This window comes from Cibotium barometz, chromosome 23 (genome assembly GCF_041138505.1).
Source record: "Cibotium barometz isolate CiBa-2024 chromosome 23, ASM4113850v1, whole genome shotgun sequence".
NCBI classification, from domain to species: Eukaryota; Viridiplantae; Streptophyta; class Polypodiopsida; order Cyatheales; family Cibotiaceae; genus Cibotium; species Cibotium barometz.
In genome coordinates this window covers 52,092,856-52,237,034 of record NC_141068.1, presented here as the reverse complement: position 1 = coordinate 52,237,034, position 144,179 = coordinate 52,092,856, and the positions used below count along the sequence as shown (strand labels likewise).

At 44.7% G+C, this 144,179-nt stretch overlaps 1 protein-coding gene across 3 annotated transcripts; it reads right to left on the bottom strand.

Annotated features, from left to right (window-relative positions):
* Positions 1 to 62,095: 62,095 nt before the first annotated feature.
* Positions 62,096 to 141,348, bottom strand: LOC147626078 (uncharacterized). Of its 3 annotated transcripts, XR_015268771.1 has the most exons (20): positions 140,095 to 141,347; positions 139,765 to 139,924; positions 105,018 to 105,110; positions 104,713 to 104,910; positions 75,953 to 76,101; positions 75,639 to 75,821; positions 75,149 to 75,318; positions 74,984 to 75,050; positions 74,773 to 74,852; positions 73,854 to 73,992; positions 73,513 to 73,746; positions 70,892 to 70,951; positions 65,963 to 66,045; positions 65,397 to 65,785; positions 65,212 to 65,303; positions 63,877 to 65,106; positions 63,445 to 63,740; positions 63,154 to 63,315; positions 62,790 to 63,026; positions 62,096 to 62,691 (listed from the first exon to the last, which is right to left on the bottom strand). XR_015268771.1 is itself a non-coding variant. In XM_086817644.1 (19 exons), the coding sequence occupies exons 1-19, from the start codon at positions 141,238 to 141,240 to the stop codon at positions 62,927 to 62,929; spliced, it is 4,845 nt and encodes a 1,614-aa protein (XP_086673770.1). In that variant the 5' UTR covers positions 141,241 to 141,348; the 3' UTR covers positions 62,096 to 62,926. The 3 variants fall into 3 exon arrangements, 2 of the variants coding, with proteins under 2 accessions (XP_086673770.1, XP_086673768.1); XM_086817644.1 differs by having other exon boundaries at positions 62,096 to 63,026; positions 140,281 to 141,348; XM_086817642.1 differs by having other exon boundaries at positions 62,096 to 63,026.
* Between the last annotated feature and the right edge of the window lie 2,831 nt (positions 141,349 to 144,179).

Sequence of the window (144,179 nt, the reverse complement as noted above, 5' to 3'; positions counted from 1 at the left end):
TTAACTCACTATTAGTGTTTAATAACACTATTAGTGTTTAAGAACACTTTCCCTTTACTGGATTAACAGAGTAATTAGTGTTAAACAATACAATTAGTGCTTAGAAGCACACTTAATCACTTTGAAAGCTTAAAAATTGAAGTTGATGTTGAAGCTTGATGGGCATGAGGCTTATGGCTACCTCATGTGGATGAGAGACACTTCAAAATCAAGATACATATCAGCAATACTCATTCACACTCACACTTGAGTGATTAGAGGAAGGGAGTAGTTGATTAGAGCAAGAAAACCCAAAAAACAAGCTTTAATGGAGAGCTTGAGGGAAAGGAAGAACCACCGCCTGGTCTTTTGCTGATTGCCGACGCGTTCGTGGTCGTTTTGAGCTCAGATTGCAGCTATGGAGTGCTCATACATTGGGCTACCAAAGCCCTAAGACTACTTGCCTTATTGTGGTCTACAGCCAAGCAATGGCTGTACGACCAGTACAGCAGCAGGATGCGGGTTCAGATAGCAATGCCGCGTCGAATGCAGGACTAATCACCCAATTGGCAGTACGATTAGATGCGCCGACAGCTCCTCTACAACTTTCATGAGGAATTCGTGGAGAGATATGCCCTCTACAAGCTTGTGGAAGGCCTCCAATGGCTGGGGGTTGAGCACCACACAAGAAAGATAAGCTAAAAGTGGATATTTTTGACCTATTCTACACCACAAGTGGTTCAAATCACCTAAGCTTTGATACCATGTTGAGAAAACGTAGTGCTCATGCTAGATCAAGTGTGTGGAGAGGAGAGACTCACAAAATACAAGAATAATATCTTGCTTATTAAGTTGCTTATACATACAACTAGGCCTTGCTCTCATACAAAATGCCTCATGGCCTCACCTTTAAATAGGTGAACAAGTGGACCTCAAGTCCATTCACACTCACACCCTTCTCTCACCCTTCTATATAACCTTAGTCCCTTAATAATTACCACCATCATCAACATTATCATCATCTCATCATAATGATGAGATGATGATAATAGTGCAATAATATCATTTTTAAACAAAAAAAAAGGCCATGGCGATGCGCCGATGTGGCCTCCCCACAACCTTTTTTTTTGGCAAAAAAAATCTTCTCTCTGCCCCTCCATGGTGTTGACCATGGCCAATCATCATCATTATTTCATCATTACCATCATCACCATTTCAGCAGCATCATTATTTCATCATTATCATTACCATCATCACCATTATCATCATCCCATCATTATCTCATCCTCATTACCACCATTTCAGCAAGGTAGGACCATCCACTAGTGAATCATCACAAGGAGTTCAACCTTATAATCACAAAGCATTGCCATGTTTAAGAAAATTTACCTCAAAGGAGGTCGCATCAACGTGGCTTCGTTTGAGGCAATTTTTCTTTTTAACATGGCAATGCTTTGTGATCATAAGGCCGAACAGGCTTGCACTGATTCATTGGTTACCTTGATTATCTAGTGTATACACTACCAAAGAAAGATGCTGAAGATCTCTTTCTTTTGAAGGTGTCCAAGGAAGGGGAGGAGGAGCCGCTGCACATGGATGATCCACTGGTGCAGGCCATCATTCCTTTGGTGCAGGGGCCTTCCTTTGGCCTTGTCTATGTATGGCTCCTACTTTCGGGGTGGGAAGTAGGAGCAATACATAGATAGGACTTTCCTTTGGCCCTATCTATGTATGGCTCCTACTTTCGGGATGGGAAGAGACAAAAATTGGGTACTTGGAGAAGGGTGCTCAACCGGTTGGAACGAGTAGAAGACCTATCCTTTGGAGTTGATTTAGTGTTCCAAAAACCCAAGGAAAGTGTCTCCTTCCAATCGCAGAGGCTTCAAGATGCATTCGTTGATGTCGCCATGTTCTGTTGTGTGAGTTCTTCAGTTACCTCACTCACCGTCTCAAGTTCTTGATGGAGGAGTAGGATGACTTTGATGAGCTGGTGAACCTATTGCTTATCACCAGAAGGGAGTATTGGTGACTAGATATTCATGATCTGCTATTTGTTGTGGCCAAACAAATGATGGTGAAGGAGAAAAAAATTTGTTCGTGGTGACAGAGCAGACAAGCAAGGATGAAATAGTCAAGTTGTACATGTAGGTCTCTATTTCTCTTGTCTAGCTTTCAGAAAGCTAAACTGTGTTAATAATAATATCAACATGGATATCTATCTAATTGCTATTGCTAAATCTAGCTGTGAATTAGCAATAACAGATTACTTTTTAGGTTTGTAGATGCTCTCTATAAGAGCTTTCGATGAGACAGCAAGTCTTGAAGCACATGCCAGCCATCTCCACCACCACATCTATTGGAGAAAGAAGAAATGAGTAGGTAGCTCCCATGCGGAAGCACATCTAGAAGAACCTCATGTTTAACGTCTTCTCTTGGTCTATGGAATCATCATCATACTGTGATTGCTCATGGTAATCTTCCTCGAGGGTGTCGATGACATCTTACATCCTCAAAATGCCTTGCCCTACAACAAGGATATCATACTCCCAGGTGTTTAATCGCTTTGTGATGCCACACAACTCTATCCTTGTGATGTCTCTCCCCCCTTGTGATGTCTCTCCTTTAGAGGTGTTCTTTTTTGCCCTTTCCCATGTGATTGCTTAAATAAATCTACCACCAAAAGGAAGGGGGATGTGAAGTTGTGGAAGAAAGAGTCCTATTATATAGAGAGAGACTATAAAATTTACAATCGGGCACATCCTTGATAAAGAAAGAGGCCAATTATATAGGCACATATAAGTGGAAGAGAGTGTTTTTGTTGTGAGTGACCTCATGCATGAAGGAAGGCCACTTGACCTTGAATTATTCACATGACTAGGCTTAAGGATAAGAACTAGTACCAGGAGATTATTCACATGCTCAAACCTGAGAGGACTAAGATCTCCTTCCATCAAGCTTCTGTTGTTAACTTTTTGCTTCTCTTCCTTCGTGTTGTGGGCCCATAACCATTGTGGGTGTGTGTGGAAGAGAGAGAGACTACAAATTGTTGTGGGCCCATAACCATTGTGTGTGTGTGTGTGGAAGAGAGAGAGACTACAAATTGTATAATCGGGCACATCCTACATAAAGAAAGAGGCCAATTATATAGGCACATACAAGTGGAAGATAGAGTTGTTGTGAGTGACCTCATGCATGAAGTAAGGCCACTTCACCTTTGAATTATACATGACTAGGCAAAAGGATAAGAACTAGTACTAGGAGCTTATTCACATGCTCAAACTCGAGGACTAAGATCTCCTTCCATCAAGCTTCTAATTTTAAATTTTTTGGTTCTTTTCCTTCATGTTGTGGGCCCATAACCATTGTGGGTGTGTGTGTGTGTGGAAGAGAGAAAGAGAGAGAGACTACAAATTTTACTAGTGGGCACATCCTTGATAAAGAAAGAGACCAATTATGTAGGCACATACAAGTGACAGTGAGAGTCTTTGTGATTTACAGTGACAGTGAGAGTCTTTATGAGTGACAGCATGCATGAAGTAAGGCCACTTGACTTTTGAATTATTCACTTGACCAAGCTCAAGGATAAGAACTAGTACTAGGAGTTTATTCACATGCTCAAACACAAGAAGACTAAGATCTCCTTCCATCAAGCTTCTATTTTAACTTTTCTACTTCTTTTCCATTGTGTTGTGGGCCCATAAGCATTGTGTGTGTGTGTGTGTGTGTGTGGAAGAGAGAGAGACTACAAACTATACAATCAGGTACATCCTTGATAAAGAAAGAGGCCAATTATGCAGGCACATACAAGTGGAAGTGAGAGTATTTGTGAGTGACCTCATGCATGAAGAAGTAAGGCCACTTGACCTTTGAATTATTCACATGACTAGGCTTAAGGATAAGAACTAGTATTAAGAGCTTATTCACATGCTCAAACCCAAGAGGACTAAAATCTCCTTCCATCAAGCTTCTGTTTTCAATTTTTTGCTTCTTTTTCTTCGTGTTGGAAGACTTAACCATTGTGGGTGTGTGTGTGTGTGTGAAATAGAGAGAGACTACAAACTGTACAATCGAGCACATCCTTGATAAAGAAAGAAGCCAATTATGTAGGCACATACAAGTGGAAGTGAAAGTCTTTGTGAGTGACCTCATGCATGAAGTAAGGCCACTTGACCTTTGAATTATTCACATGACCAGGCTTAAGAATAAGAACTAGTACTAGGAGCTTATTCACATGCTCAAACCCAAGAGGACTAAGATCTCCTTCCATCAATCTTCTGTTGTTAACTTTTTCACTTTTGTTCCTATGTGTGTGGGACCTAACCATTGTGGGTGTGTGTGTGGAAGAGAGAGACTAAAAATTGTATAATCGAGCACATCCTTAATAAAGAAAGAGGCTAATTATTTAGGCACATATAAGTGGAAGTGAGAGTCTTTGTGAGTGACCTCATGCATGATGGGTGTTGTCATTTGTTGGGTTTAATGTAGGGAAAAACATGTTTACTAGTTTTGTAAAATGTTTCATTGCTTTCCCTTAGTGATGGGTGGTGTCATTTGTTGGGTTGAATGTTGTAAGTTTAAAATTGAGTGTAATATTGTAATGGTGTCTGCATGTTTTCAAATTGTGTCTATTGCATTCCTTTTAGGGCTATTGATGGGCTTCGCTCAACTTTTCCCTTGCTCAAAAAACCTCAAAGATAGCATTATAACCTTTTCAATACTCTACCATTCCCTCTCTAGATGTAATAATGCAAGCGACTTCAAACACTCAGTTTTAGTAACCTGACACTGTAAACAATATATCACATAATGATTAACATGTTTCTTTAACTGTGGCCACCAGTATAAATGTTTAATCAGCTCATTTTTTTTCTTAATTCTCATGTGTCTAGCACGTGGACTATCATGACATTATCGTGTCACTAATACCCTCAAATTATCTGAGTCCAAAATGCATATCTTACCGTTTCTCTTATTAATGGTAAAGCTACATTTACTAAACAATAAGTCAGATGGGATTGATTCCTCATCTACCTAGCTAGCCTTATTCCATAACAATTGAACATACGGATCCATCTTTTGAGCTTCACGTATTCTATGAATGATCTCATTCTCGACTATACTAAAACTCATCTGATACATTATGCAAGACAATGCATCAAAAAACATTCTCTTTTCCTTGTTAATACAAGATTTTCATGTGAAACTCTTGCAGCATCAATTTGGCTCATCTTGCACAGCCTCTTAAATTTGGCTAGTTACAAAAATACTTTAGTGTGTTATGGTCTGTGTATACCTTAAACTCAGCGCCATCATACAAGTAATATCTCCACACCTTGAGTGCATGTATAACTGCATACAATTCAAGCTCAAGTGTGGGCCACTTGTGTTGCAAACTACTCAGTTTCTTACTCTTAAGAGCCACTGGTTGGCCTTCTTGGCTCAACACAGCTCTTATGGAAATGCTACTGGCATCTATCTCAACAACAAAACGTAATGAGGGATCCACGATCTTCAACATAGGTGCAATTGCAGCTGCCTAATTTAATTTGTTAAAACTTTGTTGTTGAATGCTGGTCGAGACATAAACATCAGTAACAACAAGTCAATCAATGGCATTGCTATTTTTGAATATAAATTATTAAACTTTTTATAAAAACCAAATAGTCCTAAGAAATATCTGAGTGTAGTAATTTCCTATAGAAGGTTACTGCTACTTTCTTTGGATCCATCTTTACACCGACATAGTTGATATAATGTGTCCAAAATATTCAACTTCCTCTTGAAATATTTACTATAAACCAAAATATCATCACTAAAATCTACCACAAACTTACCCATGAATGGCCTAAAGACATAATTCATTAACATCATAAATGTGGCTGGTACATTAGTAGGCCCAAATGGCATTACAAGGTACTCATAAATGAACAAAATGAGTACGAAAAGACATCATTCATTAACATCATAAATGTGGTTGGTACATTAGTAGGCCCAAATGGCATTACAAGGTAATGAACAAAACAAGTAAGAAAAGTAGTCTTAGATACATCTTCCTCTTTCATACAAATCTAATGATATCCACTTTTTAAATCTATCTTACTAAAGACCTTAGCTCCACCTAGAACATAGATCAAATCATTGATTGGATATCGATGTTTTATAGTAGATACATCTTCCTCTTTCATATGAATCTAATGATATCCACTTTTTAAAACTATCTTACTAAAGACCTTAGCTCCACCTAGAGCATCTATCAAATCATTGATCCTTGGCATTACCCCATGAATGGCTTAAAGACATCATTCCATTAACATCATGAATGTGGCTGGTACATTAGTAGGCCCAAATGGCATTACAAGGTACTTATAATGAACAAAATGAGTATAAAAAGTAGTCTTAAATACATCTTCCTCTTTCATATGAATCTAATGATATCCACTTTTTAAATCTATCTTCATAAAGACCTTAGCTCCACCTAGAGCATCTATCAAATCATTGATCCTTGGCATTGGATATTGATGTTTTATAGTAAGTTTATTTAAGGATCTGTAATTGATACACCTTTGATAAGAATCATCTTTCTTCTTAACTAGCAAAACTGGAGAAGCAAATGGGGCGAATGAGTCCTTTCACTTGGTACTCCTTAATCACCTTCAACATCTCGTTCTCCTTAACCAAACTTATGAAATACGGAGGTTTATTGATCACAATTGCACCAGGCACAAACTTTATTTGATGCTCCCTATTTTTTGCATGGAGGCAAAGAAGAGAGCAGGTTAAATTTAAAAACATCAAAAACTTTCTTCAAAATTTTCTCTTGCAAAGATCATGTGGCATTACAAGTTGGAGTTCCACTTTCATGCATGTCTTTAACACTTCAAACTTTTTGAACCTAACCTAAAATGTGTAGCAGTAATTAATGCATTCTTGGGTAGATTTGGCTCACCTTTTATGCGATGCATCCTCCCCTCATACATAAATTGATAGACATGTGTTGCAAAGTCGATAAGAGGCTTCTTACGTGCATGCCATTCTTTCCCTTAGCACAATATCAAAACGTACTAGGTGAGTATTATCAAAGTTGAGCTCCTCAAAGTAGGATTGAAGGTGAGACCAAGGCCTACAACTTGTTGGTCCCAAACCTCTGTTCCTTTGCCATATCTGCTAGCTCAACTATGTATTGATATGGTGATGGTTGAGTTTTTAACTTTAACATCTTGACAAGTTAAGAACTAACTACATTATGGCTAGAGCCCGTATCTAAGAGTACCTTCACTAGTTTCCCTTCAATCAAACCCTTCTTCATGACAATAAGTTCTATAATTGGAAACTAGTAACCATGAGTAGCCTCAAAAGATAAGACTGTATCTATGGTCGTGGGTACCCATTTCTCAATTGGCACTGAGAGTATCCTAGTAAAATGTTGGGGTGTTTTCTCTGGAGTATCATCTAATAAATCTTCCTCTAAATCATCCTCGTGATCTAGATCTATAGGTTCAGTGGTCATATTTATAGCTATGTGTTGCTTCTTCAATGGACAATCACGCCTTTGATGCTTGCCTTCATTCTTTGCTTTCTCAAATTGTTCTAGGGTGAGATAAGATCTATAGTCATTCTTCATTGACGCCTTTCTCTTAACTTCTACAAGAGTCTTTGTAAAGGAATGTACACTAGACATAGATGCCTTTACTTACATGTGCACATAGTATCAACATAGACATGCATATGTATGCACATAAACCCACACACATGCATTTATGTGTACACACATATACACACACGCTGGCATGCTTGTACACACACACACACACACACACACACACACACACAAACAAACAAACTTGCATGCATACGCATAACAAACATAGATATACATATGCACATGCACACACGCAAGTGTACAAACACACACAACATGCATTTATGCACGCACATACATGCACACACAAATGTGCGTGCATGCGTACACATGTACACATGTATATACACACATGCATCCACACACATAAGCACATAGATGCACATCTACACTCTCTTGCACACATGCACCTAGAGATATACATGTTCACACACACACACACACACACACACACACACACACACACACACAAAATTATGCATGCGTACATAGAGTTGACACACACATAGTCTGAGCATGAAGGTAGCATGAACATCCTTCATTAAGGGTTTACTACTTGATGGTGCAATCACATAGACATGAGCACACACACTATTGACACATAAAGGCACACACACTCACACACACGTGCATACTCACAAAGTTGGCATGCACATAGCTGACACACACATGCACACGTATACACATACATGTCCATGTGTGTGTACACACATAAGAAAGAACACACACACACACACACACACACACACACACACAGAGAGTATCTGAGTGCAAGGGTCTATACTTGCAGTAGCGCAAGAGTGTGTGTGTGTGTGTGTGAGAGAGAGAGGGTGCACATGTAGGCGGATACATGTGTGTTGCATTGTGTTGTGTGTGTGTGTGTGTGAGAGAGAGAGAGAGAGAGAGAGAGAGAGAGAGAGAGTTGTATTAACATCTATAAAAGGCCAAAATTTACCTATGAGACCAAAAGGTTACATCATGTCCATGAAATACATCATCATGGTGGGTACTAAACATAAAAATCAAAGAAAGTAATAAGAGCTGAAATGTCAGATTTGATCCCAAAACAAAAAGCATCCAACTCTCATATAACCCTAAAAAATCCCGTATATGATGCTGCAATATGGCACCCAATGTAGTGAAGTTAGGCCGACGGGAGAAAGTCTTGTGTGGTAGTGGGAGATGATGGCTATGATCCTCCTACAGTGACACGGGCATGGACGGGGACCACACGATCAAGGGCACCAGGCTCTGCATAGGTCAAAGGCTTTGTCTAGTGTCACTCCTCTTGGTCAAGCTCTTGCAGCTTGAAGGTCGGGTGTAGTGGGTGAATCTGCTCTTGTCACTCTGGTCTAGAAGAAATCGGTGAGAGATCTCTGTATTGGTCCTCTGATGGGTACCGCTGGTCTAGGCCGCAAAAGGAAATCCTTGTGTCTATGAAGCTCTAGGAGGAAAAGTCCCAAGTATCTTTGGTATGGGAAATCCATGATCTTGGAAAGTGGTCCAAATCCATCTCGAAAAGAGATAGTGGAACCTCCCCCCTAATCCATAGTATAATGGGCATATGCATATCCAAATCCATCTTGAAAGAGGTAGTGGAACCTCCCCCTAATCTCATAGTATATTGGGCAGCCTCCATCTGTATGCCATCACTAGGGTATACAAACACTGCATGTCTCCGTCTAGTGCCAACTTTCTCGAGAGGACGGGTGGCTACAAGCTGTATGGTAAGCTCATCAAGTGGGATGTGTGGGTTGAGGTGACAAAGAGTGTGCAAAATATGGTTAGAGTAGACAGGAGAGGTATCCCTGGTGAAGTGGTATCTTGGGTGGTAGTGGTGTGGTAAGGTTAGTTCGCTGGATGGTGTATTGGCATGTGAGGGAGAAAGATAAGTATGCATGATTAGCTACAACATCAATGGGGTGGGGCAAAATGGTAAAATACAAGATGAGGGGTATCAAGGAGAGAAAGCCCACCAAGTAGTCTACTGTACTAGATCTATGTCCGAAGGGGTAGTAAGGGAAGGCACTGGAGCCAGGCCACCGGGAAAGGCCATTATAAATGGATAATCCATGAGCTTCTCCAAGGGCTAGGAGGTACTCCCCCATAGTTTGTAAACGGGCTTTCATGTCCTGTGATGTCCGCTCAAGATCTGTGCCCATAGTGTCGATCTCCTAGTACATGGGATCCTTTGTCTCAAAGAAAGGTACCTGCGCATTGGCGGTGCGGGTGGTGAAGTCTCTAGGAAGGAGGATATTCCCTAGATTGGAGAACTTCAGAATGTCCTCATAGAGTGGTAGGTATGGAGACTCTCCCACTGGTGGCATATTTGGATGTGGATGGTGTGCAAAGAGGCACACTACAAGGTAGATATCTCTAGCCCTCTCCATCTTGATTCTCACCCATATGAACTATGTGCATCATCATCCCATCTGACCACCTATATCATATGATACGTTCCCTCTTTGTATAATATGGCCACTTCTCCTGAACCTCTAGTGCCACCTACTATATGTGGCTTTAGATGGTGGATGGACTCCCATCTATATCCTCACACCTCAAGTAAACGACTCCTTGGCACTGGTGTGTCTCTGTATAAAGGACCATGTCACACCCTCTAAACGTTGCTTCGAACAAATCTACATCTATTCGTAGAGCGCCATTACAATTATAGATCACAATCTCTAGTGTGATCTCATAGGTCGAGCATTGTCATGGAGAGCACCGCTTGGTGATAACCACCCTCCCTTCTTTGTACACTACCCACTTTCTTGCCCTACGCGCTTCCAGTATGTGAGGCATGCATTCCCTCCTGCGTGCCACCTGGGCTGGTCTGTAAGATCATCTTCAAGGTAAGTCTTTTCCCCTTTTAATGTCCGTTTTTTGGCCAAGGAATGCATGCCTTGCCTCTACCGCCTCAAACTTGAGGATGTGTGCATGCTTCTTTGTGGTGTCTTTCCCCACCCTCCATGCCTCAACAAAGGGAGTGTTAGGTTTGTGCATAGAGCTATGGCATCTTCCTTTGGTGAGAACCCTTCCTTTGGTGAGAACCCTTCCTTCCACCACCACTCTCACATTTCGTGTTGGGAGATTCCTTCTCTTCTCTTCTTCAAGCATGTCATTGATGATATTCAGGATTGATGGTGGGTTTCGTTGCCTCTTGGAAACCTCAATCTAATTGCCCGCTTCTTTGAATGTCTTCTTGATCATTTCAGGCCATGTATTTGCTTCATTGGCCTTCTTCTCCTCTTGGGCTTGGAGGGTCTGCACTTGCTCCCTACGTGTATTCAGCTCCTCATTGAGGGATGGCTGAATTTCTCCTTCTTCATATTGGGTGCGTGTCCTCAAGTGGTTGTTTTCCTCTTTAAGTATGACTACTTGAGCCTCTAAATTTGAGATTAGGGAGACTTGATGGCTGGTTTTACCTTCTAGCATATGAACCATTTCCTCTTGCATCTTATTGAGCTGGCTCACCATGTGGGCTTGCATCTCTTCCTTCCACCTATCCATCTCCTCTTGCTGCATAAAGGTGTGTAGCCCCTATAAGAGTTCATACTGACCTTCTCCAAGCTTCTTTTGCAGGCTTTCTATATCTGTATCTTATAGTTTTCATATCTCTTTCATGGTTGTCATGCATGTTTAAGCATGGGGGTTGCTGATTTTCTATGTATTCACCCAGATAGTGTTGTATTTCCTCTCCTCACCCCTATTTCTTATACTCAGAGAGCACTCCATGTTGGAGAAGGGAGTGGAAATGTAGTATGCAAGTAAGAGAAAAATACTCACATTGTTAAGAGAGAGAGAGAGAGAGAGAGAGAGAGAGAGAGAGAGAGAGAGAGAGAGGAAAGAGAGAGATGAGGCCCAAATGGGCTGCCTTGCTACCTTGGGGTTTGATCAAAGGGTGTGCGAGTACAGGGGAGCTAGAATACAAAAAAAGGTGGGCACACAGGTGCTGGGTGGAGGCACAAGAAAGATAGAAAAAAATGGCACGGCAGGGGTGCGCAAGGCAGGCAGAAAAAGGAGACGGTGGGATAGGGTTGCACAATAAAGAGAGAGAGAAATGGCAGGGCAGGCTCGACACAAGCGGGGCAGGGTGTGTGTGTGTGTGTGTGTGTGAGAGAGAGAGAGAGAGAGAGAGAGAGAGAGAGAGAGAGAGAGAGAGAGAGATGTGTGAACCCATACACATGTACAAATACATATTTATAGTAGTGTTCATCCCAACAAAACATATTGTGTTAGGACCTTAAGACACTTGGAAAAGGAAACTCTAATTTCTCAACACAAAAGTTAGAGCATAACATATACTTACACAAATTGAAAGCATAAACCTTAAATAAACCAAATTAAATAAACAAGAGAGAGAGATTGAGTAGAAGTCATCATCAACACAAGAGTGGGTTGAATCTCTCCTGGTGGGTAGCGTATGGCCCTTGTACCACTCTCCCATATTTATATGTATTAGAAAAAGTGCTTGCTTTTCAAAAAGATATTTCCAAAAACAAAACACAAGCAAGTGATTTTGAGTTTATGATGAGTGTGCAAGTTCTACAAAAACATAGCAAGCATTAATATAAAGCCTTGGGCCTACCAAAAGTATAAAACACTATTTGGTATGTATAAAAGGTATGAGGCCTTAGCCTTACAAAAATATAGATGCCTAAATATGAAACCATAAAAGATGTTCACTTCTTCCAAAATATTTCATAGTGGGGTCCAACACATCCACTTGTGATTAACACATAATCTGCCACTCATTCCTTGTGTACATCTAAAATAATAATAGTTAATGCATACAACTGATCAAACACATTAATCCTGACCATATCATACCATCATACATAGCTTGATTAAACACATGAATCCTGCTAGACATCATACCAGCGCACATAGCTTGATTAAACACATAAACCCTGGTAGACATCATACCAGCGCACATAGATGAATCCTGGTAGACATCATACCAGCGCACATAGCTTGATTAAACCCATTAATCCTATTAGATGATATAAAAAAGTGCATCCAAAAATAAAATATCTTGAAATAAAATAATGGGCATCCCCAAAGAGGTTACGATTAACATTCCCTCTTGCTTGGGTTGCAATTGACCTCAATTGCATGGATGAGATTTTGTTAAGTATGGAAAAACTTTTTTGGATCTATTTGGCATCTTCAAGAGGATATTTGACATAAGTGTTGTGCGTGTGTGTAGTGATGGTCTCATGGTCAATGATGATAGAGTTAGGTATAATATACTCTTGTAATTTTCTTGTGCTTTTATTTTTATTACCATTTAATAATAATAATTATTATGCATTGGTGGACTATTGTGTTTTGTAGGGGCAATCCTTGAGTAGGTGATCTACTCCACACCCTAGACAACACCGCCTCTTTAGAGGAGTAGGAGTAACAACTGTAGGAGCATCCTTGCATGCTCTATTAGGGCATTCGGCTTTTACAAGAGAACCTCCACAAGTATAGCAAGGGAGTGTAGCTCTCCTAGTTAAGGAGTTGATGTCCTTGCCTTTGTTGGCCGCAATCATATTTAATAAGATGGTATACTCCTCGGAGTTAACCATGGTGTATCTAGGAGGTGTGACCAAATATTCATTGTTTTCAAAAATCTCAACAAGAGAATCATATCTTGGTTCCATGGTAACGTTTTCCATGTAACTTTTGGGTTTTGCCACAATTTGATGAATTGGAGTCACCCTTGGAGAGGGACTGGTTGTGGTGGCAAGATTGGGGGTGGTAAAGGGTTTGTACCTCCCCATGCTTGCACTTGACTCTGGGATAGCACTTGTTGTGGTGGAGGTAACACCAATGGTCTTTGTGGATCTGGTAAAGCCGAAGCTCCAGTTGCTTGATTCATCCTTAAATTGGGATTGAGCTAGTAACATCTGTTGGTGTCATGGTTACCCATGTGAGCACAATATGCACACCATAAGTTAGGTCTCGGTTTGAGATGTGGGCATTTTGTAGTTGTATGATTTGCTTTACAGTATGCACACCAAACCATTTCCCTACGCGGATAGAGATGGGGATTGCCTATCTCTTTTGAAACTAATTTAAATTCATCCTTGAGTTGCTTCATTAGTTGTCTAACCAAATCTGTGTCCTCCTTCTTTTCTTCAGTTTTATGACTTTGTGATCCACTTCTAGAAGGAGTCTTGAATGATAATTTAGAACCATTAATATCCTTTGGTGGTCCCATCAGATTATCATCATAATCAATGGCATCTAAAGTACACTCATTGAAGGTCATGTGTCTTTGAGCGTAGAGAGCGTCATCATGAAGTTTTTTGCTCTATAAACCTTTTGCAAATAAAGAAATCAATTAGGTCTGACTGGGCCTTTCCTTAGGCTCACAACAATTATACAAGTACTTTTCTCATTTAATGTATTGCCTCACCGATTCACCATCCTTTTTCTTAAGAATGTTCCATTGATTAACGAAACTTCATTTGGCTCTAGTTTTCTCATAAGCAATAAGGAAGGATTTTTTTTCATATCTTCATAGGTGGCCTTGCTTTCTAGTTCTAGAGTCTAAAACCATTTAGTTGCACCTTGCTCAAGTGTGAAGCCAAAAGCTCGATCTTGGTAGGATTGTCATTTACTCCCAGTGCTTCACTCACTTGCTCGAAAGTTTCAATATGACCATGGGCATCACCAATGCCACTAAACTTGGTGATTGCTTTTGACACACCACACCTTGGAGGTTGTCCTATCTTGCTCACATTCTTGAGGTATAGGAACATACATGTGAGGATTGGCGCAACAAGTTCTCTACTTCGTTTTTCGCTCTAGCAATGGCTTTGGCTATCCTTATGGCATCATGAGTTTTGATGGAGGAGTTGTATGGCCACTAGAAATTGGTGTATCCAGCCCCTCTCGTGCATGTATATCCATAGTTGGAAAACCACTCATTCAAGTAATGTGGACTCTTGGGGTAGCGTATAATGGGCCTACATTCCCACCCCTAATAGGTTGAGCCATATGGATGGGTCCTGTTGTGATAGGTAGTCCCATGCTAGCCGAAAAGGTAGGGGAAAATGTAAACTCCCTAGAAGAGAAAGGAGGTACCGTTGTGTGAAAGACTAAGGAACTGGTCCCTTATCTCCCTCGATGTGAATTCCTTCTTCTCTTACCAGTTTGCTAATTGGTGGTGCAGAGGCATATTCAAGGTTGATGCATCCCAGGAGTGTATATAAATTCCAAAAATACACTAGTAGAACTTATACCCCATGTGTCTTTGGATTGTGCCTCTTGCATGACTTCTTTACCTTTACTTATTCTTGGTATTGACTCATTTTGTTAGAGTGAGTCAGGAACAACCAAGAATTTGTGAGCATTGGCTATAAGTGTTGGAATTAGGGTTGCAGGAAAGCACACAAAGTTTGGAGAAGAAGAAGCAAGAATGCACACAACACAAAATGTATTAGATTGTGTCAATGTACAAAGATAAGTTAGCCCTAGAATGATGAGCGTATATACAAGCCGAGGGAAAAAACTCCTAAAGAGGGAAAAAGTGCCTCGGCGGTCCTAAGTGTGTTCACACACATCACTGCCTATATATATGTGCACTTTTGCCGCACAGGTCGTAGCTGGGGACTTGCCGGACACCGTATGCGAGCCACGAATGGCTGCAAGCATACAACCAGGAAGGCAAGCTCAAAACAGAATGCAAAAGGTGTGTCACTCACCGCTTAACTGCCGCCTTGAAGGATTCCCGCGTCGCAGCCGTGAAGGAGGAGCCGCCGTCGCCGCTCTACCGCCTCTCCGCCGCCGCCGTGCCGCTACACAGTGCTCGATCGCTCTCTCACTCACTCTCTCTCTCTCTCTCACAAACGCAGGAGAAGGAAACCAAAGAGATAAGGCAAGAGCACTCTTGTATTCACAACACATGAGAATGAGGATTTTAGGGTTACATTTGACTCATATAGGTGACTTGGCCGTTCACACTTGGGCGCCCATACATGGCCGGCCGACCCTAACCCTTATCCTACTGATATCCAAGGTGCGCCTCTCATCGGCGATCACCCAATCCCCTCATCCTTAACATATGGTGCCGACAAGCCCGGCCCATGACTCAGAATATTTAAATTAATGACGTAAAATATAGTATGTCGCAATGTCCGCCATGGGTTAACATGCCCCCCTTCCTGATGTAGATTCCGTCCTCGGAAGCTATGGTATGGTAAGCTCGAGAGGGTTGTTGTGGTAGACCGTCTGCAAAACAGGGAAGTAGAGTGAAGGTATGCTGGAATTCAAAAGATATAAAGTGTATAAATTCAAGCGTGTGAGACCACAATGGATGATGCTATTAGAACTTAGTTTAAGGGTACATGAGTGAGCTAGTGTAGCAAATTAATAGGAGTTTAAAATTATTGAAAGAAATTCAAGAGTTAGCAAGGTGTCAAAGGTTAATCAAGGTTTATAACTGGCCTAAGTCAAGGAAAATAACCAAGCTTAATAAATAAACAGATGACCATACTATGTCTACTCTAAGAACAAGTAGTTACCACGAGCCTAGGGACACAAGAAACATCAGAGTTACAGGAGCCTTTTGCCTTTTTTTTTTTTTTTGCACATGACAATTTTTATACACAATGGCGACCTTCCTAAGGCAAAACTAACATCGATCCTGGTACCATGTTTAACACAAGGCATTATCCAGGAATCTATTAGCTCACTTTAGGCAAGGCTACCCCCTACCAACCAAGGCATCGGTCTGGAGTAGAATACTCCTCGCCTACCAAGTATCAATAAGGCGATAGGCCAACATTAAAGCACATCATAGACTTGTATTGCCATTTATTGTAGGCTTTTTTTTTTCTTCGCTCCTGAACTAAAATGTGTTCTTACATCTTTTCGACAAGGGGTAAAATCTATGTCCTAGAGGTCAACACACACACAGCCAGGTGTTCAAACATTAAGATGGTTTGACCCTAGACCTAAGACAATCGTATTCCAAGGTTAACTAAAGACGTCATGCTGCCTAGGAATATTTCCAATAAAGTTAAGCTCATTAATGATTTACACTAGCATGCAAGCAACTTCAAAAACTAAGTAGTACATTGATAATTTCCATGTGGTCATGCATTATAGTTTATGCAATTGATTGAACAGTAAAAACGAAAGAGAGTGGGTATGGAAGAATTACACCTGTAATTGGAGATCTCCTTGATGTGACGAGACAGCTTGCAATTTGATGTAGATATATTTTGATGAACGTTGCGGCAGTCTCTGGACTTGGAAGCGAACCCACCTCAAACTTTTTAACCTGTACAATCAACTCACAAGCACTATACCTCGAGAGGCACATCAGTGTGAAAATTTCAAGACTTGTTTAAGGAATCTAAACTAGAAAAAACTTGGAAACGCTAACCTACCTACCAGTCACCACACTACTACTGAGGATACGGTAAGAGGATGTTGTAGAGTCCTGGCTCTAGCCCTAAGGCTAAGCCTCTATCCGCATCATCCAAATAAATAAAATCAACCTCAGTAGTGCCATGAGTTTCATCCGTCCATTCATCATTGTCAGATATTTCCTTTTCATTTTCCCATCCACATAAACTCATCAAAAATGTAACCATGCGAGGATAGTCATCTTGTGGAAAAGGAAAGCATTGGGCTATCGGGGATATGTCCTCTACGGAGTAGGGGTCGGTCATGGTCAATAGGCGAATTAGCCATTCTAATTCCTCAATATTTTCCTCTCTGGCTAGTACATCTATATGATCCCATTCAGTTTCAATTACAGGATAGCACATGTGGAATATTTGAGAAAGGTACAGATGATACCTCTCACCAAAGGTAGGAGTGGATGAAGTGTATGATGATCGGGCATCTGCCATATCTGCAAACACAGATATAGCATCAGTAGGTTTATGACAGGACAATCTAGTTCTTGATTGTATACGGATATCTCTGCTCTTAACGTGCTCTTGCTCTTTTTACTATTTTTTTATTTTGTTTTCTTTGTTTTGTTTATGTATGAAGCTATATATATACATCCCCTTGAATTTGGCAATTACATGGTCAGGGGAGAAGGTTAAGGAGGAAGCATTAGAATGTCGAGCGTGAGTACATGCTCCCCCTTTCCTTGGGTAGATCATATTATTTGCAATGATGTTGCAGCCTCTTGGAACCAATTTGTCCAGCGGGTCATAGGTTGTGATGTGGGCAAATAGCTTTTTATGACCCTTGTGGCCACATCCAATTGTAGAGATGGTAGTGTACGCTCCCATTAACGAATGGAGGAAATGGTTTCCGACGATACTATTACAAGGGGAGACGTAGACTCATCGGTTTTTTGTTGGGTGTTGACAAGAGTAGGTGTAGAGCATGTAGAAACTTCTATATCAGCGTGTGCCTGGCATGAGGAGCTAGAAGCTTCATGTGGCTCCCCCCTTCCTGAGCTAGGTGGTAATGATCGATATCGTTTGGGAATCCAAACTAACTCTGGAAGAAGTGGTGTGGAGCACTCTGTTACCTTTCCCTTACCACGATCTTGAATTATCGTTGGGGTGGCAACAATTGGTTTGCAAGGTTTTATAGGTGATGTAGAGGGATTCAGCTTATGTTTAGGGACCCAAATCTGGTCATTTCCCTCATAGTACCCTTGGGCTACTAATAATTTTTTAGGGATCCATCGCGATGTTACATTGCCCTTTCTCGGGTGGGTAGCTGCTTTCCTTTTACGAGGCTTCTTGGTAGCTGAACGAGATTGAGCAGGGGAAGTAGCTGTTAACGAAGCTTTGGGGACCCATTTGTATGTACTCTTTGGCATAGTAAGCGAAGCTTTATGGACCGCCTTGCCTGTTTCCACTCTTGGCGTTGAAGCGTTAGAGGGGTGGCCTACAATCGAAGATGGTTTTGCCACTGGACTTTGTGATTTTTCATTATCTAATATTTGAGTGGATGACTTAGGTGCGGGATTTTGAGCGGTCAGACCTAGTGTTGGTTCTTGCGTTGTGACTTGTCTGGTTGCCCAATCGATATTGCACTTGGTGACCATCATCCATTTGCGCCCTAAGATTACAGTCCCTTCCATGGTGCCAGCAGGCATAACCAAAAAGCTTTGAATTATGGTTCCCTTGTCATAAGCAACCGGAGTGTGCAGAATTCTTGAGACAGGGGTTTTCTTCTTGTTGATTCCTTGGACTTGGATAGAACTCTTGGTTAAAGGTGGTTTTCCCAGTTGACACCACACGCCATATGATAGCAAATTGTGTTGAGCTCCTGTATCCAATAATGCATTATACAGCACCTCCCCGTAAGGACTCTGTAACTCAATTGGGTATCTTAGAGGTGGGTCAGATTCCAGTGCATCCTCCTCTGCTTCCTCGAAAAATACTTGCGTAATTCCCAAGTTGGCTTCTCGTTGTCTCCTAGCACGCTGTTGACGTTCTTTGGCTTCGACTCTTGCTTGTATCTTTTTAAGCTCAGCATGTTCTTTAGCTGCCTTCTTTTGATGGATTGCGTGTAACTCCTCCTGGCTCAGGGGGTCATAGTATCTTTTGAATTTACTCCCATTAAGGAATCCAATGGTTTCAACTCCGTCGAGAGTCTCCACTCTGATGGTACCTTGCGGTGTAATTTCACATACTCTATACGGTCCCTTACCAGCATATTTGAGCTTCTTCTTTTCGTTTCGCACTCCATACATCAGGACTTTATCCCCAACCTTGATGTCCTTGTCCTTTAAATGGCGATCAAACCATTTTTTCCTTCTATCCTTCTCCACAAGGGCATTGTATACAGCCAATTGTCTTTCTTCGTTTAGCCGCTCAAGGATATACAGACGCTCTGCTAAGGGATTACCATCCCAACCCTCTTGAGTAGCAACACGAAGACTAGGAATGACAAATTCCCACGGCATGACTGCTTCTTGGCCATATACCATTTTGAATGGTGTGCAATTAATAGCCACTTTGTACGCAGTACGATAGGCCCATAAAGCTGTCGTGAGCTTTAGATCCCAATCCGTGCGATGAGCTTCAACTGTCTTTGTCAAAACAGAGATTAATGTCTTGTTTGTACTCTCGGCTTGGCCATTCGCTTGCGGATAATAAGGAGTAGATTTGTGATGGGATATCATGAAATTTGTTGTGAGCTCCTTAATCACGTCATTTATAAAATGCGTTCCATTGTCGCTCACAAGTTCAAAAGGACAACCGAAGCGTGTGATTATATTTTCAAAGAGGAACTTGGCTGTTGTCCTCGCATCTGCCTTACGTGTCGCTTTCGCTTCAGCCCATTTGGTCATATAGTCAGTGGCCACAATAATATAGCGAGATTGTGTGTTTCGGGCCGCTGGGCTAATTGGACCTACAAAGTCTAAACCCCACTTTTCAAATGGTTGGTTTACTTTGATTGGATGTAGGGGCATCTGATCTTTCCTTTGGGGTTTCTTATATCGTTGGCATTCATCGCAACCCTTCACAAAGAGTGATGCATCTTGGAACATAGTGGGCCACCAATACCCTGATTGTAAGATCTTTCGCGCAGTTAAGTCTCCTGAGAAGTGACCACCGGCTACACCCATATGTGCCTCTTGCAAAATGTATAGATACTCATCTTCTCGGGCACAACGCCTAAGAACGTCATCCTTTCCTCTTTTATAAAGAGTCCCGGCTATCAGGCAATAGGGTTCGCATTCTTTGATCAGCTTTCGAGCTAGATCTTTATGAAGCTCCTTGGGTGGAAAGCCATTAACCAAAAAGTTAACAATCTTCTCACTCCATTCAGGCATTGTCTCCACCATGAACAGGGAAGTGTCAGGTAAGTCATCATCAACCCCTGTAGGAGCCTCACCATTGGGTATGCGAGACAAATGATCAGCCATAACATGTTTCTTGCCAGGTCTCACAACAACCGTGAAATCAAACTCAAGAAGAATCAATAGCCATCGTGTGATTCTTCCTGTGGAGCATGGTTTGTTTACCAGATACAACAATGCTTGATGATCCACATAGAAAACAAACTTGGTGGCAAGGAGGTAATAACGAAATTTCCTTACTGCATATATCATTGCCAACCCTTCTCGCTCCGTAGTGGTGTAGTTCATCTCAGCATCATTCAACTGGCGACTGGAAAAGCTAATGGGGTAGTCTAGCTTGTGTTCTCCAGGTTGAGTTAACACACACCCAATAGCAAAGTTTGATGCATCAATATGCACATGGAAGAGTAAATCCCAGTTAGGCATTCTCAAGATTGGAGCACTCGCCAAGGCCTTCTTTAATAGCTCATAGGCACGGTCACATTCTTCGGTCCAAATAAACTCGATGAGAAGCTTATACAATGGTCGAGCTATCTCGACGAAGAAGAGAATAAACCTTCGATAATAACCAACGTGGCCCATAAAGCGTTGGACTCCCTTGTAGTTGGTGGGTGGGGGTAATTCCAGAATGACCTTGATTTTACTCTCGTCAGTGGAAATCCCATTTTTGGACACTATATGCCCTAAGATAACTCCGTGTTTAACCCAGAATTGGCATTTGAAAGGATTCAAGGAGATGCGATATAATCTACACCTTTCAAATATTTTTCGTAAACACATCAAGTGCTCGTCCCAAGAGGAATGAACACAAAGATCATCTAAGAAAGCTTCACAGAAGTCCCTTAGATATTCCTTAAAGGCCGTGTTTATCAATCGTTGGAATGTTGCAGGTGCATTGGTCAAGCCAAAAGCCATGACGCGAAAGGCAAACACTCCAAACTCCGTGATAAATGCTGTTTTAGCTTGGTCCTCGACTGCAATTGTGATCTGATTGTAACCCGAGTACCCATCTAAAAAGCTATATGCCTCCTTGCCTGCCACTCTTTCAAGAACATGTTCAGAATATGGCAAGGGGTAATGATCCCTTCTGGTGGCTGCATTAACCTTTTTGAGATCAACGCACACTCTGAGTTTCCCATTCTTCTTTGGCACGATGACTATCGGAGAAACCCATTCTGAGTGCTCAATTGGGTATATGAATCCACATTTTACCAGCTTTTCAATTTCCTCTTGTACAATCTTTGTGTACTTAGGATTCATTGGGTAGGGACGTTGCTGGACTGGTTTAGCAGTGCTAATCATTGGAATCGTGTGTTGCACCACCGAGGGTGGAACACCCTTCATATCATGATATGTCCAAGCAAATATGTCCTTGAATTCTTTAAGAAGCTTCGTAAGTGCAGCTTCTTCCGCCTTGGTGAGGTCTTGAGCAATATAAACTGGTTTAGACTCCTCACCCGGATCTGCTAAGTCTATCTCCTTAACTACCGCAGGGCCATCGTAGACACCGCTACTCCCATTGGTAGGCGTTCGTTGGGCTTTTGTGTAGACCACTTTACGTTCCCCTGTGGTGAATGATTTGAAATGCTCGGGTGCGGGGTGTAAGTCTACTGGTTCTTGTTGTGCCAGACTTTTTTCTTTCAATTCCGCTTCCTTTTGTTGTTGAGCCAACTCTTGGTTTTGCCGCCTTCTTGCAGTACGACTTAGTTTCGGCTTCTCTTCGATTTCTAATTGGGCGACGTCATGAGGTTGCGGAATACACCACATGACGCTTTGGAGGTATTGTCCCCAATTATCCGCTATCTTCCGATGAGCATCAATGGCTCCTACATAACTAAGCCATTCTGCAGTGGATCTTTCCTTGTTTATTGCAGTTCGTACATTAGCTCGATAGCGTTGGCGCTTATGTCTCGTTTTCTTCTTACCAAGTTTTTGATTTTTGTTTCTATCCGATTCGGACTCACTTGGTCGATCTTCACTTTCGGATGAACTGCAGGAGGCCACTGTCCTAGGCCTTGAGCACCTTGCTTCCACATTTGGGTGAATATTTGATTCATTTTCCCCATCAGGCTCAGGGTCAGTTTCTTCTTGAGATTCATACTCAGAGTTGCATTGGTCAGAGTCTTCGCTACTTTCAGTGTCGGTGGAGTTTGCCACGTTCTCGCCATCAGGAGTCATGTGCATAACACCTATCATGTTTATTGGCACTAACGGTGGCATATCTTGCCCTTCAGGTGTTACCCAACTTGTGCCTCTATTTCCCCATGTGTCTATGGTTGCCGCTAGGTGTACCCAATCCACGTTATCCGACTCAGTCATACCCGGTAGGACATCCATATAAGGAGAATCTTTCCCATCATCAGTCTCTTTTTTGCATGTATAGCAATACCTTAATGGGGCAGAGTGAACAGTGGTCTCCGATCGATTATCGATGATAACCTTGCTTCCTAAAGGATGTGCACGACCATTCTCAAGATCAACTCGAATGACAGAGTCCTGGAATTGTAGGTAGACATGGTTTTTCGACCAGTCATGTACCATTTGTGCTTCCCTCATGAAAGGACGTCCTAAGATCATTTGATATGACATAGGATGCTTGGAGAAATCCATTACAATGAAGGTATGTTTTACCTTGTATCCCAGGACCTTGATCTTAAGGTCCCTTAACATTCCAATAGGTTTAGCTATGGTTCCGTTTGCCATCTTAACCACTATGTTTGTGACTTCGAGGTGAGGCCTTCCCATAGATTCCCAACAGTTTTTAGTCACAATGCTCACTCCAGCACCACCATCAAGGATTCCCTTTAGAGTTAATCCCTTGGTAGTAATGGGGAGGGTGGCATTAGATTCGTCACCTTCAAAGTACTGTCCCAACTTGTTCACAGGTATTTCCACGACCGAATCTTCATCAAAGTTGGGTTGTAGATCCCAATGCTCCCCTTCATCTTGAAGCGTGTCGGGTCTATCCATATTTGCAAATTGTGGTAGCCCCGCCTTTAGTTCTCCATTGAGAAATGCCCGAAGAGCTAAGAATAGCTCAGGATCTCCGTATAATTTGGATATGATCGTGGTTCTGATCTCAGAGGACATGAAATCCATTAGCTTAGACACATTCAACGGTACTTTTCGAGACATCGCCCCTTGACTAGGGACTGGTGAAGATGGAATCACTTCCTCTTCGATGGGGTCAGGCATTCCCTCACTAAACATTCTTTCCAGCAAGAAGGGTGTTTGCCCACTTCCAGATGTCCTATCCTCACTTTCTTCCCGAATGATACTAGGTATAGCTAACGGTTTATGGTTCCGGTGAGGCTGAACTTGCGTAGGAAACACTGTGTCTGGAATTTTGATTTTTCTCGGGTTTGGCTCCAGTTCTCTTTGTGTTTCTTCCACCAAACCCCTTAAGTGTTGTACTTGTTCAATCTCCTCAACTGGGTTTGGGTAAGTTCCAATCTTTTTCTTGAGGGTTTTTGGCCCACGTGGCTTGTCTTGGGGAGTCTCAGTCAGTTTGGGTGGTCGAGAGGGCATTAACTGACTTGGTTGTGGGGCCGAGGAAGTTTCCTTCTGTTTTCCCTTATTTATGTACTCGCTTGATTCCCCTTCATTGAGCTCCCGTGTGGGTTCCTCCCTTAAGGTAGTGGCTTTGGTCCCCATGGTTTCTATTGAATCGGAATCATCTTCAGGATCATTCATATACACGGGGTCGTCTCCTGTCCCTATGTTAGTCTTTGAACTAGGCTTGGAGCTCGTGGCATTAAGCGATCTCTTCCGCCGTGTTTTCTTTTTCTTTGCCTGAGCGATTGATGCAGTATCCCTTTCTTCAAGAATGTAGTTTTGATTTTGAAGCATTGACCGTGTAACTACATTCGCGGGTACAACGGGTGTGGTTCTTCGTGCTTGGTTGGTGACCTCAACCAAATTCAATGGCGTAATCTTGGGTGCATTAGGATTATGTGGACATTGAGCGATCAAATGATCTATGCCACAACGATTACATGTAAGTACCGGCATTCCCGATGTGCTCCCTTGATTTGGTTGCATCTGAGTAGCGATCTTTTGTAACCTATTAGGGCACTCCGCTACACGATGCGGTCCACCACACTCGTAACATTGAAGAGGTGGTCTCCTCGCCATGGTATTAAGGTTTTGCCCTCTTGTGGCAAGAGCAGCCGCTTGATATACAGGCTTGACTTGCCCGAAATGATCCTCCATGTAGTACTGGGGAATCATTTCAAACGTATCAATCCCGTATGGAGCAGTGGGGTCTATCTCCTCTTCATAATCCCCACATGCACTATGTGACTCACAACCCATCTGGTTTACAGGGGTAATCCTTGGATGTGGAGGTTGTGGTCCTAGCACTGGCGGTGGTAACGGCACAGACTGGACTACATTCGGATTCCTTGGAACTATGTGCTGTGACGGTTGCTCGATAGGTTGTGCAGGCATTAGCGCGGGTACTTGAGGTGTGTTTGACCAAGCTAGTGGTGCCTGGTTTGCCAACATTCGCTTAAGTGTTAGGCAATCTTTAGATTGATGGCCATACTTACCACATGCATTGCAATTTCCATTGAATTTGACTCTAAATGTGGGACATTCACTCGTGCTATGTGGTCCTAAGCACACCGAACACCATTGTTGCTCTCTCCTTGGGTACATATGGCTATTCTGAGGAGCTCGATTACCCCTAAAGTATTCTTGGAGAGCCTTAGTAAGGTCGGTCACAGACATTTCAGATATCTTGGGCTCCTTGGCAATAGGTTTTACCGTCATTGGCTCGTGCCCAGATACTTGCGAACTAACGGATTTTGTTTCTGAAGACACCTTTTTACCTGCAATCATCAAGTTGTCTTCTAACTGGATTGCATTGGCAGTGACTGCTTCCCACGTTGTAAGACCTCTAATGACTAGGCCATTGTAAATGTCCTCGTGGCGCAATCCTCGGATGAATCTATCGAGGAGTTGGTTGTTATTGAAGCGTTCATCGGGAGTGCAGCGAGAATTTAGATGCTTCAATCGACTTATAAAGTCTCTCACTGACTCCCCTTCCTCGCGTTCAGCTTTTTGGAGTTGAGATGCTACCCCCCAAAGCACACCCTCGCGTATGTATTCTTTCAAGAACAATCTCTTGAGAGTGGGGTAGTGAGTGCGCTCTTCAACCCTTAAGGTTCGATACCAATCTCCGGCCTTCCCACTCAAGGTTAAGCCTAAGGCTTTACACTTATGCAGCTCATTGTGTTCTTCCAAGGAATCACACACGTGCTCAAAGACTTCAATGTGCTTCCTAACATCCTCGTTACCACTGAAGTTTTGAGTGAGCTTAGCCACTTGTACTGCCTTGCTTCTAGGTTCTCTCTCAGGCATACCCCGCATGTTTTCCGCAATAGATCGTCCGATCGTCTGAGCAAACGCTGCGAGATCACCTAGGTGAGCAGGCATAGTTGGTGGAGGCACTTCTGGGATAGCCTGGCTGATAGGAGTTGGCGTTGGTCTGAGTAGGTTGGCAAATGACGTAGGATATGATATGTGGCTAGGCCTAGCTCCTCTTGGATAAGGGTGGTGATAAGGCGGTCGTGGAGCATACGCCATTGGCATACTAGGAGGCGTAGGAGCTACATGGGCATGAGTAGCAATAGGTACATAAGGCCGATAGGCACTACCATGCACTGTTGTAGGTACTGTTCCACTAGGTAGTGGTGTCGTACTAACTACAGTGGTAACAGGTGCACTTTCTATCATGCTCATCATTGGGGTAGGCATTGCGGATTCCCTAATGGAAAGTTGAGCCAAGGTTGGAAAGCTAAAGTTACTGCTCGTGGGCTCAACCTGCATTGAGACTCCAGGCAAAACAACATATGAAGGGTCTATGGGACTCACAGAGGGAGTCTCCAATTGTGAGAGGGTTGGTTGTTTGGCCTTGCCCGTATCCAAAAATCTCATAGGGCCAGTGGAAACTAAGTTCACTCCCCTATTTTGCCTCTCAATTTGGATAATTCTATGAATCACCTCACATATCATGTGTTGTTGCTCCTCTAGATTAGTGGCGCTAGATGTAGATCGTAGGACTTCTAACCAACCTACATGATATGTGTAACCCGTGTATAGGTCCGTTAGAGTCTCTGTGTGTAGATCATATTCCCAATTTTCATTGAGAAATATCCCATCCAGACTTGGTGTGCCAAACGGTTCTCTTGAAGTGGACGCAATGTCACTTCTTATGGATTGGCTCCTAGGGACCTCTACTTTAGGAGGAGCATCGGAATGTGGTAGCTCAGTAGGGCCCTCATTAAACAAAGTGGGTAGAATATCCACATGGACACTCTTTGGGAGGGTAGGGTCTACATAAGATGTGAATGGCGAATCTACTACCCCTCCTTCCTCATTTACTTCGCTTGTCGCATGTTCAGAGCGTGTAGCTCTACTAAAGGTCTCTATTAGACGACTAAACATGCTAGATCCGGGTTGTGGGGCCCACACTGGCATGTTTTGGCTTGTCTCCTCAGGGTTCTTGGTAGGGTGTCCTTCCATGGCTTCTGAGTCAGAGGACGAGTCACTATCCACTATTCGTGGATCTTGGGTTGCACTCCCTTGGGTTCCAGCCGAAGGCCAAGATGCCAACGTGGAGGGATGGTGTGAGCCTGCGTAGACTGAAACGCTTTCTAGTGGTTCAGGCTCTAGCACCCGACCAGAGCGTAGATGCATGTGACGTGGGTACCCAACGTGCGTTGGTAACTACCCTTGAAACTCACACAAGTGGTTTCTTAGGTGTTTCGCACCCCATTTTTACTTGTTTTTGTGTTGTTTTTAACCCGTTTTTGACCCCCTTACTTACGGTCGAGCTTGGACTAGGGCGTGTGATAGCTCGAAACGAGCGTATCGTTTAAAGGGTCCTAGTGTGCTTTACAGCACCGTGTTTGCCTATCCAGAGCTCTTGTAGTCCTCAAAACAGTCCGTTTCCTTTGGGGGAAAGGGGCAAAAGCCTATTTGCTTGTGGAGGAAAGGGTGAGGGCTTTATCCCACATGCTCACTTTACTCCTTGGGGAGTGGGCTACATATAGGGCACGACTTCCCATAAGCTCTCACTTGAGAGAAAGCTATGGAGGCTCACTCTCCTATATATATATATCAAAAGACCGAGACCGAGACCGAGGCCGGGGCGTGGGTCGTGGGTCGTGGGTTGTTGGTCAATTGGGGTTCTTTCTTTTCAAAAATTTTTTCTCCAATTAGAAAAGCTTTCATCTCCACACGTTTGGTTCTTTCTTTGAAAATAAAATTTAATTTTTTCTTTTTTCTTTTTTATAATTTTCTTATTTTTTATTTTCTGTTTTTTTTGTGGGATAAGTTTTCTAGGGTTTCCTTACGGTTCAACCTTGGCCGCGGCGCAGTTCGCACACACAGCACAGATCTGGGGATTCAGAAATCCCTCTCACACGCAGAAACCAGATAACAGAACGTACGCCCACACACGGAGCGAAAATATAACAAAAGAAACAGGAATACAGAAGACAAATTGCAGAAACAGAGATTGAAAACCACAGAAACACCTCAACAGCAACACAGACGCCTTTCCTACAGTGTAGATTAAACTTCACGCAGTAGCCGAGCTGCAAACTGGAGCTTGGTGCAGGGCAACTCCCCGGCAGCGGCGCCAAAAATGTGCGCTTTTGCCGCACAGGTCGTAGCTGGGGACTTGCCGGACACCGTATGCGAGCCACGAATGGCTGCAAGCATACAACCAGGAAGGCAAGCTCAAAACAGAATGCAAAAGGTGTGTCACTCACCGCTTAACTGCCGCCTTGAAGGATTCCCACGTCGCAGCCGTGAAGGAGGAGCCGCCGTCGCCGCTCTACCGCCTCTCCGCCGCCGCCGTGCCGCTACACAGTGCTCGATCGCTCTCTCACTCACTCTCTCTCTCTCTCTCACAAACGCAGGAGAAGGAAACCAAAGAGATAAGGCAAGAGCACTCTTGTATTCACAACACATGAGAATGAGGATTTTAGGGTTACATTTGACTCATATAGGTGACTTGGCCGTTCACACTTGGGCGCCCATACATGGCCGGCCGACCCTAACCCTTATCCTACTGATATCCAAGGTGCGCCTCTCATCGGCGATCACCCAATCCCCTCATCCTTAACATATGGTGCCGACAAGCCCGGCCCATGACTCAGAATATTTAAATTAATGACGTAAAATATAGTATGTCGCAATGTCCGCCATGGGTTAACAATATATGGCAACAAATCCCCCCTGGGAGTGATGGTGTGAACGAGAGCTGGCACTCATGTATAGGGAAGTGCCATGCCCAAAGTAGATCAGTCCACAAAGGGGAGCAAGCCCAAAGCTTTGCAGAAAGCTTCAAACTTCTCACGAGGAAACGCCTTTGTGAAAAGATCGGCGAGGTTGTCCTGTGTTGGCACATAGACCAAGCTAATCTCTCCTACTGAGAGTCTCTCCCTGACATAGTGATAATGCACCTCAATGTGCTTTGTGTGAGCATAAAAAATTGGGTTTCTCACAACTGCCAATGTGCTCTAACTGTCAGTGTAGATAGAGGTGGTAGACTCCTATCCAACACCCAAGTCAGCCATAAGCCGTCTGAGCCACGCACACTCAACCGTAGCTGTGAAAGCTGCCCTGTACTCATCTTCACAACTAGAAGTGGCCATAGTAGGTTGCTTCTTGCTCAACCAAGATATGCATGAGCTACCGAGCATGAAACAAAAACCACTTGTGGACACTCTTGTGTCATAGCAACCGGCCCAATCTGATTCCGAAAAAGCATGTAAATCTGGCAGCAACGATTCCCCCTTGGGATAAAACAACCCAAGATGTATGGTGCCACTCAAGTAGCGAAAGATGCGTTTAACTGCCTTCCAATGCTGAGACCCTGGGCTATGCATAAACCTGCTCACTTGTGAGACTGCAAACTAAATGCTGCAAACTGAATGTCCGGCCTCATAATGCATACATAAATGAGGCAACCAACAGCTGTCTGATAGATTCTGACATCAAAGTGATCTCCAGCATCATAAAGACTCAACTTCAAACCTGTCTCCATTGGAGTAGCAATAGGCTTGCAGTCTTCAAGGCCAAATCTTCGCAACAATGTCTCAATATACTTTGTTTGACACAAAGCAATACCTCCATCACACTGCTTAAATTGTATCCCCAAATAATGATGCAAATGCCCCAAATCTGACATCTCAAAAGAGGCATTAAAATCAGCATTAAATCAGCAATATGACTCTCATTTGGTCCTTTGAGCAGCATGTCATCGACATAGAGAGCAATGATTAGATGTACATCATCCACACATTTAACATACAAAGTGCTTTCTGTTGGACTATTCTGAAAACCATGTGCAGTCAAATATGCATGTATCTTTTCATACCAAGCTTTTGGAGCTTGCTTTAAATCATACAAAGCCTTTTTCAACCTACACACTTTGTTTTCCTGCCCTCTTTGAACAAAACCACGAGGCTGCGATACATACACCTCCTCATGCAAATCTCCATTCAAGAACGCAGTCTTTATGTCCAACTAATACACATTCCAACCATTATGGGCTGCCAATGCACAAATACTACGAATGGTAGTCATACGACAAGTGGGAGTAAAGGTCTCATCAAAATCAATACCCTTTTCTTGAGCATAACCCTTTGCAACAAGTCTAGCCTTATAGCGATCAACACTACTCTGACTGTCAGTGTAGATAGAGGTGGTAGACTCCTATCCAACACCCAAGTCAGCCATAAGCCGTCTGAGCCACACACACTCAATCGTAGCTGTGAAAGCTGCCCTGTACTCAGCTTCACAACTAGAAGTGGCCACAGTAGGTTGCTTCTTGCTCAACCAAGATATGCATGAGCTACCGAGCATGAAACAAAAACCACTTGTAGACACTCTTGTGTCATAGCAACCAGCCCAATCTGATTCCGCAAAAGCATGTAAATCTGGCGACAACGATCCCCCCTTGGGATAAAACAACCCAAGATGTATGGCGCCACTCAAGTAGTGAAACATGCATTTAACTGCCTTCCAATGCTGAGACCCTGGGCTATGCATAAACCTGCTCACCTATGAGACTGCAAACTGAATGTCCGGCCTCGTAATGCATACATAAATGAGGCAACCAACAGCTATCTGATAGATTGTGACATCAAAGTGATCTCCAGCATCATGAAGACTCAACTTCAAACCTGTCTCCATTGGTGGAGTAGCAATAGGCTTGCAGTCTTCAAGGCCAAATCTTCGCAACAATGTCTCAATATACTTTGTTTGACACAAAGCAATACTTCCATCACACTGCTTAAATTGTATCCCCAAATAATGATGCAAATGCCCCAAATTTGACATCTCAAAAAGTGGCATTCAAATCAGCCTTAAAATCAGCAATATGACTCTCATTTGGTCCTATGAGCAGCATGTCATCGACATAGAGAGCAATGATTAGATGTACATCATCCACACATTTGACATACAAAGTGCTTTCTATTGGACTATTCTGAAAACCATGTGCAGTCAAATATGCATGTATCTTTTCATACCAAGCTCGTGGAGCTTGCTTTAAACCATACAAAGCCTTTTTCAACCTACACACTTTGTTTTCCTGCCCTCTTTGAACAAAACCACGAGGCTACGATACATACACCTCCTCATGCAAATCTCCATTCAAGAACGCAGTCTTTATGTCCAACTGATGCACATTCCAACCATTATGAGCTGCCAATGCACAAATACTACGAATGGTAGTCATACGACAAGTGGGAGCAAAGGTCTCATCAAAATCAATACCCTTTTCTTGAGCATAACCCTTTGCAACAAGTCTAGCCTTATAGCGATCAACACTGCTCTGACTGTCAGTGTAGATAGAGGTGGTAGACTCCTATCCAACACCCAAGTCAGCCATAAGCCATCTGAGCCACACACACTCAACCGTAGTTGTGAAAGCTGCCCTGTACTCAGCTTCACAACTAGAAGTGGCCACAGTAGGTTGCTTCTTGCTCAACCAAGATATGCATGAGCTACCGAGCATGAAACAAAAACCACTTGTGGACACTCTTGTGTCATAGCAACCAGCCCAATCTGATTCCGCAAAAGCATGTAAATCTGGCGGCAATGATCCCCCCTTGGGATAAAACAACCCAAGATGTATGGCGCCACTCAAGTAGCGAAACATGCGTTCAACTACCTTCCAATGCTGAGACCTTGGGCTATGCATAAAACTGCTCACCTATGAGACTGCAAACTGAATGTCCGGCCTCGTAATGCATACATAAATGAGGCAACCAACAGCTATCTGATAGATTGTGACATCAAAGTGATCTCCAGTATCATGAAGACTCAACTTCAAACCTGTCTCCATTGGAGTAGCAATAGGCTTGCAGTCTTCAAGGCCAAATCTTCGCAACAATGTCTCAAAGTATACTTTGTTTGACACAAAGCAATACCTCCATCACACTGCTTAAATTGTATCCCCAAATAATGATGCAAATGCCCCAAATCTGACATCTCAAAAAGAGGCATTCAAATCAGCCTTAAAATCAGCAATATGACTCTCATTTGGTCCTGTGAGCAGCATGTCATCGACATAGAGAGCAATGATTAGATGTACATCATCCACACATTTAACATACAAAGTGCTTTCTGTTGGACTATTCTGAAAACCATGTGCAATCAAATATGCATGTATCTTTTCATACCAAGCTCGTGGAGCTTGCTTTAAACCATACAAAGCCTTTTTCAACCTGCACACTTTGTTTTCTTGCCCTCTTTGAACAAATTCATGAGGCTGCGATACATACACCTCCTCATGCAAATCTCCATTCAAGAACGCAGTCTTTATGTCCAACTGATATGAGTACCTTTCCATACTCATGCACTGGAAGACATTTGCACGAAGGTCTTATCATCGACAACTTTCTAGGTACATCTCTATAGATGGGGGAGCCATGGTGGGCGAAAGCCTAGTCAATGGTATAACCCATCGCATATGCAATTTTCAATCATCATCTATAATTTCATTGGCCACACATGTGAAATCAAATCATTACTTATGGTCATCTAGGAATTCATCCTGAAGTTCACCAAATTGTGTAAACTCTCCACTACTGTAAGATTCCTCCTCAGCCTGAATAATGAATAAGCCTTTACTTCAATCCTCTGTAATCATTCCATGTTTCTAAATACAAGAAAATATTATTTTTTCTTGTTTTGCCTAGTGAGATAAAAATTTCTAGAGAGCGGTAAATCAATATTAAGATATTTTTGGATATATAAATTGTACAAATATCAAAAATATGTTTCCGTGAAACAAAAAATCAAAATAAATTTTCCAAGGTGCAATTGGAATTAATTAAAAATGATTTAAAAGACCTTAGCCTAGGGATCAAGATTTTCTACTAAAAATTTTGGATTATAGTCGAATTAAGGTTCCTATGGACCAATAAGATTAATCCAAGTGTTGGGATGAGATAAATCCAATGAATAAAAGAAAATACCCAAAAATGAGTAAATGCCCACATAAGATGAAGAGTTGACTGAGTACAAGATTTATTAGTTAAAAATTAGGAAATATTACTAAAAAAATGAGATATTTTGGAGTAATCATTCATTTTTGACACCTTGGTAAGGAAAGGGGAAGCCTTCAAGGAGGCACCTATTTCACATGTGCGGAGGAGTTTTAAACTCAAAAATAATAAGATATTTTTCTCTCTCCTCTCTTGTGGATCAAACCAAATAAAAAAGGGAGCTAAACTGGTCCAAATCTTGTCCAAATTCAGCCAAACTGAAGCTGGAAAATTTTAGAACTTAGTTGGACTTAGTTAGTGGCCTCCCTCACCCATAAATAGACCCTCATTCTTTTGTATTCTCATCTGTGAGCTAGACCATGCTAGTATTACTCTAAAATAAGCATATTTTCTATTATCCTCTCCTCTACAAATTGGAGAAATACTCTTCCATTGCCTCGATCCATTTTTCCACTACTTCTCCTAACTATTCCCCTTTACCCTTGAAGGGACCAGGTTGGGATCGATGCAGGGCTTTACGAATATCCGGATCTAACTCTTCATCACCACGGTAAGAGGATCCGGTTGCCTACCATGGGTCGCGTGTCTCATGATTTCACAAAATGATATTTTTGTCAACTTAACTTTGTCATCAGATTTATGACTATTTAATTCTTGAGATTTATTTCTTAAACAAATAAATATTCCATCATAATTCTTGAAAACAAGATTCACTCTTATAATTTTATTAACCAATATTCACAACCACAAAAACAATTTGGAATCTTTTGCAAAACATCATTTATTATCAAAAGTTTTTGATATATACATAGGGCATTTCAGCTCTAAAAGTCACCGCCCTCAATCGCGTACACATAAAAGGCGATACTGCAATGGAGACATGCTATGATATACACGATTCATCACTGATAATGGTGCTGTAATTCTTCTCCTAGGAATAAAGCGGCTAAGAAGTCAAAAAATACGGCAAGAAATTCTAAAATTTCGGGGTGAGAGATTATAGAGTTGTACATAATGAACAACTCCTAGCCTTATAAAGATCATGGCTAGCGAGATATTCTATCTGAGTCTCTGTCGTTGATTGGTATTGATACGAATACTTCGCCCTCCAGAGAACCACATAAGCTGACATCGCTCTACTAGATCAGGAAAGTATAGATCCTCAAAGTGACGAGCGAGTCTCACTCTATTTTCTCAGGTTGTAGCGGAGTTGATAAGATTTTCGAAGGCAAAGGCGATCATATCCTAACTCTAGGAGAGTCAAGGAATGCTAGACTGATTTGGGGTATCCATCTAAAAATTCAGTTTAACTTATGAGTTTTCAATTTCATTTCAAACATAATCTTAACAAGTGAAAACATTATTTCCCAGATTTACTTTAAAATTTTAGGCAATTTTTGCTGCAGTTATGTAAATTTACAACAGCACTTTGATATCAACTGTGAGACTCCTCTGCCCCCTCCACGCACCGGCGGATTCTCGGTTGCTAGCAGCGAAAGTAGCTTCCTCTTGCGCGGGGCAAGGTTTCCCACTCGGGGCCTTGCCCTCGACACGAGACTAATCTGGTGGTCATTTCGAAACCGACACCGGGAAAATTTCCCTTGCCCGAAAAACGGTGACGATTCCACCTTTTTTATTTTCTTAACGAATTTTCTAACGTGGTCAAGAGACTAAACTATTCTTCACCTGATTAAACCAGATAGAAGGAAAACTATCACTGACTTAGATTGAAGAAATCAACACTTTTTTCTAACCGAAATCAAGCACATCCGTTGATCTAATCATTTGAGAAATTCATCAGGTTTTTATTTAACTACTCGAATTCTAAGCGTATTCCTATTATTTCAATTTAATTATTAAAACTCCATTGATTCCAGCCTAACCCCAGCTGGCCTATGGGTTAACCACCACCCAACCACTGGAATCGGTAGAACCAAACAATTACTCACCCACCCATAATTGAATGCCTTTCTTAACTTTTGCTTTCGAATACAGATACGCACACACTCCTCTTTAAAACTTTAACTTATAAAATAATCCATTGACAAATAGTTATTGGGGGTTACAGATTTCATAACTCAAAAATTCCATCCAGTCCCTTGTTTCTCAAAAAATAGTATCACTCTGGACTCTCCGTGAGACCAACTGGCCAGCCAACGAGATCTAGTAACAGATTATAATAATCATTTCATCCATCACACATATCTTCCACGACATACACATGGGTGTCCTAGGCACCGCGAGCCCGTGCATCGCTTGGTCAGAACCCTCCAAGATCCTCCTTAGGTATCCTGGCACTTCACTCAGGGACCGCTTTGTCGGCCCTCACCCATTGTACCGGAAGCGCACCATTTTTCAACCATACCAAGGCTGGTCAAGACTTGGGCAGGCTTTGTCCGCGTGAGCTGTCCTTTGAATACTCCTCGCCAGCTGTTGCAACCGAACTTCCCTTAGAAAAACATATACCAAATGCTCCCTCCAGCATTCTGGCGTAAGATAGTCCTTTAAGAAAACAAGGTTTCTATGCAAGTTTTTAGTTTGATTTTCTTTTGAATATAGGGAGTATTTCTTGAATCAGTATCCCCAAAACCTCTTGATCGGAATTTTGAATTTTATACCAGAATTCCTCGAATTCTATAACCTTGATCCACAGATCAATTTAAAGGATCTCAAACTTAGTTTCAGATTTGGCGGGAGTTTTGAGTGTATTTTTCTAAACTGGTCACACCTTCTTTTCTTGAAACTGACGAAAGAGTTTGGTCTTGGTCATAGTCTGATTCAAGGTTCGAGGTCGGATAAGATTTTTCCTGAACTATCTTTCTCGAAAAGGTTTGATAATTCAGTTACTATTTTACTGAATTTCTTTCTTTGAATATTCACATAACTAATTTCTAAAGTAGTTATGAATTTCAATGAGGAAAATATTAATCATTTATCTATATATTTTGATCTCGATAGATTTCTTGAATTTTTTTTTTACAATCCGTGTGAATATAAAACGATAGAAATTTCTCTCTTAGAGTATTTATTTATTCATTTATTAAATACTCATAGAATTTAAACATAAAATTTAAGAGAATTCTAATTTTGATATAAAAATTCTTTATGCATCTATTTATGCATAAAAATCAACTTCAATGGGAATAACACTTTTATAAAAAAAATCCTTTTATGCATAAAATCAAATTTAATAGGAATAACACTTTTAAAATAAAAAGAATTTCTTTATGCATCTATTTATGCACAAATCAATTTTTATAAGAATACCGCTTTTATAATAAAAAAATTCCTTTATGCATCTTTCTATGTATAAAAATCAAATTTAATAAGAATAACGTTTTTGTAATTAAAAAAATCTCTTTATGCATCTTTCTTTACATAGAAATCAAGTTTAATAAGAATAACACTTTTGTAATAAAAAAATTTCCTTTATGCATCTTTCTATGCATAGAAATCAAATTTAATTAAGAATAACACTTTTGTAATAAAGAAAATTCCTTTATGCATCTTTCTATGCATAGAAATCAAATTTAATAAGAATAACACTTTTGTAATAAAAAAAGTTTCCTTTATGCATCTTTTTATGCATAGAAATCAAATTTAATAAGAATAACACTTTTGTAATAAAAACAATATTCCTTTATGCATCTTTCTATGCATAGAAATCAAATTTAATAAGAATAACACTTTTATAATAAAAAAATTTCCTTTATGCATCTTTCTATGCATAGAAATCAAATTTAATAATTAATATCAGTGATATCCATGCATATTCATAGGTGAATATGTACATGGAGTAATTAGAATATTTCTTTTAGATGCAAAAATGGTGGGAATTACTCTTTTTTGGAATAACATAAAAATAAACTTTCTTTTTCACAAAATAACATAAAAATAAACTTTCTTTTTCACAAAATTCTGGAAAATTTTACCATAACCTCCTTTGTATGGCTGACCATTTCTCATTTTTATCTTTCTTTATTTAACTTAATTAACCCAATTTAGAATTATAGAACTCTAATTTACATATTTTTCTAAATTCAAGAGAGTAAACAATAAGAAGAGTTTAATTAATCCCTTAGTTAATCTTTCGAGGATAGAGAAAGGTTGGAATGTAAAGAAGAGAAGGGGGTGGCCTTTTCATCTCAAAGGCATAGCATTTGAATTTAAATCAATCATTTACAAAACATAAAAATCAAGAAAACCATAGATTTTTCATTAAAATTCGTAAAACAACTAAGAAAATTAGCTTACATGGAGCTTGTAAGCTCTCCTTTGGCTTGAGGGATTGAGGGTTCTACTATTGTTTGAAGCAATAGTGGCCACCAATTCACTTTGGAGAGGATTAGACATCATACTCACCATCGTCAAGATTGAAGTGAAGATTTGCATCATGGTGGGGGATGCAAAATCGAGTTGTTAGAAGTCGCATTGCATCTTTATCTGAGCTACCCAAGAAGCTTCAAGAATACCCAAACCCTTGTGGACCTCTATGTGTTTGGTCCGCACATGAAAAATTGGATTCTTGGCCAACTGTATGCTACTCATGTTGTCACAATGAATGACAACCTTGCCATCAATAGGCTCACCCAAATCAACCAAGAGACTCTTTAACCATACTCCTTCACATGTAGCAATGGCTGCACCCCTGTATTCAGCCTTTGTACAAGATAAAGCAATAGTAGGTTGCTTCTTGCTGCTCCAACTCACCACTGCACTTCCAAATGTAAAGGCATAACCACTAGTAGACATCCTGTCACATACAAGCCACCTGCCCAATCTGCGTCTGTGTAGCGGTGTACATGTAGCAATGGCTGCACCCCTGTATTCAGCCTTTGTACAAGATAAAGCAATAGTAGGTTGCTTCTTGCTACTCCAACTCACCACTGCACTTCCAAATGTAAAGGCATAACCACTAGTAGACATCCTGTCATACGAGCCACCTGCCCAATCTACGTCTGTGTAGCGGTGTACATCCAAGCCTTTACCTTGCTCATAAAGAAGACCATAATGTGCAGTGGTCTTTACATAGCGCATAATGCGTCTCACTATATCCAAATGAGGTTTTCTGGGGCTCTGCATAAATTGGCTTACTAGTCCCACAGCATAACTAAAATCTGGGCGTGTGATAGTCATGTAAAATAAGACTGCCAACCATCTTTCTATACATAGATGGATCATCCAACTCTTCACCATAATCAGCCACTGGCAGCTTCACATTCTGCTCCAAAGGTGTACTCACTGGCTTACACCCTGTCATCCCATATTTTGCCAACATACCCAATGCATATTGGCGTTGCACTAACCATTTCCCTGCATGGTCTTTGATCATTTCAATCCCAAGAAAATATCTCAGCTCACCCAAGACTTTCATATCAAACTACCCACTCAATGACATACATAACATCTGTAGCATGATCTCCTGTGACAATCAAGTCATCCACATAGATGACAAGTAAGACAATCCCATGATCTGTTTTCTTCACATAGAAAGAAGAATCTGCTGAAGAAACCTGAAATCCAAGGGAGATAAGATATCGGCTTATCTTATCACTCCAAGCACGAGGTGCTTGCTTCAAACCATATAATGCTTTCTTTAATCTGCATACATGAGTGGGGTACCTTGGGTGTACATATCCTTCTGGCTGTGCCATATAAACTTCCTCTTGTAAATCACCATTTAGAAATGCATTTTTCACATCCATTTGATGCATTTCCCAGCCATTTGCTACACCCATAGCAATGATTGCTCTCACTGTTCCCATCTTTGCAACTGGACTAAATGTTTCATCATAGTCCAAGCCTTGGGTTTGTGCATAACCCTTAGCTACCAACCGCACTTTATGGTGCTCAATGGAACCATCTGATTTGCATTTCACCTTATAAACCCATTTGCAACCAATGACATTTTTGCCTTGTGGTAAGGCAACCAAATCCCAAGTGTCGTTTTAAACCAATGCATCCATCTCAACATCCATTGCCTTCTCCCATACATGCTTCCCAATAGCTTCCATATAGCATGTAGGTTCCACATACTTCACCAAAGAGGTCATATATGCCTAATGCATAGCAAAGTCACGATATGTCAACCTATCAACTGGATACTTGACCCTTTGGGACCTCCGCAATGCATGAGGATCACTCTGAACACCTGTCACTCTAGCATGTGGAGGCACATATCTTTCCTGTCTGCCTTGCACCTGGTGTGCGTAAAACTTGTATGCCAAGCTCCTCATCCAAACTTTCTAAATTTGACGACTCATAACCTGTAATGCCAATTCCTTTAACCTTCTTTTTCCCTTTATCCACAGCACTAACCCTCATGTCTCAAGCGTCCTAAACCATGGACATATAGTGCTACCTCAGACTCTGCTGGCCCAGACATAGAAATAGAACTTGCTTGTGGCAAGTTCACATGCACATCAGCATCAATGGAATCAATGACACCCTCATCCTTTGCCTTGTACCAACTAGCAAGTTCATCAAACACCACATCTCGTGAGATAACCACTTGCCTAGTTTGTGGATTATAACATTTATATACCTTGCGATCTTGTGCATACCCAACAAAAATGCACTTTTCTGCCTTAGGATCCAACTTCTTCCTTCTCTCGTCTGGCACATGCACATAAGCTATGCAACCAAACACTTTGAGGTGTCCAATGTCTGGCCTAAAACCTGTAAGATGCATCTTTGGCGTACTTCCATGTATGGCTATTGTGGGTGTATTATTAAGTACATACACCGCTATGGCACACGCTTCTGCCCAATAATAATCTGGCATGTTGTTTTCATTGAGCATTGCCCTGGCCACATTACAAATGACTCTATTTTTCCTCTCAACAACACCATTTTGCTGAGGTGTTTCCCTGCAAGTTAACTGCCTTTCTATGCCATGCTTTCTCAAGAAATTCTCAAAAGCAGGTGAGGTGTATTCACCTCCTCCATTTGTCCTCAAACATTTTATCCAAGAGCCATATTGCTTCTCCAAAAGCTTTGAAGTCCATAAACTTTCCCAACACTTTACTTTTCTCTTTGAGAAAGTAAATCCAAGTCATTTTGCCGAAATCATCAACAACAAATGTCACATAATACAAGCTGCCTTTAATGGATGGGTTTTGTACAGGACCCCATACATCACTATGAACTATCTCAAGTGGCCTGCTACTCATGTTGCCTTCTTTAGGAAATGGCAACCTTGCTTGCTTTCCAAACTGGCAAGCATCACAGACATGCATATTCCCATCATACTTGAATCTAGGTAGCCCACTAACAATGCCTCTTGCCTGCATGTTCTTTAACCTTTGTATGTTCACATGTCCAATCCTTTTATGCCACATGTCAATGTCCTGTACCACATTTTGGCTTTTAGAGAACATGGCTGATTTCAACTCAGGAATCCAAGCATCCAACTTAAATAACCTACCTTATTTCTTGCCTTTGGCAAAAATGACTCTATATCCATTTTTGAAATCCTCAATGAAGCAACCATGCTCGTTGAAACAAACCTGTAAACCCTGTTCCACCATTTGACCAACTGAGGCCAAACTTTTTGTAATAGAAGGCACATACAAGACATCTACCATAGAAGGCACATACAAGACATCTACCATAGACTTTGTTTCACCATTGTGCATAACCAATGGTACACTTCCAACATGTGTGATAGCATGTTGGGAATCATCTCTTCCACATAGCCTTTCACATCCATTGGCTTCATATGCTCAAACCATCCACCTGATAAGTCATATGGTTTGATGCTCTAGAGTCCATATACCAAGTGTCATCACTGTCACCATTTGTCATCATAGATCCCACGATATGTTTCATGGTGGTGGCAAACAAGTGATTTGCGCTGCCATCATTGATGCAAAATTTCCACCATTTGCATAATTTCCACCATGTTGTGCATAATGTCCACCATGTTGTGCTCTACCCCCTCTCAAATCATTTTATTTTCGGAAACAATCACATGCCATATGACCAAATTTCCCACAATAATGGCATTCCACATTTTGCATAGATGTTTGTTGGCCTTGCCAACGTTTTCTTCCACAAGGATTACCTCTGCCTCTCTAAGGTGTATATCCACGACCACCTCTAGCACCATATGTAGGTTGAAAATTCTGTTGTGGTGACCTATCCTGCCATCCACGACCATTACCACGACCTCATGATGCAAATCTCCCCTGCCTCTAAATCCCCTTTGTGAATAGAAAGCCTGATTTCTGCCTTTATCATCATGGCTAGTAGATGCATCATGAAAAGAATCACTGAGTTTGATTTCCTCAATAAGCAAGAGTGAAACCAACTCATCAAAATCTGGTAAACCTGTACTCCGAAAAGAAATAGATGTATCAAAAGACTTGTACTCCTTGCCAAGGCCACGTAAGGTAATGTCTACCAAAATCTGGTAAACCTATACTCCAAACAGAAATAGATGTATCAAAAGACTTGTACTCCTTACCAAGGCCAAGCAAGGTAATGTCTACCAAATCATCATCAAGCATGGGGGCATTGATAGTTGCTAATGCATCTGCATACTTCTTTATCTCTTGTACATAATCATGGATGCTCCTTCCTTTCCGCTTCACATTATGAATCTGTTGTCTCAATTGAGGCTTACAAGCACTAGTATCTGTATCAAACAGCTTTACCAACGTATCCCATGCATCCTTGGGATTCTCAACATCATGTATATGTATAAGTATAGCATCTGAGATACATATAGACAAGTAATGCAAAACTTTGTATGCTCTCTCTGACCATTGCTTATGAGCTACAACCTGTTGTTGTGTAGGTTGTCGGGGTAGTTTCGGGTCTGGCTCTGCACCTTTAACAAGGTTCCAAAAACCTTTTCCCTTCAAAAAGCTTTTAATCCTGTACTTCCATGCCTAGAAGTTATTTCTATCCAACTTCTCACCCACAATCTGTACTGGGTTGTCTGACATATTTGCTCAATGCAAATGCACCTTCTACACGTCCAATTCTGTAAACAAGCCTTCCTTAGCTCCACCACACTCTAATAAGTGTTCCAGATACTCCAAAGTACTCAACGAACTTCACTGTTGATGTAGAAAATCAAACTGATTGCATTCAAATTGAACTGGCATACGCATTCCAAAGTACCCTGTTCTGGCGCACTTTCCAAGGCTTCAAATTGTAATGTAGTGGTTCAATCAAGTGTGGATAACTTGCATTGACACCTAAACAAGCTCAATGTTGCATATTAACACCAACCAAGGTGCATACATACCAAAAATATCAAATCCCCTTCTCTATTTTGATAAAAACCAGTAAAACCAGTAGTAAAAATACTCTAATTCCTTTGATTCTAGTCCAAATTGAGAGACCAGGCATTCATTAGCTTAGCAATGATGTCTACTAACTCCATGTAAAGGGAATTAGACCAATTGTAAAATTCGAGAGAGTAATTAGTCGATTAATGATCCTCTATTTCACTAATCACTATAGGCAGCCTGTTTAATCACCTAATAATCAGCTCCATAATGCATAATTGTTCCAACCAATCACATAGCAACCTTCTCAAGTGTGTGTACCATAAAATTTCTAAGCAAATTCTGAATTTAATCAATCACCAAAGTAGAATTTGGCCTCCACTTTGCAAAGTATTGAGATTTCTGCTCTACTTTTGCCCTACAGGCTACGCCACCTACTCCTGAGGAGATTTGAGAGGTTTGTAGTGGCTATTGAAGGTATGGGTGAGTTCCCAACACTGTTAGGCATGTGCACAATCCATCAATGAGGTGCTTTTTGCAAAAAACCAGCTTTAAGTTCATCCACAATGGACATCTCTTCTCTGTTTTTGTGAGGACTTCAAACCAGTGAATTTCCACTCACTAATATGCATCAACTTTGTTCCAAATTCAATGTAGGGCTTGCACATGAGTTGCTAATACATTCCCATTTTCCAGATACATGATTCTTTGTCAGATTTGCAACCATTTGCCTCATACATTCACCACACTCAAGCTTCAATGGAGAGCTTGCAAAACAATTTTTTTTTTACTTTGGGCAACTCAAATCTGGTGTTATTTGTGTTTTTGCACCTGCAATCCGCTCAAGGATGTTTAGTAGTCCTTACCCGATAGGCCAAGCTCTCACATTTGATGAAAATCGGTGTGCTCCAAGCTTCACAGCTTCTTCTCCCTCTTCTCTCACTCACTCATAAACCCTAATAGAGAGCACCAGGCTCTGATACCATGATGAAAAACAGGTAGAGGGAGAGGAGACACACACACAGGAGCAAACCCTAACGTATTATGCAAACCCTAACCATAGAGGGAATCCATCTACCTTCTCACACAATGCATAAATCCATAATCCATAATCTACAACACACTACATGTGTTGTGTCCACACACTGCTAACCCTAGCTAATGTCCACACACTATGACCAACTGGACGCGGTCATTTATGTCTCACACATGTCACTATACCTAACATGCCAGCACATAGTGCATACAAGCTGACATCGAACTTGAATCTCAACACAACGTTTGCGGGAGGCACGGTGGAATTTCTTCTCAAGGAATTGTAGAGCTCAGAGACCTCAAGGGTTATGAGCTCGGCCATTGGAAAGATTCTCAAGATAGGTGCGGTTCACTAGGTAATCTCTTATTGGATGTGTTTCAAAGGGGGTTTAGGGTGAGCCATAACAATGGAGTAGATCCTAGAGTAGAGTTTTGTCTCTGATCTTGGCACCTGGATGTAGGGATTCCCTTCATAGAATCCTTGTGCTTCTAGAAATTTTGTCAGGATCCAATGAAGTGTCACCCAACCCTTGGGGTGGTGTTAGGTACCAAGGCCATCGCTCTTGGATCTTTTTGGCTTCATGGGTTGTGGGGATAATGTTCTTGGGACTGAAACATACGGGTTCCATTCATAGAAGCCTTCTGTTTCTAGCACCTTGATGGGGATCCAACGGGTTTCGGGGTTTGGGTAGAAGTTTGTTATATGGGACTCCCGCTTATAGCAAATCTCCAATCATGGTTGGGATTTGGGCCAAATGGTAGTTGCCATGTCTTTTCTTGGGCATCATGTTTTACCCTAGCTAGCCAGGAGGTCACTACTAAGAAGGAACAGGTACTCTTGGGTACCCATTCCTTCTTAGTAAATTCCATGAAGGCCTGAAGGGTTCTCGAGGTTAAGGTTTGGGGGAGTGGCCTTCATCTTCACCGATGAGTGGTCTTCATCTCGAGGTTAAGGTTTGGGGGAGTGGTCTTCATCTTCACCGATAAGGTTTTGGATCTCCATAATGGTTCAAGGGGGTGATCAATGCAGCGAGGGGCGAGAGAATTGTATAGTGTTAAAAGTTACCTGAGTGAAAGGCTTCGGATGTTGATAGGTTCTCGTTAGAAGAACATGGTAGTAGCTCTTGCACGCTAGCTAAGTCTAAGCCCCATTTTTTAAATGGTTGTTCCAAATTTACAAGGTTTAAGAGAACTCTTGGTCCTTCTCATGGACTTTGGCAAACCTTTGGCATTCATTGCAGTGCACAAACTTAGCTACATCTCCAAAGAGTGTAGGCCACAAAAGTCTAGCCTAGAGAACCTTGTGGGTAGTCGTGTCCCTAGTAAAGTGTCATCCACCTATACCACTATGGGCTGTCAAAATTATGGAAAGTATGCACAATAGAAGAAACAGTTGATGGTAAGATAGACCAACATATATGAGAGAGAGCAAGAACACAAGATGTATGGAAAGCTTTTATATTATGGAAAGTATGCACAATAGAAGAAACAGTTGATGGTAAGATAGAGCAACATATATGAGAGAGAGCAAGAACACGAGATGTATGGAAAGCTTTTATATTACCTTCTATTTCATCCACTCCAAAGTTGGCTTGGCCTTCACCTTCAAGTGTTATGTTACTTTTGTTATAAAAAAGTGAAGCCTCCTACCCTTTATATAGGGTCCACCAAGGGCTAGGGTAGGGCCAATGCTAGATCCCTTTTCCACCCATATGCCCACTTTATTTGGGGTGTGTTTACACCTACATGACCTCTTTCTCTCACCCTTTACCACTTGTACATCATATATTTAAACATGGTCTTGCTCAAGAATGGTGATAAAGTCATCTTCGTGAATGCACTTCCTCATGGGATGATTTCATCTCAACCCTTCTTATAAAGCATTTCCACTATCGATTGATAGGGGACCACCTTCCTAATGAGGTGTCTAGCTCTATCCTTTTTTATGGGATAGTCAATGGGAATTTAATTGGCCAAAAAAATGGGCGATGTCTTTGCTCCATTCTAGTACGTATTCTAGCACATGGTTAATGTGGAATAGTAAAGCACCAGGAAGCTCATCTTCCACTCCTAGAGGGGGTTCTCTGTTTAGAAATTTTTTGGAAAGACGGTCTCAGCATATAAACCCCAAAGGTCACAAGGAAGCCCATGTTGTGATCCCCCGCTATGCTAACATGCACCTAATAGAAATGTTATGTCAATATTGAAAAGATTTAGGGGAGAAGGGAGCTTAAGCGCTTACAAGCACACACACACTCTCACAAACCCTAGAAGAGAACACACAAGATGAGAGGCTGAAAATTGTTGTTCTTCTTCTTCTTCAACAGAAGAGGTCTACAAAGGAGATAAAGTGACTAACACACATAATTGAGTATATACAAGTGGTCCATAATGTGAACACTCTAAAGTGGAGTGGATAGGTGTGGACTAGTCACTGTAGTCTAGCTATAGTATCTCTGGCAAAGATATGTTCGGTGCCAGCCACCAAACTCCTCAGTGATGAAATGCCAAACGGAGTCACGCAGGCACCTCGTGAGTGTCAGCTCATGTTAAGCTTGACATCTCAACACTACCCTCAAGCTCAACTCCAGATCATGAACTCCAAGCATATCTCAAAATTTGTGAAGCTTCTCAGCTCCCAAGGCCTTGTGAAGATGTCAACAACCTGATCCTGTGTGGTGCTGATATAGGCCAGGTCGATGTCGCCTGCCAATACTCTCTCCCTGATGAAGTGGTACTGTACCTCAATGTGTTTCATCGGTGCATGGAAAACTGGATTCCTATAGCTAATTGTATACTGCTAAGATTGTTAGAATATATGATAACCTTTCTCTCCACATGCAATCCCAAATCAAAAAAAGTAGCTTGCATAACCAAGCTACCTTACACACTGCCACCGTAGCTCCTCTATACTCGACAAGGCAACTGTGGGCTACTTCTTGCTACTCCATGTCACAACAGCACTCCCCAGTGAAAACATAAATCTACTGGTAGATATCATGTCTGAGATGCTACCAACCCAATCTGTATATGTGTACCCATATATAGCTCCAATGGTACACCTACTGCATAAAACAATGCATAATCAATAGTGTCCCTCAAATACCGAAGTGTGCATCGTACACTGGCAAGATGTGGTTTACGTGGTACCTGCATAAACTGGCTCTCTAAGCCAATAGTGTAACTTAAATTTGGCTTGTTGATCGTGACATAAATCAAACTCCCCACAATCTTCATGTACATAGTGGGGTCCCCCAACACATAACCTGCATCCGCACACTGAGCTTACCATTTTGATCTAATCGCACCAAGGTTGGCTTACAACCAGCCATCCCATCCTTGGACAAAATGTCCAATACATATTGTCTCTATGATAGCCAAATACCATCAGGTGTGCAAATGACCTCAATGCCCCAAAAAGTAGCGCAGATCTCCCAAATCCTTTATTATGTCAAACTTCCTTTTGAGAAGACTTTTCACATGCTCAATCTCTTCCAAGTTGTCACCCCCAACAATAAGATCATCTACATAGATGGTGATAATCACAATACCCTTATCACTCTTGCGCACATACAAAGAGTAAGCTGCATCTGCTATATGAAAACCAATAGTGACAAGATGCTTAGCAATCTTGTCAGGCCATGCTTGTAGAGCTTGCTTCAGCCCATTACAAGGCCTTACGAAGCTTATATACATACTCTGGGTGACCTGTATCCTCAAAACTAGGTAGCTGATCCATTTACACGTCTTGTAAGTCACCATGCAAGAACATATTTTTTACATCCATCTAATGTAAAAACCAGCCTGTACTGCAGCCATCGCAATCATAGCTCTCACAATCTAGTTTTGTATCCTTTACCACCATCACTATTATGTTTCACCTTATACACTCACTTACATCCAATAGCTTTCTTGCCTTTAGGCAATGGCACCAAATCCCAAGTCTCATTTCCATACAATGCATCCATCTCCTCATCCATAGCTTTCTCCCAATACACATTTCCAATAGCCTCATCAAAACATGTGGGCTCTATAACCTGCACAACTTTTTCCATGTAAGCATAGTGATGTGCCACATAACCATTGTAAGTCAACCTCTGCACAGGGTTTTTGACTCTTCCAGATCTTCATAACTTTGCATTCATGGCTCCAAAGCCTTCTTTACACACCAAGTGTCCTCATTGCTGGAATCCCAAGCTCCTCATCAAGGCTCATCTTCGAGCCACTAGATTCTCCATCAACAAGAGAATGCCTTGCATAAATATCAGGCATACCAAGGGACTCAACCACTTTCTCTTTGCCTTTATGTGATGTACCAACTACATTTCCAGGACTGGTATTATGACATAGCATATGCCACTCCATGGTCTATCAATAGAATAGCTACATGAGGACTCTCTTGGTCCACTCAATGACTGTGATTGCTGACTTGCATTCTGTGCAACCAAATTTCCACTTACATTATCCCCAACGATATATTTTTCATACCAGCTACTCATCTCATCAAATACAACATCCCTGCTTACCCTCAATTCACATGTAGCAGGATTATAACATCTATATCCCTTTTGATCAAGGGAATACCCAACAAACACACATTTTTTTGCCTTTGGATCCAACTTAGCACGCAACTCATTTGGCACATGCATATATGCAATACATCCAAAAACTTTCAAGTGAGACAAACTAGGTTTCTGGCAACAAGTAAAATTATCCTTTGGTGTTACATCATGCATGGTTGCAGTAGGAGTCTTGTTCATGATATAAACTGTTCTAGACACAACATCGGCCTAATAGCTATGCAACATATTTCTATGTGCCATCAATGCTTGTGTTATCTCTACAATGTGCCTGTTTTTCCGTTCAGCAAATCCATTTTACTACGGAGTGTATCTACATGTAAACTATCTCTGAATACCATTCTTCTGCAAGAAATTAGAGAACTCATCGAAGAAGTATTCTCCCCCTCCATTTGACCTTAGGCACTTCACATGCTTTCTTGTCTGCTTTTTAGCCATCACTCTAAAATTATGAAAATGAGTGAAAACTTCACTCTTTTCCTTCATGAAATACACCCACACTTTCCTTGTGTGGTCATTGAATGTTACATAGTACTTGCAGCCACCCATAGACATAATCTTTCGCACGTAGGACCCCATACATCTGAATGTACAACATCTAATACATTCATGCTCACATTTCTGTCATGTGAAAATACATGCTTTTTTTTGCTTTCCAAATTGACACGCTTCAGCCCTATCAAAATTTCTTTATTCTACATAGACTTCATTTTTTGCACATTTACGCCCAATTCTCTTATGCCAAATGTTTGTATCTACAACAACTTCTGACAAAAACATTACAGCACTCACTTCAGGCTTATTTACATTCAGTGTGAACATTTTGCCCACTCTATTCCCTTTTACAACCAACTTGCACTTATCTTTAAAGTCTTCTACATAACAAACATCAAGATCAAACCACACCTACAAACCCTACTCAATCATGTGGCCAATAGAAACCATATTCTTTGTAATTTTTGTGAACATGAAGTCTTATTTTATTATCTCTTTCTCCAACACTAGGTTGAGGAAGTCCTTGAGATTCCTCAAAAGGTTTTTGTAATCTATGAGTTTCTTTTCCTTATGTAGAGTGGGTTTAAGTGGTGACGTGAAAGATCGATGGCTATCTCCATAAGGGAGGTGACTTCAAAGCCCTTGTCAAAGCCAATTTCAATGCTTACAATGTCATTATGCTTGACAACAGATAGTATGTTGTATTTATGCATGCTCTTTGAGGTTTTCTTCTTTTAAACCTCTGGTTCTAGTTTATTGGCCCTTTTAGGGACCATTGTACCCTTTGGGACTTGCGCCTATGGATTCTTGCTTTCTTGCTTTGAAATTGAAGCCTGGGCTTTTTGCTTACTAGCAGCCATGGATGTTCCTTTGGCTGGCACCCTCGTCTTGGCTTGGAGCCTTGTGATGGCATTATATGATTTCAACAAGTTAAGGATCATCAAAGTGGAAGCATATGCTTCTTCCCTTAGGGGCAAGTCTCACGTTGTTTTGGGACAATCCTTGTAAGAATGGTTAAATTTGCATTTATAGTATGTGCCTCCATATTCCATTGGTATTAGGAATGGGATTTGGGGTGCTTGGAGCACTTGGGGGATTTGGTGCAAGTTCTTTCTGAGGACACTTGACAATACAATGTGGGCCTTTGCATTGCAAGCATTAGATTAGTGATAACCAATGAATATACATTTTTCTAGCTTGGGATCAAACTTACTTCTCACCTCATCTAGTTTATATATATGAGCAATGCACCTAAACACTTTCAAGTTGCCAAATCTGGTTTTCTGTTAGTAAAATTTTGTTCAGGCTTCATGCGACGAATTGTTGTAGTGCGCTTCATGCTTATGGCACAAACTCTAGTTTCTACTACTTATTCAGCCCAAAAATAATGAGACATCCCTTTCTCATTTATCAATGTATGGACAACTTCTGCAATATGCATGTTTTTCCTTTCTCAACCCCATTTTGTTGTTACGGGGTGTGTCTGCATGTAAACGGCCCCTTTATCCTAAGCTCTCTCAAATAGTCACTGAATTCATTAAAGAAATTTTCTCCCCCACCATTTGACCTTAGGCATTTTTTGTGCATGCCTTTTATCTTTCTCTACCATAGCTTTAAAGCTCTAAAAGTGAGTAAACACTTCGCTTTTCTCTTTCATGAATACATCTACACTTTCCTAGTGTGGTCATCAATGAAAAACACATATTAATGGTTTTAAGGATAACATGCTACCTTGCACACAAGAGAGAGAAAAGAAAAGAAAGATGCATGCAAGAGTCGAGTCCAGAGAATTGCACTTGGTCAACAACCCTATGAGGGTTAACTCCTCGATGCGAAGCTACTAGGAGCTCAATCCACCTCGTCCTGTGTCACCCAAGAAGAGATCCAAATGCTAGGTAGAGAGCAAGAAGGAGAGAGCTATGGAGAGATCAACCTCTACTTCATGTAACTAGCATACAAAAGGGACATGGTAGATAGCAAAGAGAAGGTAGAGAAGAGGAGAAAGGAGAGCATTACTATCCCTACTTACATACACCAACAATCTAACATGCAAGGAAGAAAGAACTCAAGCTAACATGCAACCACAAGCTCAAATGAGAAAGATAGAGAGAAGGCAAACTCAAGTGAGACAAATGGGATTGTCCCTTCATAAAATGGCTTATATACATGAGCTAATAATTACAATGTCTGGCTGCCCATTTACAATTGGGGGACCAAACAACTACAATTTGAACGTTCTGTATGTGAGGTGCTCGAAGAACAACTACGATTCAAACGTTCTGCACATGAGAGGCTCGAAGAACAGTTTCAAGATTAAGAGCAAAGGATACAAAACCTTTTTCAACGAGTGCCTTCGGCCTTGAAAGAGGAACGAGGGAACTCGACTTTGGAGGGCACTAGCTTCTCTGACAAGAGCGGAACCAAAATTAGTCTTCCTAGTTTCTCTAGTTCTATTCTCCAGTTCTATGTACATTTCTACATGCTCTACACCTACTCTTGTCAACACCCAACAAAAAACCGATGAGTCTACGTCTCCCCTTGTAATAGTATCATCGGAAACCATTTCCTCCATTCGTCAATGGGAGCGTACACTACCATCTCTGCAATTGGATGTGGCCACAAGGGTCATAAAAAGCTATCTGCCCACATCACAACCTATGACCCGCTGGACAAATTGGTTCCAAGAGGCTGCAACATCATTGCAAATAATATGATCTACCCAAGGAAAGGGGGAGCATGTACTCACGCTCGACATTCTAATGCTTCCTCCTTAACCTTCTCCCCTGACCATGTAATTGCCAAATTCAAGGGGATGTATATATATAGCTTCATACATTTTTTTTTTTTAACAAAGAAAAGAAAAACAAAAAATATTAAAAAGAGCAAGAGCACAAAAACAAGAGAAATATCCGTATACAATCAAGAACTAGATTGACCTGTCACATAAACCTACTGATGCTATATCTGTGTTTGCAGATATGGCAGATGCCCGATCATCATACACTTCATCCACTCCTACCTTTGGTGAGAGGTATCATCTGTACCTTTCTCAGATATTCCACATGTGCTATCCTGTAATTGAAACTGAATGGGATCATATAGATGTACTAGCCAGAGAGGAAAATGTTGAGGAATTAGAATGGCTAATTCGCCTATTGACCATGACTGACCCCTACTCTGTAGAGGACATATCCCCGATAGCCCAATGCTTTCCTTTTCCACAAGATGACTATCCTCGCATGGTTACATTTTTGATGAGTTTATGTGGATGGGAAAATGAAAAGGAAATATCTGACAATGATGAATGGACGGATGAAACTCAAGGCACTACTGAGGTTGACTTTATTTATTTGGATGATGCGGATAGAGGCTTAGCCTTAGGGATAGAGCCAGGACTCTACAACATCCTCTTACCGTATCCTCAGTAGTAGTGTGGTGACTGGTAGGTAGGTTAGTGTTTTCAAGTTTTTTCTAGTTTAGATTCCTTAAACAAGTCTTGAAATTTTCACACTGATGTGCCTCTCGAGGTATAGTGCTTGTTAGTTGATTGTACAGGTTGAAAAGTTTGAGGTGGGTTCGCTTTCAAGTCCTGAGACTGCCACAACGTTCATCAAAATATATCTACATCAAATTGCAAGCTGTCTCGTCAAATCAAGGAGATCTCCAATTACAGGTGTAATTCTTCCATACTCACTCTCTTTTGTTTTTACTGTTCAATTAATTGCATAAACTATAATGCATGACCACATGGAAATTGTCAATGTACTACTTAGTTTTTGAAGTTGCTTGCATGCTAGTGTAAATCATTAATGAGCTTAACTTTATTGGAAATATTCCTAGGCAGCATGACGTCTTTAGTTAACCTTGGAATACGATTGTCTTAGGTCTAGGGTCAAACCATCTTAATGTTTGACACCTGGCCATGTGTGTGTTGACCTCTAGGACATAGCTATTACCCCTTTGTCGAAAGGATGCAAGACAAATTATAGTTCAGGAGCGAAGATCAAAAGAAATAGATTTTTTTTTTTTAAAGCCTACAATAAATGGCAATACAAGTCTATGATGTGCTTTAATGTTGGCCTATCGCCTTATTGATACTTGGTAGGCGAGGAGTATTCTACTCCAGACCGATGCCTTGGTTGGTAGGGGATAGCCTTTCCTAAAGTGAGCTAATAGATTCCTGGATAATGGCTTGTGTTAAACATGGTACCAGGATCGATGTTAGTTTTGCCTTAGGAAGGTAGCCATTGTGTGTAAAAATTGTCATGTGCATTTTAAAAAAATAATAATAAAGGCAAAAAGCTCCTGTAACTCTGATGTTTCTTGTGTCCCTAGGCTCGTGGTATTAACTTGTTCTTAGAGTAGACACAGTGTGGTCATCTGTTTATTTATTAAGCTTGGTTATTTTCCTTAACTTAGGCCAGTTATAAACCTTGATTAACCTTTATTTATTAAGCTTGGTTATTTTCCTTAACTTAGGCCAGTTATAAACCTTGATTAACCTTTGACACCTTGCTAACTCTTGATTTACTTTCAATAATTTTAAACTCCTGTTAATTTGCTACACTAGCTCATTCATGTGACCCTTAAACTAAGTTTTCATAGCAACATCCATTGTGGTCTAACATGCTTGAATTTATACACTTTATATCTTTTGAATTTCAGCATACTTTCACTCTACTTCCCTGTTTTGCAGACGGTCTACCACAACAACCCTCTCGAGCTTACCATACCATAGCTTCTGAGGACGGAATCTACATCAGGAAGGGGAGCATGTTAACCTATGAACGGACATTGAGACGTACTATGTTTTACGTCATTAATTTAAATATTCTGAGTCATGGGCCGGGCTTGTCGGCACCATATGTTAAGGATGAAGGGATTGGGTGATCGCTGATGAGAGGCGCACCTTGAATATCAGTAGGATAAGGGTTAGGATCGGCCGGCCATGTATGGGTGCCCAAGTGTGAACGACCAAGTCACCTATAAGAGCCAAATGTAACCCTAAAATCCTCATTCTCATGTGTTGTGAATACAAGAGTGCTCTTGCCTTATCTCCTTGGTTTCCTTCTCCTGCGTGTGAGAGAGAGAGAGAGAGAGTGAGTGAGAGAGCGGTCGAGCACTGTGTAGCGGCACGGCGACAGAGAGGCGGTAGAGCGGCGACGGCGGCTCCTTCTTCACTGCTGCGACGCGGGAATCCTTTAAGGCGGCAGTTGAGCGGTGAGTGACACACCCTTTGCATTCTGTTTGAGCTTCCTTCCCTGGTTGTATGCTTGCAGCCATTCGTGGCTCGCATACGGTGTCCCGGCAAGTCCCCAGCTACGACCTGTGCGACAAAAGCACACACATATGCAATACATCCAAAAACTTTCAAGTGAGACAAATCAAGTTTCCTGCCAATAAACCTCTCCTCTGGCGTTACATCATATATGGTTGTAGTAGGAGTCTTCATGATATAAAGTGCTGTAGACACAGCCTTAGCCCAATAGCTATGCGGCATATTCTTCTCTACCACCATCAATGCTCATGCTACCTCTGCAATGTGCCTGTTTTTTTGCTCGGGAGTGTATCTACATGTAAATTGTCTCTAAATGCCATTCTTTCACAAGAATTCAAAGAACTCATTGGAGAAGTATTCTCCCCCTCCATCTGACCTTAGGTACTTCACATGCTTTCCTGTCTGTTTTTCAGCCCTCCCATAACTCTGAAATTTTGAAAATGAGTGAACACTTCACTCTTTTCCTTCATGAAATACACCCCCACTTTCCTTGTGTGGTCATCAATGAATGTTACGTGTACCTGCATCCACCCATAGACATAGTCTTCGCAGGACCCCAAACATCTGAATGCATAACATCTAGCACATTCTTGCTCACATTTCTGTCATGTGAAAATACATGTTTTGTTTGCTTTCCAAATTGACACGCTTCACAAACTTTATGCATACCTTTAACTTTAAAGTTAGGCAGCCCTGTCACAATTTCTTTAGTCTGCATAGACTTTATTCTTTGCACATTTACATGCCCAATTCTCTTATGCCAAATGTTTGTATCTATAACAACTCCTGAACCATTCACAAACATTGCAGCACTCACTTCAGGCATATTTACATTCATTGTAAACATTCTGCCCACTCTATTTCCTTTTGCAACCAACCTGCACTTATCTTTAAACTCTTCTACACATAACAGCCATCAGGGTTAAACTGGACTTGCAATCATCTGGCCAACAGAAACCAGATTCTTTGTAATGTTTGGAACATGAAGTACATCTCCAAGGTACTTCACTTTACCATCCTGCATAGGCAATGGCACATCTCCAACATGGGCAATCGGATGAGTAGTGTCATCCCATGTTTCAACAAAACCTGGTCTTTCAAGACTCTTCATTTCCTTGAACCACTCACCATGACTTGTCATGTGGTTCGAAGCACCTGAAGAATCAACATACCATACATCATCCTTACATGCTGTTACATCATTTCTAGACATAGCATTAACCACATGTTGCATAACAAACAACCTCTCATTATCCTCATTATTTCTGCTAGAGGATGCATAGTTTTGTTGCACTTTTCCATTTCACATATCACTCTGCTTCTTATAGCAATCTGCCTTGCACATGCCCAGGCTTACCATAGGAAAAACAGCCTCGTGTATCATTATGTTGCCTTTGCCAATTACCACGACCTCTTTGGCTCCCCTGCCTCTAAACTGGCCTCTTCCACTTGTATGTTGTTGTGAATCTTGGGACTGTTGCTGCTCTGCTGACCATAATTCTGATTACCTGTTCAGCCACCACCTTGGCCGCCACATCCACGACCTCTACCTCTTCCTCTACCTGAACTTGTGTAGAAGGCCTGCTGCTGCTGCTCTGAACTATTTTTGTTTTGTGAAGACTGTTGATCTTCACCCAAGTTATTCTCTTCATCAATGATCAACATTGACACCAAATCTGTGAAGTTGGGAATGTTCTCCTTAGTCTGAATATACGTCTTGAATGCCTTGTATCGTGGCCCAAGATCACGTAGACACACTTCTACCTTATCATCATCATCCACAGAAACACCAATTGATGCAAGGGATTCCACAATGCTCTTGATCTTCAAAGCATAATCATTCACAGACATATTCTTCTACCCCATAGTATGGAACTCATTCTTTAATTGAATCTTTTGTGCCTTGGTGTTGGTTTCATACAACTTCACCATTGGTTTCATACAACTTCACCAAGGTGTCCCAAGCCTCCTTAGGTGATCTCGCATCCTGTATATGCCCAATCATAGTGTCTTGTATGCTGATAGAAAGCTAATACATGACTTTCCTTGCTCCTTGATTCCAATCCTTGAACTCTTTTATATCTGGCAGTTGATTAATCTCTCGTATCTTTGGTGCCTCCTCAGGTTCACCTTCAATGTAGTCCTAGTAACCTTTTCCCATCAGAAAATTTGTCAATCTAGACCTCCGAGCATGGAAGTCATTCTTGTCAAGCTTCTCTCCAACCATCTAGTTTATTCCATCATTCGACATCTTTTCTGCAACACAAATTTACCAACAATAGCACTCTTGCTTGACTTGTACAAGCTGTTGTATTCTCTACAGCAATACTATACTGCACCCAAACTGTCACAACCAGTAACCTTACTTTGCATACATACACCCAATGGCAACTTTGGGATGTCTTTGCAGAACACACAGTGTCTACACAACCAATCGCCCTTTCTGTGGTTCCAAAAATAAAGTTTTGCAGAGAATCGAAACTTACCTGTAGTGCTTGTGAACGCCTGCGAACTGAAAAATGGAGATCCAGACGCACCCGAAAACACATTTTTGACCTGAAAAATTTAGTCCAACGGACATTATAGTTGCCATGTAGCTTTTCTTCCGCAAAGAAAGCTCCTCAATCAGAGTTTGTTTGCCGGTGCCTCTTGAAGAGCTCCCAACAAGGGTGTAATAGCCAACACAAAGGGGGAAGCGTAGATGAAGCTCTTACTCTTGTACCGCTTCATGTGCTTCTCTTGCTTGATGCTTAACCCTTAGCATGAACCAAGCTCTGATACCATGAAACGATGCAGGGGAGAAGAGAGCTTGAGCTCTTGCAAGCACACACACACACACACACACACACACACACACACACACAAACCCTAGAAGAGAACACACAAGGGGAGAGGCTAAAAATTCTTCTTCTTCTTCACCCAACAAAAGTGGTCTATGAAGAAGATAAAGTGACTAACACACATAATAGAGCATATACAAGCGGTCCATAATGTGAACACGCTAAGAGGAGTGGGTAGATATGGACTAGTCAGTTTAGTCCAGCTGTCGAATCTCTGGCGAAGATTTGCGGGCTTATTCCGCTCTAATCTTGGTGCAGGTGCAGGTTGCACTAGTCTAGGTTTGTTGGCTTCCACTTTGCCCTACTTCCACTCTAGGATCTAGAGATGGAGTGGGCTCACTTGCTCGCGGTTGGTCCATGCCTCTCACCTTGGGTTGTGGTTCTTCTGACTGTGTATTTCCTAGGATAAAATCACGGAGCCTCAAAGAAAGGCTTTCTGTGAATGTGTGGGAGAGGTAGGAGCTTGCTCTTGGACAAATGATCTGTCCATGCACTAAAGTTTTGGCTCTCCTGTTTCGAGGTCTGGAGTCCCTCGTCGTCCTATGCTTGGGTGTTCTTCGCTTTCACTGGTACTGTCAAAGACACGTAACGTTTGACTCCACTTCGGTATTGACCGATGGGTCCGATCTTATAAGTGAAGGAGCATCCTGAGAGTTTGCCTCGTTGAAAAGAGGGTTATTTCACACCAATCTACCGGATCATAGGTGCATGGAAATATGGAACTACTAAGCAGAACCCCTCTATGGAAATTTTGTTTGTTTGTTTGTTTGTGTTTTTTTTAAGAAATGGAACAGCCGTACGCTTTGGAAGGAATAGACGTACCCTTTCAAAATGTGAAACGAACGGGCATACGCTTCTCATGGGGAAGAGGAATGAACTTTCGCTCTTGCGAATTGAAAAGGGAACAGACGTACTCTTCTCAGGGAGAGAAGGAACTAACATTCGCTTGCGAAATGGCACAGCGTGCGCTTTGAAGATGAAAGAAGGAATGGTCGTTCGCTCAGGAGACGAAGGGAACAGGCGCTCCAATTGGGTCTAGAGTGAAACGGGTGTGGCGTAGATGCCACAAACATTTGCTTCCAAAAAGAAAAACGGAACAGGTGTTCCAAGTTAAGTCCAGAGTGGAATGGGCATTCGCGTGAAGGTGATGAGGGAATGGGCATTCGCTTTCAGAGGAAGAGAGGAATGGGCGTTTGCTTTCGGAATCAAGGGACAGAAATAAAGGAACAGACATGCACACGGTTGAGCTCTGGAATGGATGTTTGCTTCGAGATGAGAAGCGAACAGGCATGGTACGTTCGGAACGGCTGCGGAACTTCAGGGACGGACGTGGCACTATCAGCTCTGGGAATTTCCCAAGATTTCTTTGGGGATTTATGGGTGCAGGTCTAACAGCCCCCCTGAATATTTTTTGACAATACACTCACACCCCCTAGATTGAATGCAATTTATGCTCAATTTAATACAATTAATCCTATTTTAATGCATCTTCCACGTTTAGGTAAGGAATCTTGCTAGATTTGGTCAACTATAGAAGGGAATAGGCGTGCCACGTGTGCCACGGCCATGGCATGATAAGCGAACGGGTGTTCGCTTCTCAAATCAACCAAGCAGAATGTAGTTTCGCCTGGGTTTTTTCTAAATCACCTACTAATTCAGGTGTTTTCCTAGTGTTCTTTTGTGTTTTTGTTTCAATAGGAAGCTAGAGCTAATCTCTAACTATCTATTGGTGCCTATAATGCATGATTAAAACTAACAAATTGAGATTAATTAGTTTATTACGCTAGAATGAAAACTTAAAGAAAAAAATATATAAAATTAAGGTTTTGCATGGATGTTAAGGGCAATGTGAGAGCACTCACCTGCTTCTCCCACTCTTGGTGAAGACTTGAATAATCCAATGCTCTAAGTAATCACCATCAAAAAACAAAACAAAACAAGATTAAACAACCAAGCGGTGGATTTGCACTCCAACCGGGCTAATCAAAGGCACTAGCAAATGAATTGTGTGGAGGACCCTAAGTTAAATGCATTCCCAACAGCGCCATCAAAGATGTTAAGGATAACATGCTACCTTGAATACAAGAGAGAAAGAAGAGAAGAAAGATGCATGCAAGAGTCGAGTCCGGAGAGTTGCACTTGGCCAACCCTATGAGGGTTAACTCCTCGATGTGAAGCCGATAGGGGCTCACTCCACCTCTTCCTGTGTCACCCAAGAAGAGATCCAAATTCTAGGTAGAGAGCAAGAAGGAGAGAGCTATGGAGAGCTCAACCTCTACTTTATGCAACTAGCATGCAAAAGGGACATGGTAGAAAGCAAAGAGAAGGTAGAGAAGCAGAGAAAGGAGAGCATTACCATCCCTACTTACATACACCAACAATCTAACATGCAACCACAAGCTCAAATGAGAGTGAAGGCAAACTCAAGTCAGACAAATGGGATTGTCCCTTTTCATATGCCATAAAATGGTTTATATACATGAGCTCGTAATTACAATGTCCGGCGGCACAAAACTATTGGGGACCCAAAAGTTCTCTAGCTCTATATACATCTATTCCTCATGATTGGCATTACACAAGCCATAAGCTTGGTCATCCCATGTCTCTTTTACAATCAACGTGTTGCGCAGTTACAAAAAGATAAATTACAAAGGTGTAACCACACACAAGGTAATGTTAACCGGAGTGGTTAACAATGGCATCCTTTCATTGATGTCATCTTTGTTGGTTCCCAACATCAGAATCCACCACATTTAAAGGCCTTTAAATTACATGCTCATCATGTGAAAATGCATGCTTCGCTTGCATGCCTGATTGGCATGCTTCACATAGTCTGTGCATTCCATCCACTTTGAACTTTGGCAAACCCTATAATAATACTTTGGGCTTACATATTCTTCAACTGTGCTAAATATTGACCAATGTGCTTATGCCAAATATCAATGTACACAATCACACATGTATCCTCTGCAAACATTGCATCCTTGACTTCATGCATGCTTACATCAAATATAAACATTCTAATAACTATGTTTTCCTTTGCAAGCAAGCGGCACTAGGTATTGAAATCTTCCATTTAACATCCATCAAGGTTAAACCTCACTTCTACACCTTGGTTAATCATTTGCTCAAAATAAACTAGGTTCTTTGTTATATTCGACACATGAAGCACATCAGTAAGATACTCCATTTTCCCATCCTGCACAGACAAAGAGACTTCCTAACATGCGTAATAAGATGCAATGTACCATCAAATGTTTCTACATAACCTCATTTTTCCAAATTCCTTATTTCTTTGAACCAGTCACCATGGCTAGTCATGTGGTTAAAGGCACCTAAACCAACATAGCATACATGTCTTAAATTCGATGTATCTACAGTCGTGGAACTAAGTATACATCACAAAAAGTTTGACTTTTATTTTTAGCCTACTTTTAACAATGCTTAGTTTCCTTGTAACTTTCCACTTTTTATGTCATTCTGCTTCATAGAGCAGTCCTTTGCTATATACCCTAGGTTGCCAACAGTAATATCACTCTATTCTCTTTTCACTCTAATTTCTTTGCCACAACCACCTCGGCCTCTTTGGCTGCCTCTACCGCTAGAATGGCCCCTTCCACCTCTTTGCGAATTGGAATCCTGTTATTGTTGTCCATGGTTCCTGTTTCATACCGGCCTATATCTTGGCCTCTAGATGAAGATAAGACTCTACCTCTACATGTGTCTGTGTAAAAGGCAAGCTCATGCATATTACTGGAGGATTATTTATTCCCAATATTCATCTCTTCACAATGATCATAAGGGCTATAAGGTCTTAAAAGTTTGGAAAAAAAATTTACTTTTGGAAGATGTCCAAAACTGATCATAGTCTTTTTCAAGCCCATTCAAAGTGGCCAACACGAAGTCATCATCATCTCCATCTTGCTTGATTTTTTTTTTCGCCCCTCTTTCTTTGCTCTTCTTCTCGCTTTACCTCTACTTCAACGTCCTACTTTTCTTTTTCCTTTGCTCTTCTTCTACTCTACTTCTTCTCCCTTGAAGTAATCCTTTATAATTATTATAATTTTATGATCTATCAACATGGAAGTATTTGCATGTTGCGCTTGTGTTACCATTAGTACACTTTGTAAAGGATTCACCCTAGCTTCATACATCCCTTCTTCACATGTCGGCCTTGATTGCTCCCTTGACCCATGTGATGGGATGTTTCAATAAGCTTTTGAACCTATGGAGCGTACTGAGGTTTTTATTTATGGTTGATGGTGGGATGATCAATCTTCAAATAGACAGCTTGCTAGGTGCTTTCTTTTGTCCTACTTTTGCCTTTTCCACAATTCTACTAGCTTCTTCCTCACATAGCGGCATTGTTGGCTTTGGCATTTGCTAGCCGAGAGCACGGTTGAGAATCTAAGTACGCACAGTTGAGAATCTAAGTAAGTATTTGTGGATTTCATATGTTGGCTTGATGTGTGACCAGCATCATTAGCTTTGATATTGTACATTGTACCTTTGATATTGTGTACACATACATTTTGTCATAAGAGTTTTGATCCTAACCCTAATTTTTGAGATTCTTGGTGCTTGACCTCCTTCAAATCACTTAAACCAACTTTTTTACACCCACCCATTCCGATTTCACTTTAGATGGCTCCACTACTCAAACTCCATTGAAATGGAAATTTGTTATAACCAAGTCCACAAACATCTTGGCAAGGCTGATAGTGATTGTGGGAGGTACTTGTGTATTATGGCTTTTTTTGCCATGGTCCTTGTGATTCTCCCAAATAGTTTTGTGTGCATCCCCCTTGAACAAAGTGTAGAATTTCAGATTTTGCCTTGCTAGCTACTTAGCCCATACAAGTTCTTGTGGCATTGTGCCTTTTTGGGTCACAAGTTCTTATGTTTTTGTAATGGACTCTTAACCCTTCTTGGAGCATGCATTTTTACCTAATTTACCCCAAAGTTGAGAGGTTCTTATACTGTTACTTATACCTTTTTTGGAAAAGTGTTCTTGTGGATCTCTCAATAAGGCTTACATTTAGAAGTTAATCTCTTCGTTTAGCAATTCATGTCCTTTGGGAAACCAGGTTGGTAACTTATTGAGATACTTCCTTTTGCTAAGGTGGCCAAATGTTATGGTTCTCTTGATTAAGCCCTTGAGCTTTAAGTACATAATTCGGTATCCAGCTTTGTTGGTTGCTATCACAAAATCCAACTCTTGAATCCAATGGCTTTTCAGTGTGGAGATTTTTACCCAACCATGGAGTACACCTTTGAGTAGATTGTACCCAACCATGGAGTACACCTTTGGGTATTGATCTAGCAAAAGGGATCTTGATGTCAGAAGATTTGATATTGTTTAGTTTCCTGATGATGAGGATTCCACCTCGTTCAGAGAAGAACCGTTTTTAATGTGAGGATTCTGTACAGTTGGGGGTTGATATGGTAAAAGCCAAGACTTCAGTTTGAATGGATGTCTTTGATGAGGTTAAAGGAATCTCGTCTTTCGTGACACTAACTCGTTTTCATTCATTCCTTCCCAGTTGGTGAGTCACCTCCTCCAACATAAATTGGAGGACAATTGTACTGAAAATGAAAATGAAAATGAAATGGAGAGAGAGAGAGAGAGAGAGAGAGAGAGAGAGAGAGAGCTTTTAAGAGATTTAGTGGTGAGAAAACAGTACTTGCACTCCTAAAAATATCTTAACAAAAATAGTGCACTTAAGATTCTGGGTGTCTATTAACATGATTGGCAAATCATTAGGGGAACCATAAAATAGATGGGCTTCTCAAGCACGTTCCGTGATGTGCTCAGAATCAAATTGCTGAATTGAGCTCCCTCCTCAAAAATTAATCTACATTATCTGGGAGAAGCAGAGCACTTTAATGCTCATCCGAGCAGCCTAGAATTTTGAGCTGTGAGATACTATGGAGCATTTTCCATCCAGCAATTTAATAAACAAGAAATCTGGATAAGAATGTAACGTGCGTTCGCTGAGGCAAACAAAATGTTGATGCATGTGCTAGCTTTTCAGGCATGATTTGAGATACGCATCTTCACCTTTTTATTTGAACCCAGTATCTCCCGTTCGGTGGCAGGCATGGACGCTATACCATTGAGCTACAGCCCACGAGGCATGCCCCTTCACCTTTGCCCTTGCGGACTAAAAGAATGGCTTTTGCATTGTGGAGTTTTTCTTCCCCGTCTCTTCATGCTGAGAAAATACCACTGATTTACCAGCTGCCTCATAGGGACTCTGCAGCCATTGCTTGAGTTGGCCAATTCAACCTTCAAAAACACATTATCTGGTTCACAATCACCAAAAGAGTGGTCTTGAAGACCAATGCCCATGCAGCAATGCTTTTGTTTGTAATGGCCCAAATCACCTGGCTAGCATCTCCATCACAGCCGATTACTTGGCATAGTTAACATGACAAGCCATGTCACCGGCTGCTTGGTATTTCAAGGCATAACCACAGCGAAATCTCCTCAATATCCTCTCTGAATTTACAGTGCCTTTTACTCATGGCCTACTAAAGCTGCCGAATTGCTGTAAAATAGTGATACACTCATCCGAAAGATTCCAAGGATGGCTGTTGAAGTAGTTTTGACAGCCTCTACCCCTAAATAAAATATAAGTCCAAATATTTAGCAACCTCTTGCAAAACCTACTGTAAGTGAGACTCAAGCCCTCCCAGGCATGCATACACAGCTTGAGTTCAAACTTCAAATGGGCTAAGATAATGTTACCTTCGCCGAGTGGAGCCTGAAGCAAGCCGATCCTGCTCCAGATGCCCCATCCGTGCAAGAAAGCTAGCACATTCGTAAAAAGCAGTTCCCTGCAAGGACCTTAGTGCCCTTGGTGGAAGTTCACTAGACAAGCTATGCTGTACAGCAGACTTCCTTTCCAACCTGAAACCATACATATAGGACTTAAAATGAAGGCAATAAATAGATGCTCCAAAGCACCTAGAGTGCGTAGAAACTAGATACGTGCTAACAGGTATATGCATGTAGACATAAAACGAAGGCAATCAATACCTTTTCAAATCTTGTTCCCAACAAGAAGGGCCGACGTCTTCAAATAGAACTTCTGCTGAATAAATTGATCCTTCATCTGTGGCCAGCTTGCCTAATGTACATGGATCATTCATTGCCAGCATCATATCTTTGGGTGAAACTGCATCTCTAAGCTCCGCAATGGAACTCGGGATTGCACAACAGTTTCGAATGGACAACTGGAGAGATTTATGTGCAAACTGTGCACAAGCCTGTAACCAGCTGCCGCATTCAGGATTCTCCCAACAAGAAGACATGAAAGTATCCTCCTCTAAAACCTGAATAGGAGTATCAATACATACCAATAGAAATTTTAGACACTCAAATACCTGGAGAAGTAAAAGAAAATAAGATTAAAAAGACCAGCATCAAGAGATACAATCAGAGTGAGCCATGACCAAAAACAAGACGCACCGTATGTTTAGGGCCGTGCACACACGACATGATGTCGCAGGCCGAAAGATTGTCTGTCAAATTAGATAAGGACATGACGGTTGAGAATGACTCTTTGGACGCTGAGCTTAACAGGAAACCACGTTCTTCCTTAGAATCTCGGAGTTGAGACCATAAGTTATAGATAGGTTCAGAGATACTATGGAAACTTGGAGGTGCAGCTTGGCCACGATCACTTCCAAGCTCCCCAAATGGATGCTCTGAAGTGAGTGATTGGCTTTCTTCAAGTCGGGATGCTTCTGAAGTCAGGGAAGTGTGTGGTAGTGTATCGGTTTCAACATCTGTAGCATTTGTAGAAGCTTCTTCAAGCACCCCAAGCCTTTGAAACTGGTTCTGCATGCCACCTAAATAAGTTGCCATTTTCTCAACCTCAACTGAAGATGATGCAATAACAGAATCTGTATCAATGGAAGCTCTTATTGATGAATTAGAATTCACGGGTTCAATGGAGCTATCATTTTTTGTGTTATCATGTTTGCTAGGTGTTTGAAGCACATCTTGATGGTGTTGTTCCTTACGAGTTGCACTCGACGTATCATCATCTGAATCAGACATTACGATTGAAAGCTGCCTTCTTATTTTCCTTCTCAAGATCGGCGATCGAGCCACCGTTTTGGCCTCTTTGAGATTCTTAACTGGAGTCTCCAGAAACTCAGATGCCTCAGCTGTCATAGTTTCACCTGCATTGTTCACCCCTTCCCACTCGTATGTGACAGCATCACCTGCTTTGTGAGGAGAGTCGAGCTTACAATGCCTCTTCATTTTTTTCTGCAATACCCTCCTCTTTACAACTTCCTGCTCAAATTTATTTTCTTTATCGCCGCTTAATTTTGTGTGTGTCTTCAAAACTGTTTCACTCAACTTACAAGCAACTGACTTAGTAACCTCACAAGGAAACTTCAGAGGAATATATGCAGGCCACAATCTGTGTTGAGCCTCCAGATTGAAAAGGTTTGCGGCTGTTGTAGAGTCAATTTTTTGAAACCTGCTGTTAGACTGCCTTCCAGCTTCCTTCTCATCCACCACGCTAGCATTTTCTTTCTGATTTCCTGTCTCTGAAGACCTTGCAAAACGTTGTCCCTGACACCAGAACTGAAGATAATTCAGCAATTTCCTTATATCATGATGGCACACCTTGACCATCTGCAATAAGAACTCTGGCCTGCACGTTATACCCTCTACAATGCAAACCTGAATCAAAACAAGCACAAAGTAAGCTAAGTTAACCAAGCCAACCTTCCTAGGACAATATCATAACTGTACTGAATGGCAGCTCTGAGCACAAAGCAAGGATACCAAGTATGCCAGAGCCACAAGCTCCTTAGTAGATGGTCTTTTGAATTTTAGCAGGTGTGCACCCAGGCTATGAGGAAGGCAAAGCTCCTTATCTGAAAACCAAAAGAAAAATGAAACATGCTCCACTTTAGTCAATCAGGTGATAAGCGTATGCTGATGCACAAGAACAAGCATATCCAACCCACCATTGCTTGTCAAAATTATAGGTCTTTTTGCAGTTGCAGCTACTTGAGCGACGGCTGCCATGAACCCACGGTCATCTTCAAAAACCATATCGACATCTTCAAACAGCAGGATGGTCATAGCCTTCTCGTCACATCCTGTAGACTCGTCATTTTCCCCCAGCTGTTCAGCTTCAGAAGCCAACCCTGCATTTGTGGATGGTACCACTCTCTTATTTGAATTTTTTGCATCGCTTTTTGCTGCAACATTACTACGCCTTTGCTTTTTATCTACTCGCTGTGATTTCTTTGCCTCCGTTGCATGTGAATTATCTGCATAAACATCTGTTTCAGCAGAAATGCTTCTCTTTATGGAGTAGGGAACAGTATCTGGCCCTGTGGTATCAGCTGACCTGTAAACACTCCAAATGTGTTAATACAGCTCATAAAAAAGGAAGCAGCACACTGCACTGCTGCTTTTTTGATATCATATAGGAGGTTCACTTTCACTTAATCCAAAAAAGAGAACAAGCCCAGCAGGTTTGAAAAAGAGAAATAGACCCAACATGTGCCTACGAAAAAGAACCTACCATGTACCTAAACGGTGAGACTCCATGGCCTCACTAAACTTTTGTTTTATGAGCGGTCCACTGCGATTATCAGAGCAATTAACCTGTCCAATAAATCCACGAGGATGAGCTCCAGCCTCCTCAGGGAAGCACTAACATGTCGTGCAAAACTAGCAAAAAACATTCAACATTGCCGATACCAAATGCTGTAACCACCACACAAAACATCAACGATCACAAAAAAGGCAACCTCAGGAAGCTTGCAAGAATCATAGAAAAAGCAGAGACTGTGTGCATGATCTCAAAAACAAGCATAGGCCAAAGTTATTATGTGTCTGAAACTCATGACCCTTGAAGTTTTGTTTCTTTAAAACATTATGGATATCGAAACTACGACCTCCAACTGAATCCACCATGTGCAATTGTTGTCTAGATTTACAGGCAAGTAGCATGATCTGGATGCAGCATAAGCCTTTGGACACGATACAACGCAGTGGAGCAACAAAAAATCACATTGAGATGATAGCTTGACATTGGTTTCCTTTGCTTTACTGCTCTCCAGTCCCCTCGTCCAAATTATAATAACCAAAAACTTGTTTTAAGCGAAAAAACCATTGAAATGAATCAAAACTTGAGCACCAGTTCACGCTCACGCGTTCTTACTCTGTAATGAGGCTAATCCCTCAGCTTTCACTTATCAATGCTGCAAAAAAAAAAAAAAAAAGGTGCCTGGGATAACGACCTTACAAGGATGCAGATAGAACACAAGAAAACATGCATGCCGAGAGTCCTACCGCCTCGATGGTAGAGAGAGCTATCCGCCGGTTACAGCATGGGAGATCGGCTGACCACACAGGTATACAAAGTGAGCATCTTATTTATGCAGCTGACACACTGGGACCCTTTGTTGCTCACCTCTTTAATAGGGCACTAGTGGAGGGCCTACCAGCTGAGTGGACTATGCACACCATCGTGCCTCTCCACAAAGCGGGAGACATGCTAGACCCCAGCAACTACAGGACTATCATGATTGGTCATACATTGGCCAAACTTTATGGCGCAGTGCTCAAGGCAGAGTTGAGCTCATATGCAGAGGAGGAGGGACATTCCGACGAGCTTTCTCCACTATTAGCAATATATTCACTCTGAGATGTCTAATTGACCAGGTTAGGGCGCGGGAGAAGAGATCATACTGCTGCTTTGTGGATTTCCGCAAAGCATTTGACACGATGCCACGAGAGAGACTCTTCCAGCGCCTATAGTCATTGGGGATCCCATCAGAGATGACTTGGGGCATCTATGCTTTATATGAGCAGGTCCTCGGGCGCATATACGATGCCCCCGGGCGATGTCTGATGTTATTGCTAGCACCATAGGTGTGAAGCAAGGATGCCCACTCTCTCCTAAACCGTTTGGGCTATACATCGATGAGGTGGCTGACTTCATTGGTCACGGTGATGGAGACGGGGTAGACATCTCAGGTACCACAGTCCACATTATGCTATATGCAGATGATATTATTCTGGTCTCTGAGTCGCGGATGGAACTACATCACCATCTCCATGCACTCGATGACTTCTGCACACAGAGGGGGCTTACAGTGAACCTTGGGAAAACCAAGGCCATGATTTTCCACACCTCAAAGCCAGTTCGACGACAAGCCAACTTCACACTAGCAGGAGGACAGGTAGAGGTGGTAGACTCGTATGTGTACCTGGGGATTACATTTACGACTCTGCCAGGAAGATTTATTATGGCACAGGCAGCCAAGGATAGACTCACACACACGAGGGTATGCAGCTCTGGCCATGATAGAGAGACAGTGTCACCAAGCACACTTCCAAGAGCCCCGCACGAAGGGGTGGTTGTTTGACACACTAGTCACCTGGGCTCGCCACCTCCACATGGTCTCAGATAGAGAGGCCTCAGATTCTCATGCTCTCACGGATGATCCGCAACAAACCCTCCATCCCACATGACATTGTCCGGACGGAGTTTGCTGCACCTCCTATGCTAGTAGAGGCCCTCTTCCAGACGATCTGCTTCATACAGAGGATCAGAGATATGCCATCACATCGACTCTCACACAGAGCTTTTGAGGCGTCCACGCAGCTCGCAAAGAGTGGAGATAGGAGATCATGGTATTCACAGATGATACACTGGCTCACTCAGCATGGTCTTGACATAGATCACCGGCCACCTTTCCAGTATGATATACATGCACCACACATCCAGCTCTCTCACAATGAGAGGAACAGAGTCCTTCAGCAGGATTTATGGCAGCGATACACTCAAGAGACTTGGATTACACCCAGTCAGCCTCTACCGCCGAAGATGCTATACTTCAAGGATCAGTTTATGCGTATCTCAGCGGATGGATTCATACAAAGACCTGGATACATGGATGTGTACATGCCTCACATTGCCCGAGTGGTGATTGGCCAGCTCAGAGTGTCATCACACCAGCTTGAGATTGAGGCAGGTAGGGCAGCACGGATCCCCATAGCAGAGAGGATATGAAGACTATGCCAGGAGGAGGTTGAGAGCGAGGAACATTATGTATGCAGATGCAGAGCATATAGTGCCATTAAAGAGAGATACACCACCATCTTCAGTGGACATCCCTCACTCCGCCAGATCATGGAGTCCGCAGACCAGCGCAGATTTGGCCAGTTCTTGCTAGAGAGAGCGCCAGAGAGACACAGCTACGGACTCATACCACAGGGAGAGGTGGGCGATAGCTCCAGCTCATTGTGCCTACCTTGACACAGGAGGGGGTTACACTTCGGCGCGCTGCGGACCTCCGAGCCAGACAGAGACCGAGAGCAGCAGGCTACCCAACTCCCAGACTACATCAGAGGGAGATCACAGAGATACGGGCTTGACATCAACACCATATCCAGGAGCGGCTAGCTCACTTACACTCACACCCGAAGATCATGCTCCGAGGTATTTTTGTCTCGCCATCGCCTATGTATCACATATTACACCCCCATTATGGTACTGGTTGGAGCTAGACAGATCTGCATTGCATTGTTGTATACCCTGCGCATATAGGTTGCATACTGAGCCTCTAGCAGTAGTGCTCCATCCATCACACCCCCCCCCCACTAGCTCAGTACTTTCATAGTTAATTTCATGTTCATTTTGTCCTTTTTTTTTCTGGACATCCAGAAGACATTGACAGTTGTACATTGATTTGTCTCATAGGTCGAGTTCGGCCTCTAGTAGACGTTAATACAGCTTTCTTTCTTTCTCTCTCTCTCTCTCTCTCCCTCAAACCATCGTCAAATCTTATATTTGAGAACACTCAAAGTGAGAGGCTCTCATTAGTGGAAAAGCACTTCATAGTCCTGCTGATCATTCTGTCGCAGAGCTTGAAACTGTTATGTAATGACTGACGTAATGATCAAAGGAAGTATACATACTCGTTGATCCGAGGTTGTGCAAACGCCTTAGAATTACAATCCAGCCATATTGTCCATATTGCCAAATTCTCTCCTACCAAGAGTATTCCGTGAGGCATCTCGTTTTAAGGCAATTTGCTTTGCCATATCTTTCCCAAATTACCTTTCCACCAGCCTAAAGACGTGTTCATATGCCACACCTGATCCGCATGTCCCTTTATCCATGGCTATGAAAGCAGTAACCTATATGCCCTTGCCGTTGTCAGTCCACAAAGAGAAAACTCTGTAATATAACCTGATCAGTTGTTCTTTAGCAGCAGCGAATCATCTTGTCGTTGCCCAACCGATATATACAACAAACCCCCATGTCCTGCTAGCTAAGCATCAGGTGCTCTTAGCTTTCAGGCATTTTTCTCTATGGAAAGGTTCGGCAACTTCTGGTCTTGAACCCCCAGGAGGACTCCATGGTAGACGCTCCATCATCCTTGACTGAGGCCGCCGTCCTTGCCTCTCTTTTTCACAAGCGGACCTCCAACTCCTCGCTTCTTTGGAGGCCTCCACCTTGGTATACAAGATTGCGGGTAGCCGCCCAATGCGCTGATATTTCAATGATCTGCTACATGCAAGCCTTCTTGGAGCACCTGGAAAGATCACTGATATTCATCCCTTGGGGCATGGCTACTATTACGTTGAGTTCGATTCGCCTGCAGCTCGAACAGAGTCATGCAACTGAGCCCCATCGCACTGCGCATGGCCCAGGCCTTCTTTGCGAGGTGGCAACATGGCTTCCACCCAGCGTCCAACCCTTTGGCTGGCATCCCATGCTTTCCCTTGACAATCTGCTTTCCAGGTCTCAGGAAGGAATACCTTCCTCTCCTCCCAGTGATAGGTGGTGTTATCGGAAGAGTGATGGAATCCCCCCCCCAACCACTGCTTTGGTTCTTGCCCATACGGCTGGGATTCCATCCCTTCATATCTGCATAGCCCCTCTGGAGGCGCCGCATGCCATATCGCTTCCTTGCCTTTGGGGGAACCCTATTTTGCAGAGACTTGAGTACTCTGGCCTCCCAGGCCAATGTTTTTCATCTACCGACAGATGGGACACCTTGCTAGAGCTTTCCTCATCGGCAGTTGGTCACAATCCTCTAGACAGCTGTGACATGCAGAAGGACATTAGGCAGCAAGGATGGCTATCCATCCTAGGAATAAATACGCCCCTTTTTAACGGTTCCATGTGAGAAACCATCACCATCCCTCACTCATGAAGGTGGATCCTGGCTGGTGGGAGAGGTTATCATCTCCAACCTAGCTTATGTGTAAGAAAGCAGCTTACTAATAGAACAAAATTAGATTAATAATAAAAGTGTGACACTATTCCAAGCTTGGCAGAGAAATTCCTTCCACTCCTACGTGCAGTTCTTATCATCACACAATTTTCTGGTAAACATCATCAATTTTGTTGTATTTCAGCAAAAAGACTAGCATTACTAATCCATATGTCAATCAAAAAGTCAAGAAATTATGGCAAGAAAGGAGAGCAAACCTCAATAACTGTGTAACCATGTGCCCTTGCACAAGCGTAGATGGTGGTTGTCTTTCCACACTACAAAATTTTTCACCACCAAGATGTCAATTAAATTTTATGCGAAGGTAACAACACAACTGTAATGAAAATCATTGAAAGGCATACAGTGCCATACAATACCTTTGAAATCTAGCTACAACTTAAACCGCCAAACCACATGCAAATTTCCATTAAAGAAACACAGACGCTTGAGAGCTATCAAATCTCTTGCAATCATAGGTATTGTCTATCAATCAAACTTGTACCTGTAAAGTATTTGACATGATCCCAAACAGCAACAAGAGCATCACTTTGATAAATGAATGCTAACAAGATAAAAGATATGAGTGACTTCATTTGACACCTGGCCCAATGTCATGATCAGGTCACATGGCTCCCCACACTTATTCGGGCTTGTGCTCTGAGAAAGGCTTGTTCTCAAGCTAAGAATAAGATACATGCTAGCATCTCTTTTCGGGTGCAAGATACAGGCTTGCATCTTTGTTGAATGCAAGAGAGGCATACATCACTGTTAAGTCAGGATAGGTCCACACCTGTGATGAGAGGAAGAGAACATTGCTTTGTAAAGATGGGAGATCTGTGTTAATCTACAATTCATAGCAAGGATATTACTGGAATTTTAAGTTTTGCAATAGACCCCCTAACACATAAAATCTGTAGGTAAGAGCATGGCTAGCCTGTGCTGGAAAATGTGAGCTAGAATTTGCAATTTTATGGGTTTTGCAGGCCACCATAAAGTTTTATATTTAAAACTGGAGAGATGCCAACATTTTATTCTCTCCCAGACTATCAAACACATGCTTGAGAAGGGGTAGAAGAAGTCTGTATAGATGGGCCTGCAACTTCAGCTATAGGCTGCAAAAGCTGTATGGCAAGTTGGAAAGAGCTGTGCGGCTGACTGCACAGGCTGTACCACAGCTCTGGGACTATACCACCAGTGCATGCATGGATTGTTCAGGTCATCATTGTACATTCTGTGCATGTGTGGGCTGGCAGCATCAGCAGCTGTACGACTGCAAGTGCATGTCTGAAGTCAGCTGCACGGCCTGTGTGACGTACATGAGCTGTGCACGCATGGGCAGTAGCTGTATGAGTTACAACGCATGCTGGCTGCCCCTTCCCTCTAAATAGAGGCTGGTGTTCCCCACTGAAGAAGGCTCCTGTTCCTTGGCATCGTAAATGATATGTTTGGTTTGCTGCTCCAACAGTCGGCAGATATTCAATTATATTTGCTAATTTAATCCATCACCTTCAGTCCTCCTTCCTAGCTTCAGTGACCAAAGTGCCCCCCAGGTACAGTTTACAAATTGTAGAGAGAAAAAAAGATTGCATTAGCATCTAAGAACGACCCAAAGGGTCAATGAGACAAAGAATACATGTAATCCATGAGTAAACTGTCTGTCAATAAAACATGAAAATGAAAAAAAAATCTGCCAAAGGAAACCGGACCCACATACTACACGGGCCCTGTATATACGATGATGCGGGCAGAACTCATCTTCTGCCACCCTCCTCATGAATGGAGTACAAGGCATCAATGCCCACCTCCCAAGGCCATGCCTCTCTATAGCACCAAAGAGACCAGGGATTTATTCATGTCTTCCGGGTGCTGAAACGGCCCAGAGACCCATGATGATACAATATGTGTGAGTACTGTGGTGGAAGACGCATACCACATCCACTATAACCTCCACAAAGCATATGGTAAACAAAAATAACACAATCGTCCAAGAATGCATTTGAGGAGTTATAGAGGCCCAAAGAGAATGCAGAGGGTGGTATATCAGTAAAGGGCCTTATTCTACCACATAGGATTAGTCACATGGCTCATTGATTCAAGACCCCACATGTAGGACATCCCAGAAAATGCTGCTCTATATGCTACCCATAGGATAGCATAGAGAGGAATTATAGAGGCCCAAGAGAATGCAGAGGGTGGTTGAGGAGTTATAGAGGCCCAAAGAGAATGCAGAGGGTGGTATATCAGTAAAGGCCCTTATTCTACAACATAAGGATTAGTCACATGGCTCGTCGATTCAAGACCCCGTATGTTCAATGAGGACATCCCAGAAAATGCTGCTCTCCATGCTACCCATAGGATAGTACACAACATGACTCTAGCACAAGTCCCCACTCTCCATTCAATCCAAATCACTCAGCAATGGACTCAGCATGAGAAGTAAACTTTTGAGCCAGATTTGGAGGGCAAGATGCATAGAGATCATTACCAGCACTCAAGCAGTCAATATGCAGTCACAGTTTATCATCGCGTCTGATACTGCTCACTATTTCTGCTATCTTCAGCAAGATTGAAATCTTTATAAGTTGGCAAAGTCCAGACAGACTGCTTTTATGAGCAATTAGGGTAACTGCTATTGGGATTATATTGCATTATAATCTTCCTGATAAATCGACTTTGGCAAAGTGCTTGTGTTTTAAGGTGCCAGTTTGAATGACTTGCACATTCCGTTTTACTTGATAAAAGTCTCCACTTTAAGGAAAAACTCATTGCAGCAAACCTTCCTTTGATAAAGCCTTTGTAGACGATCAAAAAAAAGAGAGAGAAAGAAGCCACACACCCCAACAGGCCCAGCCAAAAACAGAACATTTTGTAGCACATTATCTTCTATTGGATTGCCATCAGAATCCGAATCCTCCTCAAACCATCCTCCATCCTCATCACAATCATCACCGTTAGCAATACTTTTATGGGTCATGTTTCCCTCTAATGATCCCATCGCTGAAGCACTTCTAGTTTTCCAGCTTTGGAGCCAAGCATTCAAATATCTGACCGTTTCCCTATTCCCGCAAACCTGCATCCAACTAAACATGTTGGAGATTTCAAAGGCAATACTGAACACTTCAGATCTTAGAATAAAAGGCTACTTCTATGAGAAACTTTCCATGCAGGAAGTTGGACCTGTTCAGGTGATTGTGGTTGGTATACATCTGTCCATAACAAATTTTTTGTAGAGCTTCCTGCTTCTGTGTAGCTAGATGTCATGTCTGAGGATCCACCCGAGCATCCTCTAATACGATCAGAATAACAAAATTTCAACCTGTTAACAAACAGAAAAGAATTGATGTCAGATGAATATCTGACACCTCTGAACTCAATAATTTTGATCAGTTAAGATCCCACTCAAGATCATTCACACAGCTATGAAGAAAGACAATGAAAAGCTGCCTCACAGGACAAGCTCTGAAAAGGTGCACGAAAATGAGGTGCTTTTGTTTTCCTTTTTTTACAAGCCAACCAGGCATCGGCACTGCCTAGCTGGCATGTCATTGAAGATCACTGTACAGGCATGTTTGCATCACATCCCAAAGGGCTGTGCCATTGTACCATATGTGCAAGCTGTTCGATATGGCAGGTCAGCATATTTGCATCCAAAGCTTTATAGGATCACAGAAACAAAGTTTGAAATCTTTATGATACCAAGCAGAGGCTGATTGGCCATCGTTAAGAAAAGCTTTTGGATTCACTATTTTGTTTAAAGTACATACTTGATTTGGATTCACTATTTTGTTTAAAGTACATACTTGATTTGGATGAACAGATGACCACGACTACAGTAACTTGGGCAGCGGAAACCCTTGTTTATATATGCTTGTATGGATAAACTAGCATACACCTTGTACTCTACAGAGATGCCTAAGCATTATAACTATTTTTTTACTGTGTTGTCTTCTATCTTTTGTGACTTGGTGCCAAAGCACAGTCCTGCCTGGGAAAAAATAGCTTATGTTTTTACTGTATAGGGTGAGAGAAAACAAGAGTCCTGGGGAAGAAGAAGAAGAAGAAGGGTGGACACTGGAAAGAGGCCAAACTACATCACCTGTCCTCCAAGTAAGCCAGGGAGAACACAAAATCATCTTTATCTGCTGTTCCCTCATCCATACTTTCATTGTCATGATCCTGGTTACAGATAGGAAAATGTAAGCAGTAAGTTGTCCATCCTTTAGCTGATGCAGACAGTACCATCTTTCTTAGGATACCAAAAAACTCTGGAATGTTGCATGAAGAGGATCAGAAGCAGGTTTACTTACCTTCAAGAAAGTTACTAGTGGCTCAAGGACATTGTCAACCGATGGCCCTCGTGGTCTCTGTTCCCTCCTGCACAGATTGAGACATTGACCTTAAAAATGAAAGTTAAATTTTTCTTGCTAAAAAAGTATTTAAGAAATTGATCTCTGAAGCATTGCTGAAATTACCCCCTTAATGTCCCAAACCGCTCGCCCAAGAGGGGTATTCTCAAAAGACTACCAAGTTCTTTGGTAGAGAATCCAAAACATCCTGCTTTGGGGAGAGATTCATCCACCTTCCACTGCTGCAGGATCCCTGTAAAATTCCAGCTTTGCCTACCTGGTTCGCACACCTCCACCTACACATTAGGCATAAATAAAAAGTTCTTTAACCATTGCAAAAGACCAGAATTTCAGATACAAAAAGTAATGCCTTTGCAAGACATAACCCAAGAGACCATGGTAAAGCTTAGTTTCAAGGTAGCTTAGTTTCAAGGTAAGCATTGAAAAAGACCAGAATTTCAGATACAAAAAGGAATGCCTTTGCAAGACATAACCCAAGAGACCATGCTAAAGCTTAGTTTCATGGTAAGCGAGTGAATTGCCATATAGGACTTCAGCAAATTTAATGATGAACGTCAACCTCTAGAAAAAGAAACAATTACAGTTACAACATTACCTCTGGTAACTGAGTGATATGGAAAGGTGGGGCTGGAGCCAATTCTTCACCTTCTAAGAATGATGCTTGGTGTGAAGTAGGAACATCCCCAGTAATACCAAGATGTATCAATACCCGCTGTCCAACTTTGTGCTGGGAGAAAAAAGGATGAGCTGGTTTCCCAGCACAAAGCTGTGCATTTTCCTGAAAGAAAGTAATCATAGGCACAAGCTTTTTGTTCAAAATAAATGGCAGCTGGCTAGCTACATGTATTGGTACCAGATGATAAATGGCAGCTGGCTAACTACATACATTGGTGCCAGATTGTGTCATACCTCTGCTGCAAGCTTTGCCTCCATCCAAAGATCAAACTCGAAAAGAGAGCTTCCATCACTTTTTTCTGCCTTAGTTGGACTCTCAAATTTCACCATGGCCTCTCTATTCAGCATTTGTTTCTGCTTCTTCGAAGCTGGTTTGAAAAAATCTAAACCCACAATGGCAAAGTCAACCAAGAGGGCTTTGTCACTTCAAACATAAAAGCCCAAGATAGCATCTCTCACCTTCACAAAACAAAACAAATCTGCCTTTGTTTTTATTGGATGGATAAGCTGTAAGCAAACGCTGTAGGTATTTAGCTCACTAGGTTGGATGTTACATGAACAACAGACATAACTGAGCTGGCATTAGGTTTACACTTAAAAGGCAGGAACAAGTTTAGGGGCTCCTGAGGTTATAACTGACTCTTCAGTTACTTACAGCATGTGACAGTGTGAAAGTGTGACGCACCTTGGTCCCTTGGTGGTCGGACTGGTGGCTGGGCTGAACAGTGGGCAGGTGCCCAAATATAAACATGGTGGCCATTTTTTGGGGGTTTTTCAGGCTGACCAGTTCACAGTGAGCCCACGACCACCTTGAACCAGGCCGACCAGCATTTGGCAGCATTGATGGCCCTATATCCACCCCCCTGAGGTAATAACTGCTCTTTGGTTAGTTATGGCATGGGACTGTGAAACTGTGACGCGTCACACACCCCCGTCCCATAGTGGTGGCTGGGTGGCCGACCACTATGGGATGGGCTGGGTGGCCGGGCTGCACAAGGACGGGCAGCCCACGACAAACAGCAGCAAACGGGTGGACTATGGTGTCAGGCAAAATTTTGTAAGGTGTTTTGGGCTCGTGTACATATGGGATGTATAGCATGTAAAAAAAGCTTTGCCCTGAATGCCCTGGCAGGTGTACAGAGTGGATGGTTTTGTAGTAGGCTAGTACATGCATGTTTTTTTTTGGGAGCAGGTGCTCGAGGTTTGAAGCTTTTTTTCATTGCAGCAGTGTATGGCTACCAGTGGGAAACGACCTTATGATAGGCGGTGCTCTATGGTGGGGATGAAAGGCATAAATGGCATTAGTGGGGATGTGGTTTAAGGCAGTGTGAACAGCCTTAAACAATATAAAATTTAACATGTGAAGGAGAGGCTTTAAGATTCTAGAAAGGAGCGAAGGTGGCGGCCATCAACAACATATGAAAAATTGCCCTCACCACGTGAGAAGAAGATGGAAAGGGACTACGTGGCTTCAAAAGGATGAGCCTGCTGTATGGAGGAGGAGGGAATCCAGGAGAAGAGCGGAAGGAGAGTCGCCAGGTCGAGGGCATCAACAGAAAACAGGCGGGGGACTGCAGAGTGCAGCGAAGGAGAGAAAAAGGCCGATTGTGGGCAAAAAGGAGAGTTGAGTTTTCCTTGGGGAGCCGACTCTAGTAGCAGAGAGTCTTGGAGGTATTGCTAGTTGGCGCGACGGCTACAGCGAAGTAGAGTGAAGAAGATGACGCCAACTGCAGTGAAGCAGTGAAGGAGGGGGAGGCACGTCGACAGCAGAGAGGAAGCAAGAGGTGGTGTCGACTGCAATGAAAGGGAAAAGAAGAGCACGTCAGCAGCGAAAGCACCAGAGGAGAAAAACGCTGACGGCAGTAAGCAGAAACAGTGAGGGAGAACGTAGACAGAGTGAAACTAAGAAAAGGTGGTGGCGTCCACCGCAACAAAAGCGCAGTAGAGGAGGGGAGGAAGGCGTCCACTGCAACAAAAAAAGCGAAGCTGAAGAAGTTGGCGTCCACTGCAGAGAAGAAGGGAGCACGTGGACTGCAGGCAAAAGCAGAGGAGAAGTGGTGGCGGCAATTGCAGGCCAGGAGCGAGGACGAGTAGTGGAAGTAGGTCGTTGTGGGCTTCCCCTCGTTTCTCTCTCTCTCTCTCTCTTCGCAAGAGAGAAGCGATCATCATGGTGTGAAGCTGAAGGTGGTTTGTTGAGGTAGTGATAGTGATTGTGTATGTGAGGTGGAAGACGATGCCAAGTACAACTGGGGATGGCACGTTTCAAAGGGATCTTGAGAGCAAGCTGCAGAGGTGTGAGTGAAAGTTGTTTTGTTGGGTTGCAGCTGCTACTGCAAAGGAGAGAGGTGGTTGTTCTTGTTTGTATTATTGCCTCTGAGTGCAGAATATGAGTGTGTGTGTTGTTAGGATGCTACGGCTGGTGTCTGAGGGCTGCTGGAGGGCTGAGGTGATGATGTTCTAAGAAGAGGTGAGAGAGGGATTAGCCAAGATGAATGGGGGACAGTCTTGTGAGTATACATCTTGTGTGTTGATGTGAAGGTGTCGTGTATGTGAGATGGTTGTGTGAGGAAAAGCTTCTGTGTCGGAAGAAGCTTGTATGAAGTGTTGACTGGGAATTCAAGGATGAATGATATTGGTGATGTATCGGGCTATGGTTGTGTGTTGGTATCCTATGTGTGTTGATTTGCAGGAGAAGGCATGATTGACGTGTTTGGTGGTGTAGTCCACGGGTTTACACTCTCACAGTGCACTTTGTGCCAGCCTTCGATTACCTCGTCATGCACACAGTGGAAGTGTATGTGTTTGCTGGGTGTTTACTTTGACTATGGTGCCCCTGTTTTGTGCTAGTGATTCCAAGGTTGGGGGAGTGGGAAGCTATAGAGGCCTGTCTCCGTGTTCTTTTTTCCACTCCACATATGGCAGTCCCTTTTTTTCTTTTTTGGGGAGGGGGGGGAAGTGTGCTGAGCAACCAGCTCACAACTAGCCCACAACCACCTTGAAGAAGCAGGCCAACAAGCATTTGGCAGGGTTGATAGCCCTATAAGCCAATCCCCCCAACCTATACTTATCAATCATCACCCTTCCTTCTTCAACAGTTGAGCAGCCCGGGTGCTCGTGATCACGTGTTCGAAGGCAGGGTGCAGCATACGTCCACCAGCATTTGGAAAAAGCTTTAGCATTTCCTCAACTTGGGCTTCATCTGCAATTGGTCACCTTTTGGCTTATGTTTACAGTTATTTGAAACATTCAATGTATTTTGAAGCACTGCTTACACACCAAGATAGAGCTTAGCATTAGTTTTCTGAAGTGCTTGCATTTTGTGTGTTTTCAATCTTCCAGTCATTTCCTCTCTATTAAACGCTTGCCATGTAGCCAATAGTCTTATATTTGGTATCAGAACCTAGGGTTCTTACAAATGTTACTGCTTGTGTTGATTGCCTAGTAAGGATTAGATGGTAGAGTCAAGGGCCCATAGTCAGGTTTGGCAAAGGTTCTCTTTTGGGTACCCTTTGCTTCTTTCTAGTTTTCATCCTTCTTCACTTATGGCCATGGATAAGCAGATTGCAGCTTTGACATGTGCACTGTCTAAGTAGGTATCTAAGCACGTGATGGCTCTCCAACAAGGGTTCACTACTCCGACAGCAGCTGTCTGGCAAGGGCTCCACCTTCGGCCATCGACTTGACAGGCAGCTGGGACTCCTGGAAAGTGAAGGATGAGCACGAGAGTGAGGGGACACTCCAAGCATCACTCTAGATCTGAGGAGAGGAGCCGCTCGAGTCATCACAATAGCCACCACAAAAGTCGACAACAACTTCATCGGGATGATCATCATGGAAGACAACCACTCTGCTAACCCTAACTGACCTACTGTCGATGCTGATGGAAATTGTCATGCGAGCGGGGACTCTTGTGGCGATTGTAGTGTTGGCTCTCACAACAATGGTTATGGTGACTTTGTGTGTAGTAGTAGAGAGAGAGTGAGAGATGTAACAAACTGAGAGAGGCACAGTAATTGCACGATGACTCAATGGTACTTTGATTGATGATTTTTAAGCTTAAAGACTACAACACTTTTATAGGCTATAAGAGCCTTAGCTGTTGACCATAGTTGTTGGTGTACAGTTGTACTGTACAGTACGGTACGATATCGTATGGGAATTTAACGTATTGTATGAAATTTTGGACTACGATATGGTAAAGTACGGTTTTTTTAAGAAAAGATTTATGAATTTATAGATTATCAATTTGAAAGGATAGAGAGCTCAGAGGTTGTTACAAGCCAAAATTCCATTAAAAACAAGTTACAAACAAACGTACAAAGCAAAGAATTCAACCATCCCAAACAGGTGACTTCCAATATCCCATACCATATAACGCATGTGTCAACTCTTCCTCAATGAAGGGGAGATCATGTCTCAAAGGAGATTCATTGTCAACAATGTAATGCACACAATGTAAGAAAAATTTTCGAGCATCGTGAACATCATATTCCATAGGAGATGAACTCTAAAGTGTGTTGATAATGATTGACACATTCAGTTGCAAGCTCCATTTTTGTGGATGTCCATGTGCCATCAAATTTATTAACACGCACTATTTTATGTCTCTGCCTATCAGCACGCAAGCTTTTGAAGAATGGTTTGGATGAGAAACCCTAATCTTGGAGTTGCTTACATCTTGATCGGATTTGCATTCTATATCTTTCTTTGTTGATTCACAGAGACACGCTTTGGCGTCACATAACACATTTTGTTGATCTTGCGTAAGAGTTCGAAGATGGGTGAGTGTCATGAGCAATTGGATTTGTCGCTTAGCCACTTCAACTGTTTGCCTGGCATCAGCAACATAGTACATGCCATAGTCAACAATCACTTTCTGCAATCGTTGCACAAAACGAAACCAAGCAGTGTCAATATCATCTAATAACTAGGCAAAAAGCAGAGAAATGGCATCATTTACTAAAGCTCTGAAGGCGAGAGATAGATGTTATTTATGTGTAACAGTCTCTGATGCTGTAGAGGAGGTTCCCATAAGGGCATATGAATATAAAGCCAACCATAGTGGTGAATGATCAGAGAATGTTGAGGCATGGTCAACCCAAAGCTTGCATGAAAAGGAGTCGTACTGTTGAGTATGTAACAAATACTATCTATCCAATTTGGCCCAATATTGAGTGAGAGCATTATGGCAATAAGTGAATCCTGGAATTCCAGCCATTGTAGAAAGCCAAAGATCAGAGGCATCCTTTTGCAAAATGAAATTGTCCCAAGTGTAACATATGAGAAAAGCCATATGTATTATCCTCCCTTTGTGGAGAGTTAGTAAAACCTCCACAAACAAAAGCGTCTATCAACTAGGGATAGGAATTGAAGAAATTCCAAATCCTTTGCCGCTCATGGGAAGATTGAGATGCCTACACTCCTGCAAACTGAAAAATTTCACCCTACAAAATACATTGCACAATCAAACATCGGCCCAATGAATCATTATATTCCAATGTTGGCTCCAGTTCATGTCGCAAAAGAAAAGCAACACTCTAGAATTGTTTCCTTCCAGGCATAGAAAATGTCATATCCAACAAAATGGCCAAACTGGCCACCATACACATGCTGATTGTGTTCTTGCAAACAAGCTATATCTAGTCTCGTCGTACGTACATAATCCCATAGACATCTCCATTTATGAGGATTGCAAATACCCTGTACATTATAGGTAACACACTTTATTGGAAGCATCTTATGTACATGACAGTGAAATGAGAGGATTTAGCTCCCATCCATATGCACAGATCCCTCTGGATCCCGCAATACATTCCACATAACATCATGCTTATCAAAGAGTTGAGTACCTCCAATACAAACTTGAACCCAATTATGTGAGACCGCATTGGCAACAGGATCCGCTTTTGCATTGAGAACATTAACCACTAAAAAATCCACATTGTGGGCTACATTCTCTTGACTCTGGGTCCAATTACAGGTTTTGTACGAAGGCGCCTTGAAAGACTTTTTCGGGGCAATAAAACCATCTTGATCCACTATACTTTTCCCTATAGACTTGGCAGATGGCACAGCCTTGCTGGTGGAAGCTTGCTGATTAACTACGAGCAATGAGCCTCTCAATTTTTCTTGTTGCTTAGCCAAAGTAGATAAGGGCGACACAAGAATGGCAATTGCAAGAGAATTAGAAGGTGAAACTAATGCCACCGGAGGCTGGGCCACAACTGGTGGTTTATGAATGACAATAGGACATTTATTGAAGATATGCCCAAGTTGTTTACATTTAAAGCATGCACCAACAAAAGTGTCCCAAATAAGCTCATAGTTCCGATGGCCAATCCCAAGTTGTCTATTATAAGTACATTTTCTTCCAATAGAGACTGAGGGAACAATAGGCCTAGTTGTATCCTAGAGAATCATAAAACGATTTCCATCTTCAGTAGGTCGAAGAGGACAAATGACCTTACCCAATGAAGCAGCCAACATACCCAAATGTTCATGGAAATATTCTAGGAAATGCTTCACTGTTGTGACCCACACCGGGCATTTATGCTTAATGACACTCTCATAGTCCTTATTCGCCAGCCATGACAATACATGAACCAACTAAGTGCCAAACATGAGAGGTGACTTTTCCACCAAAGCTACTCTGTGTTTAGGTTCTTTAAAAAGAACCTCATAAAATCCTCTGGTAGCCCAATACACACCATCAACTACATTTCCTTGCAATTCTAATTTGATCCATTGTGCCATCTCAGTCGATATCAAACTGGAAATCGAGATCCGGCAATTGCCATTCCTTTTTACTGTCCACAAAGTCATCAATCAGTATATCATGAACAAAATGTTCATCACAAGATAACTCTTGGAGAGATTTGGCAAGCTCAGTACAGAGAACCTTGTTCCTGTGCTCATCATTCTTGTGAGCATGATGGCAAACCTTGATATTCATATTTTGATCTGAAGCCAACTGGTCTGGAGAAGAGGCCATGCTGAACCATGCATTGAAGAGATACAAATTGTTCACTGTACACAGACCCATATACACACCCTCCCTTTCTATGGGGGTCCCTTCATCAGGAGCTGCAGAGAGCCATGGTTGGAGGCTCAGTGGATACTCTTTTCGTTCAGGGGCATCATCTTTCAGCAGGATGTACCCATAGATGCAGGAAAGTCTTGCCCCAACAGTCACACTTTTGGCCCCAAGGGGTGCCAGGGAGGCGTGTGCATCTCAGTCACTGAACAGCTGCTTCCATCAGTATTGGATTCATGCACCATTGTTCAGGGCAGAGCCCAGTGGGTTATCATCAGGATTGGGGAAGACGTGTGGGTTCTTTACTCCCCCAATAGAGTGGCGGAGTGGACGGAGTTTTGGATACAGGTGGGCAAGAGCTCTCATGTGCAGATTTCTGAAGTTTGGGTGGGGACTTCAACATGTAAGAGGATCCAGATGACAGACAGGGAGGAGGGCTGGACACTAGATCCAGAACAGAGTACTCTGCCTGGGAGGAATTGATTCTCACCATGAAAAGGCACAACCCTTGGCACCTCCCTGAGTTTGGTCGCACCTCTGGGAGCCTCCACTTTTCTAGATCCGACAAGAAAGATGCAGGGACCGAATCTTTCCTGCATTGATAGATTCTATGAGGATAAGTGGGCTTACATCCCAGACCCAGCAATGGTGGCCGCCACCTGTCTAGAGCCAGCCGCCGCCCGTTTCCACCATGTTTGGTGTTCAGTGGAGCTAGTGGACAGCACACCACCGCCGCCCATCTCACGGGTGGAGCTAGTGCAGGGGCATCCACTGCCACCAGAAGTTCCACCAAATCAGCTGGTGCTCAGCCCGTTTCCGCCACACCCTGATCTGGCAGCCTGAATTTTTGCCATGCTGATCATTGGTGCTGCTCATATGTCCAACTCTGCCTCTACACTCCGTGCTCCACCCTCCTCGGTGGCTTCACTTCGGCATCATCACCAGCTACCTGGGATCTTGTTCATCACTAGCTAGACTTTCAGGTATTGGTTTTTGTTTTGGGGCTCTCTCTTAGAGACATCTTTTGGATTAGGCTCCATAGGCACTCCAATTCTTGTGCACATACCGCGGAGCTTTGTTCTGCTCACTGAGGTACACATCTTGTTTATCGGTATACTTTGGCAATCGCATCTTTTATCTCATCATATCCCGGTGCCGTGTGTGCACACTCCTTTTTCTCTTGTGTTTCATGTAAGCTTTGAGTGGACAAAATTCTCATCCAAGGGGGGCTTTCTTGTTCATTGCACCTCACACTGCTTCGCGAAATCTCGTATTGTGAGGATATCCCAAAAAGCACCAAGTCAAACCAGGGTTTAGTGGATTCATAACCAAAGACCGTCTGACAGTCCAAACTACTCACTGTGGAACTTCATGATGAAGTGTCTTTCAATAGCCAAGGGTCTGTGGCAGATTGTTATGGAGCAAGAGCCTCGTCGTGCAACATTAGCAACCACAACCTCTTCGGCAACATCAACCACAACAAGAAGAGGGACCCAAACTACAGGTCCAATGGTAGCAGGAACTCGAGCAAAGCCGCCTCCACTCATTGAAGATCAAAGACAGTGGAATGCTAGTGATGCCCAAGCAATGGCCATGATCGCTCTTTTAGTCAAGTGATCCGTTATTCCTCACATCCAATCCCGCAGCTCTGCAAGGGTGGTCCTCGAGAACATGTTCCAATCCAGTAATGAAGCACGAGTCATGTACCTAATGCGGGAGATGGACAACCTAACCATGAACGAGAGAGAATCCATATCAAGTTTTTCGTCGTCCTTTCCGTCTTCTTCCAACACGTCTTCCGCTCTTGGGTTGGAGACTTTAACATGATTGAGGCAAGAGAGGACAAACTCGCAAGAGGCACTGCTACAGTCTCAGGCATTGGGTCCCCGGCGATAGAGTCACAGGAGACTTCTTTGAGATAGCACGCCCCCACAAGCGGAGAGATGGTGCCATTGTTTCTAACACCCCCCCCCCCCCCCCCCCCCCCCCCCCCCCGATGTAAGAGCCATCACCACTAATGTTTTCCTCTCTCTCCTCACAGGTGCCCCATTATCCCCTCGCACGCGAGAGGGTCTGGCGACACACGAGAGAGGTGGTGCCCTCCACTCTTCAGTCCTTTTTATTGACTCCCTTCAGTGCAGAGGAGCTAGCGAAGGCATTGATGGCTCTCCCTAGGGGCAAATGCCTAGGGGCGAACGGGCTTCCGATTTGTTTCTTTCTTTGCTATCGGGATCTCGCGGAAGGCGGCTTTCAAGCAACCTTCAACGAGATTATGACCACAGAAGCCATGCCAGAGCGGCTTTTAGAGGGTTTGAAACACTTGATTCCAAAGGAGGGTGCTGACAGATTGGAGTTCCAACAGTGGAGACCCATCACCCTTCTTGGAACCAACTACAAGATCTTGCCAAGGCCATCAACCGGCGACTTCAACCTTTCCTCCTTGACTTGATCCATGACACTTAGACAAGTTTTGTTCAAGATCGGAGCATTCTAGACAACATCTTCACCTTCTGAGAGACGACAACTTCGGCTAGGATGCGACAACAAGACCTCATAGTGCTACTCCTAGACTTTGACAAAGCTTATGACAAGGTTGATTGGAGCTTTCTCGAGGGCATGATACGCCAGATGGGGTTCCCTATGGAGTGGATCCGTGGTATTTGAAGACTGTACTCGGCCTCTCACAGTCACGCTCTCCTTTAAGGAGCCCGAGGCGACAGATTCCCCTTTTCTCGCTCGGTCCAACAGGGATGTCCTCTGGCACCTTATCTTTTCTTATTCGTCACTGAGACCATGAGCAGTTTTCTCTCAACTCAGGAGATGGGGCTCGAGGGATTGCGTCTTCCTCTCTGTACACAGGAGGAGCTACTAGACTCGGAGTTTGCAGATGACACAAAAGAATACCTATCAGGAGATGTGGGGAATCTCCAGAGATTCGCTGAGATGATCGAGATCCTTTGTCACGCATAAGGAGCGCAGATCAACTAGCACAAATCGTGTGGTTTCTGGGTAGACTCTGCACCCGCCCCGACTTGGCGCCCAGTTGAGGCTTTCCATTGGATGCCGAGGGGCACTCCAGTCCGCTATCTTGGATACCAATGGGCATAGATATCTCTGCAGAGCACCAGCTCGCCCCTCTTCTTTTGAGCATTCAGAAGAAGCTTCTGTACTGAGGTTCTGCGAGGCTCTCGTTAGTCGATCGAGTGGTGGTGACGAACCAGTCTGACTTGCCACCATGTGGTACATTACTTCCTATTGGGCCTTCTCCCGAGCATGCATTGGCCAGATACAACCGTTGATCCAAAACTTCTTATGGGCCGGTAGTGATGGGAGGCCTGCCTGGGCCAAGGTGGCATGGAGAGTGATCATTCAGCCACAGCGCAAAGGGGACCTAGGCATCATTGACCCCGCTTTTCAGAGTCGCGCCCTACTGGGCAAGCTAATTGTAAGAGGACTCCTTCCCGGTGGTGAGCCTCAGAAGGACTTCCACCTGGCCCGGATTTCAGCCCGTACCCCGAGCCTAGGGGGGGCCCTCGCCGGCAGAGATGCGGGCCCACAGATTTAGCCCAGCTTTTGAGGACAGATTTGCAGCCAGCTAATTCCGAGCTTGGGAGCACCTCAGGCCCGCCCTTAGGCCGCAGCTAGCTCTGGTAGCCTCAGAGGAGCGTCTTCGGTAGCCACAGATTTGGAACCCCCTGGTCCATTTACCCAATGGCCATATGTTGGGGGCCCGACCTCATGTAACATGGGGTGCGTTGAGCATAAGACCCGCCAGGTCCCTCGGAGATTGCCTAGCACACAGGCAGCTCCCCTTGGAGGTTGAGGAGAGAGGCCTGGCAAGGATCCGGGGTAGAGACAAACTCAACCTCGACATCGACTCTACTATTCCTCAGGAGTGGCTAATACCTATCCCAGACCCGACCCCCCCACAGTGGTTAGGAGTGTTTCTTACGCATGATATTCCACTGGCAATCCATGGGGCGGATGAGTGTTGTGGTTAGCTCACTTTTTCTATTGATCCGCATGGCAGATTAGAGAGATCTTCCTTGGAGGATTTCAATGGTTGTATCTTACAAAGGGTGAGGGTGATTGGATTTCAGGCACATGAGTGGCACATAGACCCCTTGCCAGCCAAGGTGGCAAAGGAGAGACTCTAGTGGCTATGGATTTGGGTTGCCAACCTCTCATGCTCCTCCAGTGGGACCCGGGAGAGTGGACTTGGCGTGATCCTGCTAATCGGGAAGAGACTCTGGATGCCCCCTTTTTCGCATACACAACGTGGCTAGGCCGCAGGATTCAAATGCCAGAGATTGAGGACACCTCAACAGCAGCAGTACATTGGCAGTCACACAGGGGCCCTCCCAACATTTTCTCACGGATCTTTGGAAGAGGCCCTAGGACAGTTTTCAGCCTCGAAATATCACCCTCTTTCTTTGGCTGATGGCACACAGGAGCTTGGCGGTTGGCATGTGGTTGGCCATTGGTGGTCGACCAGCACCTTGCCCGAGGTGCGGCCACCCTCAAAAGTCTTAGCGACGTTGTCTTTGGGATTTGCCCGAACAATCAACAAGCTTAGTAGTGGATTCTCCGCATCTTCACGATGGACAGGACCTCGAACTATATCATTGCATGGAGCACTGTTGCTTGGGCCACAAAGATTGAGGTTGTCAGGGCTTATGATGAGGATCAGGTCTCTCACCTCCGCATTCTGCAATACCAGTCACAGCCCCATCCAGTGACCACTGGAGACCGGGCTCCTGTCAGAGATGGGAGATTTTCAATAGCATTGCAACCTAGCACATATGGAGAGCTAGATGCAGCGCAGTGTAAACGGAGGAAGGGCAACTGAACACGGGAAATCTAATCAATCATGAAATCTGAAAATAAACATAAGCATGCCAGATAAAACAAGATGACAAATCTGCACAGTACACCACACTAGGGGCCAGAAGATGGGCTGACCCCCCCCCCCCCCCCCCCCCCATGGTTAGATTACCAAAAAGGAGTCTGTTTCCAATACAACTTTGCGGGTGCCCAGGGTTTACCACTAGCTGCACCTGTTTCTTCCAATACAATATGAAAACAAGAAAACATAACATAAACTCTCAGCACAAGTGAGCATTCCCGGCATCAAGCACATGCACGACAACTATGGACAGCCCATAGCACTCCCACATCAGCCCGGGACAACTCAACATCATCGTCTTCTTCCTGTCTGGCTCATAGAGCAAGTTGACCAGCCCTCAAAGGCTGTTTTCAGCAGTCATCCAGCCCTCAGTAGCCTCAGAAGAAATTGACCAGCAGCTGTACACAAGCCTGCAAGCCCTTGCTCAGAAGGAAAACTGTCCAAAAGCCCTCGACCAGCCCTTTCTCTCTGTTTTTATGGTATGTCCAGCCTCTGTTCAAGCTGTAAATCAGTTGGCCAGCAGTGGAGAACATGCAGAAGGGGTGGGCCAGCACCTCCCATGCACCTGTTAGGTTTTTGTCACGGTAGAAGGCTGTAAACAACCTGTAGAAGCAGTCGACCAGCTCCCACGCATCCAGAAAAGCAGGTGCTTCTCATAAAACTAGAGTATATTACGCTCCTCCACCAGTTTTAGCTCCCACATGTGCTTTTTAGGTCCAGAAGGGGGCACCTACTTGAAGGAGGCCCAAATAATGTCCAGTGCCCAGCTTTTGGCCGCCACGTGTATTAAATAAGTCTTGCTCAATGTGTACTCACTTATAAGTTGTCCGGCCACTTATAAGTGAGTGTGAACTTGCATCAATAATTATTAGCATGTGAGCTCATAAAGCTATAAATTGAGTTTTTGGGAATACTTTCCACCTGCAAAACACATGTAGACCACCTATCAGTCCCAAACAGGTGTGCACATACATGTCCATAGGGTGCCCAGGCATCCCCAATCCCATGGACAACACACGCAGAAATCTCAGGTATTGTCCAGGCAAACAAGACAAATCATCCAAAGATAAAATCAAAGTCATGCACACACATGAGTGCAGCTAGATTGGAAGAAACACCCATCTGCTTAGTTGTATTCGATAAAATGTCCACGGCTCATGATCCTTCCAAAACCTTCCCAGAACATAAATACAAAAGATCTCCAAGATAGCTAGCCCCAGAGAATTTCATCATGTCAAGCTCCATGGGCCATACATGTACACCATGTCAGGCCCCACAAGCCACACATGTACTATCATGTCAGGCTACACCGGCCATACATGTACTGTCATGTCAGGCTCCATATGCCACACAAACACACCATGTTACGCTACACCAGCCATACATGTATGTCATGTCAGGCTCCACATGCCACACATGAACAATAGAAAAATAGAAGCTGTAAGGAATTTTGTGACAGGAAGCCATCGAGGGTACCCACACTCCGCCTACGGAGTCCATCAGGAGCATTTGGCTCGACATCATCCATATCTTCCGCGGTTAGTGGGGGAAGTTGCAAGGTGGTTCAAACCGCATGCAGAAGCGGCGGGAAGCTTTCTTGTGGCGGCCTGGCCCTTTTCTCACTGATAGAGGTGGAGATCCCACTTGGCATTACAGACCACCTGTGTGGTTATCCCCCCCCCAATCCCCCTGTATGAAATAGCCTTCTCCTCATAGAGCGGCCAGCCGGAGGAGAAGTGCATCTTTCTCCACCTCTTGACTATTTGTTCCCAACCCATACATGGAGGCGAGTTTGTATCTAGCCCTTCGTGGTTGTATTTAGCCCTTTGTGGCTGTTTTTATTAACTAATGGAAGGATCTTTTTCCTGAGAAAATAAAATAGGAACTAGGTGGTGGTGTAAATTGGCACCTAATAACTTTAGTATTCTAGGTTTAAATAAAGTGGTTCTAGTGTGTGACCAGCCGCTAGTGTGTGGGTTCTTTTGTGCATGGGAACAACCTCTTAAGAGGATCTTATGTAAGCAATAATGTATGTAGGTGACACCTCTTATGGACACTCGGCATCATAGTTTGACATGTGGCATATGTGGTGGCAACATACGTGTATGCCTAATCTTTCAGTTCATCTCGTGTCCTCTTGCTAGTCACTCTTGTAAACCTTGTGATTAACCCTAATCTCCAACACAATCACATGGATCCCCATAGGTACTCGAGGCTTGCCTTGGAGTCCTCCAGACATCTAGCACTTGAGGGCCACCCTAGAGTAAGGTATGCTCGAATTTCCACTTGGTTCTCCAGATATGGGCCCCGCATGGACCCATCCCTTCATTACAAATTGGACTCCCCTTTTTCTCCAGCTCTCTCATGAGGGCACCAACTAGGTTATCCAAGGTTAGGTCCTCTCAACCTCTACACCCACTACACATGGATATCATAGCTCCCGCAGAAGATGCACTTCTACAAAGATCGCTTCCTCAGGCTCACTGAGAGGATGGATTCATCCACAACTGAGTGTTCACATGCCCCATGCCATGCGGATTGCGATACGGGTTTCATCCCACCGCCTCAAAGTGGAGACAGGGAGAGCTGATTGGGTCTTCAAAGCCGGGATCTCATACAGAGAATTGGTCGATTATGCCACACAAAAGTTTACATATGTCACTGCCCAGTATACTATGAGATTTGTGGGAGGTTTCAATGTCTGTTCTATGAGGGATTTGCCAACTTACTCTCACACAAGCTGTGGCCACAACGAGCCGAGCCTGGAGATCCGACATTGGAGACCCGTCACCCTCTCAGCAGGGACAACATACAAGATCCTGGCAAAGGGGATCAGCATGCATCTTCAGCCCTCCCTCCCAAATTGATCCACACTACTTAGACTGGCTTCATCTGGGACAGCATTATCCTCGATAACATCTTCACCTTTTGGGAGGCGACATCCACAACTAGACTTAGGGGGGAGGATATGGCTTGCTTCTTGACTTCAAGAAGGCTTATCTCAGAGTTGATGAGGCCTTTCTCGAGGGGACTATGCTAAGTCTTGGATTCTCGCATGCCTGGATTCAGGGAGTTGCGGCCCTCTACATGGGAGCTCACAGGTAGGTCCTCCAGGGCGGTCAAGGAGAGTGCTTTGCTATTTCCCGCTCGGTGCGCCAAGGCTGCCCGCTTACACCATTCCTCTTCCTTTTTGTGGCTGAGACCATGAGATCCTTTCTTCGAGTGCAAGATATAGGCATCTAGGGGTTGTGCTTGCCCATTTGCACTATGGAGGAGAGCTGTTGGGTGCAAAGTTTGCAAATGACACTGTCGCCCACCTCACAGGGTCGGAAGGGAACCTCCACTGCTTTGCAACAGTGGTTGAGTTCTGCCTGGCTTCACGGGTGAGGATCAACTAGCACAAGTCCTGTGGCTTTTGAGTTAGTAACACTCCCAACCCGACTTGGTGTCCAATTGACGAGTTCAAATGGATCCCTCCATGCACGGATGTGTAGTGTCTTTGATGCCAAGTGGGTATGATATTTCAACAGAGCAGCAAATAGCCCCACTCCTCCTGAGCACTCAAAGGAAGCTTATATATTGGAGCTCTGCCCATTTGTCACTTACACGGCGGGCGATGATAGCAAACTAGGTTCTTTTGGCTACCATGTGGTAATCACTTCATGCTGGGCCTTCCATCGTTCTTGCATTCGGCAGGTGCAACGCTTGATCTAGAACTTTTTTTGGTATGGAGGAGATGGCCACCCAACTCGAGCAAACGTCAGTGTTACACTAGCTCACGATGGGAGATCATCAGTAGCATAGTAGCTTGGCACATTTGGTGTGCCCGGTGCAGTGAGTACATCGACGGACTGATTACCCCTACCCCTACCCCCCCCCCAAAAAAATAAAAAAAGCTGAGGTCATTCGTTCCATCTGGGTGGACCTCAGACACACCCTCTGGGCCGTTTTGACACTTGACCAATGATTCGGAGCGCATGCAGCAACGGCACGAGGCTTTCTTGCATGCCCGGACCCACGGACCCTTCCTATCCAAAGAATGGACCCTTCTTATCCAGGGAATACAATGGAGTTTCTTGGCACTATAGGCGCCCATTGTGGCTTTTTCCTCTGCCTCCTGATGTAGCCTTCCTCCGATATAGTGGCCAGCCGAGGAGGGAGCCCCCCTTCCTTATCTCATATGTATATTTGGATTGCTTTTTAGCAGTCTTGTGTTCAGCCAAAGGGCTTGTTTTTTCTTTATAACTAATAGAAGGATCTTTCTTTCTTTTCTTTTTCTTTTTTTTTATTTTTGGTTGGGGAGAGGAAGAGAAGCACAGAGAAGAAGAGCAAGAGAGGCAAGGAGAATAAAGAAGCAGCAAAAAGAGAAGAAAAAGAGAGGAGCCGGGAATGCACGATGTAAAGGGAAAGAAGAAGTAAACAGCAAGGACAGACCCTACCTCCCACCGCACCAAATCCCCTTCCAGCAAGCACACCTCCAAGCAACACCGGCCCTCAACTCTCATTCCCCGACACCTTGATGCAACACCAACTCTCAACCCTCAAATAGGTTTGCGAGGCAACTTTCTCAACCCTCTTTTTGCAACTTATTTGGCTCAACATAGAGTGGTAAAATATCAAGCATGGGGCTAATGACTATAAGTGTAGACATTAGGGTTTGCATAGGAGAACCTAAGCTAAGGTGGATGAAAGATATCCATCGTGTGTAGAAAGAAAGATATATTATGCATCCACAAAGACCCAATGGACCTATCAGACCAAAGTGATATAATAATGACCATGGCATATCTCATCATGGAACGGAAAATAAAAAAGAACAAATCAAAACTCTCTCGTTGGAGTGATATACAAAATTGTCCATGGAAATCTCATCATGGAATACAAGAAACATGAAACATGAGAGGATCATCAATTCCCAATAGATGGTATACCACGCTCCAAAATATCATGCATGGGGCTAATTAGTATGGTCAATAGGTCTCCCTCAGCTATGTCACGTGGAAAGGTAGCTCCATGGCGGTGGAGCATGTACTAGATCTAGAACTGACGAGGGGATCGTTGCCGACGTTCTGAGGGGCCAGGGGCGTCAGGCCCACTGGAATGCGGAGGCCCAGTCCGAGGTAACTCCTCTCGAGCAAGGTGGGTCAGAGCAACACAAGGTGGGTCCACATGATCCACTATATGGGTGTCCTCCACCTCCTAGGTCCGGAAGACACTAGTGATGGTTGGTTAGCAAGGGAGGGGTTGGGGTGGTTTGGGCCAAAGCTCTCTCAAGAAAATGTCGTTGTGTCTGCATAGCTCAAGCAACAAGAAATGAAATGAAATAAAATGATGTGATAATGTCCCTAAGAGGCCATAGTGGCCTATGAGACCAAAACTGAGAGTACATCTGAAGTTGGTATCTCATCAAAGAGAACAACTAAATGAGACTAAAAAGTACAATAAACTGATTGTCCTACAGTTATAAGAACAGACCTGTAAGACTCTAAGATGATACTGAGAAGAAAATACTGAAAAATGTATATCAGGTAGATCCATGTATGATGATCAGTTGAACTATTGCCCTCTCCTTAGATCAAGTATCTCCGCCATGGGACTGTCTAGAATGGAGAGGTCATAGAAGCGAGGTAGGCGCCTCCAATGCCGAGCAATAATGGCTCTGATCTGGCGATGGTGAGGATGCCATGGTCGAGATCCTGGTGGGCGTGGCCGACCAACACGACATAAGATAACTGTTCTATCAGTGGTGACTCCCTGGGAGCGTGGTCGGTGCCCTGATAACCCAATGGAGGAGGTATCAGGAGGTGTGTGGGCTGGGTTGCTGGTGCTGGTGCCGAAGAAATCTGTCAGGGTCCTCTCTCAAGGTACATCATGGCTCGGCCTCCTGTCTGCCAAGAGGGTCTCTCTGTCTCTCCTGAGCTCAAGGAGAAACAATCCCAGGGATCTCTGATCCTCAAACTCCATGACCCTGCGTAATGGCCCAAAACCCTCTCGGAAGAGGCAGTGATATCTCCCTAGGATCTCATAATAGACTGTACATTGGCAAATGTAGTGTTCCTCTGTCTCTACCTCCTCGTAGCATAGCTGCTGACAAATGCGGTCATCCACGATCTGATGCACATATCGCTCTGTCTCAATCCGCAGCTGGTGTGATGAGGTCTGGATCTGTCCAATCCCACAACGTATCCCATGTGATAGGTGTACATCCATGTACGCCGGGCAGGTGATAAAATCATCCGGTGAGAGGTGTAGAAAATGGCTCTTGTAATAAGCCATTTTCGTGCCCAAGGGCTCAAGGGGGCTAGTCCATGTCCTCTCTGTGTCCACTCTGATCATATCCATCCTGATCACGCGGTTTTGCTCTGAGCGGGTGAGATCCAAAAATGGACAATCCAGACTGTACTGAAAGGGTGGCAGTGCCTCTATCCGCAAACCATGTAGGTCAAACCATGATCTCATCTGAGCGTACCAACAATGAGTATCTCCATCCTCTGCCAACTGTATGGATGAGGTCAATGCCAATCGGGAGTACCTCTGTTGAGGGAGCTCCCATGGCCGCTGTAAAAACGTAACTGCTTGGAATAGGGCCTTGGTTACTACTAGTGGGGCACCTAGCTCAGCCCGAACAATCTCATGAGGTACTGATGATTTGCTTCGAATCTTGTGGGCAATCATCATAATCAGTGGTCTCTCCATTTGCCTCCATCCCTCATCTGTCCCTCTCTGAGATCTGTGATATATACTGGGTCCCCAAATTGGAGCTCCGTACAGGAGGGTCGGTGTGACAAGCGTATCAAATAGCCACAATTTGGTGCCTGGCTCGTGAAACTGTATGTGTGCAAACTGCCTCTCAAGTGCCCCCAAGGCTGCATGCCGTCGAGCTAATCTAGCTCCTGCCTCCTTCAGGGAGAAACGCGGTCCTATGAAAGTAACTCCCAAGTAGACATATGACCTAACGTACTCTACCAGCTCCCCTCGGAAAGTGAATTGAGACTCTGATCTCGTCACCCGTGCCTGTGTGGTGTTAAACACCAGAACCTTGGTTTTCCCAAGGTTCACTGTCAAATCTCTATCCACACAGAAAGCCTGTAATGCATCCAGGTGTCTCTATAATCCCTCCGGAGACTCTGAAATTAGAACACTATCATCAGCATATAACAAGATGGGCATCAACACCCCTAGCAGGCATACCCCTGGGCCTCCCAATCTGTCTACATAATCAAAAACCGCATCAATGTACAGTCCAAAGAGGGTGGGCGATAGCGGGCATCCCTGCTTCACCCCTATCGTGCTGGTCACCCTATCAGATAGTCTGCCTGGAGCTCGGACTCTGCCTGTCTCACAGACTCATACAAAGCATATATCCCCCACTGCATATCCTCGAGTACCTCAATGTCATGCAATTTGTGCATAAGCGTGGCACGTGGTACAGTATCGAAGGCTTTGCGGAAGTCCACAAAGCAACAGTGTATCCTTCTCTTTTGTGCCTTGCCCTCTTCAATAAGTGCCCGAAGTGTCAGTATGTGATCAAAGGTAGTAAATCCTCTCCTGTAGCCAGCCTGTCCATGTGCTCCATGACCATGCCTCTCTGCCCATCGGCTCAACTCCACGACTCCAATATAGAGCCATGTAATTTGGCCAAGTAATGACCAATCATGATCGTCCTGTAGTTGCCTGGTACCATGGGGTCCCCACTCTTAAAGAGTGGTACAATGATATGCTCTGTCCAGCTTGTCGGGAAACCCTCACAAATGGCACGATTAAACACATGTACGATGAGCGGAGCCAAAGTGTCTCGTGCATATAAGAAGTGCTCTCCAACTAGCCCATCATGATCTTGTGCCTTTCCATTCTGTAACCTGTCTATCGCATCTAGCACCATCCGCATAGTAAAAAAGGTACTGCTAGCCGGTCTAGCTCCCAGTGGAGGGGGGTGGGGGGCTGTCTTGGTGCATCATATAGCTCTCTAGCATAAGTATGCCATGCCTCAGGTGCAGTAATCGGAGTACCAGGCTGTCTCTCTTGAAACATCTTCCATGCCCTCTTGCTGTCCTTCCCCGGGAAGAGTTGGTAGATCTCCTCCTCTACCTTAGCCAGATAGACTCGTTTCTTCCTCCGCACAAGGCGCCAAAAGATCATCCTAGCCTGTCTATGCGTGTGAGACCCAATGGCAATCTCACGCTGTAGCTGTGCTCGTGTCTCACGACACTCATCATCATACCAACCGTTAAGTGGGGCAATTCTGCGGGGGTGGGAAGAAGGGATAATAGTGCAGGGAAACGCATATGAGGCGGATGCATGTAGTACACCTACCAATCCTCTCATGATCTCGTCTAGAGGGCTATGCAGGTCTAAAGCGAACAAGCCATCAGATACTGCATCTCGATAAACCCCAACTGTCTCACCACGTGTAAACTAATATCTCGGGTACCTAGGTAGATGAGTGGCTGGCCCATCTCTCGGGGATCTACCTACTAGTGTGAAACTCAGGTATGCATGATCGGCTGCTATGCCGATGGGCCTACTGGAAATCGTGAAACCCCGCACATCATGTATCAATGAAGGAGATCCCATCAAGTAGTCCACTGTGCTCGCTCCCCCTTTAGAGTTCCAGTGTGTAAGAGCATCTGATCCTTGCCATCTCGATAAGCCATTGTATATGACCAACCCATGTGCACTCCCGAGTGTGAGAAAATGCCTTCCATAATCTGTAATCTCGCCCTCATCCTGTGCTGATCTCTGCAACCCTACATCCTCTGCCGTGATCTCCCGGTACATAGCCTCCTGAGTATCTTACAACTCTGTCTGCTCTGTGCCTGTACGTGCATTAAAGTCTCCCAATAGTAATATGTCTTTCATGCTGGCAAACCTCATGATATCATCATATAGTGGTATATAGGGCGACTCTCCTGATGGTGCAAGTGGGCTGGGGGACAGTAGCATACCGCCACATATAGCTCGCGGAGCCCCTCTGTGCATATTCGGACCCACATGTACCTCACATCTGCATCTCTATGTACCACATGTATTTTGTCATGAAGCTCCTCCCTGTAAAGTATTGCCACTCCTCCAGATCCTCTGGTACCTCCCAGTGTGCATGGCTGAGGGCGGAAAACTAATTCCCATCTATAATCCCGAACGTCAGGAAGCCTCTTGTTTGTGCACTGATGGGTCTCCGTATACATAGCAATATCACTATGTCTGAAAGTATCCTGCATTTGTTCTAAGGGCTCCGTTGCAATTCCACACCATGAATCGCAAGGTCTCATAGGCCGCGCACCGTCAAGCGGGCCTCCTCTCCGTAATGATGACTCGGCCATCTCTGTATACCGCCCACTTTCCCTCTTTCCTTGCCTCAAGCACATGCGGCATGTATTCCTTCCGGTGTGCTATCTGTGCCGGTGTAAGGTCCTCATCCAAATAAATCTGTTCCCCCTTAAGGGCCATCCTTTTGGAGAGGAAGGCCTTCTTCTTCTCCAAGTCACCAAACCTGATGATCAACATCTTCGCCCTGGTTTCATCTCTGCCTACTCGCCATGCTCCGGTAATGGGTACATCAGTGGCTCCAATTTTTGTTGCAAGAGCTTTTGCATCCTCTTGGGGATTTCCCTTATCTTCCCACCCAACTACACGTACATGTAAGGCACGTGCCCGTCTCTTGGCTTCCTCTTCCAATGTAGCATTCATCACCTCTACTTATTGACTGGTGTATCCTTCTGTTTTTTTACTACTTCAATCCATGGGTTGACTTCCTCAATTTGTTTCTTTGTGGCACTGGCAATTTCAGCCCATGAATGCATTTCCTTCTCACCTGCAGCCACTTTTGCCTTACATGATTCTAAAGTGTTTTGCATTTCTGTGATGTCTTTTTCGGGGTCAGCCATACATGTCTTCAAAGTGCCTTCGTACGATGCAGCTGTTGTGCCAATCTCTCGGAGCATGTCATCCTTCCATTTCTGCATCTCTTTTTTCCATAGTTGTCACGGTACGAAAATACGATACGGTACGGTACGATACCGTACGGGAATATTCGGTGCGATATGAAATTTTGGGATACGGTACGATAAAATACGGTTTTTATTTTTTACACTTACAAGCTATGGAGCTTCAAGCTTGAATGTGAGGGAAGGTTGGGAGGGGAGGAGTCTACAGTGCTTGAGAAACCAGTACATGGATATGTGTCTCTCCCGGTTGGATCTCCCGATTGTCTCCAAAAAAGAACCTGGATGGGTAATGCAATACCAAAGGTCTCCCAGTGTAGCGTTTATGACTAAGGGACCGTCCTTGCACAAATACGAGGAGTGCATCTAGGGTGATAAGTTTAGGGACTCCTCTCTAGATCAAAATGGCCATGTCCAAATGTTCTCCCTTGTGCATAACTTGAGAATCTAATTGTCTAGCCTACCTATACCAGGGATCCCCAAGTGATGTAGCAAGATTCTCTCATCCTACCAATCAAGTGTACACTACCAGTCTACCTCGCCAGATTTTTTAGGTCTCTCCACAACCCCATATGGAATACTGAGTGGACACGAAAGTTGCGAAGTATTGCGAGCATTTGGGATCTTCGTAAAGCAGGGTTTCTATTTTTTTTAAGCATTTGGAAAAAAAATTTCAAGGGAAAAAAAATTTGGGGGGGGGAAAAAACACCTAACTCGTACCGTACGATATCATACGAATTCATACGGTATCGTACCGTACGACTCGTACGTACGAATAGGTTCGTACGCGTACGAGAAACAACTATGCTTTTTTCATTTCCGTGTGCATCAAGGCTTGGGCTAATTCCATCTCAACCCGTACTTGGGCTTGCATTTCTCCCTTCAATTGGACATATATCTCTTCCTTCAGCGTTTCGTATATCACTTTCCTTTGGGCATGCATCTGCTCGGTCCATTCCTTTTCAAGCTCCTGTCGCATGGTGTTCATCGCTGTCCTTCTGTGAAGCTGTAGCTCCTCATAAAGGGCCTCATCTCATCGGGCCATCTTCGTAATCCTTCGTGAGCTAGGGGACATGATTCCTTCCCTCAGTCTTCTGTGGGGTAGGCATTTGGTGCCTTCATGGGGGTGTGAAAGGTTGTCTCACCATCCTGTTCCCCCTCTAGGGGTTGAGACATGTTTTCCCCTTGAGCAAGGGTGGGTGGGAAAAGGGCGCAAAACTGAGAACTGGCAATGCACCTTACTGTACCTCTTGCACCTTACTGTTTGCACCTGCGCAGCCTGCCAATAGTCCTCCAGCCGTCTGCAGTTCTACCCGACAGTATGCAGAAGAGAGAGAAAGGGAAGCATAGTCCCTTCTGTGCTTTCTGCAACTACCTGCAAACCTAGGCGCCTCCTGTAGTCCTATTTGCCTGCAGCCCTGCACCTTACTGTACCTTTTCCCCGACTGTACCTCCCAGAAGACAAAATGTATCTACCCTTGCAAAGAGAGCAAGAGAGAGGGGTAACCAGCACAATCTATCAAAGAACCTGTCCACTGGGTCGAGGACAAACACTGGTTGCACAGACGAGAGCACGGCGGCTACCTCCAACTCGACCGCCACTGGTTGCACAGACGAGAGCATGGCGGCTACCTCCAGCTCGACCGCTATCCAGTGGGTCGAGGACGGACAACTGGTTGCATAGACGAGAGCCCGAGAGAGAGAGAGAGAGAGAGAGAGAGAGAGAGAGAGAGAGAGAGAAGAGAGAGAGAGAGAGAGAGAGAGAGAGAGAGCTGTATTAACGTCTACTGGAGGCCGAACTCGACCTATGAGACAAATCAATGTACAATTGTCAATGTACAAGAGCCCTAGGCAACGTTGGTTTGGGAAGTTAATGATCCTGGAGAGTGGACCAAATCCCTCACGAAACAAACAGTGAAACCTCCCGCGGATCTCTTAGTATACCAAGGAGCGGCATATGTAAAGTTTCTCTGTCTCAACCTCTGTGTCACATAATCAGCAGATCCTCTCCTCCCTGGGTCTCCGTATGAGCTCCCCATCTCTGAAGACGTGCTCATGCATGGCATGGGACATGTGAACACTCAAGTGCCCAACTGTTGGATGAATCCATCCTAAGTGAGCGTGAGGAAGTGATCTCTATCGAAGTGCATCTTTGTTGGGAGCTCCGAAGGTGTGATCCATGTGCAGTGGGTGTAGAGGCTAAGAAGATCTAACCAAATAACCTGATCGGTGTCCTCATGAGAGAGCCGGAGAAAAGGGGAGTCCAAACTATACGTAAGGGGTGGTAGGCGGTCGCAAAGCCCGTATACTGAGAACCAAGTGGAAACTAAGGCATACTATACTCCAGAGTGGCCCTCGAGTGCTAGCTCTCTCGAGGACTCCAGGGCAAGCCTTGGGTAGCTACGGGGATCCATGTAACTGATGCGATGGAGGTATGTGATTGTCTAGAAGAGCGCATCCACTACCATCGCAGCTGCAGCAAACCTTGCCTGGATAATCCGGTGTGGGACTGATGGTTTGTTGCGGATCATATGGGAGAACATCATGACCTAGGGCCTCTCAACTCGCAACCAATCCTCATCCGATAAATTTGCTTCTCCATACATCAAGGCTAGTGTGACAAGGGTGTCAAAAAGCCAACCCTTCGTCCTCGTCTCCTGGAAATGTGCCTGGAAGCATTGCCACTGAAGTAAGCTCAAGGCTACATATCCCCGTGTCACTCTGGTATGTGCTATGGTAAGCATGGCGAACTGAGAATCTACAAAGGATCCACTCTATATGTGAAGCTCAAACTGGATGTGAAGGGGCAAGAAGTATTGAAGACCATTACTTTGGTTTTACCAAGGCTAATAGAGAGGTCCCGTTGAGTGCAGAAGTCTTGTAAGGCATCCAGCTGTCTCTCAAGCCCCTCCACTGAATCTGAGAGGAGGAGGACGTCATCTGCATAAAGTAGTAGGGAGATCAATATGCCTGCCAGTGTGGGACCAACCCCGCCTAATCCGTCAATGAAGCTCATCAATGTAGAGGCCAAAAAGAGTGGGTGATAGAGGGCAGCCCTGTTTCACCCCAATAGTGTTGGAAATCTCCTACGATGTACCCCCTAGGCTTTCACTCGTTCAGTGCAAACTCATAGAAGGCAATGATGCTATCCATGTCACATGGGACTCCTATCTCCAATGAGGGGATATGCAACCCTTGGCTCGCTAGAGAGGTAATGCTCACAGATACAATTTCAGGAGCCAAGAACGAAGCCTTGGCTATTTGATACTCTAGTTACACCTACACTACTGTATGGTGCGCCCCCATCTGGGGTCCCAGCTTATACCATAGGAGGAGACAGAAGAGAGAGCTGGCCGAGACAGATACAGAGGAGGTATATGATGGGTGGAAGCCGATGGAGAGGCCCCTAGTGGCAATGATCTCGCGCATGATTAGGAGTAAGCCATCAGTGCCACATGAGATTGTGTGGGCACAGATGGGGGCTGCACCGATAGTGACAGAGGCTCTATTCCAGACAGTGGCATACTGGCACAGGCCATGGGAGCTTCCACTTGATAGATACCCCCGGCTAGCCCTGGAGTCCTCGAGATAGCTGACACTCGAGGGAGATACATAGTGCTGGTATGCATAGGTAGGCACTTGGTTTGGCATGCATGGCATGCACATGGAGGCACTCCCCCCGTTCCAGTACAGCATAGAGGCCCCGTCTTTTGCTCTCAACCACACAGAGCAAACAGGGTTATTAGGAAGGACATTGTCAGACTGGATACTCAGAGGACATGGAGTTCACCTAGTCATCCACTAGGGACAAAGATGGCCTTCTACAAAGATCACCTCCTATGCCTAATAGAGGATAGCTTTATCATCCGCCCACGCTACATGGACACACACCTACCTTTTGGAGTGTTATGTGCGATTGGCCAGATCCACGCCTCGTCCCACCAGCTGAGAGTGGAGACTACCAGATATGGGCCCAGGGCGGCCGCACTAGAGGACAGGATATGCCAGCTCTGTCACTAGGAGCCCGAGACAGAGGATCATTACATATGCCGATGCCCTGTATACTATGAGATTTGGGGGAGGTTCCACTGCCTCTGTCGAGCTGGGTTTGGACCACTTTCCAAGATCATGGACTTCCCGGATCAGAGATGCCTGTGCGACTGTTTCTTCTAGAGCTCCGCAAACACAAGGAGTCCTTAGTGAGATCTAGATTAGCTGTACTTGCTCGAGGACCAGCACAGAGTGCTCTCACCGACTTCTTCTAGACCAACGCTCCGAGGGCCGATCCACCCACCATACCCGGACCACAAGCTAGTGCAAGAGCTCCGCCGAGAGGTGTGACACTCAACAGAGCCACTAAGTTATGAAGAGCTCGATGCCCCAGACCCCATGGCCCTCGCCCACGGCCACACACACCACCACAGGAGGATCCAGGCCATCATCTCCCATCATCGTAGGACCTTCTCGCACCGGCTTTATTTTACCACCTTAAGCACCATGTCACAGCGGCCCATGAGGAATGTATTAGGGTAATATGAGAGCTCTCTGCTCATGTACCTAGATCAGATTTTATAGTTTTAGATTTTTGTTATCTTTCTTTATTACTATTTTGTACCCAAGATGATGTACCTCATGGATACGAGGATATGCTGCCCTAGGGATGCTAGAGAAGATGTGCTCACAAGTACAGTTTCAGGAGCCCAAGACCAAATTATGGCTCTTTGATACTTTGGTCTCCCCTACTCTACTATATGGTGCCCCTATTTGGGACCGAACCTAGATCATCGCCGCCACCGCATGGGGGGGGGGGGGGAGAGAGAGAGAGAGAGAGAGAGAGAGAGAGAGAGAGAGAGAGACCTCTTGTTATGATGATTGCTAGGATGATACGCAGTAAGCCATCAGTCCCACATGAGATCATTCGAGCAGAGACGGCTGTTGTACCACTCGTAGTAGAGGCTCTTACCAGGTCAGTATCTTTCCTCCACAGTTTAAGGGAGCTCCCTTGACCCAAATATGCTAGGCTCGCTTTGGAGTCATCACGACATCTTGCAGAAAGGGGAGATGAACATGCTGGTAATCATAGATGACTACATGGTTCGGTCAACATGGGATCTCGATGGATAGATTGCCACGTTTTCAGTACTCTTCAGACGCCCCTTCTCATGGACCACAGAGAGTACCGGCAAAGCAGCGTATATGTCAGCTATGTCAGCTAGAGCCAGAGACGGAGGAGCACATCTGCCGATGCCCCGTGTACTATGAGATTAGAGGGAGGTTCCATTGCCTTTTCAGAGAGGGGTTCGGCCCCCTTGCCAAAGTGATGGATTACAGTGACCAGAGATGCCTAGGACTTTTTCTACTAGAGATACGCTGGCATAGACAGACTCTCATACGTGGAGGAGTAGCACACACAGGTCCTGTGCAGAGACAGCTTACTGATTTCTTTGGGAGCACCACTTCAGCACAGTAGAGGCAGGGTCAGGACACAGCCGCATCCACATCCAGAGGGGTAAATCTTGAGCGTGCCTCTCAGCTATGTCGAGCCAGACGCCCTAGACCTCCGGGTATCCGTAGCAGATCCAGATGGCATGGGAGGATTAGAGAGATCATCGCAAATCACCAGCAGATACCCTCCAGGCAGTTCACCCTGGAGGAGCTTGTCTTCATGCTTCAGCGACCTATGAGGGATTTCATCCCCACTGAGGGCCCGTCTATACCCTCACACATTCATGAGCCTCACGCGCCCAGAGATGTCTGTGTGGACACCTTCATCCCCTCTTAGTAGGTTTCCCATGTTTCCCATTTTCCCATGTTACTCTTGATCTCTAGATCTTTAGATCTTTTCTCACTTTTTTCTGTTACACACCACTGACATTTGTACTTCATCTGACCAGATTATTTGTAACTTTTAGTCTCATAGGTCATTTTGGCCTTTCGAAGATGTTAATACAGATTTAGACGCTTAATATATCTTTCTTTCGTTCTTTCTCTCTCTCTTTGCACTGCACACCCTTGGGCCGCCCTGCTATTCGCGTTGCACACCCCTGTTCGTGCTACATGCTAGTGGCTCCCTGCCCCTTTGCACATGTAGCTCAGCATGTCCTACCCACCCAGCTCCGGCACCCAAGGCAGCAACTAGGGGGCAATAGCCAAGATGAGCCTACAAGAGGTGAAGACATACATCAAGACTCTAGAGGACAACACCAAGAAGGCGTTGATCGAGCAGAAGAAGGTGTCAGACAGGGTCCTGAACCAGCACGAAAAACAGTTGGAAGGCCTTCGCAAGGAGACACAGGCAAGAATAACAAGATCCACGACGAGAACACAATGTTAGCTTGAACAAGACATAGAGCTTCCTCCAAATTCTCACGACCTCTAGTACCTTTGGTCCAAGCAAACTTGAGTTGGTCAGTTCTTTTGTGCAGTACCCTTTTGGAAGTAGTACAGCTAAGACCAGCTGCAATCTTAGTGAGGCAGAATGTGACACACCTCTATCCTTTAGGGTGGTCTGCTTCACAAGGGTGGGCAGCCACCATCACGGAGGGGACGAACAAGGTGGACAGCAACAGCAAGGCGGACAACTGGAGGGCAGACAGCAGACGGACGACTCCAGATTCAGGTGGGCCAAATAGATCCCAGGCGGCCAGGTATGGACCGTCAGGTGGACGCCCAAACATGAACATGCCGGCCATTTTTGGGATGCTCTTGCTGGCGAACAAGCTCAGAACTAACCCATGACTGGCTTGAAGCAGGTCAACCAGCGTGTACTGCAGCCGATGACAACAGTCCTCCCACCTCCCTCCCTCCTCTCCTTCCTGCTTCATTGATCAATCATCAACCTTCCCTCTTGAGCTGTAAAGGAGCCCAGGTGCTCAGAAGAGTGTGATAAAGGCAGGGTGCCGCAAGAGGTCATCACTTTCTTAGGTTTAAAGTTGATTGCGAAACATTCTTTGTATTTTGGAGCATTGCTCACATTAACATCGACCTTACTAGTACGTTGCTGGAGTGCTTGCATTTTGTGATCTAGCCAGTAGTCTTACAGAAAGGGCTCAAGTCACTTAATTTACCAGACCAAGACTATGAAAAAATGTTCCAAGTTTTGCATAATTAGGACCTTCATTTTTCGTAGGCTGTTTGGAATTGGTGCCAGCAGTTCCCTTTGCTGACTGTGCAAGTTTTTCTTCTCTCAGCCTCTTTCCTCTAAGAACTGGGCCGTCACCCTTGCTCGTCTCCGTGCAATCTGAAACGAGTGCATTGGTTGCCTCTGGCCTTCTCTGCATTCTGCACTTCTTTGAAGCTGGAAGAAAAAAGTCTGCAAAAAAAGTCAGCAGAAAGTTGTCGTGTGTCAGTTGCTTGCCAAGAGAAAAAAGGCCATAAATAAGACATTTGTTGTGAAAAAAAGACTTTGGCTGGACCTACCACTTTGGGTAAGCTTAGAGTCATTGTCACAGCTAATATTTGTTGACTTTGAAATAAGCGATTTATGTTCATCTTGCTTTTTGAAGGCAGAACCTGACAAACAAAGCCAAACATATTACATGTGTTCTTGTGGGAGAGCCTGAAAAATAAAAGCAGCATCAAGACTACAAGCAAAAACATGGTAGTCCATTTGGGCCATCTATGAGGACTAAAAAGTCTAACCAGAATTCAAGCTCAAGAACCTCTCAATGAGAGGGAAGGCAACCCAACAATCTTGCTGGTAACCCCTATTTCTCTAAGAAGTCTAGCTTGCAAATTTTACTAGAAGATAATGTAAGATCTATGGATTCAAGGAAGCCACAAGAAGGATAAGCTTAGGACAGGGGGCAATAACCCCTTATTTAATCCTACTTCTATTGGGCCGGCAGGCTACAAAGACCACCAAAAAGAGTGGAAGTTTATGATCTCTGAATAGAGTAAGTCCAAGAGGTTACTTTGTCAAAGCTACTCACTCACCCCATGTCCATTCAAAAGAGACATGAAAATATTGTCATGCTTTTTAATTAGCCAATCAGCTCCCCCACATGGGGAGCACAGATAGGCATCACTCAAACTGAAAGGCTCCTTTATGCAACCTCGGCTACCACATGAAGGCTCTACAGCAATGTACCTTCTTGTTTGTAAGAATCTAAAAGAAAACTCCTCTTTTCCAGTACGGCCTGGCTTTCACAAGCTAAATGATCATCAACAATGTACAAATTGTTTTAACATTATTACCCTATTAAAGTCACATAATTAGGAACACGGATAAGAAGGCCGCAGTTTAAGGAGACAAGGCAAGGGCACCGCGCGGTAGCAATTACTTAACAATGTAATTATGCACAAAGATCATTTAAATGGATGATCATGCACAAGGACACTACATCGGTTGCCAGTGGCCAGAATTCCCTTCTCCTCCCACTAGCGGTGCATTATTTGCTTTCTTGATATGAGAAATGGAAGTACAAACAGCTGAACGCTCATTCTTTACCTCACTGTGCTCATAATGCTTTACCAAAAAGGGAACCAGTGCAGAGTTACATCCATAACTTTTTGCCAACTTCTGTCTGTCACTTTCCATCCGGTTCTATCTGTATGCAAAGGAGCAGGCTACTGCCTGCTGATGAATTTCTGGTGTCTAGCTGCTCAGAAGACTCCTATGGGCTGTGTTAGCTCAAGGGCTGAGGGCTGATAATGACGACAAATGAAGGGGTCTCGGCCTTTGGGGGGGGGGGGGGGGGGGGGGATTTAATTAACACAAGTCCACCAAACCCTTGTGCTAAAAAGGTGTGAAACCCTAGGCCTCTTGGCCAGGCTGGTCTACTCATGTTTAGACTGCCCAAAACAGTTCTGAAACTACCCCAAACAACCTATTTCTGCTCCATGAGTCGTGATAACTAACACACACACACACCCTTCCCCCCCCCCTCCCCTCTTTATTAAGGGGCATTTTAACTGTAGCCAAGCCCTCCCCACTAGGGATCGTAACACGGCACCTCAGTAATCTTCCATTCATCTGAGAAGGGCCAAACTTGATGATTTATTTGGCTTTCGGAAGCTTCCCAAACTCAATATGGGCTTCTTTGCTGATGTTCACTGCTGCCCCTCTGCAGCCATTAGGTTGTGTTGCCCCTCTCTTGTAGTCATCATGCACTTTCAAAGTAGGCAAATGGGTGTCCGGTAAAATTTCTCGCAGAGATCATGCACTTCTAGATGAGGCCAGTGGGCGTCTTAATACCACCTTTACTTGACCTTACAGTTTTCCTGGCTTGTCCATTCTCATAAGCCATATGCCTCCGACCAGCTATAACCCATCATTGATGTGCACCTGCATCTACCTAGTGTGTGCAAACCCTAACCTGCATTCACAGTCATTCCTTGGTTGCATCATCTTGTGAGGGCTCACAAAGATCTGCTTGACCCTAATTGTCATGTTCTACCTTGTGCCTGTTCTCAGTTGTCTTGGCACATGCATCTTAGGACTAATGCATGTGATAGGCACTGAGGAGCACAGGCATCACTCAAACTGAAAGGCACTCTGGCAAGAAACCTCGGCTACCACATGGAGGCTCTGCAGCAATGTACCTCCTTGTTTGTTAAAATGTAAAAGAAAACTCCTCTTTACCAGTACAGCCTGGCTTTTACAAGGTAAGTGGTCATCAACAATGTACAAAATGTTTAGCATTACTCCATTAGTCACATGATTAGGAACACGGATAAGAAGGCCGCATTTTAAGGAGATAAGGCAAGGGCACTAAATTGTTGAATGATATGGCTTTTGGCAGTTTCCCAAACTGGGTATGGGGTCTTCTTTGCTGATGTTCACTGCTGCCCCCTGTGCAGTCATCAGGCTGTGTTGCCCCTCTTGTAATCATCATGCACTTTTAGAGGCAGCCAATGGGTGTCCAGCACTGTTTCTTGCAGTGATCCACACTTCTGGCCCAAGTCTTTATGTTGTACTCTCGCGCGACAAGCCCAATTCAGGTCAGCCTTCAGTGTAGATGAGACATGGGCAGCCCTGTTAGAAACGTTTTCGGCCATCTTCTCGAAACAGTGCTTGCCACCATACTTGGCCACCATAAGGTGCGGAGGATCACACCATTGACCCAGTAGTAGCAGTGCAAGTTTTGCACCACCTGAGCAAGATGATGGAGAAGGATTTGGTTGGATAACTAGAGGAATTGTTGGGGAATGGATCCATTAAGCCCAGCTACTACTCTTTTGCTGCTCCAATTCTCTTCCTTAAGAAAAAGGATAGGTCGGCCAGACTGTCTGTGCATTATGAAGCACCAAACAAGATCGCAATCAGAGATAAGTTTTTTATGCTACATATTCAAAACATGTAATTCATCCGAGAGGATGTGAACACTCTTGGACACGCTTCGTAAATAGTTAGGCACTTAAACACTTCACTTTAATGGAGCGCAACACAACAAGGTACAAAGCTGAAAATGAGATTGCACAATGAACACCACCGGGGCCAGAAAGGGCCGACCCCCCCCCTCAATATTGATGTATATTATTGGAGTATTTTATTTTATACAAAATTCCACAAGCATTCATAACAGATTTTTCCATGAAAAAGTAGAACATCGTGCTCGCTGAAGCTCCCGCCCTCCATCCCTGTTGCGCTTCCTGCACATCTGCGCCCCCCCCCCCCCCCCGCCTGCCTGCCTGCTTGTCGCCTTCTCTTGCCCCCCCCGCCTGCTGTCGCTTCTGCGCCCCCTCCCACGCTGCTCTGGCCGCCGCCCCTCCTCCTGCCCCCTCCGCCTGCTTTCATTGCTGCGCCCCCCTCCCTCGCTGCTGCGCCCCCCTCCTCGCCTTCTCGCCCCCCCCTCCTCGCCTTATCGCCTTCCCGCCCCCCCTCTCTTCGCGCCCACCTCACCTCTGCAGCGCCCTGACCCCCCCCCCTCCGCCAGCATTTCTCCTCTCCGCCCCTCTTGCGCGTAGCTTCCGCCCCCCCCACCCCCCCCCCACCCCCCTAGGGCTTCTACTTCGCCATTTCACCCCCCCCCTCCCCTTTCTTGCTGACTTCCGCCCCCAAGGGGTCCTTTTTTTCTTTTTTTCTCCGGCCTTCGTCTTCCGCCTCTCCGTGTGCAGCTCGTTTCTTGCAGGTTTTCCGCTTTCGCCTCGACTTCGCCTTAGCTTCAGACTCTGATGGAGACTCCTCCCGCCCCGCCTCAGAGGGACTCATCCGCAGCCCCCTCGCCCGCCCCTGAGGACACCCCCATCAGGCTCTCTCTTTCGCCGGAAGAGGAAGCGAGCCTCACCGCAGAGGTGGAACGCCTCCAGGCTCATTCCACCATCTGCCGTATAGTCGGCACTCGCCCCAGCAGAGGGGAGATCCGGGATCTTCTCCAGGCCCGCCTTCTTGCAAATGAGGGCAAGATCCTGGACGTACAGCTACTGGGCCGTGGACATTATCAGATCGAGTTCGAGACCGCCCAGAGCGTGGCCAAGGTCCTTGCCATGAGTCCCCTTGACATCAGGGGTGCTCCGGCTTTTTTCAGACCTTGGCAGCACAGCTCTGACCCAACAGCGGCTGAGCAGGGAGAGCGCCTTTTTCATGTTACAGTTTGCTTCCCTGGACTCCGCCGGGAGTATCTTCCGCTCCTCTCTCGGCTAGGAGCATTGGTGGGCTCGGTACTAGAGACTGGCCCCACAGCAGCTTCAGTGGTGGCCAGAGCAGCTGGGCTACCCTCCGTCAGAGTTTTGGTGTCTGACATCGCCTCCCTTCCTAAGGTCATTCAACTACCTAGGATAGGGGGGGGGATGGATTGATCAGAGAGTGGAGTTCTCGGGGCTCCCGAACTAGTGCTTCATATGCAGGCAGGTCGGTCATCTGGCCAAGGCCTGCCCTCGCAGGAGACCTCGACCCTCACCACAGCAACAGGCCCCTGATGGCCCACTGGATTTGTCACCTGAGCAACAGATTGCCCCGCTTCTTCTGAGCATTCGGAAGAAGCTTTTGTATTGGAGTACAGCTCGACTATCCTTAGCTGGGAGGGTGGTGGTGGCAAATCAGGTGTTGCTATCGACCATGTGGTACATTACGTCTTGCTGGATCTTCTCGAGCTCTTGCATCAGCCACGTACAGAGGCTGATCAGGAACTTTCTTTGGTCTGGGCGGGACGGTCAGCCAGCCCGGGCAAAGGTTGCATGGGCAGTTATTACACTTCCGCTGGCGCAGGGAGGCTTGGGCATTATAGATCCAGTCGATCAATGTAGAGCCTTATTGGGGAAGCTTATTGTTCGGGGGCTGCTTCCAGGCGCTGAGCCTTGGAAAGAGCTTCTCTTGCAACGGCTGCAAGCTCGGGCTCCCCCAGCAGGGGGCACTTGGGCACCAGAGATTCGCGATCTTCATAGAGATGAGGAGGACAGGCCTCAGTAGAGGATGGGAGGACAGATTTGCTTTGAGTACCCTGAGAGCTTGGGAGCTGCTGAGACCGGGGCTCTCTCAACGACCTCCTTCTTGTGTTGAGGAGCGGGCCAGACAGCCGCTCATCTGGAGCCCAGCGGTTCGCACAGAGCAGGGTCATATGCTGGGTTCTCGGCCTCGTCTAGCCTAGGGACCTTTAGCGGCAGGCCCAGCACGCAGTTTTGGAGACTGGCAGACCTTCTGCAGTCTCCCAGAGGAGATCCAGGTGGAGAGGCTGAGTCACTTCAGAGGGGGGATGATATTCAGGAGGCACTCACAGAGGAGTGGTTCACGCCTTTCGAGCCAGTGGCCCCACGGTGGATGGGAGCCTTTACTCAGTTGGAGATCCTGATTGCTGTCAGAGCTTGCACTAAGGATGGCAGATGCCTCTACTATGAGATTCAAGATGAGGGCAGACTTCAGAGAGTGGAGGTGGAGTCGCCTTTGTTTACAGAGTGCACCTTTCAGAGGATACGGGTAGTGGCCGCCGCTTCGCGGAAGTGGCATATTGACCCCGACCCTGCTGATGTGCTCCCGGATTGGCGCATATGGGCATATGCAGCGCGCCCCTTGGCTCGGCTATAGTGGGACCCAGGGGAGTACGAGTGGCATGATCCTTATGCATCCCTTGAGGCCACAGAGATCACCTTTTTCCAGTATACTGTTCGGCTGGGGAGGCATATTTTGACGGCGAGGAGGATGGTCTCTCCAGCTACAGCGGGGCATTGGCGGCTACAGGGACTCTCACAGGAGTTCCTGGAGGATTTCTGGGCTCGGCTCTGGGCTAGTCGACAGGCCCGCAGGATCTCGACTTTCCAGTCTGGTCGCCCACAGGGGCTCAGGAGTTGGCACCTGGCTTGTTTACAGCGGTCTTCCGGCGGCCTGCGTCCGATGCGGCCACCCTATGGAGACACAGAGACATTGCCTTTGGGATTGCCCTCAGGCACAGCAGATTTGGCTGCGGATGCTACGTATTTTGGCCCCCCTCTCTCCAGAGGGTATGTTTACGTGGGGTGCCGCTGCTTGGTCGACTTCGACAGGGCCTGCTATGGGCTATGAGATGGAGCAGGACAGTCAGGCCATCAGATTCATTAGGGGCCAGCCTCGCTTGGTTCCGGCACCGGATTTCTCGTCCGCCAGCTGGACACAGGAGAGGGATCTACGATGGGAGCTCCTCAGCAGCCTGACCATCTGGTTCACCTGGAGGGCCCGGTGTTTCACGGCCTTTGAGGGGAGACTGGAGCCACCAGCAGAGACTGTTCGGGGGATCTGGCAAGAGTTGATCCACACCCAGCGAGGACAGTATGACTGCATCCGGGGCGACTCGGACGAGGCGATCTTGTGGCGCCAGGCCTTTCACACCACCTGGCGCAGCGGCCCTTTCTACACCTTACACACGGGATCCCCCCGTTGGCATTACAGGCCACCTGTTTGGCTATTCCCCCCCCCTATTGTATGATTTAGCCCCTCAGTCCTTAGTACTGATGCTTGTATTTTGCAGCACCTAGGGAGAGTCTCTCGGGCTGCCTTGCTATATTCACTGCTCTGTTTCTCTTATGAGCAGGAGAGATCTTTTGTAGCCCTACGGGCGTTTTTATATAACTAATGAAAGGATCTTTTCTCGGAAAAAAAAAAACAGATTTTTCCATGAACAAAATGTATGAAAACATGTTTCCAAATAAGAATGTCGAAGTAGTCTTTCGGAGTAGAATTTCCGTCGTAGAAGATTGGTCACATGCAATCCTCACCTTAATGTGGATGAGAGAACGCGTCACTAGCATTCCAGGACCACGCACGACACCGGCACTCCTCCCATACTAATGCCTGGCTCTCTCAACCAACAGTGACAAGAAAGCTGGTTCTCCATAGCACTGGCACCGGAGGTCACTCCCGAGGTTGTAATGTTGAAGTTGGGAAGTGCCAACATCAGCTACACTCAATGAGTGACACCCCCAGGTATTGCCACGAGCTCCAAGCAAGCACCAAAATCAGCAAACAGCATAGCCAAGGGACTGGACAGCAGCTACACACAACCTAGGCGGCGAGGCAACCAACCATAGAAAACGTTTTTTACTTTGTTACAAACCATCCCCGCCCATATGTTTCATCCTCGAAACCTTGCATCAATTAGATAATCCACATGGGTAGGATCTCCAATCATAAGTGCTTGGGTACTAATCATCCAAAAGTGAATGAATGAATGGCATATCCAATCCAATTGTGAGAGCATCACTTTGCAAGCATGGTTGTAAATGGCCTCCAATAGCTGTAAACTTCATTATTTGCCCTCAAAACAGCCCAAGACTTCCTCTCCAAGATAGTACATCAAGTCTGCCATCTTCCCAATGCAAGTATCTTCATTCTGAAATGGTATGAAGCTCTCTTTAACATTGATTTACTGGAATTTCCAGCAAGCTGAATCACTGTTATTCCCATCCATTTGACTCAGCAAATGCATCCAAAATGTCCTCATGACCTTCCAAAACCGTGCCATAAGGGCTTTTCGTTGGGTAAACCTTTCCATTTGATGAGGTATTCCACCAAAGAACGGTTGCATAGCACCCTTTCTCTAGTACCCAACACTCTTTCCGGCACATATTCCACCATGCCTTCCTCATTCATGGGAGGCAACTCATCTTGAACTTCCACTATTGGCCCAACATATGCTCTCAATTGAAAGACATAGAACACATCATTATACGTGTAGTTGCCGGTAGAAAACAACTTGTAAGCCACTTGTCCCACTCTTCTCTTCCCTTTGTATGGACCATAATATCTATGAGCCAATTTGGTGTTGGTATTGCCGTTGAGAGATGCATATCTTTATTTGGGAATGCGCAAAGCACCCAATCTCTTTCTTTGAACTCTGCCAATCTCCTATGGGCATCAGCATATTACTTCATACTCCTTTGAGCAAGCTTTAAATTGTCCTTGCATTGTTGTAGAAGAGTTCGCATCCTTTCAACCTCATCCTTCGCATTTTGATTTGCAACCTCTTCTCTATTATCACCATTGGCACATTCACCTTGTGTCCATAGATGGCCTCAAAAGGCGACACTCCAATGCTCACATGATTTGTACTACTGTAAGCAAATTCCGCCAAAGGCAACCAATCGTCATGTTGAGTGTCATAAGAATAGTGTCTCAAATATGTCTCCACCCACTTATTGACTCTCTCTGTTTGCCCATCCGTTTCCGGGTGACAGGCAATGCTAGGAGTCAATTTAGTTCCCATAAGCTCAAATAGTGTCCTCCAAATGAGCCCATAAATTTGGCATCTCTTATCACTCACAATTTGTTGAGGCATTCCATGTATTTTAAACACATACTCCACAAATTGCCTTGCAACCATAGAAGCCATGTATGTGACTTTGGAAGGAATGAAATGTGCCATTTTTGTCAATCGATCCGTCACTACATTCATGCTATCCCGACGATTCCTTGTACAAGGAAGCCTCATAATAAATCCATGGATACATGCATTCATTTACCTTCGAGAATAGGCAAGGACTGAAGCAAACCTCCCAGTTTAAGTGTTGGATCCTTGTTTAGTTGACATGCTAAACATCTTGTCACATACGCGTATACATCTCTCCACATACCTTTCCAAAAGAAACTCTTCCTTCTCTTGTTGAAGGTTTTGTAGAGACCCAAATGCCCCGCCATAGGGGTTGCATACATCTCTTCCATCACCTTGACCTTGTACGATGAAGTAGGTACAAGATAAACCTTGTCCCTATAGTACAAGAGACCATTTATGAGCTCATAATGTGACAAATCTTCATGGATACCTTGCTGTAATTTCTGCACCATTTCAGACACTTCCTCATCTACGAGATACTCCTCTTGAATGTCCATGACCCAATCCCTATACAATTCTGAAATTGCGTACAATGAACAAGCCCACATCCGTGAAAGAGCATTGGCCACTACAATATATTTTCCTTTTGTATGAGTGTTGATGCCTTTGGTTTCTGAGGCAGATACTTCTCTGTGGCATGTCCATTGCTGCCTTACAGAAGTTCCATTCTTAGCAGGTCTCTTTCACACATCTCCTCATCCTGCATGATGGGCAAGCATCATCGAGATGCATTTTCAGAGGAGGCCACTCATCGAGCAACCCGAAGACTAGAGCTTATACATGCAGATCTTCTTGGACCCATGGAGGTTGAGTCTCTAGGAGGGGCTCGATATTTTCTTCTTCCCTCTTATGGACCATAAAAGAGATGGCTCATTTTTTGTTGCATCATGCAAGTCTCCCTCCTGCTTTCTCGGGATGAAGTTATCGCTACCTCAGTTTATCTCATTAACCGCTCTCTCACAAAAGCGGTTGAGGGGATGAGTCCGGGGAGGCTTTTACAAGACACAAGCCTTCTGTTTCTCACCTACGTGTTTTTGGTTGTGTTGCTTATGTGCATGTCTGAGATCAAAAGAGGACCACACTCGTACCGAAGTCAAAGAGGATGATCTTCACTTACTACAATCTAAGATCCAAAGGGTACCGCTTTTGGGATCCGGAGGTTGATGACATCATCAGTTCCCGTGATGCTCGGTTTGATGAGAATTTGTTTAGCATCGACTCCTCTCCACCTGATGCATCTTCCGACTTTCTGGATGATCCATTCCAGACAGATGTAAGTGATCTTATACCTCTTCCACGTCAACTCCTCCTCCTCCTCATCCAGTTGCTGCAACTCTAGTGCCAGCTGCTACTTTCCAACCACCAGTGCTTACTTCATCACCTCTCCCAAGAACATCGGATGAGTCTGTGTGAATGTACCTAAACCATGCAGCCCAAAAAGGGCCGACTTCTTTGCTGGGCACTTTAATTCTCATATATAAATGAGACCCTTCGCTTGTCCTCGGCTCACCAACTGACATGCAAGCGCATCTACGTTTTCTCATCATCGCAACGTTCCATCTGCTCGTGTGTTGGTCACCTCACATCAGCGCTCCAACACTTGTGTACAGGTCGCCTCACGTCTGTATTACCACTGCTTGCTGGTCAGCACACAAGTCGACACCTACATCAGCTTCTATTGCATCGCTTACAGCCAGGTCATGCGCTGATTTGACTGCAACTTGATGCCACCTACAGCCAGTCTCAACAGCAGCGTTAACTGCTATTCGTCTGGGCGCCTACATCAGCGCTCCAACACTTGTGTACAGGTCGCCTCACGTCTGTATTACCACTGCTTGCTGGTCAGCACACAAGTCGACACCTACATCAGCTTCTATTGCATCGCTTACAGCCAGGTCATGCACTGATTTGACTGCAACTTGATGCCGCCTACAGCCAGTCTCAACAGCAGCGTTAACTGCTATTCGTCTGGGCGCCTACATCAGCTTTTTTGCATCGCCTACTTTAGGTGACGAACTGGGCGCCTACATCAGCTTTTCTGCATCACCTTCTTTAGGTTGACTTCGTCACCTTCATCAGGTTACCAGCAGCGTTAACTTCACCTACTACATCGCCTACACCAAGTTCACTTTGTCGTCTACATCAAGTGATCTCTGACGTGTGCTTCAGGCTTATATCGGTGCTTACACCAGGGTTACTCCAGCTTTGTTAACCTCGTTTTATGGGACAGCAGTTCTCTCTGCTTATCCGGAGTCTCACATAGAGCTCCTGTACTGGACTTCATCTTTTATATTGACAACAACATTGCATACTGTGTGTTTTACTCTGATCTTTCATATATTTGGTTCTTTGGTCTCTTTTGCCCTCACATGGTATCAGAGCTATCGTGAACAAAGGGATCAAAGACCTAGAAAGAACACACCATGGATCGTCTACCCTCGATTCAAGAGGATCAGCCTTTCATACCAGATACTGACTCCCCTTATTCCGATATAGATCACACAGAGGATGGAACTCCTTATTCACTGGAGAGCCCTATTCGAGGTCTTTCATTGGGAGACGACCAGCCTACTTTTACCCACTCACCCTCTTCACCCTTGGCATATGGTTCTTCTTCTCCAAGCTTATCAGCAAACGGTACCATCAACTACCCTCGATCCCTAGAATTTTGTGAACCCTAATAGATGGGTCTAGGAGTATAACTCATTCTCCGACTTCCGGTGTTCAAGTAGGTAACACTGTTTTCTCCTCTGGTTCACTTTCTGTTCCAACTCCTAATGTGTTATGAAATACTGCCCAAATTCAAACTCAAAACCCTCCCTCCCAACCCATACCTCTCCCTACTAGTGTTGGCATGCAGTCATCACTGCCTGCACCTCTTTTGGGTCCTGCGTATGGTTTCCACCCATCCCAGTTAGCTTTTAACACGTCGCCCTCTGTCACTGCGGTCTCACCCAACATTCCAAGGTATCAGGTGGTTTACCAACCCATCTCTGGCACTGGTTTTTTTTCCAATTATGTGTCCTATCCAGGGTTCGTACCTCAACCTAGTATTCCTCCTATGATGAGTACCCAAAACTTGATTCCCTCTTATGGAGCACCCTCAACAGGTCTTTCATCCATGCCTGGTCTCGGTGAGCCGTCGAGTTTCTCTTCTCAACACTTCCACTCTGGATATGGCCACCAGCCTTCCTAGACTCCCCCACCATCTTCCTTTCATGTTTCCATGTCCAGAAATGCTTTCATAGAAAAGACTCGTTTTAACAGGTCTAATTATACAACCTGGGCTAATCCTATGGAACAAGTTTTCACATCCCAAGGTTATTGGAACCTCGTAAAGGGCCTTGACCCAAAACCCCACCCTTCTCTCGTACCTCCTGACGTCATCAGCCATTGGGAGGCTGGAAATGCCACTGCTATAGTGGAGCTCATGCAAGGCCTTCTGCATGAGTTTCATTCCCAACTCCAGCAGTTCCCCTATGTCTCTGACAGATGGGCACATCTCGCTGAGAGATATGCCGCACGTGATCGTACGCGTCACATTGATCTTGAGCATCAAATTCAAATTTTCTCTATCAAAGAAGGAGATGACCTAACCGTCAAAGTTGCTGAATATCGGCGCCTTAACGCCGAGTTTGCCACCACTGGCTCTGCCAAGTCCCAGGAAGATCAGGTCATCACTCTTTTAAACAAGTTGCCTCCTAGCTTCTCCACTTTTGTCACACAGACCATTAGTTTAGAGCCTATGCCTAACCTATATGAGTGTGAATGCCAACTCTTGCGTTTTGCTAGGTTGCATGACCAATTTCATCCCAAGAAGTCATCCTCTCCCTCCACTCAAGAGGGGGCCCTTGTGTCCGATACAACCTCTACTCAAAAAGGACAGCAAGGGAAAGGGAATAGCATCTTAGGAAATCAAGGCAAATCTTCTAGCAACCACACTGATTCCAAAAATCATGCCTCCACACCCATTCCCTACTGGTAAAATATTCCCAAAAAGAATAGATTTTGCACCTCTTGCCAAATACCTGGCCATGTTGATGATGAGTGTGTTTTTAAAAACAAGGAAAATAGAGGCAATAACTCCAACCCTACTACCTCCACCCGCCAAAACAACCAAGGTGGTAGCAATGCCCCAAATTGGCGATTCAGAGGGGGTAGCAATCCAACACCGACTCTACCAAGCTCCCCTCCACGGACCCAACAACAAGGAAATGGTTCTACTTGGCCACGTTCCTCCCATTGGCGAGCTAATAGTCAGGTTGCTCACGCCCCACCTTCCCAGTCAGTTTCTTTCACCACTCCTGAAGAGATGTTTGACTGGTCTTCCCTCACACCTCATCTTGGCTCCTCAGCCAACATTGCTCAGGTCGCTCTTAAGATTGATTCCCGCCACCACTCCACCAAAAGGAAGAAACGAAGGCCTAAACAAGGCCATCCGCACGGAAACGCCTCTGCCCTCATTCAGATTTGTCAATTACCTGATAATCGCAAGGTGCCCATTATTGAGGCCCATCCAACTCTTCCCTGTGGTCATCCTGTCACTCGGGTAGTTGACAATGACGCTACTCACCATATCGCACGTAATGCTGACATTTTCATTTCTCAGCATCCCGTTAAGGGAGAAGTTTGATGTGGCAACAACACAATGATGCCCATAAAATCCATTGGCACTGCCTTATTTGACACCAGCACTCGCCCCAACAAGGCTACCTTGGACAATGTCTATCTTGTCCCTAATTTAGGTCTCAACCTTCTTTCTGTCTCCCAGCTTACCCAACTCGATCGTGGTGTTTACTTCAACAAACGAGTTGTTGAGGTAATTGATGAAACTACTGGTCTTGTTGTTGCCAAAGGACAAGCTCAGAAGGATGGTTTGTACCGACTGTCCACTTTTCGAACTGAGCCTTCTTCTATTGACTCACAGTTTTATGGGGTTCGGGCCTATGTTACCCAAGCTCCTTCCGACATTGAACGACTATGGCACTTTCGCTATGGTCATTTACCCTATTCCACTCTCTATAAGCTATCTCGAGACAAGTTAGTTGAAGGTATACCCAGCCTCAAACTGACAAAGGATGTCTGTCAACCCCGTCAACTGGGTAAACAACATCGTACCCCACTCCCACAACACGCTACTCATCGGGCCTCGGGAATCCTCCGGTTGATTCATTTCGACTTGAGTGGTCAATCCCCAATCCCTTCCTTGAATGGATCTCTATACTACATGCTGATTGTTGATGATTATTCAAGGTACATGTGGGTATATTTCTTAAAGCATAAATCTGACGCTTTCCAATACTTTTCGACATGGGTTCGGTTAGTCACCAATCAAATGGGCGTCTCCATTGGGACTGCTCGTAGTGACAATGGGGGTGATTTTATCTCCCATCAATTTTCTCAGTTCTTGCAAGATCATGGCATTCAACACCAACTCACCTCCACCAACTCTCCCCCACAGAATGGAGTGATCGAGCGCAAGAACCGAACGGTCATGGATATGGCACTCTCCATGCTTTTTGCAGCTAAGCTGCCTGAACGTCTCTGGTCAGAATCGATCAGCACTGCAATGTATCTTCTGAACCGTTGCCCCACGGTTGCTGTTCCGCACAGGACCCCATTTGAGGCTTTCTTTGGCGAGAGAGAAGCCAACCGTTTCCCACTTTCTTGTTTTTGGATGTCGAGCATATACTCACACTCTGAATTATACAAGGAGCAAGCTTGAGCCAAGGAGTGAGTTGCTCAATTTTGTGGGTTTCTCTTCTAAATCAAAGGCTTACAAAGTTTTTGATCCAAGATCAAACAAAGTTTTTGTTCGTTGAGACATTGTCTTTGATGAGCGAGACTTACTTCACCTTCCGCTGCCCATACCAATTGAACAAGAATCTCAGACTGTGCCAAATTAACCCCATCAGTTACCTACAAATCCTCCTCTTGAGGAGGCTTCCTCCTCTCGTCAACCACCTAGGGACCCTTTACCTAGCTGGTATCAACAAACCATCCGTGATTTTGGTATACTTCCCTTTGATATCCCTTTGGACGGTCCTCGTCGATCCACCAGACTCACCTCTCGTGCCTCATTTTCCTCTTTTTTTACCGCAGACTATGTGGCACATGATGAGCCAACTTCGTGGAAAGATGCTATTAGAATTCCATCCTAGAAACAGGCAATGGAACTCGAACTTGAAAGCATTGACCGTAATGGCACGTGGTCCCTTGTGGATCGCCCTCGTCATAAGAAGGTCATTGGAACCAAATGGATTTTCCACACCAAATTTAAGGCCGATGGTACCCTGGACAAATACAAAGCCCGGCTTGTCGTGCAAGGCTTTCGCCAAAAAGAAGGCATTGATTTCGACGAGACTTTTGCTCCCACTGCTCGAATGACCACAATCCGTCTTTTACTCAATCTAGCTGCCCACCATAAATGGCCAATCTACCATATGGATGTTAAGAGTGCTTTTTTAAACGGCATTCTTCAAGAGGAGGTCTATGTTGACCAACCTCAGGGACTCCCTCTCCCTGGTCTTGAGGATAAAGTTTTTCGCCTACATAAAGCTCTTTATGGGCTTAAACAAGCACCCCGGGCGTGGTATCATCGCATCGACAAATTTTTTCCCAGCCAAGGTTTTCACCCATCACACTCTGACCCCAATCTCTATATTCACACTAATCAGGTGCTCGTTTGCTACCTTGTTCTGTATGTCGATGACCTAATAATTTCACGTTCCCATCAAGACAAAATGATTGATACACAGCTTAGACAAACTTTTGAGATGACTGCTCTCGGCCTTCTCTCATATTTCCTTGGCATGGAGGTGATCCAACATCCTGATGGTATTTTCGTATCTCAACAGAAATACTGTCTCCAACTCATTACTTCCTATTTTCCTGATGGTGCTATCCCTGTGGCCACTCCATTGGACCCCACCGTTAAACTATCAAAGGAAGTGGACTCACCTCCACATGAAGAGCGAGCCTACCGACAAGTGGTTAGAAAACTTATTTGGCTCACAAATTCTCGTCCTGATATCTCCTATTGTACCTCCATTTTAAGCCAGTATTTCAATGCTCCAAAGGAGCCACATTGGAGTTCAGCAATGAGGGTTGTTCGCTATCTAGCAAGTACCTATTCGTATGGACTTCACTACAGTCGCGGGATCTCCTTGCACGGTTACACGGACTCCAACTGGGCTGGTGACCTCGATTCTCGACGTTCTCATGGTGGTTATTTGTTCTCCCTCCTCGGATCTGTCCCTTTCTCTTGGTCTAGCAAAAAGCAAGATATTGTTGCAGGTTCTTCAACAAAGGCCGAATACCGGGCTCTCTTTTTTTTTCCAAGAAAAGATCCTTTCATTAGTTATATAAAAAACGCCCGTAGGGCTACAAAAGATCCTCTCTGCTCATAAGAAAACACAGCAGAGAACAAAGCAAGGCAGCCTGGGAGACTCTCCCTAGGTGCTGAAAAAAATACAAGTATCAGTACAAAGAACTGAGAGGCTATATCATACAATAGGAGGGGGGAAAAGCCAAACAGGTGGCCTGTAGAGTGCCAACGGGGGGACACCGCGTGTAGGGTATAGAAGGGGCCGCTGCGCCAAGTGGTGTGAAAGGCCTGGCGCCGCAAGATCGCCTCATCCGAGTCGCCCCGGATGCGGTTATACTGTCCTCGCAGGGTGTGGATCAACTCCTGCCAGATCCCCCGAACAGTCTCTGCTGGTGGCTCCAATCTCCCCTCAAATGCCCTGAAGCACCGGGCCCTCCAGGTGAACCATATGGTGAGGCTGCTGAGGAGCTCCCATCGTAGATCCCTCTCCTGTGTCTAGCCGGCGGACGAAAAGTCCGGTGAAGGAACAAGGCGATGCTGGCCCCTAATGAATCTGATGGCCTGGCTGTCCTGCTCTGTCTCATAGCCCATAGCAGGCCCTGACGAAGTCGACCAAGCAGCGGCACCCCACGTGTACATACCCTCTGGAGAAAGGGGGGCCAGAATGCGCAGCATCCACAGCCAAATCTGCTGTGCCTGAGGACAGTCCCATAGGCAATGTCTCTATGTCTCCCTAGGGTGGCCGCATCGGACGCAGGCCGCCGGAAGACCGCTGTAAACAAGCCAGCTGCCAGCTGCAAAGCAACTGTGGGCGACCAGCCGCTGGAAAGTCGAGATCCTGCGTGCCTGTCGACTAGCCCAGATCCTGGTCCAAAAATCCTCCTCCTGAGAGAGTCCCTATAGCCGCCAGTGCCCCGATGTAGCTGGAGAGACCATCCTCCTCGCCGTCAAAATATGTCGTCCCAACCGAACAGTATACTGGAAAAAGGTGATCTCTGTGGCCTCAAGGGATGCATAAGGATCATGCCACTCGTACTCGCTTGGGTCCCACTGGATCTCTATGGCCTCAAGGGATGCATAAGGATCATGCCACTCGTACTCGCGTGGGTCCCACTGGAGCCGGGCCAAGGGGCGCACTGCATATGCCCATATGCGCCAATCAAAGTCCACATCTGCAGGGTCTGGGTCAATATGCCACTTCCGAGAAGCGGCGGCACCACCCGTATCCTCTGAAAGATGCACTCTGCAACCAAAGGCGACTCCACCTCCACTCTCTGAAGCCTGCCCTCATCCTGGATCTCATAGTAAAGGCATCTGCCATCCTCAGTGCAAGCTCTGACAGCAATCAGGATCTCCAACTGAGTAAAGGCTCCCATCCACCGTGGGGCCACGGGCTCGAGAGGCGTGAACCACTCCTCTGTGAGTGCCTCCTGAATGTCATCCCTCATAATCAACCCCCCTCTGAAGTGACTCAGCCTCTCCACCTGGATCTCCTCTGGGAGACTGCAGAAGGCCTGCCAATCTCCAAAACTACATGCTGGGCCTGCCGCCGCCAATGGTCCCCAAGCTAGACGAGGTCGAGAACCCAGCATATGACCCTGCTCTGTGCGAACCGATGGGCTCCAGATGAGCGGCTGTCTGGCCCGCTCCTCATCACAAGAGGGAGGTCTCTGAGAGAGCCCCGGTCTCAGCAACTCCCAAGCTCTCAGGATGCTCAAGGCAAATCTGCTGGATCTATAATGCCCAAGCCTCCCTGGGCCAACGGAAGTGTAATAACTGCCCAAGAAACCTTTGCCCGGGCTGGCTGACCATCCCGCCCAGACCAAAGAAAGTTCCTGATCAGCCTCTAAACCTGGCTGATACAAGAGCTCGAGAAGATCCAACAAGACGTAATGTACCACATGGTCGCTAAAAGCACCTGATTTGCCACCACCACCCTCCCAGCCAAGGATAGCCGAGCTGTACTCCAATACAAAAGCTTCCTCCGAACGCTCAAAAGAAGCGGGGCAATCTGCTGCTCAAGTGACAAATCTAGTCCAATCTGGCATCCCAAATATCGCACTGCTGTGCCTGGAGGAATCCATCTAAAACCCGGGTCTGGGCTCCATGTCGGAGTGGGAGCGCTACTGATCCAAAAGGCCACTGTCTTGCGCCAATTGATCAATGCTCCCGAAGCTGCACTAAAAACCTGGAGCGACTGCTCAGCCCGCTGAAGATTGGCCTCCTGGCCATGCAAAAATAAACCCGTGTCATCAGCAAACTCAACATCGAGCAGGTCCTCCCTCCGGACTGGGAGCTGGAGTCCTCTCAAACCAACCTCCTCTGCCGTCAGATACATGCTCATAGGCTCAGCAAAGAAGAGAAAAAGAAATGGGGCGAGAGGACACCCCTGACGGACTGATCTGGTCAACTCAAAACTCGGGCCCCGTCCTCCTGCAATCAACACCTGGCTACGAGCTGTGGAATATAGAGCCGCCACCCCTCGAATCCAACCTGGCTCAAAGCCCAGGCGAAGCATAGTGCCCTCTAAGAAACCCCAATCGACTCTATCGTATGCCTTCTCAAAATCGAGAAGCATCACGACCAAGTCCTCACCAAGAAATCTAGCTCGGGCCGTCGCCTCCCAAGAGGTGAAAATGTTGTCAAGGATACTACGCTCCTTGACGAATCCTGTCTGGGTAGCATGAATCAACTCTCCCAGGAAGGACTGGATCCTCAAACTCAAGGCCTTTGCCAAGACCTTGTAGACAGTATTGAGGATCGTAATAGGTCTCCAATGCCGAATATCATCTGATACTCCCTCCCCCTTGGGGATAAGAAAGATCAAGCCCTCTGAAAAGCTCTGTGGCATCATCCCAGTGTCCAAAACATACTGAAAGCCCCTGCGGAGGCCTGGCCCCAAAAGGTCCCAATAGCGCATAAAAAAGGCAGGCGTCAATCCGTCCTCAACTGGGCAACTATGGCGCGGAAGGGCCCTCAAGGCCTCAGCAAGCTCAACCTCTGAGAGAGGCTCACCCAGAACTGTACACAAACGATCTGTGACCCTCCTCTGCACATGGGCCCACACAGTCTGTCTGCAAGCATCTCGAGCCTCAGTGGGGCTGGCTCCGCTGCAAGCAGGTCTCTATAGAACCCAGTGGCAATGGCTCTAATCTCCTCGGGCTCAGTAGCTACCGATCCGTCCGGCCTCCCAAGCTGGCGGACTCTTGCTCGAGCATGGCGGGCCCAGTAATCTCAAAAAACTCCCCAGTCACTCTATCACCAAGCTGCGTCCACTGAGAGGCCTGGCGGCGATAGTAAAACTCATGTCTCTGCTCCTCTGCCTCTCTAACCTCCTGGCGTGCGTGACTCAGCTGGGATGCCACCCACTCACATGTAGGCTGCTGCTCCTAAAGGCGCTGAAGCGAAGCAAGGCTACGTCTCAGCCGACGCTCCCGCTCGCGAGCCTCTCCCAGCCGTGTCAAGGCTGCAACGTGCAAAAAAGAGCTGAGCTCGATGAGTCCATGGGCACACTGGCCTGCTGCATCCTGGTCAGAGCTCTGACTATCATGCCATATCCTCTCAATGTCCTCAGCGAGACTAGGATCGGTAAGTACCCTCTCTGGGATCCTCAACTGCAAGCTGGTCTCCCGTGTCCTCTCCTCAAGTGTCAAAATAACTGGCGCATGGTTTGAAAAAGAGGTGCCTGCGAGAATGCCAACAGAGCCCCCTCGCTCCCCTAACCTGTCTCCCACATAAAAGCGGTCAATCCGTGATAGATTAGTCCCTCCCTGCCGGCGATCCGACCGAGAGAAACTAAGACTGTCCTGAGAGCGGGGGAAGGCCTCATGCTGCCATGCATCAGTGATCCTCAGTGTCATGCACAATCGCTCCCAAGCTGCAAGCTCCGTACCGTGCACTGTAACATGACTGCCTCCCACCCTATCGGCCGGGTCCTCAAGCATGTTGAAGTCCCCCCCGACACACCAATGTGCGGCCTCTGGCAATGCATCCGTAACTTGGGTCCAGAACTCTGCTCTGGCACTAGCATGGTTGGGCGCATAGACATTGAGCACGCCAAAGAGCTCATCATGCGTCCTCAGAATGACATACTGTGCTCTACCAAGCACAATGATCCCGCGATCCACAATGGCCTGCCGCCATACATCCGCAATGACCATACATACTCCTCCCTGCCCACCCAAGGGGCCAAACCCTGCAGACCAAAAGGTGTCCCATCTACCAGGCATCACCGAACCATATCTCCGGATCCTGCTCTCACCCAAATGGTGCTCCTGCATCATCAAAATATCAATACTGCCCCCAACCAGGCATCTCTGCAGCTCCTGCCTCAAGCATCCACGATAACGTATATAATGTGCACCGCCAAGGCCCTGTACATTCCATGAGATGATCCTCATGGATGACCTGCTGAGGTGGATGCTGTCTCAGCCGTACGGCGGGCCTTCGCAAGCGGCTTGGATGGAGAATAGTCCCCATTCGAGCGGCTACGAATCTGCCCACCTGGTGTGCTGCAAGAATCTCGGATCAGGCGCCAGTGGCTATGTCCCATGGCGACTGCCTCCCACTCAAACAGAGCACCCTCGTGTATGCATACATATCCAGGGTTCCGTGCTAAGTCTGCCACTATGCAAACGACCAAATGTCAAATCCCTGAGGCGTCCACACTCCCGGGATCAATAAAAAAATGAGCCAACTCCCATAGTCGGCCTATCACATCTGTCACCTCCAGATCGCTCACATGATGAGAAAACTCAACTGCCTGAGTCTTCAAAGTGCTAAGAGCGAGCTCCAGAGTCCACTCTCGGTCGCATGGGCCATAGAGAGGGAATGAGAAGGCCACTGTTGAATCAAGTGCCTCCTCCCCGCGGGTCGGAGGTATCACTACATGCACTCTGATGGGTGCTGGCTCATGGGGGCCCTCTGCTCCAAAAAGCCGTGTGAAGGAGTAATCAAAAGCCTTCGAGCGCTGCCTGGTGTAAACTCTTCTTAAGGCGGGAGTAATGTTACGTAGCCCGTAGCGGCTACGTACGCGAGGCCCAACCAGCTCTGAAACCGTCCACTGGAGCGTAGACGACGAGCAAGCTAGGTTCAGGGGTGAAGGCGCCCAAGACGGAGTTCCATGGGCAATCGGGCATGTGTGGGCAGGCAATCCCCTATACATGCTCGGCGGTGGGGAGGATTCCCCATTACCTCTCAGCCTGGGTGGCGATCCACGACTTCCCTCCTCTCGTGTGCGACTACATTGCTGTGGCATCTCCCTTGGTCATAACCAAGCTACTTTGATACCAAATGTTAGGGCCTTGCAAAGCTAGCCCTAACCCTAGCAGCTCATCATGCGAAAACAATCTCTCCCTACAGCTTGCTAAACAACTTCGCCCGTGCAAGCTGATCCAACAAGTCATCAAAGTGGGGCAGCGGAAACTCATTTTTGACAATGAACTTGTTGAACGCCTGCCAGTAGCCACACATAGAGGACCAGAGCTCAAAAAGGTGAGGAGCTCTGAAGGACCAACCCTTTGGCCATCACTTCCTCCAATTGCTGCATAAGCTCTGTCAACTTAAGATGGCTCATCTGGTATGGGGTATGAGACAGAGGCTTTGCATCGGAATGATATTAATACAGTGGTCCTCCAGCCGAGACAGAGGGAACACCTTGGGCAAATCAATATTGAACAAATGACCATGCTCGTCCATCCGCTGCCTATTTGTAGCAAAATCCTCTAAATCGTGAAACAACCAACTACATAGCCCGGACATATACCATACATGCCTAAGCACTGTTGCATATCGCCCGCTTCATTTGAAGCGGCAGATACAACTGCGGCATGGCGTATGTGAGATGGTAAGGTTTCCCTAAGTGCTGGTCGAAAGTATTCAAGAAAGTCAACCTATGCTCCTTGTGGTAGACCACACTTGCATGGATCATTCAACAATGGTGGCCTAGAATAACATCCATATGATCCAAAGACACGACCTTGAATCCAAGATGTTCAAAAAGATCCCCAATAGCCAACGGGACATACTCCAAGGTCTTAGAAATTCGAAATTGGTTCAACTTCTTCCATTTGCTCCTCATGGCGGTGGCTAGGACTACACCACCGGTGTTGTAACTGTGAGAACAAAAGGACGAAAGGACCAAATGTATGAGAGATCAGAGCAAAACAACACATCATGAAATAGGTGAGCGAGTGTATATATGATGGTGAGTGAAAATATGTTCAAGAGGCCCTCTGATGTGAGGTGACTCTCAGTAGAATACCAATGCAAAAGCAAAGATGATGTTTCAGCTGAAGCAAGATCGGTGACAAAGGCTCGCATCGATGTGAGGGAAAGGCACTCCGTGAGGTGGTCGGTGTCGAAGGCTCGAGTCGGTGGATGCAAGAGGCACTCCAAGGTGGTAGTGGGCAACGGAAGGTGAAGTGGTGCAAGCACTAGTGACAAGGGTGCTGCAGTACCTGAGGGATGATGAAGAGTAGAGAGGGCTGCCGTCCGAGTGGCATAGGCTCTGGTGAAGAGGGTGCTGCAATACTTGAGTGGTGATGAGAAACAGAGAGGGCTACCGTTGTAAGCTTTTATAGCTTTATTAACATGATTAAGACTTAATTAATGAACATAAGACAAAGCAGGAAAAGATTGAGTTGTTTGCATTGAGACAGGGGCCTCTCTTAAATAGAGGCCAAAAGGGTACAAGTGAAGAGACACATCCCTGGGAAGGAGTGTGGCTCCTGAATCAATGGTTATGTCCTTTGGACTTAGGGATGTGTCTTTTAATGAATAGACATGTCCTTTGATAGTGACCCATGTGTAAGGGTGTGACCCTTCACACGTGTCCTTTCAGTTAGGAATTAAGGAGTAATCAAGGAGGGATTAAGAGAGTTAGTCACAATCGTGACATTCCCTCCCACTTAAAATAAGACTCCGGCTAAGAAGAGATGGTTGTCTTTGAAAGAATTCCCGAAGAAGTTCTAGATATTCCTATAAGTCTTCATCACTTTACCAAGTAGAGTCGGAATCATCAAGATCTCTCCATTTAACCAAAAATTCTGTAGTAAGCTTATGTCGTGTTTCTTTCTGTCTGACATCAAGAATTGTCTCTAGAATTAAGAGTATGTGTTCATCTTCGATTTCCAGAACATAATCCAAAATATCTAAAACTGGAAAATCACCGTCCACAAACTTCTTGAGCCAAGAAATATGGAAAGTTGGATGAATTCTACTCCAAGAAGGCGGTAACTCCAACTTATAACTGAGAGATGAGTTCTTCTTAATAATACGAAAGGGTCCATAATATCTTCGGCGAGGCTTTGGAAAGACTGATTTCACTGAGGGACAATATATAATAATACCAAGTCTCCTTCTTGAAACTCAATGGACGCGATGCTTATTAGCTGTGCGCTAATATTGCTCTTGGACGCTGACCATCTTATCCTTAATCTGTAATAGAATATCTTGCATTTCATGAATGAGTTGGTCTGCTAAAGCCACTTTATGTTGAAGAACAAAGTTGGCAGGAATAAGGGGAGTATGGCCATAAGTTGCTTAAAAAGGTGTCATTCCAATAGCTGAATGATAAGAATTATTATAAGCAAATTCCACCAAAGTAAATATTCTTCCCATGAAGCTAATCGAGACTGAACATAATGACGCAGCATTTCTTCCAGAATCTGAATGACTCGTTCCGTTTGTCCATCTGTCTGTGGATGATAAGCAGAGCTAAAGAGTAAATTTGTACCAAGAGACTTGAATATCGAAGTCCAAAAATGTCCTGTAAACTTTGGACCTCGATTAGAAACTATAGATTTTGGCAATCCATGAAGTTTGAAGATATATTGTATGAACAGTACTGCAATATCTGAAGCCTGGGCTGCTTTCTTGCACGGAATGAAATGTGCCATTTTAGAAAATCTGTCAACCACCACAAGAATCTGTGTATTGCCTTTAGAAGAACGTGGCAATGAAGTGATAAAATCCAAACTAATACTTTCCCAGCGTTCATTGGGAACTGGAGGTGGTTGAAGAAGACCAGCTGAAACTTGTCTGCTAGCTTTCATACATTGGCACGAGAGACATGCTGTAACAAACTTAATAACATCTTGCTTCATTTGAGGCCAATAGTATGTGGCTGTCAAAAGACGATATATCTTGTTGATGCCTGGGTGTGCAACATAAGTGACCTGTCATGAGGTACACAAATACGATCCTGATAATATAATAAACCATCCACTATTGTATATGCTCCATAAATCTTCAAGTCGGAAGGAGTTGCATTCTGAGAATTGAGAATTCGAAATGCATTTCCAAAATCACAATCCTTTGAATAGCGGTCCTTGAAACTTTGAGGTATATCCATTTCAACTGTAGAAATAACCAGGCAGCATGCGACTGAGGGCATCCGCAACCACATTGGTAAGACCAGGAACATACTCAATTGTCATATGAAAATTGGCTAAGAATTCGACCCAATGCGCTTGCCTAGCATTCATAAGATATATTTCAAAGAATGATGATCTGTTTTCACCACTGAATCTGCACCAAGGAGATAATGTTTCCATGCACGATAGGCATGAACAATAGCCAAAAATTCCTTGTCATATACCGGGTATCTTACTTGAATTGCAGAGTGCTTATGACTGTCAAATGCAATAGCACGTCCTTGTTGCATCAAGACTGCACCAGTGGCAACATCAAAAGCATCCGTGTAAACATCAAAGGAGAGAGTAGGGTCGGGAATAGCCATGACAGGAGTTGTTGTCAAAGCTGTCTTTAAATTTTCAAAAGCTTGTGTTGCGGCTTCAGTCCACTTAAATGCAAGAGCGGACTTTAGAAGTTCTGTGAGAGGAGCAGCTATTTTGGAAAATCGATGAACCTTTGTGTGATAGAAGTTGGCAAGTCCAAGAAAGCACGAACATCATGGATGTTTGTGGGAGTTGACCAATTGACAATAATCTATATTTTCTTTGGATCCACGAAAATACCGTCTGCTGAAACAATATGTCCAAGGTACTCCAAGGATGTCTTGAAGAATTCACTTTTGCCTAGATTAATATAAAGAGCATTGTCACGAGAAGCACATGGAAAACAATCTTAAGATGTGCCTTGTGTTCTTCCATATTACAACTGAACACCAGGATGTCGTCAAGATAGATAACGACGAACTTGTCCAAAAAAGGACGAAAAAGATCATTCATCGGACTCATAAATGTTGCAGGGGCATTGGTTAACCCGAATGGCATGACTAGGTACTCGTAATGACCATATTTTGTGCGAAAAGCTGTCTTATATTCATCACCTTCGCGAATACAAATCTAATGATATCTAGACTTAAGATCAATTTTGGAGAAGACCTTTGCATGGAGCAATTGATCAAACAATTCATCAATGCGCGGAAGAGGATACTTATTCTTGATGGTCAACTTATTAAGGGCACGATAGTCGATGCAAAGGCGCATAGACTTATCCTTCTTTTTTACTAAAAGTACTGGAGCTCCAAAAGGGCTTTTGCTTGGTCGAATATGTCCTTTCTCCAAAAGTTCAGTAAGTTGTCGCTGTATCTCCTAAGATTCTGTAAAAGAAACTCGATATGGAGCACGAGTAGGTGGAGCACTGCCAGGAAGGATATCAATAGCATGGTCGACTAGTCGCTGAGGTGGGAGAACTGCAAGAAGCTCCTCAGGAAAAAGATCCAAGTATAGAGCAAATAAAGGTTACCTAAGGTACATCACCTTCGTATCTATGTCCTCGGGAGGATTGTTGGCTGAATAGACCATTAAAAGTGCTGAGGAACAACCACTCTTGTAAACCCACCGTTTCACTTGAAGAGATGAAAGGGTTGGTGTAGAAGGTTGGTCTCTGATTCCTTCGAGTGCCACAAGCATATCATTTTGAGCAAATTGTATGAAATGGTTCCGGCAACTAATCAGGGGATCGTATTGATACAACCATTCTTGACCAAGGATCATATCATAATGTGCCAAATTCATGACTTCGAAATCCAATTTGTCACGATAGTGCTGAATTCGAAAGGAGAGGTGTTTGGCAACGGTGTTACACAAGGATGTGGAACCATCGGCAAGCTCTACTTCATAAATAACAGCACTTTCAGAAGTCCAACTCTTCAATCTCTGAGTCAAGGTGGTTCCCACAAAGTTATGAGAACACCCACTGTCAATGAGCTAGGGTGACTGGAAATAGAACCTTGAAGAACCAAAACCTGAGTAGACCGCTGGGGCAACGGTGAAGAGACAGCTTGTGCTGTGACAGTAGCGGTAATCACTGAAGCATGTGCAATAGCATGGTGATTAACTGCATGCTTTCCTTTGTCAGCAACTAGGGGTTTCTCCTCGGAAGTGGAGGGTTCAGCATTAGAATTCTGTCGATGGGTTCGTCTTTTGGGACACTCAAACCAACGATGAGGTCCATTACAAATTATGCACAATCCTGTCTTTTGTTGATCCCGTCCAGAAGGAACAGTGGAAGGACGAGGATTGCGAGATTGGTCACGTCCTTGGTCCCGTCCACGATCCGAATTGCGTGGTTGGAAGGATTGAGAACGTCGGGACCAAAAGAGGACGATCCTTCTGATCAGTGAGGGTGTTGAGAATTATTCCATTGAAGATTAGGCCGAGAGGTAGAAGTGCCAGAAGATTCTCTGAACTATCTCGGGTTATACAAGATCCACTGGCTTTCTGAAAGGCATTAGCTCGACCGGAAGAGGCTGAATTTCGAGAATTAATGTCTGCAACGCGCTCGGCGTATCGTATGGCATCGGCAAGATCAACAAGGTTATATTTCTGAACATCGGCATGCAGTGTGGGGTTAAGACCTTCAACGAAGGCATGAAGTTCGTCCGCTAGGGACAAAGAGTCAATCTCCAGTATCAAGTTGGTGAACTAGGAGATATAAAAGACCAAGGAACCAATTTGGTCCAAATGGCGTAAGCGATTACGGGCTTGGAAATCCGCATTGGCAGGTATGAACTGCTTATAGAGGACCCGCTCGAATTTTCCCCACGTTGTAACCAATTTTCTGGCGTGCTGTCGTCCTTGCCACCACAATAAAGCAGTGTCTTTGAGGAGGAATACCGCAAAAATCACCTTTTTGGAATCAGAAATGGTCATGGTTTCAAAGTATAACCACAGTTTGTAGAGCCATTGGTCTAAGATACGCTTATTGCGCTGACCACCATAAGAGTCAGGGGGTTTAATTTCCAATTTCTTTGTTTTATTGGCTTGTAAAAGACGATAAAGAGTTTTAAGGTCGTCGCCTTCTATCTCGGAAGGAATGACGTCTGCGTTTGCTAGTACTGTTGCTGAAACATCTGCTCTGCTGGTACGGAACTCGTGTAGGAGTGGCGATCCGTGTGGAGCTACTGGATCTACGAAGCCAAGGATGCCATAGACTCCTGGAGTTGCTGTTGGAACTGCTACTGAAGTTGCTGCAAAGCTGGCTGCCATTTCGGAGGGGCTAGTATGTCAACAGGTTCTGCCATGAGAGAAGATGTTGATGTAGAGGCTTCAGGGTGACGAGGCTCTGGGGATTTTTGCTGTTGATGACGCCGCTCGGCTCTAGTAAGAACCATCGGCTGGAGGGTGCGGCATCTGGAAATCCCGAGAGGAGAGGCTACGTACTAGTGAAGTGGCTATAGACCATCCAGTATAGTAAGGGCGATCCTCTGGGACTGGGCTCGCACGAGAGTCTGCTACTAAAGAAGAAGGTACACGGATAGAGGCAGCTACTGGTGTCAAGGGTGTATATTCTGGTGTAGAGGGACGCATCGTGAATGAAGATGGATAAACGTTCTCAGAATAGGTGCAATATTCGTGAAAAATGATGCTACACTCGGGGAGGATAGCGCCCAGATAAGGATGCCGCCTCAGTATAAAACAATAATGATCCAGATCCTCTGCAGAAGTACGAACACGGATCACCCACATGTCGAATTCTCGGAGGTGAGAAGTCGGTGTGGCTATCTGAATACGGTAATGAGTGGGCTAGAAAAAGGGGGCACACTCACTGGAACAGGGGCTGAGACCGGTGGAGAAACGCAGGTAGGAGAGGGCACTATGGACTAAGAGGGTGTATCTTGTAAATAACTGTAATCATAGGTTTTCTCTGCCATAAGCCGTCGGAGAAGAGGGTAATGTGTGTCCACGTGATCTGAGAGGTGCTCTTGAACCCGTAAAAAGTGATATTGGCCCCGAAGGAGTGGAGAGCCTACAAAAGAATGAAATGGTGGATTTATGATATGTTAATACTCCACGTTATGTGAGATTTTTATGCCCAAGAAAATGGAAAAATCACACCTGAAGTAGATTGCCATAATGAATGTTGTTGCTGTAGGAGAAGAAGCACCAAGGATAGGGTGGCCCGCAAGCCGACAGAAATCCACAACTGCAAGTGGTTGGTCCAGGCACTGGAGTAGATAGCAGGCAACAAACAATGAAGAAGGCCGAGTTCAATGAAGAGAGGCGGCAGCAATCCGGCATGCTGGAGACGTATACAGGGTGGCGGCAATCGCAGGCTGAAAACAACCAATAGATGGCACCATTTCGCAAGGACCCGTAAGGTGAGTTTTGGTTGTTTTTTTTTTGTGTGCGTGTATAGACGTGGCAATTAGACCCGTAGGGTCATAACCTTTGAATGGGGTTATGAGGGGTGTTTGTTATTTTTTTTAATTTAAAAAAATCAACAAGTCGTCATGCACTCTTTGTCGGTAGCCGATTGGGAAATCTTCCACGAAGGGGTGCGACTGCTCTCTTGGGAGGGGTGCCTGTTCATGTAGGGGTGCCGCCTCAAGAGGTAAGCCTCCTGATTGAAGGCTTTTTTTGTTTTTGTCTCCTTTATTCAAGAGTGTCCTACATATGGCTGGCCCAAACTTAATCAGGAAAAATTCGGAGTTGGGGGCTGGCCTGCTCTTCCATTCAACACTTGCTACACCCAATTTTAGGGTTTGGGCGGGCTGATTTTAGGGTTAGGATTAGGACTGATTTTAGGGTTAGGGTTAGGGTTTGGGCATGTCACAAGGCGGAAAAAGTTTGCTCTGATACCACTGTAAAGCTTTTATAGATTTATTAACATGATTAAGACTCAATTAATGAACATAAGACAAATACTGCAAGAAAAGACTGAGTTGTTTGCATTGAGACACGGGCCTTTCTTAAATAGAGGCCGAAAGGGTACACGTGAAGAGACACATCCCTGGGAAGGGGTGTGGCTCTTGAATCAATGGTTATGTCCTTTGGACTTAGGGGTGTGTCTTTTAATGAATAGACATGTCCTTTGATAGTGACCCATGTGTAAGGGTGTGACCCTTCACAAGTGTCCTTTCAATTAATAAGGGATTAAGAAGTAATTAAGGAGAGATTAAGAGAGTTAGTCACAATCGTGACAACCATCCCAAGTGGTATAGTGCTGCAAGCTCTAGTGATAAGGATGCTCCAATACTTGAGTGAGAGGTGAGGAGCAGAGAGGACTGCCATCCCGAGTGGTGTCGATGGTGAAGATAAGCAGAGAGGACTGCCGTCTCGATGATGTGAGATGGTGAGCAGAGGGCTGCTGTCCCAAGGTAAACTGTAGAAGAAAAACGATGATGTACTATAGCAAAGAGTAGACTGATGTCCCAAGGTAAACTGTAGAAGAGAAACGATGATGTACTCTATGTAGCAGAGGGCTACTGTCCCCATGAACTGAAGATAAAACGCTAGTGTACACTGTGTAGCAGAGTGGACAGTTGTCTCCATGAACTGAAGCTAAACGTTGGTGTGCTCTATGTAGCAGAGAGGGCTGCTGTCCCCATGAATTGAAGATAAAACGCTGATGTGCTCTGTGTAGCAGAGAAGTATTGTCGGTAGAACCCTAACATACCTACTAAAATCTGCAGTTTCTCGAGATTTCTAGGTTCAAGCCATCTCACAACAACGGCCTCTACCTTGTCAAGATCCATCCGCGTACCTTCCGCAAAGACAATATGGCCTAAATAGTGGATTTCCTTGGCAAAAAAATCGCATTTGGATTTCTTCCCAAATAGCTTATTTTTCCTAAGAAGTTTGAACACTGAACGCAAATGCTATAAGTGTTTTTCTTTCAACTTATTATATATACGTAAGTCGTCAAGGAAAACTACTACAAATTTTTCCAAATATGGACGTAAAACCTTATCCATCAACGTCATAAATGTCGCTGGAGCATTCATCAAGCCGAATGACATGACTAGAAACTCGTAATGTCCAAAACGAGTCCTAAACGCGGTCTTGGAAACATCTTGCTCCCTAATTTTAACTTGGTGATACCCTGATCTAAGATCAATCTTAGAAAAATACTTCGCACCATTGAGTTGATCAAACAACAACTCGTCAATGCGGGACATCGGATACTTATTTTTAATCGTTATCTGATTAAGAGCACGATAGTCTACACACATCCACATGGACCTGTCTTTCTTCACATACTCGGCTAACTGTCGTTCCACATCCTTTACCTCAGAGTGGCTTAACCTGTAAGTAGGTTTGCTTATAGGTTTTGATCCTGGTAGCACATTAATGCCATGGTCAAGCTCCCTAGACAATGGAACACCATCTGGGAGATCATCAGGAAACATGTCTCTACTAAACTCTCGCAATAAATCACTTAAAGTGACTGCGTACTTTTGTTTTATTGTCTCGGTTTTAGCCTTAGTATTAGTTTTATTCAAAAAAAGACAAAACGGGTTTTGAAAAACAATGGTCTCGACCAAGGCCATTTAAGTTATCATAACTTAAATTAGTTTCAACTATGAAAACTTTACCAACCACATTTATTTCATCTATGGAAACAAACTGATGCAAGAGAGTACAAACGTATACCTGCTGTATGTCGTCGATATCGATGGCACAGCATAACTCTAGGGACGAAATCATGGGTGCAACTGGAACCTCCTGCTCACCCTGTAGCCTCTCCTCATGCACAAATTCTAGACTGTTGTTCTGATAGCTACGACTCAAGGTAGCCGAGGTTATACAACCACTCCCTGCCTAGGTATATAACGGCTGTGGCCAAGTGCATGACCTGAAAATCCAAACTGGCCTCATAGCCCTGCATAGCTAAAGGTATCCCCAAGACCACTATGTTCCAAACAGTCTTATTGTGACCATTAGCCAATGATGCAATGTACTTATGGTCGCTCTTAGTCTCTAGTAATCACAACTTCTTAACTAACGCATAGTTGTTGTGAGTAGCTTCATCGTCAATCATGACGGTGACTCTACAACCACCTAACCTGCTATACAAGTGGACCAAATCATGTGGTCTCACTTATGGCTGCCACATCGCCTGGGTAACGCAACAAACATGGGTACTATCCGTATGTCCAACAATTCTCTCTTTGAACTTTGGATAGTATGCAACTGCCAAGAGGATTTACCATCCTTCTTGGCATTGCTGGAACTACCTCCAGCTTCCAGCTTTGGACATACTATCTTGCTATGTCCAACCTCGAAACAGTTAAAGCATAGAATTTCCTTTCAAGCTTTTTCATATTGTTCCTTCGTAGTGGATTTAGATTGATTTTTCTCTCCAAAACGATGCGGTTCCTTCACCCAGCGTCCCCTCTGCCTTCTCTGCTACTCACTCTGGCCCCCTTGCCTCCTATCTCCCCAAAAGAATTTCCTCTTAAAACTGGAACCCTCTTTACTCTCAGTTGTCTTACTAAGCCCAGATTTAGAGCAACGTAAAATGTCGTTGTAAATCTACGCATACTTTATGGCCTCACCGAAATCTGTCGACTGCTTAGGCTCTACAAAAGCCTCATATTCTGAATGTAAGCCTCTCATGAATCCGCGTAAAGTCTGCAATTTGTCGATTTTCTTTAATTTCAACAAAATCTCACTATAGTTGAAGATGTATTGTGTGAGGGAGATGCCCTGCATCGAGCATTTATCCCAATCATACCAGGACCTCTACAAGTCATTCATAGGCAAAAACTCTTTTTGAAACATCGTTTTGAACTCTACCAAGGTCCTCGGACATCTGGCACTATCGGCCAAACTCATCCACCATTTGTACGCTTTGACGATCAACGAACAGGCTTGCCTGTACGGACCTCACCTCCTCTGGTGCTTGCCTGAAGTTGTGGATATCCGACCACTTCTGCAAAAAGATGTTCACCGAGTCTTTGTAGCATTCTTTCTCCTCTCCTCTAAAGCTCCGTAGCTTGAGGTCCTTGAGGAGATTAGCAGTCACTATGGACTGCTTCGCAAGCACTCCAGCCCGCGATCCTACTCGTGACACTACATCCTTTACAAGAGGAAAATGCACTCTCCTATGTGCAGATCTCAGCGCAACAACGCTCCCTGTAGGAGTCGCAGAACTAGCATCCAAACGGTCATGAATACTCCTAAGCACAGACAAGATCTCACTTTGGTTTCTCTCCAATGCGCTGGTCTTTGCAAACAACTGGGCTAAGGACCCTCTCGAGATATCCATCTTGGCCTCTAACTCCACATCTCTGAATCGAGTATCATCTCCATAAGCGTCTTCATCATCAAGAAGATCGTCTTCGGAGTAATTCTCGTTAGTGTCGTCAACTTGCAAGGGTTGATCATCCACTAACTCTATGTTGTTCGTCGCTGCGGACGGACCTACGGAGCCATCTACGGACAGGAAAACATTAGGAGCTACATCAATGGCAATATCCCCAGTCCCTCGCGAGCCCAAAGAAGATCGCGTTATCTCAGTCTGGCGAGCAATCACCGCCTGACAAATACAGTCAGCTCGGCCTGGGACAAGCCGGACATGGAGGATAACATTTGAGAAAACCCTCCTAATCCACCTAACGGCAACGAACTACCACCACTAGCCATGCTAGAATCAGATTTTTCAATTTTATTTTTACTTTTTTTATTTGTAGATAAATAAATAAATAAATCATAGGAGAGAAGAAATTGGAACTAGCTACCCGAGTTCCGTAGTGTGCCCACCGCCGCTGGAGATGATATCTCGTCTATGTCGGTGTCAATGTGCCGACAGTCGATGCACTATGGCATCGGAAGCAATATCCTGCGTACTACAACGAGGCTACTCGAAGAAACGACTAGCGCACTACGGCGTGGTCGATGCAATGTCAAGGGAGAGAGAAAGAGAACGATGGATATCTCTATGCAACTCCTCAAACTCCAAGCTCCTCACACCACAAATGGCGCAACCATCTCCTTTCCACACAGTTGGTTTCTCCCAACCAATGGTGGCTGCTGGCCTGACTAGTGGAGTGAGCCTAAATGATGGGAGAAATGCTCAAGACAACTTGTCTCTCTTCCTAAGGCAATGGACTGTATTATGCTCTTATGGGCAAGGCTTTTGATAGTATCATCACGCTCTTTGCACGGCTAATGGACCTGAAGATCATTGCCTATTTAGGTTCAAATTGCAACAATCTCTTTGCCTCAATGTCATCTAAACTCATTTCGGCAAGAACATACTGCTACACCGCTACTGCTTGGAGAGGGTAATGTACTTGGAAGAAAAGGTCTGCTTGTGTTGCACTTACGCAGAGAGAGAGAGAGAGAGAGAGAGAGAGAGAGAGAGAGAGAGAGAGAGAGAGAGAGAGAGAGACTCCTTGCTCTTGTGTTGCGCTCACGCAAGAGAGAGAGAGAGAGAGAGAGAGAGAGAGAGAGAGAGAGAGATCCTTGCGACTGTGAGCTTGATCGACTGCTCAAGTGAATGAGAGAGATGAGAGCTAGTATTTCTCCTCGCACAAGGCTTTGAGGCGTTGCTACCATTCACGCTCTGTGGTGGCATTGTTGTTCTCCTTGCTACTCTTGCTGCTTGTGTTTTTCGAGAAGAACTTTCCACCAGTGGTGGTGGTGGCTTGCGCACGGCGCTGTTGTACACGCTCCAACTCTCCTCCTCCACAAAGTCGTTCCTCACCCACTCGATTCTCAAAGATAAGATAAGAAATGGATGGTTCAAAAACCATGCTGCGTCATTGGTATCAGAGCCTCATCTCGTTCGCTGGGGTTCGTGTGTGATCGGGGGCCGGGCCCACTCCAATGTAGTCGTGCACGCAAAGGAGGGAAGCCTTGGATCACCACCTTAGAGGTAATGGGGAATCCTTCCCACCACCGGCATATATAGAGGCCCGCCTGTCCACACATGGCCGGCCGCCCACATAACTTTGTCCTGGACGCCCTCACCCTTGAACCCCAGCTTGCTTGCCATCCACGCTTCGGTGGATGTCCTCGAAGCCAGTCGGGCCTCCCATACGTAGCCGCTATAGGCTACGTAACACGAGAGGAGCTTGGTTACGATCTAGGGAGAGAACACTTAACTACCAAAATATTATCTCAATCTTTCTTAGAGAGTTTATCTTCTCTTGTGCCCAGAAGACTTAAGGAAAAATCTTGTCGACCATCTCTTTTGATGAGTGGCTTTTTATTGAAAATTATCCTTCTTGCATAAATTCAATTTTGTTATGGTGTCTGTGAGCTCTTCTGTTTAATGGCTATGGAGTTGTAAAAACCTCATGGTGGGATGCCACCTTGCTACTGAAACAACTCTAAGCAAATGCTTTTGGATGGTCATCTTCACCTTCTTTCACAACCAATGCAAGGTCGTGTGGAGAGCTTTGCCCATCAACGAGACTTGCAACACCCGAGTACAACTACCTATGCATGCATGTAATAAGTTTCTAGGTAGCTTGTACATCATTTCATTATGTCCGTGAATTAGAAAGAAGGTGCTAGCGGATGGGCACCACATCAAGATGGTGCGGGACATATGCACCACACAACTGGCCACTGTTGGTGGTAAACGAGCAATTTGTCCCTGGACAAGGGCTCACAAAATGCTTGGTGTCCCACCTCAAGTCTGCACTTTTACCTGTACAATTGTGTCCATGTGGCATCCAAGTGCAGGATGCACATGACAATCTCATAACTAATTACGACAACTCTTAGTTGTACAATCATGCATCCAAGTGCAGGACACACATAACAATCTCATAACTAATTACCACCACAACTCTTTCACAATGCCTAGCCCTGATATTATTGTAGCCACCTATCACCATTAGATCCAGCACAAAAGATAACAAAGTGCAGCTTCAGAAATCACAGTGGGAAAGAGTTACCCATGGTCGGTACATTGGTGTCTTCTACCCCTTCAATAAACAGCTTCTTGATTCTTGAGCTTGTGTGTATTTCAACCTCATCCTTCTTCTGATTCCTTCTGTTTGCTGAACTGAAAGTTAATGGCTTTTCCTCCACGCATCCTTGCTTCTTCTTCTGAACCTGTAAGTGAACCCATATCAGCTCAGCTCTACACAGAATGATAGCTACAAGCCGAAACTAACTGTGCTAAAAACAAAATGAATAGTAAAATATTGGCAGATATAAGACAGAAGATCTGGCAAAAGATATCTCTACACACAGTGATAACAAGAGCAGATAGAGAACCAAACTGTGACAAAATCCACAATGCCTGACTGGGCTTGGCCTTTTTTGGACCGGCAGACATGAATTACTGCACCAAGTGTCTTTATGCCATGAAGCACCTGGCCTGTGGTCTTATGCTGGGGAGGCTGCACCTCTTTTGAACTAGCAGACTCTACATGACATTCCTCGCAGGCAGTCAGGGGCAGCTGTACCTTTGTTGGACTCGTGGATACAGACTGAAGTCTTTCACAATGGGGAGGTTGTACTCCTTTTGGACCAGCAGAAACAAATTGATGCTCATCGCAAGCAGTCTCACATTGGGGCTGTGCTTGCTGCTGTGCATTTCTCATTTTGACAGAACCTTCTGTGGAATCCTGCACTTTGGCATCTCCAGCGGCAAGCTCCCACTTGCTCTGTTCTTGACAAGCTTCATTGCTATGCACAGAAATATGACTGCTGGGATTCTGCAATGTAGCATCTCCATCATGCTCCTGGCAAATGCTAAGTTCCAGGGGACTCGCTTCCTGTTTGACCCCAGAGATTTTGGCACAATCTCCATCCATGACTTTTGATTTCTGTGATTCTGAGTGCTTGTTTACTTTGATCATGCCTGAGATCTCCTGGGCAGAGCCTAAATCTGCTACATTATTGATAATTAAATGTCCATCTTTGGTTCCCGGATTCTGCTCCTTGTTGATCTGTTCTGAGGGCTTCCTGTTGAAATTAACTTGAGGTAAAAGACTTCCACCTTGACATGGGCTAGTAGAGAGAACAGAAGTACTGCAAGAAGGCGGATTTCTAGGGCTTCCTTCTCTTGTTTCAACAATCTCATCCCCACTTAAACCTTCAGCGTTTGTGCTTGTTACCAGGGCCTGTACGCCATAGCTAACGCTCTGCACGGGTGGATTTTCCCCTTCAAGAGTGCGAGAAAGCAGCTTCAAAATGCTTACCTGTGCTGCGGAAGCTCTATGTTTGCTGCCAATTGTGCCTGCGGATCGTCCGCTTTTCCTCTTCTCGGAACGAACGTCGAAATCAGAGTTCGCAGTGTCCTCTGTTTGGGCCTGCACATTGTCTGCTACGCATCGCTTACCCAGAAATGCAGAGACGCTTCTACAGCGCGACATAGAACCATCTCGTTCAAGCTTGGCCGTGGGTGAAGAAATGTCTGCCATGTGTAGAACACATCCTCGGCGACCTCTTCGACAAGGCAAATCCCTGAGTAAGATCCTTGGTGGGGAAAGCCGTGAACGAACAAAATTGGAGCCTTGGCGCCAAAACCTTGTCTTAGGCACGTAAATTTGTGGCCTGGAAATTTAATATCACACATAAAATAGGCCACCAAAAATATTGTTTTGCATTTCCATTAAATATATTTTGTGAGTTTTTAAAGAATAAGAGTGTTTTTTATCCTAAACACTATATGGCACGGTGTTGGGAAGCATGGGATTTATGGCGGAAAAGCGGGGCATAAATCATGACACACCGTGTCGTGCTGTGGCACGTCTATGCAGTGAAAGCATGTTCATGGAACAACTTATGTGGAATCTGGGCCCTGAGCAGCAAGGACAGATATGGAAGGTATCCACTTAGATACAATGGCATGTGTTGGAGCAGTTAATATGTGTAGTCACCAAGGTCTACTAGCAAAAGACCAAGCACTCCCTATGAATATGAGCTCAATTATGGACGTGGATCCAAGACAAAGTATTACACTGGCATGGTTGACCTTAGGGGCATGAAGACAAGGATTGGCGTACCTCTTGGGTGCCAAGCGAAAAATGGGCAGAAGATGATGCTAGGAGATGGACTTTTAAACTGGCAATAAAGATAGATAAACGGATGGGCCAGCTTGCTTTAGCCACATGGAGGCTTTCTTTGCTGCCAAGTGCCGCCTCTAGAAGGTTGACGGGCAGGCGAGTTGAGGGGGGTGATTCGGGAGAGATCGGGTGATTTTAAAAAGGGTTGCTACCTGGTTTTTGGAAGGCTCTGGGTGGAGCAAGTAGGCGTGGAAGACAAGCGAGCCGCCTGGTAGAAGAGAGAGGGGAGAGAGGAGAGCCTTGTGGAGATAGTCGGGTGGTGTTGCTGGGGGGGGGGGCTCTTGGACGCTGTCAAGCCGCGCGCAGCTGCAGGGATACAAGGGGGCTCTGATCGAGAACTGCAGGAAAAGAGAAGTGTGAAGAGCAGCGCAGCTGCTGACAGAGGGGTGTGCCTGGGTAAGAGTGAAAAGCTGGGGTCGACGAGTAGGAGGGGGCCGACTCGAAGGAGTAGAGGAGCCAGGTTGATGAGCAGAGGGAAAGGGGGTCGTCTACAAGCGCAGAGGGCAGAGGCGCGGGAGAGTGTGAAGACAAAGTAAAGGGAATTCGGCGGGGTCTCTGGGACGCTGAAAAGCTGTGCGCAGCTATTGTTGCAGGTATACACGAGGGGGGGCCGCCTTGTGCGTGGAGGAGTCGCTATGCAACAACCAAAGAAGGGGGGCATCCAGTGTGAAGAACAGCGCAGCTGGTTAAGAGCTTGCAAGAGCGGGGAGTTCTGCAGACAGGTGAAGCCTTTGCAGTCTTGGAAGTGTAAATAGGTTTTTTGGACATGGTAGTTGGGTGCCGACTGGTTGCGGGTCACCTCAAAGAAGAGCTGGTATCATGAAGGTCGCATCAAGGAATTCTCAGTGGTGAGACTTGACATCGCTGTGATAAGGGAAAGGCCTCTTCAAATGCTACATGGTGTGCACATGTGTTGTATCCTAGGCTAGGCAAGAATGTACCAGTGTTCGATAATATAGTTATTATTGCACATGGTTGAGCAGCAGCCATGTCGGACGGCGAAGTGAGAGCCGCCTGTGGATGATCCTTGGAGCAAAGGCGAAGGCATATCAGAAGTTTCTAGTGGTAATGTATGAAGAGGCTATGTCTCTTTCTTGTGGAAGATATCAAGTTCTGCTAAAGCTATGCTATGGGTTGTCGGCATACATATGCTAAAGATATGTATACCTTTGTATTTGATGATGTCTTGTGAGTTTTATTTGTTTTGTCTCATGAGTGTTGTTGCATGTCAAACATATTGTACAAACATATAGCATATGTTATGTGAAGATCTTTCATGATGATGAAGCTTTGATGATGATATATGAAGATGATGATGAGTTCTCCTGCCATAAGCCTTGTATCATCAGAGACGAAGATGAGTGTGTCTTGTATGAGTTGTGGAGACAATCCCATTGAATGTATGCCTGAGACAAGAGATTGAGATAATACCATGCTATACCTTGTTTTATGACAAGCTGAGAAGACATTTAATGCTTGGGATTTGAAACGACTCTCACAACCAAAAGTCTCGCACTTTCCCAGCGACACGCCCACGTCACGACATCTTTGGTGAACCCGACGTGAAACCGCTGGGGTGAGAGTACGTAGAGATGGCTAGCAAAATGGAGCATTTATATGCAGAGATGAAAGAGCTTGAAGAGCAGTTCATGAAAATTGAAGAAGAAAAGCGAACTCATGAGGCGGTGGAAATTGCGGTGCAATTGGTATATGACAGGGTCAATATATTTGATGGTTTCGATCTAGAAAGCTATCTAAGGTGTTATGAGACAGAGATGAAGAATCAAGGGGTTCCAGAAAACATGATGATTGCATCTTTTGCACACCTTATAAGTCCTGATTTAAAAGATGAAGTGCTGGAACTAGCAGAGTATCACTCCAAACGATGGAGTGATTTTGCAGATGCACTTATTTATGCGAGTTCCATGAACCTAAAGCAGGAGCAACTTACTTGGGAAAAGCAAAAGCAAAAGGGTGATGAAATGAGGTATAATGTGAGCTGTGATAGTGTTCCAACAACAATCCGGGCCAATTTAGAAGCAGTCGTGGAATTATGTCATATGGAGGATAATCAATTGCTATTCAAGACTGATGCAGAGATCATTGAGGCTGTCTATGCTAAATTGGAACTGCAAGTAGCCGTTAGTGAACAGCAAGACATTCACAGTGCTAAAAGGGATGCTTTGCTGCAACCTAGAAAGGATACAGTGGGTGAACTCTCATGTAAGCTTTCTAAACTCGAGGATTCTCATGACAAAAGCACCCATTCAAAGGGTATTCCTCAGGTGACATAT

Coding starts and splice junctions, on each gene's coding strand:
- LOC147626078 (XM_086817642.1), bottom strand. CDS start 141,240: ATGGCAGACATTTCTTCACCCACGGCCAAGCTTGAACGAGATGGTTCT. Junction 105,111..139,764: donor CACCAATGTACCGACCATGG/GTAACTCTTTCC, acceptor TTTGTTTGTCAG/GTTCTGCCTTCAAAAAGCAA. Junction 75,822..75,952: donor AGGCAAAGCTTGCAGCAGAG/GTATGACACAAT, acceptor ACTTTCTTTCAG/GAAAATGCACAGCTTTGTGC.